At 37.3% G+C, this 144,179-nt stretch overlaps 1 pseudogene; it reads left to right on the top strand.

Annotated features, from left to right (window-relative positions):
- Positions 1-24,854: 24,854 nt before the first annotated feature.
- Positions 24,855-83,409, top strand: LOC114895906 (annotated as a pseudogene).
- Positions 83,410-144,179: the final 60,770 nt, after the last annotated feature.

Here is a 144,179-nt window from a genome sequence, read left to right as displayed (position 1 = left end):
TCTGTTGATGAACACTTTGGTTCCTTCCATGTCTTGGCAATTGTAAATAATGCTTCTATGAACATTGTGGTGCATGTATCTTTTTGAATTAGTGTTTTGTTTTTGTATTTCTTGGATATATACCCAGGAATGGAATTGTTGGGTCATATGGTAGTTCTATTTTGAGTTTTTTGAGAAGCCTCCATACCGTTTTCCACAGTGGCTGCACCAATTTACATTGCCACCAACAGTGCACAAGTGTTCCTTTTTCTCCATATCCTCGCCAATATTTGTTTTTTGGGGCCTTTTTGATGATAGCCATTCTGACAGGTGTAAGGTGTGACAGGTATCTCATTGTGGTTTTAATTTGCATTTCCCTGATGATTAGTGATGTTGAGCATCTTTTCATGTGTCTGTTGACCATCTGCATTTCCTCTTTGAAAAAGTGTCTAGTCCGTTCTGCCCATTTTTAAATTGGGTTGTTTTTTTGCTGTTGAGTTGTATGAGCTGTTTATATATTTTAGATATTAACACCTTATTGGTCATATTGTTTGCAAATATTTTCTTTAAATAGTTCTTTAAAACAGTTCTTTAAAATAGAACATGACAAGTTCTTTCAAACTTCTTGTATACAGACTGTATGTTCCTAATGTCTAAAATGTTTTCCATCTTCCTTCCTCTGAGAAACAATCCTTTTCAAGACATGGTTCAAACATTATCTCTTTTATTGAGTTTTTTCTACTATAGTACCTAGGGAATAGAATAGAATAAACAATATTTATTGAGTGTTAGGTATTCACCAAAGCATTTTGCCAAGTATTTAAAAATTGTTATTTCACTGAATCCTCTCAATAACTCACGCGTAATTACTGTTACCCCTTTGTAGATGAATAAACTAGGCATTAGAAGGAATGGATAACTTCATTAAAACATGCATTTACTGAGGGCAGGGATTGTGTCCATTTAGTTCTGTGGCCTTCAGCACTGGCCAAAAATAGTAAGCGTTGAGTAAGTATTCACTGAAGGAAGAAGAATGGAAGGCTATTCCATAGAACATGAACTACAAAGAGGCAAAATATCTGTAATAGAAGTTCTTAGAATAATGGGAGTTGTTGTAACATGGTATAGGAAATGGGAGGAGAGACCGAGGAGAGGAAATGTCTTTTTCTAAAAGGAAATTTAATATTTGAGCTCAAGGCAGTAGCACTTTAATGTTGATATTCATGGGGATATATAGACACAAGGATTAGAAAAGGATTGCTCTATGCCTACAATAATTTGTGGAATGTGCCATCTGATAATGTACCACATGAGAACCAGATAACAATGACTACAATAAGACACTCAACCACTTATATTTTTCCAAGCCAACATTATTTCTTAGTATGTTAAAAAACAAAATTATACGATTTTGGTTTTTGCTTCTTTAGTTTATCTTATCACATTATTCACAATTCAGTCAAGCTCTTCAAAGCCTAATACGTAGGAATATTTATTCTGCTGTATTTCTGGAAATAGTTTAAAAATCCTTTAAAGCTTTTCTTTTTTGATTAGGTATTTATTAAAGTTGACTTAACTAATATTTGAGATTTATGTAACTTTGCTTTGGATTAAATTGTAACATTTAAAAAGTTCCAAGTGGATCAACATTTTAAAAGAATTAGAACATGCAAGTATTAAATCATAAATGAACATTGAAAGGAAAAAAAAAGAAGTGCAAAGTAAACATGAAACTTGAAGGCAAACCAGTAGTATTTGTCATGTAAGACTTATTCCATATTTTTTTATAGAATACCTCAAAATAGGTCAAAAACTCTTGGAATTTTAGATTGGGATTTTGAGAATATTCTAGTCCAAACCTCTGATTGTAAAGTAAACAAATGAGGTACAGAAGGGTAAGTGACTTATTATAGTCAAGGACAAAGCAGAATTAGAGCCAGTGACTATCACCCAACATATTTCTAAGTCCTTGATTTCTCTTTGTTTTCACCATTGTCTATCAAATAAAGAAACTATCAATGGAGGAGTGAAACCATCTAGCAGATGACATCAGAGTGTTGGCAGCTAGTGTGGTTTGTTAAGGAAGGAGGGATTCACTTAAACTGTGTCTCCATCACCTTCCCTAGAATGGGCCCCTTGAGGTCTAACATTGCAGAGTTAGAAGCATAAAACGTGATAAATACCCTGAAAATATAATTTGAGCCTCTAACATGAGGAGTTACAAGAAACATAACTTAGAAAGAGGCAATTAGGAAGGATGTGCTTATCTTAGGTTTTCCCAGATTATATATAACCTTGCATTTTAGTATAAAACTGCCAAAGCCAGTAACAATTTGGTTTATTTTGTGGGGGAGGGAAGAGTGGACATTCAGACACATCAATTAAGGAAGAAATTCTTGCTTAAGAATTATCTTTATGGCTCATAATTGTAAACTGTTCTATATTCTCTATTTATTAAATAAAAATGATTATTCATGGACTATTCGGTCCTTTTCATGCTCCAGTCTTAAGTTTTACTCCAAAGGGTAGAAGGATCTGCTTTAACTCAGAAGGTTTTTGAAGATTTCCAGAACCGGGGTCCTTGCATTTCTCCCACCAGTACTTATCCAAAGCTGAGGTATCCGGCTCAGGGCTTTTTGAGAGAAAGCCCTTTGATTGTCCTGCATTTGGCCAGCTTCCAGCTTTGCTGCATGATGATTAAGTGTGCTTTTACCCAAAAAAGTTCAGAAAAGCTTAAATTATTCTTGAAAAACAGAAAGTCTTATCAGACTTTATACACAATTTAAAGCCCAGATAATGACCAGCTTTTCCTACCTCTAGACAGACACTGCTACAGAGACTAATCACCAACTGCAAGGAAGAGATACAGATCTAAAGCACAGAAGTACAACACACAGGGCTGATGCCTTCACCAGGTGCCATGGTACTTCTTTATCTAGTGACATCTCCTGTCCTCTCCTCCGACCTTTCCAAATAGGCAGATATTTATTTGATTTTTTATTAAGCCAAATCTGGGACCTTATACTTTCCTTATGCAGGAAAGTTAGCTGTGGTGCATTTGATTTTGCTCTCCACTTTGCTCAAACCCGTACAAGGACTCTGATAAACACCAGGAAAGATTAGTACAGTGATAGAATTAAATAAAGTTCAGGTACAAAGTAGAGGATTAGGGAAAAAGAGACTCAATTTAGGAGACGATGAAACTTGGTTCCTACATTTCTTTGAAGTACAAAGTACATATTGTTTTATGGAGTAAATTATAAGTCACTGTCGACTGCACTGCTTATAATAAAAAGCCCCATATTTTAGTTATTTTTTACAGTAGAGAACTAAAAACCACTTTCTGATATTCCTCCAGTCTGACAAATCAGATCATTTCCCTGCAGCTTTCTTTACTTTCTTACACCCAACTTGGTTCAACCTTCTTTTTTTTTCAATTTGTAGGACTGACATTCTGGACCCCAGCTGAGAAGAGAACTTTCCACAGCTCTGAATGGACACTCAGTTTCTTGGCTTCCACTAAACTACTCAGTCAGGTGCAAGTAGACAAAACACCTTGGCAGCCCCAGGCTTGATTTTGCTTGGAACCTGCTTGATCAATGCTGGCTGAACCTGAGCTGCCCTCGTGGTTTACTCTTGGAGTTGGTAGCTGAACCTCAATTGACTCATCCACTGTTATATACCGATCCTTTATCCTCCCTCAGTATTGTCCCAGAGTCAGTAAGATTCATTTGGTTATTCATTTACTGGCCTAATATGCACCAGCTGCTAAGAGATATAAAACGAATGCGATGGATGTGGTCCTGCTCTTTGGAACTGAAGGTCTGTTTGGGAGTACAGATAACTAAACAGGCAATTACACAGCTCTGTGTGCTGGGAAAAAGGAAGAACAATGTGTTATGTAGTCACCGAGGGAGGATGCTTAATCCGACTATGAAGCTCACAGGAGGCTTTCCAGAAAAGGTAGTGTGTAATGTGAGAGCTATAGGATGAGTTGGAGTTAGTCAAGAGAAACCTGGAGACAATGCTTCGGGCAGAGAAACCAGCCTGAGTCAAAATCTCGAGAAGAGAGGGCATGATGTATCTCAGGAAAAGAAAGTAATTCAACATCAGTGGATCATAGAATGTGTGTGTTTTGTAGGAGGTGGAGGAGCTGGGAGACAGGGTGGGAAAGAGTTAAGTAGAGGCTGAAGGGGACTTTGTAAAGCAAGAGAAGGTTCCCTCAGGGGTGCTGAGAAACCCCTGGAAGAGCAACGTAAATGGATTTGTGCTGTTAGAAAGGTCATGCTGACTAAAGGAAGGCAAGTGCACTAGTAAGGAGGCTGCCGTGCTAGCCCAGGCAAGAGGATGCAGAGACCTGTCTTAGTTCAGTAGTGACGAGGGTGCAGAGAAGTGAGCGGATAGGAGGGAGGTGTAGGAGGCAGAGTTGATGCGCTTGGTGCCTGATGAGACATAGGGAATGACGGAGTGGAAGAAAGCAAGCATAATACCTTGGTTTCTGGGTTGAACAACTGGGTGAATTACGATGCCTTTTTCTGAGCTAGAAAAGGAGAAGTGTTTGGTTCTCCTAGTGCTCGATGATCAGCCGTAATTTCTTAACCATTCTGTCTTCTCTCTCTTCTCACTCCAGCTGGTCTTGCCTTTTCCCCATTTCCCTATTTTCCTTCAGGCTGTGGCCAACCTCACCTTAAATAGCTCCTGGCTTTGTTCCACCTTAGAGGTGCTTTGTTTCCTCATATGGAAAACCTGGCCTCACAAAGTTCACGCATTTATACCTACTTTCTTCTCTGTCAGAAATGTCCCCTGCCCTTTATTTTTCAGGCTAACTTTGCCAATCTATTGAAGCCCAGATCAGCTATGACTTCCTCAGTGAAGTCATTCCCAGCTCCAAAATGCATACTGTGTGGGTCCACCCCTGTTCTACATCCTTTGGTTCACATCTCCGTAATAGGATGTCCTACCCATTGCATTGTCTGTCTCTTTTGTCTTCACCTTCTCACCATCCCATCACCTCACAGAGGATTATTTTTAGCTTCTTGAAGGCAGCTAATTATATCTGTCATTCATATTTCTATTATCACCATCAAAAAGGGACTTGTAAATATTAGATGTTCAAGAAGAGTTTAATGATGAAATATGAATGAACTGTCTATATGCTTTTCCTTACAAATTTTTTCCAGGTTCATTTTCTTCAAAATTTTTTTCTCATTTAATCCCACTCATTAGCCAATTTGCCAATACATCCTTGAGTCTTCTTGTAATAATTGTTTTTTTATGTGAATAAATAAGACAACTTCACGGAACTTTTGAGTTTGTTATGAAACACTGAGTTCCCTAAGAATAGAGTCATGTTGTGTTTGTACAATGGAGAACACACTAATTGTGACATCTCAGATAAATTCCTTAAACCTTTCTAAGTCTTGGTTTCCTCAAATATTAAATGGTAATAATCTATATCACATTCATTTGTTGCAAGAATTAATTGAGCAAATGCATTTAGAACACTTAGCACAGTACCTGGAGCAGTAAAATTGTTCAGTAAATGCCATCTCTTCTGAATCTCTGCTCTCTCTGTAATTGTTTAAACTTTGTATATTTTTATAACTTCTGATTTTTAAAAAATTTTATTCTAACAGACTGGCAATTGTGCATGTGTATATATATGTGTGTGTGTGCTGCATGCATTTGACAGATGTTGATAGATCCACTTTTAAAGAAAGCAGTGCATATTTAATACATTGGTCAAGAGAGCTCTCATGTTGTGTACATTTGCCTTTAGCAATAACCTTGTGAAATCTCCTGTTTCGCGGCTGATTTGTCATCTACTTTTTGCTTACGTATATTTTTTCTTTCTCCAGTGGGAACCATATCTTTTATTTTTTGGACCTGTAGAGTGCCAAGTACTATGTTTTGTGCTTATTAGGCATTTAGTAAATATCTGAACAACTCTAGCCTTGCCCCCTTGACCTGGAAATATGGGAGAAGCTGTTCAATCTCTCTAGTTGTGTCTACAAAGAGCCATGAGCCTCTGGAGGGAGAGAGAACGAGGTCAAGAATGATTATTTCCCATCAGCACAGAAAGCTCTGAGAATCCTCTTGGCTGTTTTTCTGAAGCAGGAGGGAGTTATTTTCCCTCTTCAGTATTCTGTGTCAGAACCCAAAGTGAATTCTTGAGGAGCTATGAGGAAGATGGAAGCTGATCCAAAGTGCCTATATTAACTTCCATGGCTGCAAGATTCAGATATCAAGTGTCTGGGTTCAGAAATCATGATGTTTTAGAGGCATTGTGTTGTGCTCCTTAGTCTTGCCATCCACAGCCTCCTATGGGTATCAAGTTTTAAAAATTAAATCACATACCCTTCCTTCCTCCCTCCCCCCCTTCCCTTCTTTCCTTCCTCCCTTCCTTCCTTCCTTCCTTCCTTCCTTCCTTCCTTCCTCCCTTCTTTCCTTCCTTCTCTTCTTTTTCCTCTTTAGAAACGTTTTTACAAAATATACATGCTTATTACAAAAAATTCAAGCAAGTATATTTTATTTTTTAGATTGCGTTCCTGATTTTCATTAGGATTACTCTTTTAGCACAAGCATGTGCGGTCGTATTTTTGTGGTCCATGTGTGTCATATAATTGATAGCACTTCTAACAGACAAGGTGCTTCAGGCTGGTTTCAGAGACTTTTCCAAGCCACAGGGTTACCTGTACTGGATCTGCAAGGTACCCTGATGAGATCCTCATGGTAAGGTTTTGTTATCTCAAGGTCTTCCCCTTTCTTCATTGAAAGAAATTTACCTAGATGTGAGATGTTAATGTTAATAAAATTATTAAAGGATTAACTTAGGGACATTAAGCTATTAACCCCTGAGTTATACATTTTACTAGTACAGCCCCAGTGTCATTAGGAAATCGAGGAAATGAACCTCAGAAAAAGCCTGTCACAGAGCTTTGCTTATAGTATATGCTTACTAAACATTTGATGAATGAATAAGTAAATGGTTAAATGAATTGGCACCAACCTATATAGGTTGGTTGTATCTCCTAGGTTGTCTGTCAATTTACTCCGAGGTTCCCTACATATTTTTCTCAGTGATTCCTCTGGTTTCTTTAGCTTTAGCTTTGAAAGTTAGATTAGAATGTATGTACTTCTGGGGAAAGTTATGGTAATCGTCACATTTTACCAATATAATTATTATATTTCAGAGCATCTAAAGAGCAATAGAGTTAAATCCTATGGTACCTGTAGTCAGGCAAGCATAGTTTGAAAATCATTAACTGTAAACACCAGTATTTTAAGATCTTTTTATTTTCTGCTAAAAAAATGGCATATGTGAAAGAGATATTTTTAAATGACTGACACATTTCACAGATTAAAAAATGAGTTTTGGGATTTTCCTTAAGTTTTGCATAGAAAATCAGTGGTATATGAAAGCTAGAAACTCAGGAATTTATTTCTTCATCTTGTGCTTAACCATTTGGAGTCAGGCCGTCTCCAGACTATATTTTCTTTTTAATGGCAATAAAGTGAATGAACACAAAAGAACAGTCTAGCATCCTGCTGAGATTGATATGAAAAAGGACAGGGAAAGAAAAGATTCCTCATTAATGGATTTATATTCTAGTGATAGGACTAAGGGGTGGAAAGGTCATTTTGGAAAGTAAAGTGAAACATAGAGCATGCAGAAAAATTATCTCGTTATCTGACTTAGAGACATGAGGCTGCACGTTATCCTCTGTTCGTTTATTTTTTCTCCTAGTTTTCCTTTTATTTTTAGATAAATGTGAGTCAGACAGATGAGACAAGAGTAATTTTTAGAAACTCTCTTGCTTTGCAAGCTTTTGGGAGCAGAGTTTTTCTTGTTTTATATGGTCTGATTGGAAGTGCTATTTGACTGTAAAGGAAGAACAAGGCATTCAATCAGAATTTGGGGATAAGTGGGCAAAACAATGAAAATATTAAAAGTTGAGTGTATGAGGCCATAATCAGACAAAATTTAAAACTTAATTTGAAGATTGAAATTCTTTCTAGATTACCAGGAAAGGAAAGACATTGTACCTCTGAAAGGACTTTTTAGTTCAACAAGGAGAGTGGGATTAGAAGGTAACTATTTATTTTATTTTATTTTATTTTTATTTTTTTGCGGTACGCGGGCCTCTCACTGCTGTGGCCTCTCCCGTTGCGGAGCACAGGCTCCGGACGCACAGGCTCAGTGGCCATGGCTCACGAGCCCAGCTGCTCCGCGGCATGTGGGATCTTCCCGGACCGGGGCACGAACCCGTGTCCCCTGCATCGGCAGGCGGACTCTCAACCACTGCGCCACCAGGGAAGGCCTAGAAGGTAACTATTTAGATGACCCTATGCTTGGTGACAGGTCACTTATATATAAACACCTTCATTTAATTTTCAACAATTTCTTGGCCAGGGATGTTTTATTTTTTTTAAATGTAGATGAGAAATTTTAGACCCTGAGAGTAAATGTGTCATCCACAATCTCAGCTGCAGAGTGGCAGAGGCCAAGATTCAAACACAGTTTTCTTTGGCTCCAACCCTCTGCTCTTACTCCTACCCAGAAGCTCTCCTTCTATCTTCTAACACTGGGGATAGAGATGAGTAAAGCACCTTGTGTCCCAGAGACCCTACCACCAGACACACACAAATGTATCTGTGTATATGTATATACGTCTCTGGTGAGATATAGCTTGTGACTCAATAATACTCAAGACACAGTCTCAGCCCAAAGAAGGGGATGATCAACTCTGCTGAAGCTGGAATGGAGCAGGTCAGCTAAGATTTTATGGAAAAGGAGAAAAAGCCAGTTGAGCCATGTCTCCCATGTTGACAAGGCACAGTAGGTCATCTGAGATGGAAGGGAAAATCTGCACAAAATGACTTGAAACAAAAACATAGAAGATGTGTTTGTAGGATTGCCAGATGAAATTCAGGGCATCCGGTTAAAGAGTCTCAGATAAACAACCAAGAGTGTTTTAGTATAAGTATATCCTATACAATATTTGGAACATACTTATACTAACACATTCTTGGTTGTTTATCTGAAACTCCAATTTGACTGGGCATTCTGTAAGTTTGTTTGCTAAATCTGGCCATGCTACGCATTTGAGTCTCGTTGGAGACTAGTGTGTAAAGCTGGGAGCACCGGGAGGGGTGCCGAGAGGGTTAGGCTAAGGATCCAGTCTTTGCTATACAGGGGATAAACAGGATTTAAAACAGGATTACCCTACAAATGAGTATCTGTTTATCCTGTGACTGGGTTAATTTATGCCACTTAGTTAAAAACAACAAGCAACTGAACAAAGAATTGTCTCTAATGAAAAGGACATTTCTGCTCAAAGAGTCATATAATAAAATGGCTTCCAACAAACTTTCAAATAAATTATTAGTTTCTGATGATTCTTTTCTGCAAAAATGAAAAGAGGAAAGGAGGCACGGTTTGGGTTAGAGAGGAGAAAATTAAATAAAACCAGATATATTTATATCACATATATAGTACATATGTGTTCCCTGTTTAATTTGTAAGTGGGGAAAAAAATGCAGATGGAATCGTATTATCCCCGTGCAAATCCCATCTAAACTAAACCAAAGATATTGAGCTCTGACTCAGCAGCATGGAATTCTTCCTGGAGTCACAGAAGAAGGCATATCCCGTGAAGACAATCAGGAATCACCCAGTAGATGGCAGGTGGCGTGTTTACATTCATTTAAAAACTTAAGGGTAATAGATCATTAAAAAAGCTATTTCGTTACAGTATTTCTGTTTAACAATGTTCTATGTATCTATGACATTGGAGATATAGCATGTCTCCTACATTGGGGTTGTTGGCTGAAAGGAGGCATCTAAACATTTCAGTATAACGTTTAGAAAATTAAATTGCTTGTGAGAGCAATGACTGCATACCAATTTAGACTTCTCTCTCCCTCCTCATTAAATATGTGACTGTGTCTTTTATTTACTTGTCTCTTCACTCCAGAAAGGATTTAAGGCGGCTCATAAATATGGGCAAGACCCATCACTCCTACACGTGTGGCTGCTCAAGCATTTTGATGATGGTACACTTTAAAGTTAAACACCAAGACTTCTTTCTGTATGATTAGTGTGTGTCTGCTTCTGGGGTAGGTTATGGTAATCATTATGTTTTACCAACAGCATGATTTTTGTTATTTCACAGTGTCTACTGAACAATAACATAAATCCTAAGGGAACCATAGTCAAGCAAGCGTATTTTGAAAGCTGTTAGACAGAAAAATTCTATTTGACTTGGAGATTTTGCTTTGGTTTCATTTTTATTTAATAAGGGATTTCACTGTCCTTTGCTTAATCCTGTCCTCACTTTAGTTGAAGTTGAAGAAAAACAAAAATCTAACTCTGGTAAACACAATCTGAGTTTCATCATCAACACTTTTGTATAAAGACCAGATAAATAACCCAAAGGAGGTATAGGTCATAATAAATGACTTCGATTCATTGTGTTTCCCTGGATTATTTTTACTTTGCTAGGCATACTATTCTTGCTTAAAATAAAGTGCTATTGGTTATCAAGGATGTGACTTGATAAAGAGTAAGGCCATTTTCTAATCATGGCCTATTTGAGATCTTGCCTTACCTGGGAAAGGATTTAAACTTCAGCAAGAATGGATTAGGGCAGGGGTCCCATGAAACTGGTCCCTGGTGCCAAAAAGGTTGTGGACCGCTGGATTAGGGGCTAGAATTTAACATGTTGGAAGGCCATACCTTCCAGATACTGTTTTCGATGTTTTGGCAGGTATCTTGTCAAATATGCTGGGGTTTTACTGCATCTGACGATGGCAACCTCAGGCTCCAAATGAGCTTGACAAGCTGTACAAATTGGCTGAGTCTCACAGAATGAATTTTGATAGGAACAAACAATAAATACACATCCCTGTACCTGGGTTCAGAAAACCAACTGGGAAAATAGTTTGTATTGAAAATGCTGGGAAAAAAATGGCCTAGGGCTTTTAGGTAATAGTGAGTTCAATACAGGTCAACAGAGTGGTGAGGCTGTCATAAGTCTAATAGGGTTTAGGTCAATTTTGGAGCAAACTTTCCAGGCTAAGGAAGATGTGATAACCCCACTCAACATTCCACAGTGGTCAAAACTTCTTTTCAAATCCTGAGTTCATATCTAGGCACCCCACTTTAAGAAAGTATGCTTTCAGAAACAAAAGATGTGCTTGGTGAGAGGATATAAAATCATGTCAAAGGAAGAAAAACTACAGGGGCACGAGATGTTTTATCTGGAAGAAAGGAGAGTTTTATTATTGAAGAGGAAAAGGTTTATTCTCTCTGCTGTCATATGTATACAAAGACCAATCTATAGAAGCTTCCATATAAGAATGGACTTGCTTATATTTAATCCTGTTTAGATAGAATGGGCTGCTTTAGGAGGCCAGCACCTCTCACCTGTTGGAGAGGCTGGAGAGGTGATTTTCACATTGGATTTATATCTAGATCTTTGTGGTCCTGTCCGAATCTGGTATTCTACTATTCTAAGCATGTTTAGAATATTTAAATGTTTTTCTGGTATGAATATCTTCCAAAGCAATCAAGTATTTCAGAAAATTTAGTGATATTGCAAAAGAGAAAACAATGACACTGAACTAGCATTTGTCATCACATAGACAAAGTAGCTGGTTGATTGATTAGAAAATTAAATTTTGATGCGTAGGTATCTAAGAGACATGGCATGTTTTCTGGTTATTGGGCCATCTTGCCTACAGACATGCCATTTAAATATAATTCTCAATATAAACAGGCAAAATGAATGACAACAAATACACATAAAACCCTGATCAAAACAGTTTGAAATTACATTAGCTGTAAAATTCCATTATAATCAGAAATTTTGTGTTGGTCGCTTTTATGTATCATTGTCTCTTTTCAGTCTTTTAATGTACAATGAAAAATCTCCAGATAACAAATGCTTGTCAAGCCCCAGCCAATAGCTCCCTTGTTTCCAAGAATATTTGATATTTTAAGATACCCATATGACAAAATAAGTTAGTCCCTTGGAGTTTGTCTTCATAAGATTCATAAAATCAATTCTATGATCCTTTTTTTGTTTTCCTATCAACACCCCCTCTACTTCATTTTTGCTAGCCACCAGCTGGCTGTTTTTCCCACCACAAAAGGACTCTAAACGGCAAGATAATTAAACAAAAAGAGATTTGCTCCAAAAGTTCCACGGAGCCAACTATGTCAGCGATGGAAAGAACTAGTACATTTTGTTCTGAATATAAAAAAAATCCTACATCTGGCAATTTGCCTACTTAAGCCCCAAATATTCTTGACTCCAGAATTCTAAGTGAAGAAGCTCACCTTTTCTTCTTTAATTTATTTCTAAAACTATAAGGTAAAAATTTGCATCAGCTTTATAATATCCCTTGTGATGTCAAATCACATTAAAATGTACGAAGTAGAACGTTAAATTATAGTACAATAGTGTATATATTAGTCAGCTAAATTAGAAGGCTAGATGGTGTTGAAATTCTCATAACCAGCAGTCCAAATCATGATAAAAGTTTTGATATATTCCTTAGTTAAAAAACTCCTGGTGTTATGTAATCATCCCAAAGTTAAGGGGTCAGGTTTGGATGACTGTGGAAGGGACACAATCCTTGGAAGTGAACAAAGAAGTGGGTATAGCCCATATTGCTATAGACAGCCATCTTGTAGCCATGAAGGAAGCCATCCAAGGATGAGGCAAGCAAAGTCAGAGGGGTTTAGGAGAGGAGCACTGAGTCCAGAGAACCACAAAGAAATGGAGCAAAAGCTCAGATCACATCTTTCATGAAATTTGTTCTCACTTGAAATATTGGAGATGTGAGTCAATAATAAATTATCTTTTAGATTAAAAAAGATCTTGGTGTTCAATTCCATTAGTATCTCACTTTCTTTCCTTTCCTGATATTTCAATATTAGTACAAGGTACTCTTAGTTCAAGGATTTAGAAATCAGTTACAAAAACTCAAAGCAGATTTGTCCAGCCAGGGTTGTCTCAAGTTTTCAGGAAATAAACATTTAGGCAGAAAAGCAGGTGGTATGCTGTCTGCACAGGCTTATTTTTCAATAAATACAAGCCAGTTCAATTCACTGCTTTCCAGGTAAAATACCTCATAAGAGATAAATGTCTGAGGGTACTCTGTACTAACATTTTGCCTTAATGTATAAATTCTCAGAGGTATGGAAAATGCATGAGGGTTAGAAAATCATATTGAAAAAACTTTAGATCTTTAGCTCTCCAGGAGACTAAATGAGAGGCCACCTTGTTATCCTGTGTTCTAACAAACCCCTACCATATTAAGAGCTCACTTGAAAGCATTTCAGTGTATACTGTGTCATGTAAGCAAAGGGCAAATTTGTACAGTCAAAGCATGCATTTTTGAAAAACAAAGCACTGCTCAAATATGAGGACTCGTAGTTACATATCATTTTAATAGAGCTACATACTAAACACCATAACTTGTAATTCATGAAAGAGCTTAGGGCCCATACGGTAAACAGGATTAAATTCTATCCTAATAACTTTCTCGGAAAAGCTAGTGGAAAATTAGCTGCATCCCACCAGGCAATAAATATATCACACTAAACAAAATTTAAACTAGAGAACAATCAACCCCTTTTCTTTGTTCTTTCAAAGGAAAAGCGGATTAGACCTCTGAAGAAAAGATCAAGAGCATTTTATGGGAAATTCAGGGAAAAAAAAAAAACTATTTGGACTGAAATCAAAATGTTATGAATAGTACTTTCTAAGTAATGACACATATCAGCAGCATTTGTAACCATAAGAACAATGTGATAAATTTTAATCACTTGGGACTCCAGCTCTGTGGGAAGTGCTCACTACACAGACATCATTTATAGGTTTCCAGTTATGACCTACGTCTAAAAGACATTTTAATGATAACCGGAGAAAGGAGATAGATTGTCTTCCTAGAGTGTTGAAGTTCCTGCTTGCTGTCATCCTCAGCTCTATTAAGGGTAGAGGCTTACAAAGGTATCTTCAGTCTAGCAGTCAGGATGCAAGACCGAAGGCGTGGAACTATCTACGATAAAATATGCCAGAAACATACACTCCTCAGGATTTCCTGTGGGAGTCTGACCAAAATAAAGCAATATTAATAAATATAAATTCTGGAACACTATTATCAACAGAAACAGAGTCTTGAAATGTACCCTTGAAATTCTTCTAGTTTCCTCAGGCAGGTCAACTATTTTAACGTTATTGTGCAAAATGTTAGACCTCCCTACAGGGACAATTGCTTTAAATTATATTAAAGACTCCAAGATTCTAATACACAGGCTAAAGGAAGGAGTTTAATTTGTTGGATGCTCTAAATCTTTGAGCTCACTCAGGATCTCTCACTCAGGGTCCTTTAGCCTCTTGGCCTTGAAAATATTTGGGAACAAAAAAAAAAATGTAGTTTCAAAGCATCTCAACAACAAAAAATACGCAATTGGTGAATTTGCTTTTTATCCTTTCCCGTCTTTACTGCATATTTGGAGAGAAAGGAAGCTTAAGTGATGCAAGTGGAATAAGAGAAAGAGAAAAGAAACAACCAAGGAAAAGGTTTGTGTTCTTAAACCCTAAAGAATCATCACCCTCAGTCAGATTTCATCCCAGTAATTTGAAAAACATCCCTTCGAATGTAGCTCAAAGCCAAGCAAGATTTTTTGGTCCAAGTTTTCTCATGAGGCAAGACCTTTAGAGTCTTGAGTCTTCAGCCTCTCTGGGCTTCCATACCATCCTGAGCAAGTGAATCAATTCTCACAGTCAGGGAGACACTGCTTTTAACTATTCTCCCTTCAGAACATTTGGTCACCAGCAACATGGGGGAGTGAAATGACTGCTCGCATTTCTCCTTGCATTCTGGTTTCAAAGTACTTTTATTTTACCCCCCAGAATAATTTTCCTTAGTAGAGTTAAGGAGGCCAATATACATATAACATCCCACTCAAATCTAGCAAGTTTATAACCAACTGGAGTAAAATCTTTTGTTTTACAAGGTTATTTGCCCAGAAGAGCTAATTACAAATGTGCTTGACTTCTCCAGCTTTCAGCAAAATCAGTAGCTACTAAAATCAGAGAGCGCTGAGAATAGAAGATGGGGCAGTAATTACTCATCTTGCCTTAAAGAGTAAATAAATACACATAAATCTGAAGAGACTTCTGTGTCCTAGTTGATAAAATTCTAAAGTTTGTTTCAAAAAATCACTTCATTAGGGCTTCCCTGGTGGCGCAGTGGTTGAGAGTCCGCCTGCCGATACGGGGGACACGGGTTCGTGCCCCAGTCTGGGAAGATCCCGTATGCCGCGGAGCAGATGAGGCCCGTGAGCCATGGCCGCTGAGCCTGCGCGTCCGGAGCCTGTGCTCCGCAACGGGAGAGGCCACAACAGTGAGAGGCCTGCGTACCGTAAAAAAAAAAAAAAAAAAAAAGATAATTACCAAATGGAGTCACCAAACATGTCACTGGAGGCCATATTTTAGACATCCAGGGACTCTCAATATTACTATCTTTTTAAATTGTTTACATATTAAAATGTAAGACCTGGTGTTAAGCTGACAAAATAAAGTACTCAGAATCAAAGTTTGTTAGTGGACACATGGAAGCAGCAGGATTCATGTTATTTGTTACTTGTTACTTCTAAGGATGAGGCTAGAGGGCAGCTGCTCTCAAGAAAACAGACCTTTCTCAACTAGACTGAGCTGCAAGCGCCAATGATGACCTGACCCCAAATGAAAGGGCTAAAGTTAATCTAAGATGTTTACGTCATAGAAGTTTCCAGTTTTGAATGACCTTAACAATCTAGACACTTCCCTCCTCCTCCCATCCTACCTATGAATGGTTCAATGACCCACCTAGTCTTTCAACCCAGGTCTCCAGATTGGTTTATTATGATTATTTTTTGGCTGCTAGAAACCCACAACTATGGTTGATTTTTGTTGTTGTTTTTCCTTTCCTTTTGTATTTTTTTCTTTTACTTTTAAATTTTCTAAGGCAGACTCTTTATTTTCATGAAAGTCATGTCAGGGGAAATGTTTTTGCTAAATGCTTTGTATTTTCTCTCAATCTACTCTTTCAGGAATGCTTATCTTATGAGAAAAGACTGTGTCAGGAATGGAGTGTCTGTAGAGCTGTTGAAAATGCTGAATGATTACAATACCGCAGAAGTATGATATCCAACACCAACTTCTTGGTTAGGTTAACTGATTATGCTTTCTGTGATTAATAAACTATCCTACAGATTAGCAATGAGAACGAGTTATTTAACCATAGTTATGGCTTGGCATAGATGTGATAGGCTATCTACTCAAGGAGCCTTTTGAACTGTAGAATATGTTTAGTATTTTGATTTCAGATGAAACACCATAGTTGCAACCCTTTCTCTGTTCCCTATTTTATGACTGTGGATGAAGTTTAGACAAAGGAGCGTTTCAATTATATGTTTAATTCCAAGACTCTGTGAACCAGGCAAATTCCAGAGCATGACAAATTGGGCTATTTCATTTCACAAGACCTTTCTTGCAGCTCCTGGAGTTAAGGCTAACAAAGATATAATGATAACAATCAGCTAACATACAGGATAAGAGGAAATGAATAGAAGGAAGAAGTTACATTATAGTTGATGGATAAATGATATCTCATAAATGGCAGAGATTTGTATCCGATTCTTAGGACTAGCATTTTTATCAATTGTTTTTTGACTTTTTCATTCACAGGGATGTTTATTTGTTGAATAGTCAATCTAAACCGCACTGTACTTTTGAACTTCCCATTTTAATGGGAAGGTTTTGTCAGAGAGAAATCTGAATTCACACAGATTTGAGAAGTGATGTAAGATACTACATACTGTGTTTTACAGCCTTTGAAGCTCACACCTTCCCCGCATATAACACACACATCAGTCCAACACTCACAAAGTTCAGCTGGGATGAACAGCTCCACTGAGACTGAAATTATTCAACCAATGTCCTTGCCCCTGCCTCACTGAAAACCTCCACCAATACGCCCCTTTGAAGACCTCTGTGTTCAGGGGAGAGATGCGACCACATCAAGGGTCAGGAATCAGTCTAGTCTGATTATCTGTATAGTATCTATATATTATGATCTGGGAACTGGACTTAAAGTCCTTTTAAGCCCATTGGGACACAACGATCAGGTTTTATAATGTACATTCCTAACTGAGGGGCATCTTTGCTTTAGTTTTCTTTATATTGCAGCCAAATGAAAGCATCATCTGACTTGGTTAAGGTTCTGTGTATCAGAGATCCTCATGTGAAATGAAATTTCTGTTATTAAAAAACAGAAAGCGGAGAGGACTGGGGTTGGCTGTGTGAATACAGCCTGAAGGGGGCTAGTGCATCACAGCTAGCCGGGAGGGAGTCGGCGGAAAAAGTCTGGACCTGCCTAAGAAGCAAGAGACCATTGTTTCAGGGTGCGCGAGGAGAGGGGATTCAGAGCACTGCCTAAATGAGCTCCAGAGACGGGTGTGAGCCGCAGCTATCAGCACGGACCCCAGAGACGGGCACGAGATGTTAAGGCCACTGCTGCAGCCACCAAGAAGCCTGTGTGCGAGCACAGGTCACTCTCCACACCCCCCCTCCCGGGAGCCTGTGCAGCCCGCCACTGCCAGGGTCCCGTGATCCAGGGACAACTTCCCCGGGAGAACGCACGGTGCGCCTCAGGCTGGTGCAACGTCACGCCGGCCTCTGCCGCCGCAGGCTCGCCCCGCATCCGTACCCCTCCCTCCCCGCCGCCTGAGTGAGCCAGAGCCCCCGAAGCAGCTGCTCGTTTAACCCCGTTCTGTCTGAGCGAAGAACAGACGCCCTCCGGCGACCTACACGCAGAGGCGGGGCCAAATCCAAAGCTGAACCCCAGGAGCTGTGCGAACAAAGAAGAGAAAGGGAAATCTCTCCCAGCAGCCTCAGGAGCAGCAGATTAAATCTCCACAATCAACTTGTACCCTGCAGCTGTGGAATACCTGAATAGGCAACAAATCATCCCAAATTGAGGAGGTGGACTTTGGAGGAACGATATACATATATATTTTTTCCTTTTTCTCATTTTGTCAGTGTGTATGTATATGCTTCTTTGTGTGATGTTGTCTCTATAGCTTTGCTTTTACCATTTGTCCTAGGGTTCTATTTTTTTTTTTAGTATAGTTTTTAGCACTTGTTATAATTGGTGGATTAGTTTTTTGGTTTGGTTGCTCTCTTCTTTCTTTCTTTTTTTATTACTTTTTAATTTTCTTTATTTTTAATAATTTTTTTTATTTTTACTTTAATAAACTTTATTTTTTTTAAGCTTTTCTTTCTGTTTTTCTCCCTTTTCTTCTGAGCCGTGTGGCTGACAGGGTCTTGGTGTTCTGGCCAGGGGTCAGGCCCAAGGCTCTGAGGTGGGAGAGCCAAGTTCAGGACACTGGTCCACAAGAGACCTCCCAGCTCCACATAATATCAAACGGCGAAAATCTCCCAGAGATCTCCCTCAATGCAAAGACCCAGCTCCACTCAACAACCACCAAGCTACACTGCTGGACACCCTATACCAAACAACTAGCAAGTCAGGAACACAACTCCACCCATTAGCAGAGAGGCTGCCTAAAATCATAAGATCACAGATATCCCAAAACACACCACCAGACACAGTCCTGCCCACCAGAAAGACAAGATCCAGCCTTATCCACCAGAACAGAGGCACCAGTCCCCTCCACCAGGAAGCCTACACAACCCACTGAATAAGCCTTGGTCTCTGGGGGCAGACACCAAAAACAACGGGAAATATGAACCTGCAGCCTGCAAAAAGGAGACCCCAAACACAGTAAGTAAAGTAAAATGAGAAGACAGAGGAATACACAGCAGATGAAGGAGCAAGTTAAAAACCCATCAGGCCAAACAAATGAAGAGGAAATAGGCAGTCTACCTGAAAAAGAATTCAGAGTAATGATAGTAAAAATGATGCAAAATCTTGGAAATACAATGGAGAAAATACAAGAAACATTTTACAAGGACCTGGAAGAACTAAAGAGCAAACAAACAATGATGAACAACACAATAAATAAAATTAAAAATTCTCTAGAAGGAATCAATAGCAGAATAACTGAGGCAGAAGAACGGATAAGTGACCTGGAAGATAAATAGTGGAAATAAATACCACAGAGCAGAATAAAGGAAAAAGAATGAAAAGAATTGAGGACAGTCTCAGAGACCTCTGGGACAACATTAAACACACCAACATTCGAATTTTAGGGGTTCCAGAAGAAGAAGAGAAAAAGAAAGATACTGGGCTTCCCTGGTGGCGCAGTGGTTGGGAGTCCGCCTGCTGATGCAGGGGACATGGGTTCATGCCCCGGTCCGGGAAGATTCCACATGCCGCAGAATGGCTGGGCCCAGGAGCCATGGCCGTTGAGCCTGCGCGTCCCGAGCCTGTACTCCGCAACGGGAGAGGCCACAACAGTGAGAGGCCCATGTACTGCAAAAAAAAAAAAAAAAGAAAGGTACCTAGAAAATATATATTTGAAGAGATTGTAGTTGAAAACTTCCCTAATATGGGAAAGGAAATAGTTAATCAAGTCCAGGAAGTGCAGAGTCCCATACAGGATAAATCCAAGGAGAAACAGGCCAAGACACATATTAATCAAACTATCAAAAATTAAATACAAAGAAAAAATATTAAAAGCAGCAAGGGAAAAGCAACAATTAACATAAAAGGGAATCCCCATAAGGTTAACTGCTGATCTTTCAGCAGAAACTCTGCAAGCCAGAAGGGAGTGGCAAGACATATTTAAAGTGATGAAAGGAAAGAACCTACAACCAAGATTACTCTACCCAGCAAGGATCTCATTCAGATTTGATGGAGAAATTAAAACCTTTAAAGACAAGCAAAAGCTAAGAGAATTCAGCACCACCAAACCAGCTTTACAACAAATGCTAAAGGAACTTCTCTAGGCAGGAAACACAAAAGAAGGGAAAAACCTACAATAACAAACACAAAACAATTAAGAAAATGGTAACAGGAACATACATATCAATAAGTAAATGGATTAAATGCTCCAACGAAAAGACATAGACTGGCTGATGGATACAAAAACAATACCTGTATATATGCTGTTTACAAGAGACCCACTTCAGACCTAGGGACATACACAGACTGAAAGTGAGGGGATGGAAAAAGATATTCCATGCAAATGGAAATCAAAAGGAAGCTGGAGTAGCAATTCTCATATCAGACAAAATAGAATTTAAAATAAAGACTATTACAAGAGACAAAGAAAGACACTACATAATGATCAAGGGATCAATCCAAGAAGAAGATAAAATAATTGTAAATATTTATGCACCCAACACAGGAGCACCTCAATACATAAGGCAAATGCTAACAGCCATAAAAGTGGAAATTGACAGTAACACAATCATAGTAGGGGACTTTAACACCCCACTTTCACCAATGGACGGATCATCCAAAATGAAAATAAATAAGGAAAAACAAGCTTTAAATGACACATTAAACAAAATGGACTTAATTGATATCTATAGGACATTCCATCCAAAAACAACAGAATACACTTTCTTCTTAAGTGCTCATGGAACATTCTCCAGGATAGATCATGTCTTGGGTCACAAATCAAGCCTTGCTAAATTTAAGAAAACTGAAATTGTAGCAAGTATCTTTTCCAAACACAACGCTATGAGACTAGATATCAACTACAGGAAAAAAACTGTAAACAATACACTACTTCATAACCAAGAGACCACTGAAGAAATCAAAGAGGAAATCAAAAAATACCTAGAAACAAATGACAATGAAAACACGACGACCCAAAACCTATGGGATGCAGCAAAAGCAGTTCTAATAGGGAAGTTTATAGCAATACGATCCTACCTCAAGAAACAAGAAACATCTCAAATAAACAAACTAACCTTACACCTAAAGCAATTAGAGAAAGAAGAGCAAACCCCCCCCCCCAGGTTAGCAGAAGGAAAGAAATCATAAAGATCAGATCAGAAATAAATGGAAAAGAAATGAAGGAAAAAGTAGCAAAGATCAATAAAACTAAAAGCTGGTTCTTTGAGAACATAAACAAAATTGACAAACCATTAGCCAGACTCATCAAGAAAAAAAGGGAGAAGACTCAAATCAATAGAATTAGAAATGAAAAAGGAGAAGTAACAACTGACACTGCAGAAATACAAAGGATCATGAGAGATTACTACAAGCAACTATATGCCAATAAAATGGACAACCTGGAAGAAATGGACACATTCTTAGAAAAGCACAACCATCTGAGACTAATCCAGAAAGAAATAGAAAATATAAACAGACCAATCACAAGCACTGAAATTGAGACTGTGATTTAAAATCTTCCAACAGACAAAAGTCCAGGACCAGATGGCTTCACAGGTGAATTCTATCAAACATTTAGAGAGGAGCTATCACCCTTCCTTCTCAAACTCTTCCAAAACATAGCAGGGGGAGGAACACTCCCAAACTCATTCTATGAGGCCACAATCACCCTGATACCAAAACCAGACAAAGATGTCATAAAGAAAGAAAATTACAGGCCAATATCACTGATGAACATAGATGCAAAAATCCTCAAGAAAATACTAGTAAACAGAATCAAACAGCACATTAAAAGGATCATACATCATGATCAAGTGAGGCTTATCCCAGGAATGCAAGGATTCTTCAATGTACTCAAATCAATCAATGTGATACACCATATTAACAAACCAAAGAATAAAAACCATATGATCATCTCAATAGATGCAGGAAAAGCTTTTGACAAAATTCCACACCCATTTATGAAAATAACCCTCCAGAAAGTAGGCATCCATGTAACTTACCTCAACATAACAAAGGCAATATATGACAAACCTACAGCCAACATCTTTCTCAATGGTGAAAAACAGAAACCATTTCCACTAAGATCAGGAACAAGACAAGGTTTCCCACTCTCACCATTATTATTCAATATAGTTTTGGAAGTTTTAGCCACAGTAATCAGAGAAGAAAAAGAAATAAAAGGAATCCAAATCAGAAAAGAAGAAGTAAAGCTGTCACTGTTTGCAGATGACATGATACTATACATAGAGAATCCTAAAGATGCTACCAGAAAATTACGAGGTCTAGTCAATGAATTTGGTAAAGTAACAGAATACAAAATTAATGCACAGAAATCTCTTGCATTCCTATACACTAATGATGAAAACTCTGAAAGAGTAATTAAGGATACCCTCACATTTACCATTGCAACAAAAAGAATAAAATACCTAGGGGTAAACCTACCTAAGGAGATGAAAGACCGGTATGCAGGAAACTATAAGACACTGATGAAAGAAATTAAAGATGATACAAACAGATGGAGAGATATACCATGTTCTTTGATTGGAAAAATCAACATTGTGAAAATGACTCTACTACCCAAAGCCATCTACAGATTAAATGCAATCCCTATCAAACTACCCATGGCGTTTTTTACAGAACTAGAAAAAAAAAAGTCACAATTTTTATGGAAACACAAAAGACCCCGAATAGCCAAAGCAATCTTGAGAAGGAAAAATGGAGCTGGAGGAATCAGGGTCCCTGATTTCAGACTATACTACAGAGCTACAGTAATCAAGACAGTATGGTACTGGCACAAAAACAGAAATATAGATCAATGGAACATGATAGAAAGCCCAGAGATAAACCCACACACATATGGCCACCATATCTTTGATAAAGGAGGCAAGAATATACAATGGAGAAAGACAGCCTCTTCAATAAGTGGTGCTGGGAAAACTGTACAGCTACAGGTAAAAGAATGAAATTAGAACATTCCCTAACACCATACACAAAAACAAACTCAAAATGGATTAAAGACCTAAATGTAAGGCCAGACAGTATAAAACTCTTAGAGGAAAACATAGGCAGAACACTCTGACATAAATCATAGCAAGATTCTTTTTGACCCACCTCCTACAGAAATGGAAATAAAAACAAAAATAAACAAATGGGACCTAAGAAAACTTAAAAGCTTTTGCACAGCAAAGGAAACCATAAACAATCCAAAAAGACAACCATCAGAATGGGATAAAATATTTGCTAATGAAGCAACTGACAAAGGATTAATCTCCAAAGTATACAAGTAGCTCATGCAGCTCAATATCAAAAAACAAACAACCCAATCCAAAAATGGGCAGAAGACCTAAATAGACATTTATCCAAAGAAGATATACAGATAGCCAACAAACACATGAAAGAATGCTCAACATCACGAATCATTAGAGAAATGCAAATCAAAACTACAATGAGGTATCACCTCACACTGGTCAGAATGGCCATCGTCAAAAAATTACATGCAATAAATGCTGGAGAGGGTGTGGAGAACCCTCCTACACTGTTGGTAGGAATGTAAATTGATACAGCCACTATGGAGAACAGTATGGATGTTCCTCAAAAAACTAAAAATAGAACTACCATACGACCCAGCAATCCCACTGCTGGGCATATACCCTGGGAAAATTATAATTCAAAAAGAGTCATGTACCACAATGTTCACTGCAGCTGTATTTACAATAGCCAGGCCATGGAAGCAACCTAAGTGTCCATCGACAGATGAATCTATAAAGAAGGATGTGACACATATATACAATGGAATATTACTCAGCCATAAAAAGAAACGAAATTGAGGTATTTGTAGTGAGGTGGATGGACCTAGAATCTGTCATACAGAGTGAAGTAAGTCAGAAAGAGAAAAACAAATACCGTATGCTAACACATATATATGGAATCTAAAAAATAAAATAAAATAAAAAGTTTATGAAGAACCAGGTGCAGGAATAAAGACACAGACATAGAGAATGGACTTGAGGGCACCAGGAGGAGGAAGGGTAAGCTGAGACGAAATGTGAGAGTGGCGTGGACATATATACACTACCAAATGTAAAATAGATAGCTAGTGAGAAGCAGCCGCATAGCGCATGGACATCAGCTCGGTGCTTTCTATCCACCTAGAGGGGTGGGATAGGGAGGGTGGGAGGGAGACGCAAGAGGGAGGAGATATGGGGATATATGTATATGTATAGCTGATTCACTTTGTTATAAAGCAGAAAGTAACACACCATTGTAAAGCAATTATACTCCAATAACAATGTTTTTTTTAAAAAAAAACAACAGAAAGCAACCAATAAAATTTCTATCCCCAAATTCCCCTTCCTTCAATTCGTTCAGTCTGTCCAAAACAAAGCATGGCTTACGTGAGGTCAACAGGATTCTGTTTTGGAAATAACATCTTTGGTTTTCTAACGTAAAGATATCTTACTGTTTAAGCTGCTATTCTGTTTGTTGACAGTCACCAAGGTCAGTTTTAAAAGAACATAGTACAATGTGTAAGATCTTCCTTATTGTCAGAGTGGAAAGATTGCTATATTCAAAGCAGACAACTTCATTTTCAAGTAAGTCAGTTTCAGCCCTCCATTATTAATGACTGGAATTTAAAAACAACAACAAACCACTCAGATATTTTTCCAAGACTACAATCTGATTTCTTCCCGTTTCGCCAAACCTCCCACTAGACAAGTAGGAAAGATAAACAAAGCAACAGACCCCTGGGTTGTACACACTGACAAGATTGCAGGCCCTAGGATTAGACTGTTTCATCCCCATATCCAATGTCTCCCAGAAGGACATCTAGTAGGAGGAAAGAGGAAGCATGAGGTTAGGAGCTTAGAAAGATTGGGCAGATAGTCAAAGCACTGGATAGATGAGGCAGCCTGTAACTCATTAGCCAAGCATCTCCCAGGGGCCCCTGCAAACATCCTACAGCCGGCAAAGGAAGCAGAAATCTTCTGACCATCGAGGCTGGCGTTATGCCTACACCGTCTCCAGGTCAGGGCATTGCTTGCTCAAGGTGTGTTGGGGAGAGTCCAGGACATGCTCCAAGTATAAAAGCCTTAAATCAACGTTTGCTGAACTGCAGACATGGTAAAAAATATCATGGCCACGACTGCTTTCACGCAAGAGGCAGAGTGACAATGGTAAGAGAAAAAGAGCATTGTGACATGTCAAATGCCATTGGAAATTGATCAGATGAGTGAGTGACTGCTTAGCAGGCATAGGGTACCAGAGGCATGCTGCTTCAGAACACTACAAAGAAAAACCCTTTGTTTTTGGTGAGGAATTTACTGAAAAATCCTAAGGATTTTCTGCTTATATTTACTCCCAGGGTAAATATTCGAAGGATAAATATCATTCTGTTAGTGAAAGATGGATTGTCTTGACGTTGCTCCTTCCGTCCATTAAGTAATCATTTACTAATCTATGGCTGTATTTGTTAAGAAATAGCACACTGAGCTTCTGAGAGTTCACTGGACACATCTGAGCCCTAGACTCTCTCACATCAGCAGGATAACAGAGGGTTTGCTCTGGAAGGAGCTTCCAGATCATCTCACTCAGTGGCCCCCAATCTCAGCAGATATAATACCTCTTTTCTACAATCCTCTTGTCTAGCTGAAATAAAATTCATAGGTAGATTGTCTACCTGTACACATCATTTAAAACCCTTAATAAATGCCCTAACTATAATAAGAAGGAGGAAGAAAAGAAAAAAACATTTGTAATAAAAGAATGTGCCTTTCAAAATGTGACAACTTAGGTGCAACTACACTAGAAGATACTATGAAGTAACCTGAGGTTTTCCCCTACTTAGAATGAATGAGTTTGGATTTAAATGAAGACAATGTGACTTCCCTGGTGGCGCAGTGGTTAAGAATCCACCTGCCAATGCAGGGAACACGGGTTCGAGCCCTGGTGCGGGAAGATCCCACATGCCACGGAGCAACTAAGCCCGTGCGCCACAACTACTGAGCCTGAGCTCTAAAGCCCACAAGCCCTCGACCGCGCCTGTAGAGCCCGTGCTCTGCAACAAGAGAAGCCACCGCAATGAGAAGCCCGTGCACCGCAATGAAGAGTAGCATACGCTCACCACCACTAGAGAAAGCCCGCACACAGCAACAAAGACCCAACGCAGCCAAAAATAAATAAATTTATGAAAAAAATAAATGAAGACAATATTCAAGTGCATATTGTCAATACCTTCTTTTATATTGGCATTTTGAAATATGAGCTAAATAATTATATTCTTACAAATACTTAGATTTACCATGAAGGTGACAATTTTATTGGTAATCCAAATACCATAAGAGTGTTACATCTAGGGAAAGCAACTACATTAATATTTAATTAACATACTTTAAATTTTCAAACAAAACAGAATTGGCTTTTAGGCTCAGATAATAATAAATAGGTTATTCCCCCTATGCCTGGGGGACATTTGAAAACTGTGTGAACATTTTCTGATGGGACCGTTCCATGTGTTGCAGAACATCAGGCATTTTTGGCTAGGTCCATTAGATGCTAATATCACCCCCCTTTCCCAAATCTTTAGTTGTTCCTTCATAATTTTCCAAATATTTCTGCACCTAGGTGTTGAGAACTATTTTTCTATTCTAGTCTTCTCAATCTACAGATTTAAAAATTGAGGCCCTGGTAGGTTAAATCCTTTGTTCAGTATTACACAATTAGTTTGTGCCAGAATGGGGACAAATCATGCTCATGGATTGACTGCTCCTTAATCTAATTATTTTCGAAGTTTCTATGACATGTCTATAATGGCTTTAACCCTTATGTCCAGGCTCCATCCTACTTCTTTCTTATATCCTGTAGTCTTGCCCTTGGGCCCAACCTGTATATTCACTATTTTCAAAATACATTGTCCATTTGCCAATTTGCTATAGTCTTTCACATTTCCCATGCTCAAAGTGTCCTCTCTGATCATCTTTCTTCAAATATACTCTATTCCAGGAAGAATTTCCTCACATCCAAACCTGAAATGGTCTCTCCCTCTAGTTACATTTTATGGAAGTCCTTGTCCAGCCCTTGTCCTAATCATTCATTGACTTGCACCATTTTAAGAGTGTATCTACCTAGTAAACAACCCAATGGCAGAGCCTACGGCTCATACTGCTTTGTGTTCTGCCTACCATTTATCACAGCTCTGTAATGCAGAGTAGGTACTTAGAATCAGTTCTCAATTTTTATTGTTGTTCACTGCAGTGCACACAATCTCCAACCAAAGGGATACTTGCCATTCAAGCTAACTTATCTTGTTCATCCCTGAATGAGGCAAAGCGCAACTTCAAGTAACGTGGTCGTGCTGGAGAACATCTGGGAAAGAACAACAGAGACATCAGTCTGGCTTGCAGTGATCAGGAAATGGAGTGGTTCGTTCCTAGCAACGGCCCATTTTGTATTTTGGAGGCAGAGATATAAACAATGGCAGGCTCTGTTAAAAGCAGCTGCAGTCACAAATCTCCCAACAAGCTTCATATGTGCAAACTACAGGAAGGATTTCTGGTACCATATTGGGCTTCTCAGTCACACACGGGGCTGGAGCAATCACTGTCAGTCGTGTCATCTTTGAATACGACGCAGAACAACGCGTTCATATCCCACTTGCCATGTGAGTGAAGGTGGAAGAGAAATGGGGTAGGGTCACTGACACCAGCTGGTCATTTGTTAGACTGTTTATTAACCCTCTGCAAAATCGCAACAGAGATTTCATCCTTGAACAGAAAAAAAAAATTTTTAAGTGTAAGTAGAAAATAGCCCTCAAATTAAATCTGCACCAATTTTATAGATTATGTCTAACTTCAGGTTTTATTTTTTGCAAGTGTCTGCTGATTCATTGTCAGGTTGTTTGGGTTATCGCCTTCTCATCTGAACGTTTTATTGTGAAAGTGCAAGATGTGAGATCTAACATGATGTATTAGGCATAAAAGTAATCAGGGAAAAATGTAGTTAAGCCCATGTATGCTTTGGAAATGTGCATAAAGATTTACAAATTATAGAGTTAAATCCAACTTTTTTTGGTAAATGAAATATATCCCAAATTTTTGTAAATGAGAAAATCGAACTCTGGAAAGCAGTAGGACAGCAAAGCAAAAACACTGGCAAATTGATTCACAACCCCAGCGAAGCCAGTGCATGTCAATTTCTCTTGCTCTAACACCTTTATAGATTTATGTGTTTGAAATGTATTTTTTTACACTCATACATAATTTTGGTAAGGATTTTGATGATTAGCTGTGCATCTGGACAGAGACCATCTAAAGTCAATGCTTTCTTAAATGTTAACGACACTATCCATCATATTTCTGTCTTGGGTTGTGTTTCATGGTTCATCAGACCAAATTTCCAAAAAGTGTAATTTTTGATCTATTTTCTTTCTCTTTCTAGATTCTGCCTTAATATATAGAAATAAAAAAGGATGTTGTCTGTATGTTGGCAGTGTGGGCAATGACCGACCTGGCATAAGTGACCCTCTCTGTGCTAGCGCAGTGATCGTAACACTTTCATTTTTCACTGCTTTGTGTGGTTTGGTTAAATAGCAAATTCTATTTGGAAGAGACACTTTTAGCTTATATTCTTCTGTATTTTAAATAATTATCTGTGGCTATTAACATAAGCTTTAGTTAGTGTTTTACATTAACTGACCAATCATCTAAAACACTAGAGAAAATGACACAGAGGATGGGTAAGCTCAGGTTGCAGAGGTAGGAAGAAGAAACGTTATTTCAGGAGTACAGACCATGATCTACATCAGTAATAAAAAGAGATTATTTTGTGTTATTCATAATTAGAAGGTAAATGTTAACCATGATTGGTAATGGTGTTGTTTTCCATTTTTATCAGTGAACACACAGTAATTATTTTGGGGGGGTTCATTTTCACTCATAAGTTTCAGTTAGCTGCAGAGATACACAATTAACATTCAATGACAGTCCCTCGCAGTAATAAGAAACCACCATGCCTATCTTGTCATACAGAGCTGCCTGTAAAGGGCAGGGAGGCATGCAGTGGTTTCCTTAATGAATGATTAAGAAAACTTTTCAAAGGTAGGTATAAATTGTTAGATGACTTTGATTGAATCAGCTGGCTCCATAGAAATGGGCAGACATTATGTGTAATTTTTTTTAAAAAAGCAAAATGAATTCTTTTTTGACCTGAAATAACTAGTCATTTTAGTCAAGACAGGCAAACCGTATGTATATTTAGATAGACTCATAGAAGTGGGAGGGTGGATACTGAAGGAGCACATGCAGAGATCGGTGGAGGTGGATTCTTGTGGATCTGGGGCTGCATGATGTGTCTCGTGGCAATTAGACCCATACTCCTGGGCTTATTTTCAAGAGTGACATGTTCATATTCCAGAAAAAAAGTATCTTATAAGAATATTATGTGGGATGAAAAAGAAAAAAGAGTGTCAGTTCTCACTTATTTACCAATAATGTTAGCCAGAGCAAAAGAATTTATTTCCTACTCCTTTGACCTAGGCTATCAATATCAATCTTCAAAAATGATTTTTATGGGTAGAATATATATTAAGAAGGCTTAATGATAATTTCTTTTGTATTCATAAACATTTCCCTGAGTCAGTCTCTGAGACCATCTAATGCCTGAATCCCAGGTTCAGAGTCCTTACAGGGCTCTGAGCATGTGACCCATAACTGAAGGTTAAAGGCATTTCCCAGGCTTTGCTCCACCTGAAATACCAATGTGCAAAGTATCTGTATTGCTAGATTCAGACTCCTCATTAGGATGGAGAAGTCTACTTATCTTCTTTATTCCGACCGACCTTTCAGCTTCATGTCTAACACACCTGCTACTCCTGCTGCTCCACAAACTGAACTCATCTCTTCTCCCACATACACTTCTTTTTTTTATTAATTTATTTTAGTTTTATTTATTTTTGGCTGCATTGGGTCTTCATTGCTGTGCGCAGGCTTTCTCTAGTTGTGGCGAGCGGGGGCTACTTTTTGTTGTGGCGCGTGGGGTTCTCATTGCGGTGGCTTCTCTTGTTGTGGAGCACGGGCTCTAGGCACGTGGGCTTCAGTAGCTGTGGCACGCGGGCTCAGTAGTTGTGGCTCACGGGCTCTAGAGCACAGGCTCAGTATTTGCTCCCCCATACACTTTGATGCCTCCTGTTTACTACAGCTCTTCCACTTAAAATTCTGCCCACCCTTTGAGACTTATCTCAAATGTCACCTCTTTTGGGAAGAGTTCCCTCATCCTTCTAATTAAATTCATCTTATTCTCTTTGATATCTTTATGCTTCATACACTCAATAAGAGTACAGACATTTAAGGGAGGGGAGAAGGGGAAAATAATAAAGTTTTTATCATGTAATCAAGCTTTTTAATAGTAGTTAAAATGACTTCTATCACTTCTTGTACTGTATTAATAATACATATTTACTGAAAATGAAAAGAACAGTAATTCTACTAATAATTTAGTATATATCCTTCCATTACTTTCATCCATGTGAATGACTATATATGTGTAGATATATAACATTTTTTACTCAAATGAGATCACATGATAAAACTTTTTAAACTGCTTATTTTATCATAAATGGTTCCACATTTTTAATCAAATGTTTTCAATGGCTACACAATATTTTATTGAAAGGAGATATCAAAGTCTATTTAACTAATATGTTATTATGGGACATTTCCATTTTTTGCTGTTTTAAATATCCTTAGAGCAAAAGAATTTTTACACACTCCTTCAAACATATTTATTAGGTGCTTATTTTATCTTGGGCATTTTGTGATATATTTTTTCTGAAAAAAATTAATAAAGTTTAAAAAATCTAGATCAAATTGTATGAATACATTAAAGAATTGATTCCCTAATACTTTCTTTATATTAGGATATATACTTATTTTTATACCTTTTGCCAACAGGTCGGTGAATACCAGTTTGCATTTATTTGATTTCCAATAGATTTTACATTTAAAAATGTGTTTTAGCCATTTTATTTTTTCTTCTTTTGTGAATTAAGTTACTACCTATTGTACATTTAAAATATCAGGTGTTCATCTCTTTTTTATTAATTTGGAAAGCTTCTTTATATATTAAACAGATTAAGAATTTGTCTATCACTACACTGAAAATATTTCCCTAATTTTTTCTTTCTTTAAATAAAATAATTACATTTGGTTTTTGTTTCTTTAAACAGACTTAAGAAAAACTTTTATGAAGTCATATCTTTCAGTTTTTTCTTTATGCTTTTTGCCTTTGATGTCATGTTTAGAAAATTCTTCTATACCCTCAAAGCTCTATAAGTCACTACTTTCAAAAAGTTTGTATGGTTGTGTTGAGTTTGTATTCTGTCAGCCTAACTAATTTGCCAGTACATTAAACAGAGTTCCATTCCCTGAATAGTTCCAAGTTTGGCTGGGCCAGAAGAGACATTTTGTGTGAGATTTGGAAGGTGGAAGTAAAGCAGGATTATATGCCTTTTACTCTCAGGAGGTTGGTGCAGGGTCACCAGGCACTGCTGCAGCTCAAGCATGTGGTCATATATCTGCTAGCTCATCTGGTTCTTCCCACCAGATCCTTCTTCACTTTTTCCAGCTCCTGGACCAGGTGCATATTTACATCCATTGGTAAGAGCCCCACTCCTGCAAGACACCCTGCAACACTGAGACTTGTAGTTGAGTTAAACTTGAAAAGCAATTACAGGAGAATATCTTTAAAATAAAGTCTATAATCAGTAACATGGGATATCATTTTATTTATTCAAGTCTTCTTGACATATTGTTTTCTTAATATAGATTCTTCATATTTAAAAAATTAATACAAGTAATTTACATTTTTTCTTGGTGCCGCTTAGTGGGATCTATCTCTCTCAGTCTCTCCATATATTTAACTGTTAGTTCTAATAATTTTTCAAACCATGTTATTAGCTTCTCTGATAAGGGTGTGCATGCAAATAACAATACTTTATATTTTATTTTACAATGTTTGAAAATATCTTTATTTCCCCTACCTTAATGATAATTTAAAATATACAAACAATGTTAATCTGTTTAACTTCTTTGCAATGAATTTTTACTTAATTAGCTAGCATGGATAAACAAGCGCTTGGTCTGCTTTCAGGTAAAGTTATGTAACTGATGCCAACCAGTGTTTTTCTAGGACACTGGACAAATTAGTCGTTATAATTAAAGACAAATGTAATTACTTAGGTAGTATTTAGATTTTCTGATCATTTGCATTTAAGTTGTATGATGAAATCCATATCATGAAACAGATATCACAAAACAGTGATGGAAGAGGAATATGCATAAATGAAATCTCTAGCTGGCTTTCTTCCAGGAGAGTGAAGAACCTGGTGCTCTGGTCCATGAGGGTCTTGGGAGCCAAGTTTTCACACAGGAGAAGGTGAGGTTGTTCTAGTCTCTCCATGAGAGTGAGAGACAGAGGGGAAATTGATTTAGTGTTTCTGGATCCAGCCTCATATGTGTATGAGTGTGTCTGGTGTGTGCAGTGTGTGTGCTGACAGTGGACAGGGGCTAGTCTCAAGTTAATTGCAAAATAATAGATCATATTACATTTCTCTCCTTCCCCTTCCTTTTGCTCTTTCCATGTCACACTGCAGTCAGTGTAGGAGCAGCTTGGGTGGTAATGAGGCTGTCACTGCCCACAGTACAAACTGCTGCAGGGAGACCTAGCTAGCCTATAACCCTTGTTTAAATCTCCCCACTGTGGGATTTGATGCTAAGCCTTCTAATGGACAAGTAATAAACTCTCCTAGGAAGAGACCTTTTTCCTGCCACCACTACAGCCTGAAAAGTGGTTTTCATTTCATCCTCCAAAAATGACAACCTCTACATTCAAAGCCACAGCTCACTGGGCTAGGCCTTTTTTGTAAAAAAGACGGAAGTTTTTCATTGAAACATTTTTTATTACCTCCAAAGACATTGACCTGTGCCAAGTCACAGACTCAATCTTTTCACTCTCAGCTTCTGATGATCTGGAGAGGAGAAGGGTCTGATTTCTTTGCATTTACTGCCCAAATGACTTAATGATAATTAAATTCCCTTAAGTACTTTGCCTGTACTTATTGGCTTGAAGAAAAAAATATGGGTAGAATTTTGTTTAAATGAGAGGTTTCAAAACAGACTGGAAAATTAAGCAAGAAAATTCTTCTGTGGGCTTATTTCATGTAAATTGTGAATGGCTTTGTCCTGAAGCATAATTACAAACTGGAAAAAGATTTTTTGGAGTTAACCAAGAGTTTGGTTGCAGGAGTCTGTCCATATTCATATGGCATACAATTCAGTTCTAACGACACCAACGTTAGATTTACAATTTTTCATCTGTTTTCTTTTCACTTTCAGGAATTTTATAGGAGCCCTCGGCTTCTTCTTATCATAAAAGAAAAGAATAGAAAAAGTGACAAAAAGGGTGCTGCTAGCCAGTAGGAATGCTTGACTGACAAATGTTGACACTCAGACCTTAGGGAGAGTTCAATGTGAGGCATGTTAGGAACCAGGGCTTTCTCAGTGCCACGAAATTTGACAGTGTGGATTTCTGCCCACATGGGGACTGTTAAGTATAGGAATAAGAAATGAGATTAGCATTTTCCTCCATAACCATAGCACAAAAATATCCTGGAGTTTTGACTTTTGATAGATCATAGAAGTCAGTTCATTGTTATGGCTGTTTTGGTTGTAATAGGCATACTTGATTAAACTCTCCTGCTCTCTCAGTCAAGCTGAGGACGGGAATCACATCCCACGTGGAAAGCGCTGAATACCATGGGTAGATGAGAAGATAGTGTGCACACCCACCATCATGCCTGCTCAAACTCACATATCTTCAAGAAGCATCTGTCAAGAAAGATTTCAGGAATAACTTGAATAGTGACCCTCAAGCAAGGGAGTCATGGGCCCCAACCTAAAAGCAAGAAACATTGAAGAGTCCCTTAAACTGCATTTCCTGTGCTTTTATACCAGGGAAGTAGAATCCTTTAGAGAAGACAAAAATTGATACTTTATTTTCTTGCAGAGCAAGGATATAAGCTAATCAGACCTATTAAATTAGAATGGAAAACCCTAGTGTTCTTGCGAATGCTGGTGGGAAAGCATCAGTGATACCTCTTATTTCTTTGTGTTCTTCCTTCTTCTCTTACTTATCATTTGGATATTTCATAATACCTAATATATAACACCCAAACCATTCAATGTCTGTTGATTAAGTCATAACATACATATGCAGACAAATTAAACAAAACAGTCCAATAGAAGTACTGAATGTTTGGAGTAAAACTGAATTTTCAGCACAGTTTTCACAATCAGAAAATATTTTTCCCTTAAGAATAGTCACATAAATAACAAAATAAATTCATTATTTTTAACTTTAAACTGATGAATACTTTCATTAAAAATGGAACAATTATTGTTTTTCCTTTTCCATTTTGGTTTATCACAGGATATTGAATATAGTTCCCTGTGCTATACAGTAGGACCTTGTTGTTTATCCATTCTATATACAATAGTTTGCATCTGCTAATCCCAAACTCCCAATCCATCCCTCCCCCTTGGCAACCACAAGTCTGTCCTCTATGTCTATGAGTCTGCTTCTGTTTCATAAATAAGTTCATTTGTGTCATATTTTAGATTCCACATGTAAGTGATATCATATGGTATTTGTCTTTCTCTTTCTGACTGACTTCACTTAGTATGATAATCTCTAGGTTCATCCATGTTGCTACAAATGACATTATTTCACTCTCTTTTGTGACTGAGTAGTAGTATTCCATTGTATATGTACCACATTTTCTTTATCCATTCATCTGTCAAGGGACATTTAAGTTGTTTCCATGTCTTAGCTATTGTGAATAGTGCTACAATGAACATAGGGGTGCATGTATATTTTCAAATTACAGTTTTGTCTGGATATATGCCCAGGGGTGGGATTGCTAGCTCATATGGCAACTCTATTTTTAGTCTTTCAAGGAACCCCCATACTGTTTTCCATAGTGGCTGAAAAATGGAATAATTCTTAATCTTCATATAAGCCATTTTTACTCAAGGTAGAATACCTGTAGTCATGTTGATGAAGGAGAATTTATCTTTTCAGTGACATTTGGGCAGAGGTGTAAATACTATGCATGGTTATTATATCAGAAAAAATTCTAGAATATTTTTGGTTCATTTACAGTAAAGCATAAGAAAGTCAGTTTCCTTGGAAAGAAAGAATGCAAACACTAACAATTACCAAACACCGTTGTGAAGAACAGAATCAAAAGCAAGTTTTCTGGAAAAGGGGAAAAAGGGAGGAAGCTGGGTATTAGATAATGCAAAGGAAGATAACGTTAACCAGATGCAGGATGCGTTCACATTCTGAGTTTCATGGGAGACAGTAAAGAAAGGTTTAAGCAGGGGAAATGAGGTGGTAAAAGAGGAGGAGAAAGGAAGCTGCCGAGAAGTGTATCCACTGAAAAACACAGTTCAGTCAAATTAGTGACATTTGCAAAATAATATAAAATCTAAAGTCACTTCCAAGTGGGTGAAAAATAATTCAAGCAACCGAGGACCAGGAGACTAGATACCCAGTTGACACAGAGCCTAAAGTATTATGTAAAAAGAAAAAGAACACTGGTGTACTTATTCCCATTATTTTGCTTGTTTAGGGATGAGGATTAGAAAAACTAGAAATATGAAAATTGGTTAAAACTATGTACTATTTATTAACCAGAAAGAAATTCTATTCTTATTACACTTGATATCCTTAGAACTTAAGAAAGTAATATAATATATTAAAGATCTGGGTTAACAAGCATTAGTATACATTCAGATTGTTTATGGTCTTACTAAGTGTTGTTCATCCTAACATCTAGCAGAGGGGTTGTTACCAGATCCAACATAGTCTATTAGGTAACCACAGTAAACTTAATTTTTTTGATTGCTTGAGAGAAAGTTACAGAGATAAAGTGATTACTATATTATTGATTATATTACATGTTTGGAGAGAAAGTGAAAACATTTCTCTGAATTATGAAGGTGAAGAAACAAATAGCTTTAACTGAAAGCATTTAAATTAATAAAAGTTATGACTTAATTTAACAGAAACTTCAAAGTATAAAAATTTAAGGTGAGTCATTGCTTTACAAAAGGGTTTTTCTCTTAATGAAAAGTTTGATTATAGAACTTCTTAATGTAGCCAGATTTCTTCTGGAGTATTTAAAGTGGCATTCAATTTTTAGAAGTTAACTTACTAATTATCAATAAAGTATAGCTGAAATTAAGGGAAAAAACAGTAAGAAAACAGATCATGTGTTGTGTGCCAGGTATTCAGGAACTGTCACATATATTATTTTATTTAATCTTCTTAATATACCTGTGACCTAGGCATTATTGGCATATTTCACAGATGAGAAATTGCAAATCAGTGATCTTAACTAACTTAAGCCCACCAAAGCTAGTAAGTGGCTGAGTTGTGATTCAGACACAAGTCTTGCTGGCTCTGTTAGGTTACATTCATTAGACTATAATCTGTTGTCTACAACTACAATGGACAGGTTCACAAAAGAGTCAACAAAATCTCCTATAATGAAAGTACACCTGGTAATCTCTCTTTAATGTGTATTCCTTAAAAGCTCCAAAATTTAGAGGAGAGTCAAAAATAGTGAAGTGACATGAAATTTAACTGGCTTAAGTAATAATGAGCAGGGCCTTCCCTGGTGGTGCTGTGGTTAAGAATACGCCTGCCAATGCAGGGGACACGATCCCTAGGGGTTCGATCCCTAGTCTGGGAAGATCCCACATACCGCAGAGCAACTAAGCCCATGCGTCACAATTACTGAGCCCACGTGCCACAACTACTGAAGCCTGTGAGCCTACAGCCTGTGCTCTGCAACAAAAAGAAACCACCACAATGAGAAGTCCATGCACAGCAACCAAGACCCAAAGCAGCCAAAAATAAATAAATAAATATTTTTTTTTAAAAAAACCAACAAAACAAAGCCAAAAAGTAATAAGGAGCAAAACAAGACGTAGATTAGTATCTTTTTTTTTTTTTTTTTTTTGCCGTACGCGGGCCTCTCACTGCTGCGGCCTCTCCCGCTGCGGAGCACAGGCTCCGGACGCGCAGACTCAGCGGCAGCGGCTCGCGAGCCCAGCCGCTCCGCAGCATGTGGGATCCTCCCAGACCGGGGCACGAACCCGTATCCCCTGCATCAGCAGGCAGACTCTCAACCACTGCGCCACCAGGGAAGCCGTAGATTAGTATCTTAATATGAAGAATGTATCCAAGTTGAAAAGAGCTTAAAACACAAGAGCTATAATTTTGGTGGTTAGTAAGCTAAAGAAAAAGAATCATTTAATTAAAACATATATTTCATCATGACATATGGCTGTATGACTAATTCAATTACTTTAGCTGTCTTTATATATGATGCTTATTGGCTCAGTGTAAGTGATAAATCATAATGGCTGTTCAAATGAATGGATTTGCCATGCTGAAATCTAGATTTCATTAATTTAAACAGGCTGGAAACAAAAGTACTTGTGATATAAGAAATAATCAGAATAGATGGCCCAGATAAAATTCCCTCTCTCATGTAGAAGTTATTTCTCTCAATAATGTCAATTTATTTGTTCATGTAATGATTGAAAACCTGCCATACATGTGCATTCTTCTAGGTGCTGCCAATATCACACAACAATACAAAGTTCCTGTCCTAACGGAACTTATGCTCTAGGCAGAAGACAGACAATGAAAAGTAAATAGAGAGATAAAATATTTAATGTCAGGGAGTGCTATAAAGTTCTATGAAGACAAAGTGGAGAAAAGGGGATGGTGACTGATGAGAGGTTATTTTAGAGAGTGTGGCCAGAGAAGTTCTCTTTCAGGTAAAAACTGAGGAGAGATTTAACAAAGGACAAACTTCATTAGAATATTCCTTGTAAAACCAAGATTTGTTATTAATTTGCAAGTATAAGACTATGATTCAGTAATATATGAATGTCAGATTAAAGACATGGGAGATACCTGTAATGTGATTGATCTTCTTAGCCTCTGACAAGAGTAATTTTTTTTTAATTGTGGTAAAAAATGATAAAATTTACCATTTTAACCATTTTTAGTGTATAGTTCAGGTGCATTAAGTTTGGTCATATTGCTGTGCAGCAGAACTCCAGAACTTTTTCATCTTGCAAAACTGAAACTCTATGCCCATTAAACACTAATTCCCTCTCCGCCATCCCTCGAGCTCTTGGCAACCACCTTTGTACTTTCTATTTCTGATTTTGACTACTTTAGACATTTCATGTGAGTGGGATCATACAGTACTTCCCTTTCTGTAACTGGCTTATTTCACTTAGCTTAATGTCCATGAGGTTCATCCATCTTGTATAGCATATGACAGGATTTCCTTCTTTTTTAAGGCTGCATAGTATTCCATTGTATGTATATACCATATTTTCTTTATCCATTTATTTGTCAATTGACATTTGGGTTGCTTCCACCTCGTGGCTATTGTGACCAATGCTGCAATAAACTTAGGTGTGCAAATATCTCTTTGAGATCCTGTTTTGAAGTCTTTTGGATATATAATCAGAAGTGGGATTGCTGAATCACATGGTAATTCTATTTTTAATTTTTCGAAGAACGTCCATACTGTTTTTTCATACAGTATGACGTATTAAGTGATGATGGCACCATTTACATTCCCACCATGGTGCACAAGGGTGCCAATTTCTCCACATCCTTGCCAACACTTTTATTGACAATAAGTTTTGTTATTATTATTATTTTCATAGTAGCCATCCTAACTACTAAGTTGTGAGGTTATATCTCATGTTGGTTTTGATTTACGTTCCTCTAATGACTAGATGGTGAGCATCTTTTTATATGTTCGTTGACAATTTGTATATTATCTTTGGAGAAATGTCAGTTCAAATCCTTTGCACATTTTTTTAGTCAGGTTATTTGACTTTTTGTTGTTGAGTTGTAGAAGTTCTTTATATATTCTGGATATTAATCCCTTATCAGATATATGATTTATAAATATTTTCTTCTACTCCATAGGTTGCATTTTCACTCTGTTGATGGTTGTCCTTTGATGCATAGAAGTTTATAAATTTGATGCCCATTTGTCTATTTTGCTTCTCTTGCCTGTGATTGTAGTGTCACATCTGAGAAATCATTCCCAAATCCAGTCCAATGCCATGAAGTTTTCCTCTATATTTTTTTCTGAGAACTTTAGTTTTGAATCTTACATTTAGGTCTTTAATCCGTTCTAAGTTAGTTGTTTTATAAAAGTTAAGATAAGAATTCAACTTCGTTCTTTTGCATGTAGTTATCCAGTTTTCCCAACTTTATCTATTGAAGAGACTGTCCTTTTCTCATTTTGGGTTTTTGGCATTCTTTTTTAAACATAAATAAATTTATTTATTTATTTATTTTTGGCTGTGCTGTACCTTTGTTGCTGTGCGTGGGCTTTCTCTAGTTGTGGCGAGCAGGGGCTATTCTTTGTTGCAGTGTGCGGTCTTCTCATTGCAGTGGCTTCTCTTGTTGTGGAGCATGGGTTCTAGGCACACGGGCTTCAGTAGTTGTGGCTTGTGGGCTCTAGAGCACAGGCTCAGTAGTTATGGTGCACGGGTTTAGTTGCCCCATGGCATGTGTGATCTTCTGGTACCAGTGTCCCCTGCATTGGCAGACAGATTCTCAACCACTGCGCCACCAAGGAAGTCCAGGTTTTTGGCACTCTTATCAAAGATCATTTGACCATGTATGGGAGAGTTTGTTTCTGGGCTCTCTGTTCCATTACATTGGTACTGGTTTGTGTTTATGATTGTACCGCACTTTTGGTTACTGTAGTTTTGCAATATGTTTTGAGATCAGGAAGTGTGACTCTTCCAACTTTGTTCTTCTTTTTCAAAATTGTTTTGGCTATTTGGTGTCTCTTGAGATTCCATACCAATTTTGGGATGGATGTTTGCATTTTTGTAAAGAATTGGTGTTGATCTTTTCACTGAGATTTTATTTGATCTGTAGATAGCTTTGGATAGTACTGGCACCTTAAGGATATTAAGTCTTTCAATCCATGAAGTTGAGATGCATTTCCATTTATTTGTGTCTTTTAAAATTTCCTTCAGCAAAGTTTTGTAGTTTCTAGTGTACAATACTTTCAGTTCCTTAGTTAAGTTTATTCCTAAGTATTTTATTCTGTTTGTAGCTATTGCAAATGGAATTGTTTTCCTAACTTTTTTTGGCAGAAGTGTTCATTGTTAGTATATAGAAATAGAGCTGAATTTTGTATGTTGACTTTGTGTCCTGAAACTCTGTTGAATTTATTTCTAAAAGAATTTTTGTGGAATCTTTAGGATTTTTATACATATGAGATCATGTCATTTGCAAAGATATTTTTGTTTCTTTTCCAATTTGGATTATGGTTTTTTTTTTTTTTTTTTTTTGCCTAATTGTTCTGGCTAGGACTTCCAATACTGTCTTGAATAGAAGTAATGAGAGCAGGCAAACTTGTTTTGTCCCCGATCTTAAAAGAAAACTTTTAGTCTTTCACCATTGAGTATGTTGTTAGCTGTGGGCTTTTAATATATGGCTTTATTAAGTTGAGGTACATTCCTTTTATTTCTAATTTGTTGAGTGTTTTTTTTTACCATGAAAATGTGTTAAGTATTATAAAATGACTGTTCTACATCAGTTGTTATAATCATGTGTTTTTTTGTCCTTCATTCTGTTAACATGGAGTATTACATCAATAGATTTTCATATGTTGACCCATTCTTGCATTACAGAAATATAACCCACTTGGTCAAGGTGTGTTTAATCCTTTTAAAGTACTACTGATTTCTGTTTGCTAGTGTTTCGTTGAGGATTTTTGCATCAATATTCATTGGAGATATTGGTCTATAGTTTTTTTTTTTCTCTTGTAGCATCCTTGTCTGGCATTGGTATCAGGGTAATGCTGGCCTCATAGAATGAGTTTGGAAGTGCTCCCTCCTATTCAATATTTTGGAAGAGTTTAAGGAGTTTTGGTGTTAACTCTTCTTTAAATGTTTGGTAGAATTCTCCAGTGAAGCCGTCTGGTCCCAGGCTTTTCTCTGTTGGTAAGTTTTGGATTACTGATTCAATCTCCTTACTAATTATTGGTTTGTTCAAGAGTAATTTTTAAAATACACTTTAGGGAGATATAATTAATGTGCAATAAAATGTAGCCAAAGTTCAGTGAATTTCCCAATGCTAGTGCTCTAACAGTTCGGTATTGTATTTTTGAAAACTTTTCTCTATATTAAGAGCATCTTATAACATAAGACAGTCAGAGTCTTAAGAGTCAATCAGCAGAATGAATATAACCTCATGATGTAAACCACAAAATAAGTTAGGCCATTAAATTATGTCCACGAAATAGAGAGTTTACCTTAGAAATTGAAAAATAACTATAATGCTTTCCAACTTTTGTAAAGAGCTAAGAACTGAAAGAACCCTGATAGGCTCTTAATTTAATTAAATAAGTTCAAATTTGACAACTATTTGTCAATTATTCGCTATGTCTGAGGCATGATGTTAGGTGTTGGCAGGATGAAAGTACAAGAGACTCTGTTTTGAAGAAATTTAAATAGAAAGTGAGAGACAAGAAAATGGTCAACTATAATTCAAGGGAGAATATTCACTAAAGAGGAAATAGTGAGCAATGGTGTAGAAGAGGACTGACTGACTCGCGTGCGCGCACGCGCGTGTGTGTGTGTGTGTAAATGTAAGGAGATGTGGATTATTCTCCCTGTGACATCCTTTTAAGGGCACTATAATTGATGGACTGCAAAATGGTTGAGTGCTTGGTTGGTAGCAACCCTGGGGAGGTAATTCTGCTGCCAGGTTATAAAGACCAGGTTATAAATATCGTGCCCACAGCACACGATTTTAGAATAGTACAGAAGATGAGCTGCCGTAGAAGATAAGTGGAGTGCCCAAACATGGGCATTTTTGCTTGATACTGCTGAATTCTTCTACTTATGAGGTCCTTCTTTTTCAAAGCTGTACATTTAAGACTCCTTAGTACTGAATCCCATTGAAAAGCAGAGGATCAGACGAGGAGGAAAAGAAAGAGACAAAACAATTGACAAAACGAGGGGTTTATTTATTTCTCATTGTAGTCATCGGTGGGATCATTGTAAATGCTGAATGCTGAGAAGGTGCACACACCCTAGTGTTTGTGAATGTAACTGAAGACTCCAGTACATTGTGGGCTGGATTCTCTGAGCAGGCTGACCAATTCGCAGAGAAGCATTAAGAACCTTTTATTTCCTTTCTTTAAGGGAGGAATCTGCTACTCTGCAACAGGGCACTTATTATTTGTGTGACTGTTACTAAATTTAAAGGATATTTTATACTTTCCATTATTTTGTCCTCTCAGTAATATTCAATGCTATTGAACGCTTTCTCTTTCCAACAAACTCTCCTCCTTTGGCTTCCATGATAACACACTTTCCTGGTTTTCTTCCTCTCTGGATGTTTCTTCTTAGTTTTCTGTATCAGAGCATCTTCGTCTCTCCATCTCTGAAATGTTATTTCACATCAGGTAACTATTTTTGGCTCTTTTTTCTTATGCCATGTGTTCCTCCTCATAGGTCTCATCTACTTCCATAGCTTCAACACATTCTTTCTAATTCATCCATCCATCCTTCCATCCATCCCTCCAACCAGTCCCTAATCCATAAACTGACTTATGTATTTGACATCTTCACTTGGATATCCACAGATTCCTCAGATGAACATGGCTAAAAGTGATCTCATTATTTCTACTCCCCAATTCCAAACCTGTTTCTCATCTTTTGCTTTTTCATTCAATAAATAATACATTGTTCACCAATCCAAAACAGCATTTTCAGCAGTATTCTTCACACATCCCTCTTCCAAACTCCCAACATTTGACCAAACATCAAATCTTGGTACCTCTATGTCCTTGGTACCTCTCAAATCTGCCCACTTTCCTGAATCCCCACTGCTTCTACCCTAAATAAAGCCATGAGCCTCTCTCCTGTGACTTACTGCAAGAACCTTCTAAGCTCCTTGCCTCAGGCTCTGCCCCACCCACCCATCTATTCACCAGATGGTGATCTTTCTAAAATGCAAATCTGATCATGCCTCTTCTGCTCGCCACTGTTCTCAAGACAAAAACTAGGCTCTATAACATGGTGTATAAGACCCTTTACTAACTGAGTCCTGTTCACCTCTCCATCCTTGTTTCTCACCCCATTATCTTCACATCTGCTCTTTATGTCTCAGCCTTCTACACTCCTCCCTGTGTTTCTAAAACAGTTCCTTTAAGCATTAATTCGGTGAAGTGTTCCTTGAATACCCTTCCCCTCAGTTTAGGTTGAGCCCTCCTCCTACATGCTTCCATGGTACAGAGCAGTTCCCTCTCCCTGGCATCGTACTGTATTGAAATTGTGTTCTTGCTTGCCTGTGTCTCTCACTGAAATCTAAGCTTCAAGAAGGCAGAAACCCTGTTTTATCCACAATTTTCCCCTAGTACTTATCTTATAGTAGGTGCTCAATATAAATTTATTCATTCAATGAATAAATTGCAATGTATTCTAGAAACATTAAAGAAAATGTTCTGTCCAAAAAGCCATGGCTATCAGGTGCACACACCCACACAGCCACACACACACACACACACACACAATTTCTTGCCTAATTCTTCCTTAAATCTCCTTCAAGATTTTCTTATGGTCCCTGTCCTCTATTCTCAGAACTGATCCCAGGCTAGACCAGAGCGTGTATTGGTTTTCTAAGGGGTAGAACTCTAGTTCTCTTAGTGCTTTCACATACTGATAGAATTCCCAAACCTCTTTAAAACTCCATCTCTTTCCCTACTACTTTATCACAGTTTTACCTCCCATTTATTCTTTCTCTGACTTATTTGTGAAATAAGGGAAGATTGATTGGGGATTTCTGCTTCTCATACATTGTTTTCAGAATAATTTCACTTGCCTTCCCTCTTTCCAAAGCATATTCATAAAGGTAACAGATCACACAAATCACTACATAGCAGTAATTTTATAATTCAGAATTACTATTTGACTACTAAGCCAGGAGGCTGAGATTTTTTTGCTTTTTTAAATTTATGAGGTTAGTAGAGCTTTTAGCCACTTGCCCTGTCTATTACATTTTGTGCCACTTTATAATAATAAACCGCCTCAGCTTGTGTTAGAGTCCTAGACTCATGTTTAGATTTGTAAGGTAATAAGTTCAAGGAAAACTTAGCTGAGGTCTTAATATTCAAACCACTTTGCCCCAGTGTTTATTCTCTATACTAAACATGTCTATAATATTATACATTTTATACTTTTACATTTTTACAAGGTTTTGATGACAAGAAATGCCACATCCGTACATCTGAAAGGGGCAGTTACTTCCTCACATGTAGGATAAGTAGACTTTTTATGACATCGTCATGTATTTAATTAGTTTCAGTACATCAGAATTCATTCTCCTTAATTGAACATGTAAATATTTGGAGACTGTGGGTTGAATAGTGATTCTAATTCTAATATTTTTGTGATAAAAACATTTCCAACAGAAATAAAAGGATGTCAAGTTCAGTTTATAAGCCAGGTAAATATTAACTGCTAGGAGTTCTATAATGGTTCCAAGTATTAGAAAGAGCAATATTGTGTACTGCATATTTATTTCAAATTTATAGTTCTCCACCTTGGCATTGGCTTTCTTTCCCTTACATCATTCTTGTGTAACTTAATTAAATATTACTTCAGCGTTTTCTGTTTTTATAAACAAAACATCTTAGCTCATCGGCAAGAATATGGTTCCTTTCCTTTGCATGTACAATCTGGACTAAAAGGGAGCAAATCTCACCTGGATTTATTGTCATAAAGAGTCCCCATAATGGTAGTCTCCAGCTAATATTAGTTTGTCAGGGCACTGTCTCCCAGCTTCTCAGTACTAGACCCTTCAAGTTCTTCTGTGCCAGCTTCTTGTCATCTGCCATGACATTAGTTTCTGGAAGATTCCTTCATTGCTATATTGAACCGTTCTGCAGAGATAACCATTGCTGCTACCAACACTTAAACACAGGGTGGCAGGGCTTCCCTGGTGGCACAGTGGTTGAGAGTCCGCCTGCTGATGCAGGGGACATGAGTTCGTGCCCCAGTCCGGGAAGATCCCATATGCCGCGGAGCGGCTGGGCCCGTGAGCCATGGCCGCTGAGGCTGCGCGTCCGGAGCCTGTGCTCCGCAACGGGAGAGGCCACAGCAATGAGAGGCCTGCATACCACACACACAAAAAAAAACAGGGTGGCAAGGCGAGAAGTGGCTCTTATTTATAGTATTTTATAATTCATTTTCTCATATTTCCACTTCTAGTATGATTAAGTGAGATCCTACTAGACCCAGTATCTTCACAGATAACAATTGTAAACTCTGAATAAAGTACATTCAGCAACAGGAAAAACCACCTGAAATCACTGAAGAGTGAACAAAAGCAAGAAGATTCTGGAAGGGAGTTGACACTAGGAAGGAAGGAACAACATAGGGTGAGTTGCCCACTTAATATGACTCTTAGCTTGAAGGCAGACCAAAGTTAGTGTTGTACTGGGTGGCTAAAACTTCAATAAATACATCAAACTAAAAAGCTTCTGCCTAGCGAAAAAACAAAAACAAAAATAATAAACAGAGTGAAAAGGAAACCTATAGACTTGCAGAAAATATTTGCAAACCATATATCTGATAAGGTGTTAATTTCTAAAATGTTTAAGGAACTCCTATGACTCAATAGTAAAAAAACAAACAAACCAACCAGACTTGATTAAAAAATGGACAGAGGACTTAAGTTCTCTAAAAAAGATAAATGGACAAAATTATATGAAAAAGTGTTCAACATCACTAATATCAGGGAAATGCAAATCAAAACTACATTGAGATACTACCTCCCACCACTTAGGATGGTTGTTATCAAGAAAACAAAAGACAAGTGTTGGTGAGGATACATATAAATAGGAATGACTGTATGCTGTTAGTGGGAATGACAAATGGTGTAACCACTATGGAAAACAGTATAGTAATTCTTAAAAAAATTAAAAATAGAATTGTCATATGTTCCAGCAATCCCACTTCTGGGTATTTATCCAAAAGGATTAAAATCAGGGTCTTGAAGAAATGTTAGTACTTCTGTGTTTACTGCAGCATTGTTCACAATAGCCAAGACATGGAAACAACCTAAAGTCCATAGAGTAGTGAACTGATAAAAAAATGTGGTATATGCATACAATGGAATGTTATTCAGCCTTAAAAAAAGAAAGAAATCCTGCAATATGAATGAGTCTTTACTACATTATGCTAAATGAATATCAGTCACAAAAGGACAAATACTGCATAATTCCACTTATATAACATATCTAAAATAGTCATACTTATAGAGGCAGAGAGTAGAGTGGTGGTTGCCAGGGACTGGGTGGGGGGGAGACAGGGAATTGCTTTTCAGTGGGTATAAAGTTTCAGTTATACAAGATGAATAAGTTCTAGAGCTCTCCTGTGCAATGTTGTGCTTAGAACAATACCGTAATGTACACTTAAAATTTTATTAAGAGGTAGAGCTAATGTTAATTGTTCTTAACACACACATACACACACACACATCCAATAGAAAATCCACAGTGTTTTCTGCCTTAAGAATCAGAGGCTGACATTCAGGACAACCACAGCTACTGGAGTGAGGAGGGAGTCCTGGAAAGTAGAGAGCCAGAGAGATCACCTAATTCTGCATATAAATTCTTCCCAGATCTCTGACTGACCCCCGTGTCATGCATGCTGGAGACAAGCTGAAAAGTGCTCAAAAAAACAATAAAAGAACTGAACTGGGTTTTGAGCTGTCATTTGCAGTTTGGGCTCAACCAAGTTAACTCCTTGCTAAAATAAACAGAAAACAAAAATCCTTTTTAGAAGATTATAACAGAATCTAGGGTCTCCACAATATAACATTAACTATGCCCAGGATAAAATCCAAAATTATTCAACATTCACAAAACTAGGAAAATGTGACCCATTCTCAAGAGAAAAGATAATCAATAAACTCTTAGATGATCCAGATGTTGCAATTTGTTAGCAAGATTTTAAATCAGTTATTTTAATTATGTTCAGGGACATAAAGAAAAAACATGTTCACAATTAGTGAAAAGATAAGAATCTTCAGTGAATAATTAGAAAATATTAAAAAGAATAACATGGAAATTGTAGAACTGAATATACAATATATGAAAGAAAAAAAAGTCAGCAAATGAACTTAACAGTAGAATAGAAATGACAGAAGAAAGATTTGGTAAGTTAGATGATAGAAATTATATAATATAAAGAACAGAGAAAAAAACTGAATGAATAGAATCTCAGGAACTGGTGAAACAATATCAAAAGGTCTGGCATATGCATAATTGGAATGACAGAAGACTATAGAGAAAGAATAGGTGCCAAAAATGATTAAAAATTTCCCAAATTTACACAGTTAAAGAAGCTCAGCAAAATGCACAAAGGATAAATAAGAAGTAAACCATCCCTGGACACATCATATGATGCTAAAAACTAAAGATAAGCAGAAAATATAGAAATACTCAGAGAAAAATGACATACTTCATACAGGAGAACAATGATTCAAATGACTGTGTCTTATCAGAAACTGTGAAGGACAATTCAGAAGAAAGTGGGTAAACATCTTTAAGTTGTGGAAAGAAAAATGAATAACCTCAGAATACCAAATCCAGTAAAAATATTCTCCATGAATGAAAGCAAAGTAAAGATATTTTCAGATGGAAAAATAAACTAAGGTTAAAATTTTTTGTTGCTCAGGGGACTTGGACTACATGGAACACTTGTACTTAAACAGTAAAAGTAAGATGATGCTATAACCTCTATTGGTACTTTACCAAAAGATAATGATCACGGAAGTAAATTTTAAAAGAAAATAATTTACCCTATTTTAAAGTTCCAGACTTGTTTCAGGGTAAAGGTCGACTAAATATAGCCTGTGGGCCAATTCTTGTCTGCAGCTTGTTTTTGTAAGTAAAGTTTTATTGTAACATTGCCATGCCTATTTGTTCATGTATTGTCTATAGTTGCTTTCTCACTTCGATAGCAGAGTTGATCGGTTATGATAGAGACCATCTTGCCAGCAAAATTTAAAATATTTAATATTTAGACCTTTCATGAAAAAAATTTTCTGACCCCTGTTCTAGAGTCCTTGACCAAGCTGGCTTCCTGGTTTGTCTTCACACCAGTGTGGACCACGAGGTATCACCATACTTCTGAGACTAGGCCAAATGATACTGGGGCCTGGAGAGAAGAGCAAGTTTTATTCTTACTCCAAACTTAGGTCTACCTGCCACATACTTCTATCATGCACTTGTACTGACCTATTCTTAGGATGACGTAAGCAAGAATTTCCTTTCCTTTGAGGGGAAACTCATCCCTTACCCTGGAACATGCATGGTCCTACAGACCTGAAGGAATAGTCACATAATGATTCTACAATAGAGTACTTCCTATAGTCTGGTTTATTTGAACTTGAATGTACTGATTTATCAACCTTCAGCCAAGATGAGGCTGCTCAACTTCAGCTTAGTCCCATTTCAGTGTGTCCTCATCAAAGATTCAAAAATTCTTGGAGTTGAGGCTCACTTGGGGTTAACCTGTTACACATACAAAAAAATGTACATTTATACTCACAAAGGCATACCTGTTTATCTTCACATTACAGAAACACATCCATTAACTTGTTCACATATGAAATTACATGAGTTACTTAACTTTACCTGCAAAGGGAGCCATGGGGTGGTTCCCAAGTAGCTTCTGACATGTAGCTGATCCCTTGGTAAGGCTCTTGGGCTTCTCAGGACAAACAAGTTATTCTCCCATGCCCAGCCAGGGCTGCAATCTGTATTGCTCTGATTATATTTGTCATTATGCAATATTGAACATTCCTCTGAGGAGAGTCTGGTGACCATTTTCACTGCTCAGCCACACGTGCTGCCACAAACATGGAATGTGGATATTTATTCTGTATACTTCTCCTTTGTTATACACCTGATATGGATACATGGGTCTTGTTACAGCTGCATGGTATAACTCAGCCCCCAAATAACTCTGTATATCTTAAAGGAGAAGGAAATAGTATTTCACACATTCCTTGAATTCCTTCATGAAAAAGACTCCTCATAAGTCTATTCCAACTTAGCAGGACCACCTTCACCCATTTATCTTTAGATATCCTTAGAAATCAGGATATCTTAGGAACATTCATTAGGAACAATTAATTTTTTTTTTTTTTTTTTTTTGCGGTACGCGGGCTTCTCACTGTTGTGGCCTCTCCCGTTGCGGAGCACAGGCTCCGGGCCCAGCCGCTCTGTGGCATGCGGGATCTTCCCGGACCGGGGCACGAACCCGTGTCCCCTGCATCGGCAGGCGGACTCTCAACCACTGCACCACCAGGGAAGCCCAGGAACAATTAATTTTTTTTTTAGGAGTAAATAACTGTATTAACCATCTTTCACAGTTCATGGCACAGTCTCGTCCTCAGTCCGTGTGGTTTTCTATGTTTTTTTTTTATTTTTCCTTTTACCACAGACCATCACTTTGTGTATGATATATATGTGTATGTATTCTTATAAAATATACATTGTTTTTGTGTGTATGAGTTTAATTTGACAATGGTATTGTGCTATAGAACTTGTCCATTTGTTTTCAAAGCAGTCAATACAATGTTTTAAAGATGTATCCATGTCATGAATACGTTTAGTGGCATTATTTTTAATTGTTGCATAACAATATACATTATGAATGTATCTACCATATTTACTTCCAATTTTCTTAGTTATGAACACTTAGTATGGCCCTGAACAGCACCATGATAAATATTCTTGCTTAATTTTTTTAGTTGTATGCCTGAAAGTGGGATTCTTGGGTCATCAGATCAACAGAAATTGCTCTCCAGGTAGGCTTTCACCAGCAGTGCCTGCAATTTCCCATTTTAAAGTTTCTAAATTTTACCATCTATTGACATAGAGTGGTATCTCATTATTATTTTGATTTATTTTTCTCCAATACCTAGTGAGGCTAAGAAGCTCTATATATGGAATGTTTATGTTTTCACTTCCGTGAATTGCCAATTTATATTATTTGTCTATTTTTCTTTTGCATTTCTTGCCTTTTCCTTTGCCTTTGTAGGAGTTCCTTGTAGTCTGGATACTAATCTCTTGTTCCAGATATTTGCAAATGTTTTCTATTAATCTATAATTTACTAATCATTCACATATTAAAACTTTGTATGTAGTGTCTTTTGTTGAACTGAAAAACATAATTACAATGAATTTGATAAATAGCTTTTTTTTCAACTTAGAGTTTATGTTGTTGGAGTCTTATTTAAGAAGTTCTTTCACATACGAAGTTTACAGAGATATTCATTTTTTTAAGCATTATAGATTCATCTTCCACACTTAGGTATTTAATCTATCTTGAATTCATATTTGCAATATGGTGTAATGTTAAAATCCAGCTTTTCTTTAGCTTCAAAAAGCAAGATAATTTCCTAACCCTTCAACTGTGCAATCTATTTTCCTCATTTCCTCATTTAAGTATAATTTTTAATATATAGTGTCCATAAATATATGAGCCTATTGGTGAGTATTCTGTTCTGTTCTACTGATCTGATCTATTTATCAATTCCTGTACAGATATCTTATTGTTTTTATTGTTACAGCTTTCTAATGTATCTTAACATCTCACAGGTTGATTTCTCCCCATTTCCTATTCTTGCTCAAGCTGACTCAGCCCTTCTTGGGTAGTTATTCTTACATAAATATTAGTATATATGTTAGGTTCTTCAAAATATTCATCTCAACATTTGATTGGTATTGTAAAGAATTTTTAGATTAATTTTGGGGCAAAGTCATTATCTTTATTGGTTCAAGTCATGCCATCCATGAACATAGTTATTTTTTCTTTGTTTATTGAGGCCTTTTTCTATGCCCTAAAATTGAACGGTAAAAATTCTCCATGAAATTCTTGTGCATTCTTTTTAGATTCATTCTTAAATCCTTTTTGTTTGCCCTTGTTACCATTTTGTGTCAACTTGATCAAATTGGAGCTATGATTTATTTAACAGTAGAGAAATCAAATAATTTGTATCTTTCAAGGAATTTGTCCGTTTTCTTTAAACTGCCAGACCAATGGGCATAATTTTGCTTGTAATAATCTGAAGATAGGGAGATTATCCTGGATTATACCTGTGAATCTAATACAATTACAAGGGTCTTTATAAAGGACACAAAGGCAGGAGCATCCATAGAAGAGATGTGACTACAGGAGCAGAGGTTGAAGGAATGCAATGGCTGGCTTTGAAGATGGAAGAGAACCATGAGCAGAGGAATGTGGGCAGTCCCCAGAAGCTGGAAAAGACAAAGAACTGAGTCTTCTCTAGAGCCCACAGTAGGAATAAAGTCCTGCCAACACCTTAACTTTTGCTCTGTTAGAATTCTGACCTCCAGAACTGTCAGATAATGAATGTGCATTTATGTTTGTGATTTATGATATTATCTAACTTTGTGGTAATTTTTTACAGAAGCACTATGAAACTAATACTTATGGGTGATGTTATTGGTTTTTTAGCAAGGTGTAATTTTTATTGTCTCTTTCTGAATTACCAAAAACATCTATTTTATAATATAGTCTTGAGAATTAAGGGAAGTAATGAATAGAAAAGAACACAATCCAACTCCTGCTACAAAGTAAATGTTCTGTAAATATTGATCCTCTTTGCTCTTTTCATATATTAGGCAGTACAACATCATTATGGAGTTCTAACCAGGTTGAATGATGTAACTGGGCAATTCTTTACAAAGATAAGCCTCGTAGCAACCACAGAGGATAAGCAACGAGATGCTTCTACAATGATCTGGGAAGCAGATCTAGTTCACTCCTGAACTAGAGTGATGACAATGGGAATAGAAAGGAGAAGTCCAAGAGATATTTCAGAGAAGTCAGTGAAATATTGAATGTGGAAAACAAAAGAGAGGCAAGAGCAAAAGATAACCCTTAGAAAATATGTCTGTGCCAGGGTTAAATTCAAAAGCACCCTTCAAACCTTTAGGATCTAGGGAGATTAGCATCTGCGTTAGTAAAACCCATTGTCACTGGCCCATTGTCATGTTCATGTCTGATTCTGAGCTAATGTGCAAAGTCTCTGTTGCTGGTGCTCTTAACAATCTTCCTCTAAGTTGCTCCATTCTTTTCTGATAAACTCTTGACCATGTCAATGCATATTGGATATGGTCTAGGAGAGTATTTTCCAAGCTGTAGTTCATGACCCATTAGATATCATGAAATCAAGTTGGTGATATGAAAGCAGTAATTTAAAGATGTAATAGAACTGAATAGAAGAATAGAAAAAATATGTATGTGTAGGTCATGTAGAGTAATGGTAAGAAATATTTTCTGTGTGTGTTTGTGTGTGTAAGTGGATTGCAATGTAAAATTAATTTTTTGTGGATCACTGTCAGAAATGCTTGAAAAATCTTGTATAAGAGGCATCAACCTATCCATACCTTTTTTACACAAGGGAGGTCAGACTCCACGGCAATGTGGAGATCAAAATTCCTTTCATCCTTCACTGCCAGAGATTGATCTCAGGCTAAAAGAAGAGTAATAACCACTTAAATTTTCTATTAATTGGCTTTTATAACATATATCCACAAAGACTACATGTTTATGAGGTATGCCCTTAGATAACCTATCATTCACTTTGTAAATAACAACCATTTATTTAATACCCATTGGAGACATGTACACTACCATGGATAATATCGTTGATCATCTTTGATGGTGTCTTAAACATTTTCATGTACATCTTTAAATTACTCTAATTCCCATATGAACTAGTTCTATCACCATCCAAACTTCAGACACAGTTTAATGAAGGGCATTCTAGACTTCATTTATAATGAGCTTTAATAAAGGCTCCAGTAGCCAAAAAATCACATGGATTTTGATAAGGCTTTTAATTTATCAAGGATGGAAAATGTCTTTATGTTATTAACCACAAATAGGCATTTGGAGGTACAAAATATACTAAACTTCAGAGTGCCTAAAATCTTTTCATGAATCTTTGGTTCCCCCCTTCGAAAAGATGGAAAGTTATTTGAAATCAACATCTTATGATTCTAATTATAATCACTTGAGGAATTAATGACAGTATAAAGATTTCTTTTATAAATTGAGACAAAATAATGTAGTAAAGTTAAAGTGAAGTGAATACCTGATAAAATACTAGTCAAATAAGAATTGGAACACTTTAGGGACCTTCACAAACCAAATGATTGATGAAGTGTTAAATTCAGTTTTTAAAGCAGCAAGATAAATCTTAATGAGATAAAATAAGACTAATTTAAAAATTAGTCACTACTTATTCAAACAAACTGTAAACAATCTTGACAGTAAAACAATGCTGGGTAATCCCCGATCAACTTTTATTTATTTTACATTTACATTCCCCAATATGATGTAGGAGATAATTTGTTGCTTTATAAATTATGTTTTCCTTATACCTAGAGAGAATTTTCCTATGAAAGACATTGGATTCTTGGTCATACACGTTGTGGTATTTTCTCATTTCATAAGATTTAGTGTAACTGGTCTCTAACTTTTCAGTTTGTAACAGATTTCAAAACAAGTCAACAGACACATTAAGACATTGGTTATTTTGGGCTAGTGTCGAGTAAGTGAATATTCTAGGAGATTCTGGTGCTGTGCCAATGTCATTAAGGCTAAGTTACAGAGTCAGGTTTTTCAAGAAACTTTGATATTTGGCAAGAGGTCCTTTTTTCATATTGTTACCCATTACTACATTCAAAGGACTTGTCTACAGATAGGTTGATAGAGGGCAGTCAAGTCTTTTGTACTGCATAAATTATATCATTAAGTGTTTGAATATGGATTGACTTGTTCTCAAGACCTAAAAACTAAACACAGCTGAGAGCTAAATCCCATGACAAATGAAAGCTCTGTGCAAAGATCACAGACCGCATATAGCAAATGGAATTTCTAAAAACCACATTATCCTCTAATATACACCTGATAAATGATCATCTACAACTGCAGTTTGAGAGAAAAAAAGAATTTAATGTTGCTGCTTCAGGATAGCAAGAATCAAAGAAAAAATGTAGCATATACATTAGAAGCAGAAAAGATTAATGCATTCAATTTAGTGTTCAATGTAAAAAAATTGGGGGGAGGGTAATAAATGATAAAGCTAGATTAAAGTTAATGCATTAGGCTGTTCGTCCTGAGATTCCTGTTAAAAAAAACTTTTGTATTGTATGAAGTAGCATATTTAATGTTACTTTCAAAGTTAAACCAAACAGCTATGGGTTAAATATGGAAAGATTCAACTGTATTACTCTTAGTATTTTTGCCCCCCCCCCAAATTTCTTGCAATTGTGTTTTAAAAGTAACTTATGATTATTTTGAATAATAATATATAATTATTGAATAATAATAATTTGTATTATATAAATAGTATATTATATAAGATTTATATTTTTGAGTAGTAATTTAAATTAGCCATGCTGGTCAAATTTTAAAGAGTTATCATTATAACTAATTTCTACAAAACTGCTATCAAATCAATTAACAATCAATTAGCTGAAGTGGTATTATTACTAAGCAGTCCATTAATCCATAGTTCATTTGATTCTATTTCTTTCTCAGATTTTTTATTGTTTAGTCATGGCTACTATTTCTGATAGAGAAAACATATAATTAATTTGGAATAATAATATAAAGTGATTGAATTGAGATTAAAGGCCAAATGGGCACCCAGAATTTGAATTGTATTTCATACCATTAAACGAGATTCAATCTATATGTGCGCAACTTAGTGCTTTTTTATGCTTTCTCATTTTATATTTACGTTGGTTGATTTGTGCAATAGATATTTACTAATCATTACTGTGTGTCAGGCTTTGTACAATCCACTACATATACAATAAAGAACAAAGTACAAAGAGGCTTCTTCTCTCTTCCTCTTTTCATCTATTTTTGACATTGTCTTATCTTCCCTTCTAGGGTAGAAGCTCCATAAGAAACACTATGAATCTTTTTTAAGAATCTTTCCATACTGCTTAGTACAGGATATGCAATAGTAGTTGCTCAATAAAATGTAAGTAAAATTACAATTAAAAGTAGCTTTGAAGTCATATAGTCTAATGGCTTATTTCTACAGATGACAAAGCAGTTAGCCAACTTACTACTCAAGATCCATAGTTAGTGCCACAGGCAAGATTAGAATCTAGGTCTCAACTTCAGACCCCATGCTTTTTACAGTGTCATGCTCTTCCACTTCTAAGAAGATGATTATCATAGGATATTCAAAGATAAAATGAAACTAGTGTGTTACATCATAAATAATTTTTTAAACAGATTAAAATATATACATTCCATATAATTAATTAGAAAAGAATATAGTGAGCAGACTATAGTGGTGGTGAGTCAGGAGGAGTAGGATGATGTTGAAGATAATGAACAAGTCTGATTTTGTGTAAAATATCTTCAAAGATGTAGGCAATTTTATTATAAATCTTATAGAGAAGCAATGAAAAATCTAGTGCAGAAATTTGAGAAAATCATAGAGAAATAAGAGATGGATAATGTATGGATTATATGCCTCAGATAGAAATGGAGCAGTTGAGAAGGGAGAGAGGGTTTGAAAATAGACTTTCTCAATTCTATATTTACATTATAGGATTTGAAGTAGAAGTTTAAGGATATTGTAAATTTTTGTTATAAACAGAAATCTTCAGTATATCTAAGTCTATAGAATTTTGATCACTATATGATAAATGTAATTGAGTTTTATTAGAGTAATATTACTTCAAAAGGTGCATATTAATTTTATTAGGGAATAGATTGAATTAGGCTAGGATATAACTATAATATTTAAAATGAAGGATAACAGAGAGTTATACTAAACTTATAAATGTGGGGAGTCAGTATGACAACAATTTGAACTTCTAGTCTCCATAACATTTTCCTCAATTTTATGGTTTTAATCTTCATATCAGCTTAATGAATGCTAAGGAATGAACTGTGTACCCCCCCCAGATTCGTATTTTGAGGTCCTAACCCACATGTGACTGTATATTGAGATAGGGCTTTTAGGAGGTAATTAAGATTGAATGAGGTCATAGGGTGGGGTCCTAACCCATTAGGATTGGTGGTCTTATAAGAAGAGGATGAGAAATTTCTCTGTCTCTTTCTCTCCCTAATGTGCACACAAAGAAGGGGTCCCATGAGCACACAGCAGGAAGGCAGAAGACTACAAGCCAAGAGGAGAGGACTCAGAAGAAAACTTACCTTCCTGGCATTTTGGACTTCCCAGTCTCCAGAACAATGAGAAATAAATTCTGTTGTTGAAGCCACCCAGCCTATAGCACTTTGTTATGGCAGCCTTAGCAGACAATGAATAAAGTAAGAATGAATAAAGAATAAGACAATGAATAAAGTAAGAATTTTGCTAATAGCTACACTTGGCAGATAATATACCTGATGTGAGGAGTGACATTTTTGAATTAAGCTTATGTGGTTGCAAGTTTGGGACATAAAACCAGGTTGCTTTAAGTCCATTGTTCATTTTCTTGGTTCATCCATAATTAAAGAGTCATTTTGAACTAACCTTTCTTAGATACTTTATTCAGTATTTTAAGTCATAGATTAATCAGTAAATGCAGACATCAGTTTAAGTTCTGCCAGAAGTAATCAACATATTATAGAGAATTAGTTGCTGAGGAATGCTGTAGTAGTCAGAAATTATAGGAAACCACAGCTAAGATTTCAGCTGCCCATATCATTGGGGAGTGATTTGAAGATTGCCTAAAACCACACAGAACCTTACATTTGCAATCTGCTGAAGCCAATTGTCAAAGGGACAATGATGGCTCTACCTCCCTTCAGCCTGTCGCACTCCATGCAAATACCTTTTGTTGGCAGGTCTGCACTGCAGTCCTGCTGGCAAGGGTGTCTGGAAGATGCGCTTCTTGGTTCCAGCTCCAGGAATACACAAGACAGAGGGCAATAGGGAAAGCATGCTTTTTACTCCTGAAGAAAATAAATCCATCTCAGTTAAGAAGCATGCTAATTGTCTTCTCTATGCCTATTTGTCACTGTCGTGGACTGAGGAAAATTCAAAGACAACTAAATCAGAGTCAATGACAATGCCCTCAGGTCCTCACAATCCAGATGACACACAAGAATAACATCTGCTGATAAATGCTACAATGCTATACTGCAATTCTTTACCAGTTATATCATTTATATTATGTAATACCTCCTCAGGAGAAGACTCATTCAGAAAAAGGTCTTCTCAAGAAGAAAAGTGACTATAATTTATTAATATCTTTTGAATTCCACTCTGACTAGATTTTCTTGTTCAGTTATTATTTAAACTATCTTCAAGAACATCTTTTATGAAAGTGTCTTCAGTATTAGTGTAAGCATTATGAATACATTTAAACATAGTCATAACATTTTATTATCTAAAATAGCTATTAGTATAACTCAATAAAAATTAGTCTAGATCAAAGACTAAAATTATAGTTCACTTTAATCTTCAGACATTATCACTGAATTTATATATGACTTGGTTCCAATTTACATTTGGTAGAACAACTACAGTTTTCAAAATTCTCTTTTGACAACATCACAGGATTCATAAAAATGTCTAACTACTTTTTTATCCTGCAGAAATCTTTACAATAATATCTATAAGAGTTATATTTTAATATAATTATCCCATTATTATAATAAATCAAATTTAAAAATACCTTTTACAACTTCCCACAAAGTGTGATTTTCTCATCTTTCTTTCACTAGAAAAAAAAGCATGAAAAGAAGCATATCATTAAGTTATATTATTTATGCAACTGAATATTATCACTTCGCTGTACAAAATGAAAACTAAAGTTTTCTAGTTGCAATTATTGCTAAAATTAATTTTAAGATCACAATGCCTTTCCTTAGAATCTTATCTAACACTAACTGTTCTCTTCAATATGTGTATATATTTTGGAGATTCTTAAATGATTCTATCTCAAGAATAATAAACTGAGGATTATATTTCACAATGCAGAGCTCAGTAGATCCCCCTTCCCCAATGTAGATCAGGGTCTTTGATGACAATTTTAAATTGAGGGTCTTGCAAATGTTATCTCTTTCTCTTTTCCACTAATACATTGTCTGTCAACATATAGCTTATAAAAGCCTTAAGAATAAGTTCTCTGTATTCAAAATTATTGTATTAATTAAATTAATTCTAGACCTTAAATAGACCTAGAAGTTTCCCAAGGTTAGTAGGTACTCTACATGTTTATTGCTGCTGCTAATAAAAACATCAAAGTGGTTTTCTGCAACTTGCTTCAGTGTCATATTGCTCTGATACACTCTTAGGAAAATGATCAAACCTGCTTAACATATACTTTTAGAAATACCTTTGATCATGTCATCAACAATGACAAAGAATTTGTAATAATGGTAATAAAAGTAATATACAAACATTTACTGAGTGCATACTATAATTCTAGTAATGAGCTTAGGTTCTTTACATCTATTATTTGAAATGAACCACAATCTTGCTAGGGTGGTATTGTGAGCTCCACTTTACAAACTGAAACTACTATTTGAAAAAATGGAAAAAGAAAATGTTACAGAATGTAAAATTACATTTCACAGAAATACAATTCTCATATTTTAAGGAGACTCATAGTGTCAATTACAAAACTAGTATCTCCTAAAATCTTATTTTCCAGCAAAACAATAAAATCCAGAAAGGATCTTTTGTTTTCTTTCAGTTCTTTGTTTCCGAAAGAGTGACAGGGAGAAATGGCCGGAGGACTGTCGCTGATCTCTTTTCCAATTTGCTTCTTTCTCAAAATGTATTCTTTTGTAGCCAGCCCAAGTGATTAGGCAACCACTTCCACCACTGTCACTGTAGGCTTTCCTGAATATTCCTTCCAGACATTCCTCAGTTAAATTGCATCAACGACCTTCACTTTATTCTGAGAAAATATCAACAGATGCAGCTGAACTCTGATGCTTAAAATTATGAATTATGAAATAAACTCAGAGAAGAACTAGAAAATTAACAGTGGTTTGGCCACGATGACATAATGGTGACAGAGGGCTCAACTTGAGCACTTTAGAAGGATCATTTTCCTAGACATTTGAAAAACAAAATACTTTCCTCTAATTTTTAAGCTGGGAAATAATTTCCAGCTAGTTTATCAGAGCCACTTATCATCCAATTAACGACCAAGTTAATTCTGTTCTCCTTACAGAAACAATTATTTCAGAAAGATATTAAAGATAATTCCTATTATTCAAATAAAAAACCCCACAAATTATGATCTTTCCCCAAACCTTTATCCCATGGCTCTAGTGAATGGCACCATGGTCCCTCCAAGTTGTGCAAACAAGAAAAGTTGTCATCATTGTTTATGACATGTTCCTCTCCTTCACCACCTCTGCCCTGCATCCATTCATCAGCAAATCCTATGGATTTTATCTCTGAAACTTTTACCAAATCCATGTAGCTTTTTCCATTTCCCCTCAACCCTAGTCTAAAGCTACCATTGTTTCTCATCTGGACTACTTCTAGAAACTTCTCAGGGACTTATCTATACTTACTGTTATATCATACTCAAATCACCACTGCTCTAGAAGTGATCTTTACAATGTAAAAGACACAGTCACATGTACTCCTTTCTCACCAGTTGGTTTCCCATAGCTCTAAAATGTTGATTCTTGACAGGGCCCTTCATAGAATATTTTGGAAATATGGATGGAAATATTTTATTTCTAGTCCATGGCAGACTGCATTTCCAAACAATGACACTATCCTTAATTCCATATACTTTTCCTACAACATGATTTTGGCACTTATCCCATCAAGAAGTGCAAAAATTTTCCTTCTCTTTCAATCTAAGTGGCTTGGTGACCACAGAGTAAGTGATGTTATGAGACTTCAAAAGTTAGTTCATAAAAGGTGATACAGCATCCACTTAGCTCTCTTGGAATGCTCTTGGTACCTAGCTACCACGTTCTGAGGAAGCCACAGCCACATAGAGAGGTCACTTGCCCATGTTCTGCTCAATAGTTCCAGCTGAAGTCTCACCTTTCAGTCAAACTCAAGCACTAGATGTGTGTAAACGAACTTTCAGATTATTCAAGTCCCCAGCTACTGAGTCACTCTTAGCACTCAAGTCTTTCTAATTGAGATCTCAGACATTGTGGCTCTGAGATATGCTGTCACTGCTTTGCTCTTTCTGCATTCTTAATACCCAGAATTTGTGAGTGTAATAAAGTGGTTATTTTACACTCCCAAATTTGGGGTTGTTTGTTATGCAGCAGTAGTAACTGAGGCACTGCTTGAATTTATATGTTGAATTCCACATAATTTTATTATAAATTGTTTTTCTTTTATATTACTGTAAGGGCATTATTGATTTTTTAAAAATTATGTGTCTAGGTAGCTGTATTAGTCAGGGCTCTCCAGAGAAACAGAACCAATAGGGTGTATTTATATCGATATCTGTATCTTTCTGTCTAGATTTATTTTAAGGAATTGGCTTATGTCACCATGGGGGTTGGAAGACCACAATCTGCAGGGCAGACCCAGGGAAGAGTTGATGTTTAGTCTCGAGTCCAATGGCAGTTTAGAGGCAGAAATCCTCCCTCTGCTGGGGACCTCACTTTTTTGTCTTAAGGCTTTCAACTGACTGGATGAGACCACCCACACCATGGAGGGTGCTCTGCTTTACTCAAAATCTACTGATTTAAATGTTAGTCACATCTAAAAAGGAATTAAAACCGTGCAAGCTGGAGAGTGTCAGGAGAATCTCCACTTCTCTCTCATTTTCTCTCTTGGCCCTGCCCTGAGGCCAGCCCCAGGTGTGGAACTGTACAGTCATGGCAGCTGTAGCAGCAGGCATGTGAATCCCCAATGTAAAATCCTTCTCTGGATAAAAGAAACTGAGAAAATAAGTCCCTATTCTGATTCTAAAATTTACATGGAAAGGAAAAAGAGCTAGAATTGCCCAAACCATTTTGAAAAAGAAGAAAAAGCTGAGAGAACTCAGAATTCTTGATTTTAAAATGTACTGTTAATCAAGAGTAAGCAAGGCAGTGTGGTATTTGTGAAAGGATACATATTTTTTACTGTGTGTAAGCTAAAAATAAATGGTAAAAAAGACAAAATGGTTATATGACAGCAATTTTATATGATGCAATCTAATATACCGAATATTGATTTAGCCAAATAGTGTGACATCACTAGATTGGAAGACTAGCAGGAAGAGATACGTCTGTGTTGTAGGTGGTGAAGCTAAAGAGTTAAATCCTGATGTTGAATTGTAGATAGTCAATAGATAATTTCCCATATTAAAATATTAGGAAACATCATTTTAAAGTATGTTATTTGGAAATACTGAGACATACAACAGAAGAAATAGTGGAGAATTGAAAGTGGTTGTTTCTGTGCAGTGGGATTCTGGGGTAGGGAGACAGGCAAGAATCGTTGTTTGATAATATATTACATGTATGATTTAGGGCATAGTTATATGTAATTGTTCTCTGCTATACAATATGAAATAAGTAGGATTTAAAAGGGTAGAAACCATTCTGGACTAGGGAAAGATTGAGTGCAGAGACCAGCTCTATCTAAACAGGAGCTCTTCACCTGGAGGTAACGGTGGGTCTAGTGGGTTCAGGGGACAGCAAAGGAAATGAGCTGTTTCCAGCAGGGGACTGTGTTAGGAACAGTAGGACAAGTAGTTGTGCTGACGCTGAATGCCAGGCTGGGAGCTTTGGACTTAGAAGTCTGGAGGTTTTGAGCCCAGATGAGAAGTAGTTGCCTCTACCTGTGTGACCTGGGACAAATTGCTTATCTTCCTGGATCTCAGTTTCATCACTGTAAAAAATAAGTAAATTATCTTTAAGGGTCACTTCAGATTCTATGATAAAACTAAGGTTCCAGGATGGTTAATCTGTGGAAGTGAGAAAGGGGGAGACACAAGCAGGCTGTCCAAATTGGAGGCATTACAGTTACTTGTTTTAGAGGCCCAGGAGAAAAAACAAGGTATTTATTTTGTGCAAGAAATGAAAGATAGCAGTAATGTAGAAGACAAAGTTTCTCAAACTCTTTGGTCTCAGGACTGTTAAAAAAATTCTTTTTTAATTATTAAGGATCTCAAAGAACTTTTGTTTATTTGGGTTATATTGATCAATATTTACTGTATTAGAATAAAGCACAAATGTATACAATCCCAAACAATTTTGCATTCCATTTCAGAGGGCCCCAGGGCTCCCTTGTGGGCCATCCATAGATTACAGGTTGAAAACCTCTAGTATATGAGTTTGAGGTTAGAATAAATGTGCAAGGCAAATCTGATTTTGCTAGAAAATTTTGGATTGGTTCTAGAAAACAAACTACCCAACATTGGTTTTATGTTGCTGAGCCAAAATAGTCTTTGGTCTAAATCATATTGCTGGACTAGATGACCTTTAAAATCCCTTCAAACCTAAGATTACATTATTCTGTGATTCATCCTTATTGGCTAGTTAGACTGTTCTGATTTCATTGCTTTGTTGCACCACCCTTACTTCACTAGGGTTATATCCAACTGGCCTCATGTTTATTCCCCAGAAACTGTAGTCATAAATTTATCTTCCAGTTTCCTTTGCTTAACTTGGAAAATGTCTAGTGAATTAAAAAGTCTATTTCCAGAGAATAAAAAGCAATGGCAAGTAGCTTATTTATTATACACATACATACTTCTAATGGCAAGGAACAAGAGAGGAAGTGTTTTTTGGCCCAAGCATTGCATTTTTACAATTCAGAATCATTTTTAGCTAGTAAATTCCATTATTCTTTCCTACATCATTTTTCCAATAGAAGAAGAGTTCCATTAAAAAAGAAGAAAACATCTTTATCCAAGCATGTATACCAAAGGAACAAGGTCTTCTCTGCTTGGGAAAGGCTACAGTACCGTAAATCAGCATGCACAGATATTTTCAAAAATTCCAAGAGCAAACTGTGACCTTGAACATATCATGTATTTTCCAGGACTTCAGAAAAACTTTGGAGGCAGAGAGCTCACCAAACTTCAAATCTGTGGTTAAGTAACTTGAAACAGCCAGCTGATCGTTAGGAAATGCGGCCCTAAATAAGGATTCTCCAAATACAGAAATGTTTCCAGAGAAAAAGTGCAGACTTTATTTTCAAATTTCAAGTTTATTATAGAGACAGAACCCAAATCTCTGAAGAGGCTGAGAGGCAGAGTTGTAGGCTTGCTGGGAAGAAAATTAAATTCATATAAATGAATAACAAACCTGATTCTCTGCCTCAATTTTATCAAAGTGAGATTTGGCTTAGCTTCAAGATTAAGTCAACTAATTGGTGTGCTATTATGTTTCCAACTGCCTTTCTGCCTTGTCCTCCTTCCTACCTAGCTTGAAATTCCCGCCATGTGACAGTCCTGGTGAAATATCCCTTTGCCACCTAGACGGGAATGCTAGCCCTCTCCCGTCAGTGCAGTGCAGGTCAGAGCGTTAGTGAGTGATGCCTTGTTTCTGAGAGTAACACAGATACTCCAATGTTAGTAAGAAGAGAGATTCACTGGCCTGTATCCCTGAATCTCCCCTTCCACACATACCCCACCCCCTTCCCACAAAAAGCAAGCCTGAATGTTCCCAGGGACAGGAACAGGCCTAGGAGCATCCAGCACAGAGCCATCATCAATACCTGAGCAGTGGGGATGCCCAGGACAAATATCACCTGCCTTATATTCTCTCTATCACCACTGCAAGTGTGTAGGGGTGAGGGAGCCCAAGAATTAGTCTTTTTCCCCAAGATAGGGAGCCCTGGGATGGTACAGGAGAGAAGGAGATGTTTTTCTCTCTGACCCGGTATCCGTGCTTTCTTCCTGAAGGGTGTTGCCAGGCCCCACTCCTAAGCAACGGCTGAATCGACAGGGATGAATACAGCATATTAAAAGCAAAAGAAACGATGTACTCAAAAGTGCAAGCAGGGTAGCTAGGAGTACCTTTCTCAGCCTGATTAGCATTAATTAGCTCATCCTCTCAAATTAGGGACAATTCCTTCTCCCTCACCAAATAAATCTTCTGTGAAATCAAATAGACCAAATGTTGAGAGAAGGTGTATCAAGGGGAACTCATGGATTGCTTGTAAAGTAGAATAATCATTTTGGACAATTTGGCCCTATCACGTGAGATGAAACATGCAAACAACCAGCAAATCTATTCTAGAGGAAGTGTAGCAGGAGTGCTCCAAGGGCCACGGGCAAGAATGTTCAGAGCAGGTCTGTTCAGACACCTAAAAAACAGGAAACAGCCCAAATGTCGGCAGGAATACATATAAACACGCTCTGGTCTAATCATACAAAAGCCTAATATATAGCAGGAAATGTCAATCTCTATTCCACAGAACCACATGGATGAACCTTAGAAACATACTGGTAACTGATAAAAAGGCAAGTTCCAGAACACTGTACAGTGGGCTTTGCCTATCTGCAGGTTTTGCATCCACAGATTCAACCAATCCTGGCTGGTAATTTTGGTTGAATCAGCAGATGCCAAACCCGCAGCTATGGAGGGCTGACTGTATACAGTATGATATCACTTTTATAAAACCCAGAAACTAAACACTATGTTGGTTAAGCATCCAGACATATGTGAAAGAATTATTTTAAAAAGCAAGGAAATGAAAAACAGATCATGTTGGATGGGGGGCCTGGGGAGGCAGAAGTGTAAGACTAGTAAAAAGCATCAGAGTAGAGGCCAGTTATCAGTAATGTTGCAATTCTTGGATTGCAGTTGCTTTATAAATTAGAAGGAGATAAAGGAGAAAGAATTGAAGAGTTATCTTCTTTCATTTTTTCCTGCCCCTAATCAAGGAAAAATCAGTAAAAAGCTGAGAGTCCCAGAGAGAGACCAATGGTTGGAGAAGTTGTGCTCGTGTCTCTCTTGAACCTCTTTCTGTCTTCAACACAATGCTTTCCTCACAGGAAGTGTCCACAGTAAAGCTCACTATCAACTCCAAACTCTCATCCAACAGCACATGGGAGGCTTTTTGGCTCCCATAAGCTGCCCCCAGAGAATCCACTCATTCTGTGTGCTTGTCGACTGTGTCATAGCTCAGCTTGAGTCTCCACAAGATAAGCTCTTCAAGGGAGAACATTTCCAGCTGTTGTGGTCAGACAGCAGCAGGTTCTTATCTGAGGACAGCAGGGCCATGTGGCACACCGCAGCCAGGGCAGTGTCGGAGAAGCATGTGGTCTCTGTACACAGTAGCAAGGTCCAATGGACAGCAATTAGCACCAGGAGAATGAAGATGAACGGGACATATACATAACCTTCATAAAAATGTCACAGGGAAAAAGACTAACAAAGCATATGGATCCGTGCCGGGTGTCTCCCAGGGATGGCCTTTTATATTACACGAGTCCAAGTGATGGCTTTTAAAAAGAGATGATTTTTCACTCCCATGTCTTTCTAACCAGCCCTACCAAAAGAAGTAAAGAAATAGGCTGTCTATGTGATGTTGGATGAAACAATCTTGACATTCTGTGGCTTTCTCTACTCCGAGTTTCTGGACCAGCATTCTCATCTTCATATGTTGGTAGCTAATTAGGTAGACAGCCTCCTCTGGTACTATTTTCCCTTTTATTTTTAGTGATGCTGTTCTGAACTTGTGGGTATTTCAGATATGTCCTCATCCATTTTCAAAAGGCCAATACTTAAAAGTTCGTTGTTCTTAGCAAAGAAACAAGCCCTCACCAGCTGATATAAGCAGAAAAAAATTATTCAAAAGAATTTTGTGTCACTTGCAAGATCACAGAGATGGCTGCAGAATCAGTCCCAAGAAACAGGCAGGCTGGGCAAAACTAACAAGAAGACTGAGCAAAACTGTAGCCAAAATCCAGGCACAGTGATGGTCCAGAGGTCAGTACTGACACAATATCATGGGGTGCTGGACACACTGGCTTTACTGTTGCTGCTGCCCTACATGCTCCATCCTGGGAAAGTGAGTGTGGGGCTGCTAACATTACAACTAGGAAGAAAAGTCATTTTGATTTTATCTATTTGAGACATCAACTTCTGATTCAAAATCTGGAGCACCTAAAATGTGCCTCATGCCACTCGGGGTGTTTGGGATAGATCACTGAAAGAACGAACAAATGCCTCCATCCTCTTAGAAATTATATTCAAGCAGGGGAGAGTGGGGTATCTTGAGACAGACCATAAACAATAAAGTAAAGGATCATGTAAATTGATGTTAGATGATAAAGTGCTTTAGGAAAACAAGTGTAGATTAAGGGGGATAAAAAGGGTGGGCTGGGTGGGTGCTTGTAGGTGACAATTTTAAATGGAGTATTTTGGGAGTCCTCATAAAAGAGTGACATTCCAGCGAAGATTGCAGGAGCAGAGGGTTGAGAGATCTTGTGGCCACTGTAGAAAATACAGTCTGGCATGTGGACCATGAATTTCAGAGGGCACAGTGAAATGATTTGTGGAACTGGAGCAGTGGGAGAGGGAGACAGTACAGAGGGTTACGGGGAATAAAAGCAGAAGAAAAAAGGTTAACTGTGAGCCCAGGTGAGAGATAAAAACAGGAATAAAGGGTTAAATGAGAGTATTTCCTGGGTGAATTCAAGACAGAGAATGTGCATTAGGGGGTTGGAGGGTGAGTACCTGCAGCTCCTTATCAATAGAGGTAAGGAAATTTGGGGTAGCTGGGTCATAGTCTCAGGTTGTAGATCCTTTCCTGAAAACGATGGTAGAAGATTTGGGTGGAGAAGTGGTCACAGATTCAGTGCACTTATTGGAGGAGACAGAGCCTTATATTAGATGTTTGGACTTTGCCTTGATATCTGTTAATGGAATGCTATAAACTGAATGTTTGTGTCCATCCAATATTTGTATTTTGAATCCTAATGCCCAATGTGATGGTGTTTGGAGGTGAGGCTTTGGGGAGTGATTAGGTCATGAGGGTGGAGCTCTCATGAATGGGATTAGTGCCCTTATAAAAGAGGCCTCAGAGAGATGGCCATCTATGAACCAAGAAGCAGGGTCTCATCAGACACCAAATATGCTGGCACCAAGATCTGGCATTTCCCAGCATCCAGCACTGTGAGAAATAAATTTTTGTTTTTTATAATCCACCCAGTTTATATCATAACAGTAGTTTATAGCTTATATTATAACAATAGTATTTTGTTATAGCAGCCTAAATGGACTAGGGCAGGAGTAGAGATTTTTGAGAAGCTGATGGTTACTCCCAGTGTGTGGGCCCTCTCTTGACTCTTGATGATGGGATAGAAAGTCTAGGTGATTTTTGTGGAGTTATCTGATTGGCCACACTTAGGTTGGGTGCCTAGCCCTGTCCACAAAGGAGCCTGGAAAATAAAATATCTGACCCATATGATGGGAGGAAAAGTGTCAGTTCCACCTTATAATATAAACCCAGTTAATAAATGTAGAAAGAAACAAGGGGATAAAAACTCACCATTTGGCAATCACCACAGTAATAATTGTTGCAGGAAGATGCACTGATTGACCACTGGAAAACTTGAGGAGAAACAGGATATTTACATACACCCAAAGTGTCTCTCCCAAGATATTTATCAATTGAAAAAGGGAAAATAGTAACTACAGTGGAGAATCCCAGCAGACATCACTTAAGCAAGTGTTCAAAGGTTGATATCACCAGTAGTAGGACATATCGAAAACATATATGCCCTGTTTCCAAGATTCATTGAGGACAAAATATTATTTCTGCAGTATTCTTGCCAAAAACTGCATAACTTCAATCTAATTGTTGGAAAACATTGGACAAACCACAAAATAACTGACCAGTACTCATCAAAATTGTCAGGGTCATGAAAAAAATGTAAAGAATGGGGAACTGTCATAGCTTGCAGGAGACTGAGACATAACTAAATGCAATGTGATATCCAGAATAAGATCTTGAAACAAACAAAAAATGACAATAGAAGAAAAACTGATGAAGTTAGAATAAAGTTTGTAGGTTAGTTTGGTAGTATTGTACCAATGTTCATTTTCTTGCATTGATAATAGTACTATAGTTATGTAAGTTGCTAACATAAGGAGAAGGTGAATTATCTGTACTATTGTTGCAACATTTTTTTTTTTTTTGCAGTAAATGGGCCTCTCACTGTTGTGGCCTCTCCCGTTGCAGAGCACAGGCTCCGGACGCGCAGGCTCAGAGGCCATGGCTCACGGACCTAGCCGCTCCGCGGCATGTGGGTGGGTCATAGACTTTTACTTATTTTAGGGGGCAAATGAGGCAAGGCAGGAGGCTTATGCAGAAGATCATATGGTTTAAATATAAAGTTCTTAACCTTAAAAATCATTGCCATTATCCTTATCCTTTCCTACCCCTCCACAATCTCCTGCTGGAAAAGTTTAACTGCTTACGTCCTCTTCCTGGATTCCCATCCCCATCATGTTTCTTCTCTTCCCCAGTCTAATGTTTGTTATTGGTGGGTTTTTTTCCTTTCTAGCTAGCTTATTGAAATCTCCCATATAATTTTCTTTAAAATCACTTTATTTCATGCATAAATTTTACTGGCAATATGCTGAAAGCTAATTTCCCATATCAAAGATGTCTCATCAGATTAGCCAAGCCAAAATAGTCCTCCCCACTAGGATATGAGTTTGTTACTCTTCTCTAGGCAGAGTCCTGCTGCTGGTCCTTAAACTGATAATCATTCTTCACTTTTCTTGATCCCTACACTGTATTTATTCACACTTATTTTCCTAACCATGTAGGTCCTGGTGCACTGCCCACATTAATACTGTATCTTTTTTTCATTGAGATATAATTGACATATAACTTTATATTAGTTTCAAGTGTTGTTGTACACTTTATCTTTTAATTTAAGAATAGAGGAAGCACAGGGTCATACAGCAGCTCAAAACAACAGAACTGGTTTACTGCTCTTTTGTGTCATTTTTCTCTGAGGACTAATTTACTTCTGGAAGACCTTGTCATCCTCTTATAATTTATTGCCAAACCAATATTTTCATGCACGTTCATTTATTTTTTACCTTGCTACACAACCATTACATTTGTAGTTGCCTGATGGGCATTATTATTTGGAAGTCTGGTTATTACAACAATTTTATTATATCTAAAACCCAATTAATATATTCTGTCTATCCATGCCACTGGACCACAATGTTGATTATGTCATGCTAACTGCAGAGGATGAACAGATAGTGGCAAGTGCATTGAACGCCCATTAAGACTGATGAATGGCATAGGAGAGAGAATAAACTCTCAAAAGTTTTAGAAGGCCTATCATATTGATGAAGTTTTAACGGGTCCAATGATCTGGGCTATCCTGAAACAACCTTTCTAAGGACACGTTGTTATTTATTGCAGCCCTCTTTATTAAGAAAGAAGCTCAATCACTTTGCTGTACACCTGAAACTAGCACAATATTGTAAATCAACTCTACTCCAATAAAATTAAAACAACAAAAAAAGAAAGAAGCTCAATGCTTTGTGGGCCTTTGGATTCTAAAGCAATATATACTACTCTTGGGAATAATGCTCCGACTCACCTATTAGATGGTTCAGAAGGCTCCCAGTTTTGAGTGGTACCCAGAATAATGGAAAATTTTATACCAGATCCATACTCAATGAGAGATGCCTGGCACTTGGGCCATTTGCCTCAAGAGCTTAGAGTGCTAGAGGTATCCATGGTGGTTAAGTGTGCAAGGTAGAATCTCTATCAAGCTCTACCAGAAAAGTCACAATTCAGACTTCCAGAATTCTAGAGCAAAGTCATGGCTCCTGTAGCAGAGAACTAAGTATCTGATATTATAAAATAATTTCTCGTGTGCTCTTGTACTCTGTTAGACACTGAGAGTCTGACTTTGGAACTTCAGTGACAATGATCCAGGGAAGAACTGGTTGAAACCCTAGATGTAGCACAATCCCTTGAGATACCAGATTTCTGGTAGTATATCTGCTACATCAGATCCCTTTCATTCTGGAGGAAGAAGTGAGGTACCCCAGTCAGAACTGACACTTATAGTAGATATGGGTTTACTGTATGTATAACCCGTGTCTCAGCTAGTACCACCATCTGAGGAATTCCAAAATACCAATCCATTGTTATGGTATCCCATACAACAGTGACTCAGACGAAGGTACACATTTTATGACACGAGACAAGTGGCTCCAGACTGTAAACTTTATTGCTTAGAAGCAGCTCAGCTGATGCACCAGCAAGGTGGATAGCCATAGTCTGGGATGTGGTATATTTGCTTATCCGATACGTGATATTTGGTGTTGAGTTGTCAGAAAAATTGGGTCCAGGAACCAAAGACAGGTAGTACAGAACCCTCTCACCATTAGTGACTGTATTTTGGAATCTGAGTTTCCTATTCGTGCTCTGCCAGATCAAAAGTCTCAGTTCCCAATGAGGAAACACTTACACCAGAAGACATAGTAAAGATTCCTCTGAACTTATAGCTCCAACTACCACTTGGTCATTTTGGGTTTTTCATGTCAGCAAAGGAAGGAATAACTTAAAGTAATTGACTCTAATTTTCCTGAAGATCCAGAGTTGCTGCTACATTATGGGAACTTAGGGAAGTCTGTCTAGGCTACAGGGTATTTGAGGATGTCTTTTGGTGACGCTGTGCTTAGTGATAATGGTAAATGGATACATAGCAACCACAGCTTGAAAAGGGAAAGGCATTAAGAGCTCGGAGCCTTTGGGAAAGACGGTGTAGGTCACCACACTAGACAAGCAACCTAGACAAGCTGAGGCACAGGCAAAGGATGAGAGAATTCTAGAATGGGTAGTAGAGGAGTGAGATGGTAAGTATCAATTTCACTCTCAGCACCAATTGTAGCAGCAGGAAACGCAACTTATTGCACTAAGCCTCTTAGTATTGAGTCTTTATAAATATTGCAAGTGGTCATGACCTAGAAAGGAACTCTGATGAACTTGACTTAATGGAATTAATTAATGCGGGACACAAGAAGATCTAAAAGGTGCAAAGTTGCAAAGACTACATCAGACACTTCTTGAGTACTGCTTCATACCTTCTCTGCGGATTTCTACCAGCTTTGCTCAGGTGCTTCTTAACAACACTTGTGCCAAATATCCCTCACTACCTGCCCCAGGACACCTCTGATACTGCAACATGGGATTGCATGACCCACTTGGCCTTCATGAATGCACAAACCAGGACTGCAAAGGAGTGAGCCTACCATTGACTAATAAGGTAAATGGAGCCAATTAATAAACATTTCTCTTGTTTTGTTCCCTGGTTTTTCAATCTGAGACATATTCCATGAAGTGCTTGAGAATTCTTGACAGGATGGCGCACCGGCCCCCACAGTAATGGCCAGTTCAATATGTACCTTTGGATTAGCTTTCCCTTCCTCCCGGTCTCACTCCCCATGTCCTCCTTCTTTTCTCCCTGAGATCAACTACCTGCATGCAAGACTTTGTTTTAGAGTCTCATTTTTTAGAAATATAGGCCAAATAATTTAGAGAAGAGATCAAAGCTGATGAATGAAGTTGATCAAAATTTTATTTCACTTTACCCCAAAGAGATTGTAAGTAAGAAATTTTGTAGGCCTGGCTATCATGCATTTCTTATGTGAACCCCTAGATATGAAGCTAGAAACGTTCAGCTGCCAGAAAGAGATAGGGTCATTATTAGCTTCCAGTTTACTAAGAATACACTGAAGTTCTAGTGGTCCACCTCAACCCAGTTTACTCCTCAGAGAACCCTCAAGAAATTGTTTTTGTAGTTGCATTACATAAGAAATTATATCTATAGCCAAAACAAAATTCTATGCTCACTTTATCAACATTATAAAACCATTTCTCCTGTGTTTGACGAGCATAATATCAATAAATCAATCTTAGTGTTTTAACATTAAAACCTTGTCTCTTTTTTTGTTGGGTCTGAAAGTGATAGCACATCATCTATAATGTACTCTGAACCAAGAATGCCCTCTTATAAAAGTCCTCAGTTTGTTTTTCCTCTGTAGAACAATATCCCTATAAACCGTAGAGAATCCATTGTTAAAACATGAAATCTGTCTTTGATAATTTTAGCTATACTAAGTAATAAAGTAACTTTGGTTCAAATGTAAGAGAAACCTCTCTACCCTCCTTTTATTTCTGTCTGTCTTGTTAAAGAAAGGTCTAAGAATTAATTTAGGAATTCATCAACTTTAAATAATGAAGGAGATGAGTGTTTAGGTACCTATAATTTCCAAATCTGTCTTGAATATGTCAGCATTCGATAAGAAGAAAGAATGATGAAGTTATTAATAATTCTGCTTTACTCTTACCCAAATTGTTTTAAGCCAAGGCAATATATCTGGATTTAAATGATGTTGGTCTAAGAGAAAGATAGCGCCTCAAGAATAATTGGAATATCCAGTGGAAAAATCTTTTTTTTTTTGTCCAGTGGAAAAATCTTGACTCTATAATCTCTCTACACCACACTTGAGCCTGCCCTTCAAAAAAAAAAAAAAAAAAGCTATCAAAGATCTCTCCTCACATTCCCATTCTTTCCCCCAGTCCCACCTAGAAAAGATGTGAAGAAATTGCTTCACTTAAAAATTCAGTCTAGCCTAAATGTGATGAAGTCTGTTGTTATTTTTGTTTCGTCACAAAAATGTAAGTCGAATTTTCACTTGGAAATGAAACTGATAATTTAAAACGGTAGACCAATATGAATTAGTCTGAAAGATTTTTAGATGAAAAGGAAAGAACTTTTGAAAGTATAGGAGGATGAGAAACAGAAAATTACATCATTTATATGAAAGAAAAATGGTTTCTCTCTTATATGATTAATGTAAAAATTAAATGTGAAATTTGAATCCTAAGTCAACTGAGTAAGCCACCACATCTAGGCCAACTATATTTCTAGATAAAAAATCAAGATAATGATTTTTATATCAATTCTATGTGTGAGAGGTAGTCCAAAAGGGATTGATATTCCTAGAATATATTGATAGTTTACAGAGATTATAAAGAGCAATTTATATCCAAGCTATCCCCAATAAATCTACACCATATGGTCAATGCATCCAAAAAAGAAAATTTAGACACCACTTGTAAATTTTTAAAACACACAAAAACCAGAAATTAAAATAATGAGCATATAAGACTAAATATTTGTTAACATCTTGCCATATTTAATAGATTTGTGATTATTCCCACACATACGCTGTACTTTTACTGCACACTTATTCAGTCATAAACAATACATATTTTTTATTTTTAAAGTGTTATGCAACTGACATAATACTGTATGTATTCTTTCTATAACTTCTTTCCTTTCAGTATTATGTTCTGGAGATTTTTTCATATTGAACGCTAGTTTTGATGGCTGAGAAGTTTCCATTGCATGTCTTTTTTAGTTTAGTTTAGCTTGTTTGTTTTTTATTTTAACAATCAGTGTTGGAATGAACATCCCAGTACATGTGTCTTTATGCACGTGTGCTAGAACAGCTGGGTTACAGGGTATACAACTTTAATTTTATTAGCTGTAGAGAGGCAGTGCCTCATACAGTAGGTATGTTGTTTGTGTGAGTTCAAGTCTTGACTCTGTCGTTTACTCTGTGTGTACCCTTACCATATTTGACTCTGTTTCTTGATCTCTAAAATCATGATAGTAGTAGTAACTGCCTATGACAGACTGCCTGTTGTACTCCAACATCCATTATCCCCTTTGTCCATAGAAGAGTTTCAGGTGTCCAGATAAAGGCTACATTTCTTAGCATTCTTCCAGCTAGATGTGGACATGTGACTACATTCTAGTTAATGGGATGTGAGTGAAAGTGATGTACACTCCTGCGTGTGTTTGTGTGCCTTTCCCCACTTCCTGCTATCTCAAAATGGTGAGAGAGAAAGAATGGTATGTGTGTGTGTGTGTGTGTGTGAGAAAGAGAGAGAGAGAGAGGCCTTATTCCTAGAGATGGAATCTCCATCTTGAAATCTTGAACCTGGCAGAGTCGTCCTGTTAGCCATCTACTGCTGGACTGTTATAAGGAGGATACATAGATGTCTTTTTTAACCACTGGGTTTTTATTAGTCACTTTTTTACAGCAGTCCAGTTCAGACTCTAAAAATACATCATTTATGGCATTGTCATAGTAAATACAACAGTGCTTAGAACAGTGCTCAATGAGTATATCAATTATTTTGTTATCTTTCCAACAATTGCCGAATTGCTCTCTAAGGTGTTTCACTAATTTATAAACTTACCAGCAGTGCATAAGTCTTCACATATCATTGCATTTTTTATATTTCTGCAATTTGATGGCTGTAAATTACTTTTTATTAATTCATATTTTCTTATTAAGATTTTTAAAAATGAACAACAAACGTTTAGAAAAGTGCACAAATCATCAGTATATAGCTTAATGAGCATTTATAAAGTGAGGATACATGTATTATCAGAATCAAGAATATCAGACCTCCTCTTTCCTCCTCTCAGTTACTACCACCATCCTCCTTAAAGGTAAACACTATCCTAAATTTTAATCACATAAATGTTATGGGCAAAATTGTAACCCCCCCCAAAGAGTAATTAGGTTAAAAAGAGGTCATCGGGGTAGGCCCTAATCCAACATGACTGGTGTTCTTATAAGGAGAGGAGATTAGGACACAGATGGGTACAAAGGGAAGACAATGTGAAAATACAAGGAGAAGATGGTCTTCTACAAACCAAAAGAGAAAGGTCTCAAAGGAAACCAACCCTGCCAATTTTGAATTTCTAGCCTCCAGCACTGTGAGAAAATAAATGTCTGTTGTTTTAGATATCCAGTTTGCAGTGCTTCGTTATGGCAGCCCGCAAAAAAACTAGTACAGTAGATTAGTTTCATTCAGAATGATTTAGTAACAGAATCACTATCGGATTCAGAATCTTTTGTGTTAGATCTGTTCACTAAAGATATTTTCTTGAGATTTACTGCATTGTTGAACATGGTGGTAGTTTGTCCATCTTGCTGGTCTATGGCATTCCATTATGTGTGTGTAAAAATGTATTGCTCCATTTATGTTCATAAGCATTTGAGTCATTTCCAGTGTTTGGCTGCTATAAAGAGTGTTGCTTTGGGGCTTCCCTGGTGGCGCAGTGGTTGAGAGTCCGCCTGCCTTTGCAGGGGACATGGGTTCGTGCCCCGGTCCGGGAAGATCCCACATGCCGCGGAGCGGCTGGGCCCGTGAGCCATGGCCGCTGGGCCTGTGCATCCGGAGCCTGTGCTCCGCAACGGGAGAGGCCACAACAGTGAGAGGCCCGCGTACCACACACACAAAAAAAGTGTTGCTTTGAAGATTCTTGTACAGCTTGTTCATATTGGTGAGCACATGTTCATTTTTCTAGGATATTGATCTAGGAATGGAATTGTTGCATCATGGTAAGTGCATTTGTTCAATTCTAGTAGATTCAGCCAAAAACTTTTCTAAATTAGCTTCACCAATCTACACTCAACAGCAGTACATTCCAGTTGCTCCACATTCTTTTGGCACGAGGTATTTTCTGTATTTTTTATTTTGGTTACTCTGATGTGTAATCATTTCATTGTGAATTTAATATGTATTTCCTTAACTACTAATGAGATTGAGCACTTGCTTTATGGACTAGCATATGGCCAATTTTATACTTGAAAAGAATGTGTATTCCATGTTTGTGCAGTGTCCTCTATTATTTCAAGTCAGTTAAACTGGTTACTCATGCTGCTGAAATCTTCCATATCCCCATCAATCTTTGTAATAAAATGTCCCAATGATTGTGGATTTGTCAATTTCTTCTCTACATTCTGTCAGTTATTGATTTACGTATTTTGAACCTTTATGAATTGTTATATATGCCTAGTAGATTGGATCTTTTATCATTTTGAAATATTCCTCTTTATCTCTAATAGTGATTTTTGCAGTAAAGCCTACTTCTTCTAATATTAGTACAGTTATATAAATTTTATTTTGGCTAATATTTGCATATGTATCTTTTTTCATTCTTTTTAGAAAAAATTTACTTTCAACATTTCTACAGTCTTACATTTAAGATGCATCTTTTGTGTGTCATAAATGCCTGACTTAAAAAACATACAGTGACTTCCCTGATGGCACAGTGGTTAAGAATCCGCCTGCCAGTGCAGGGGACATGGGTTCGAGCCCTGGTCTGAGAAGATCCCACATGCCGCGGAGCAACTGAGCCCGTGCACCACAACTGCTGAGCCTGTGCTCTAGAGCCCGCATGCCACAACTACTGAGCCCACATGCCACAACTATTGAAGCCCGTGCGCCTAGAGCCTGTGTTCCACAACAAGAGAAGCCATTGCAATGAGAAGCCCGTGCACTGCAAGGAAGAGTAGCCCCCACTCGCTGCTACTAGAGAAAGCCTGCACGCAGCAACGGAGACCCAACGCAGCCATAAATAAATAAATAAATAACAAAAAACCACATCCAATTCTACAAACTTTGTCTTTTAATCACAGTGTTCAGACTACTTACATTTAATTAAATAGCTGTTATATTTGGGTTTAAATCTACCATCTTATTATTTATTTTCTACGTTTTTCTTTTGCTCTTTCTTGTTTTCTTTTAGATTAATCAAGTATTTTTTATTATTCCATACTTACCCTCTATTACTTTGTTATTCATTATTATACTATTCTTTAGCTGATTAGCCTAAAGACTAAAACATGAATCTTGATTTGTTACATTTTAATACAAACTGTTACTTTTACCACTTCCCCAGTAATGCATATATTTTTTTCCTATCTTTCATTGTTATGTATTTTACATCTTCAAATGTTTAAATCACACAATGTATTAGACAATATTTTAGACATTCATTCAGATGTATTCAAATAATTATCCTTTTTTTGTTCTTTATTTTTTCCAGCTTTTCTATGCAGGTTTTCTACCTAAAGAACTTAATAAAATTTTTATTATATATATATTTTTTATTGTGGGTCTGCAGGTGACTAACCCTCAGTTTTTGTATATCTGAATATATACTTATTTTACCTTAAATTTTGATGGATATTTTTGCTGTGTATACAATTCTAGATTAGCAGGTAGTTTATTCCAGTATTTAAAAACTATTACTTTCTTCTAGTTTCTAATGTTTGTGTTGCATATTTAGCCATTAGTCTGTTTCTTGCTTTTTTGAGGGTAACATTTTCTCTCTCGATGCATCTGATATTTTCTCTGTATTTGTATGTTTGAATCTTTGGTGTGTCAGTAGTTTTACTGTGATGTGTATCTGTGTGGACTTGCTTTGTATTTATCTCTTTTGTGGTTCATAAAATTTATTGAGTCTGTAGCTTGATATTTTCTACACATTTATGGAAATTCTTAGTCATATTCTTCAAATATTGTTTTGTCCCACTTTATCTCTTCTCTCCTTTTACACATATTATATATTTATTACATGCTAGACTTTTTATCATGTCCAGTATGTTTCTTGTAATATATTCTATACTTTTCCTCTTTTTTTGTCACTGTGTTTCATTCAAGCTATTACCTGCCAACCTATCTTCCAGTGCACTAATTCTCTCGTTAACAGTGCCCAGCCTTCTGTTAAACCAATCCGCTGAGTTCTTAATTTGGGTTTTTATATTTTTCCAAGCTAGAATTTTTATTTGGTTCTTTGCTCTGGACTCTAGTTCTCTGCTGAAAGTCTCTATCTTGTCCTGTACTTTTTTTTTTGATCATATTAACCGTAATTATTTTTAATTCTGTGTCTGATAACTCTAATATTTGGATCTCCTATGGATCTGTTTTTATTTTACCAAATTTTTTTCCTTTTTGTTCTAAGTAATTTGATTCTGTTTCTGGTGTGACTGGTTGTTTTAAATGGATGTTGTCATTGTATATGAAAATGTTTAAAGATAATTTGACACTCATGATAATATTACTTTCCTACAGAGAGTACTAAATTTTGCTTCTGGTAGACAGACAATTAGAATAGAAGGAGGTCATCCTAATCTATTTTGGGTTGAACTAGTTCCAGATATTTTTCACTAATAGTCTATTTCCAGTTTCCTTAGCCCAAAGCGTAGCCTTTCTGGAGTTTCAGCTGAATGTCTGGGGCATTTTACCATGATCTTCTATGGTAAGCCCTGTATTTCAGCTTTTGTCTCCCCAGCCTTTGTGACTGTTGGAAAATCTGAAGTTTCTTAATCTCTTAGATACCATTTTTGTTTGGCTTTTGGCATCTTGGCTGAAAGTTACAGATTGGCAAATATTGACAAATATTTCAACGGGGCAGGCAACGGTGAATATTGAGCTTACTTCTCTGTTATTCCTTTCTCTTTGGAATTTTGGCTTCTCAAGTCCTAACTATTTTGATTGCTCTCTGAAGTCTTAAAACAGATTTTTAAATTTTTCCAGACTTTTTTTTGTTGTTTTATATTAAAAGATTTAGTCTTATGCAAGTTAGGCAGCTATAGCCAGATGCACACGCCCTCTGACTGTTATTTTAATTTGCATATCCATTTATTATAGTGGGCTTGGGGATGTCTTTATATATTTACTGATCATTGTGTTTTCTTCTCTGTGAATCCTTTGTCCACTTTTTATTAGGTTGTTTTTTCGTTGCTAACACATGAAGAACTCCAGATACTATTTGGGGGAAAGGAGGCTATAATATGTCTGCAAATATCTTCCTCTAGTCTGTGACTTGTCTCAATTTTTTTTATGTTACCTTTTGTCACACAGAAATTTTCAGTGCTAATAGATAAATTTCAAACATTTTTTCCTTTATAGTTTGTGGGTTTTGTGTCTGGTTTAATAAATTTTTCTAAGTCCTGATGTTATAAAGATATCCTCTTAGGATTTCTCCTAAAAGTTTTTCAGTTTTATTTTCATATTGAGACCTTTAATTTACCAGGTAGTTACTTTTTCTGTGTTGTATTATGTAGGAATAGCCACATGTTCTAGCACCATGTATCAAATGCCAACCACTTCCCAACTGTCTGGTAATGTCACTGTCAGTGTTTTTTGTAAGATTAATTTTAGTATTTTTAATGTATTAATGTCATGAATTTCTTTTTTATGTTCACATAACTACTTAAGGACAGTAATCACATCTTATGGCTCTTTGACTCTCCCAAACTTTTTAACTTTTATAAAAATTAAGTACAATGAAACATTGTTAATAGATATATTGATCTAAACTGATTCATGCTATATGTTGATAAACAACATAGCACCTTCTACTTAGCACAAAATGTACACCGATGATTTCTGTCGGATATTGCAACATGTGCAACAAAATATTTACTTGTGGTGACTCTAAAATAGAGCTCTAGAAAAATATTATTACTAGCTGAGATTTATTGGTTGCTGATTATGTGCTTGGAAATGTTCTAAAAGCTATGTTAACTCTATATGTGTTAACTATGTTAACTCTATAACTTTATATATTTAACTCATTTCTAAGAAAACTGTGACTTAGGAACTACTATTATCAGCATTTTTCAAATGAGAAAACTGAAGCACACTGTAGCAAATTTTTACTCAAGTTTATAAAGATAGGCAATGCAGAATCATTTTATTTAATCCACTTCATTTTAACTTGAAAAATAAATGAAATATTGCTATTGTATAACTTTCAGGTAAACAATAAATTGTGAAAATATTTCTAAATAAATATATATTTTTTTCTGTGATATATGTCCACATTTATATCTCATTTTATGAATACAGTTATAATCATCAATAATAATTTATTGGAAAAGTACCAATTTGTGGCATTGTACAAGGTGTTAAAATTAACTGTAATTTTCTTGAATCTACCTAAAATGTTTGGTATGTTTGACTTTCACTGCTCTTTACTTGATAATGGCTGCATTTCAAGGGATAATGCACTTTATGTGCTGCTCCGGTGGTTAAAAACACATTTCACGTAAATGGAATAAAGAACATTTAATGAACTAAGCTCTATGCATGTGAAAGCCAACAGCAATATTAGAAATGGTGTTTATTTTATAGCTCAGAAACTGTATTTTAAATGCTAGTATACGTTTATATGACAGTTCTATTAAATATAAAAGAGTCCCATTACAAGGGAAGCCCTTTACATAGACTTTTTATGTGGTCTAAATAGCATACCCAGCCCTGCAACTCCTCATGTGAGACATTTTTAGAACCTTATTTATGTTAAAGCCATAACAAACTAGCAACTAGAAAACTATATTGGGCACAAACGGCTAATAAAAAGAGATTGTTGAAAATACTTCTTAATAGCAACTTAGGAAGAATCCTGATGAAACAAAGTCAAGGCTCAGTGTCTCTGGAAGCCTGCCACCCCAGTAATCACAGACCACAGGTACTCCCCCTTTTCCATCTTCATTGCTTTCTTGGCTGGAAATTAAACAGCCAATGAACTTTAAGATTGGTATTTGCCCTACTTTTCATCCGAGTGCCTACTGAGCCAGAGGTGTTCTGGAAAAAATCCTAGGATCATTCTCCCTCCCTGTGCTGATTATTTACTAGATGATTCCTCTGAGAAGTAGGGCAGATACTCCAAAACTGGTCAAAGGGGGAAGAATGCCAGCCTGTGTGCACACATGAATCTGCATATGTGTGCAAATGTGTGCCCGTGTTTTATATATGTAAGGCCCGGACACTTGAAATCTGGATCACTTCTCAGCTGAACTGCTGTGTTTAGACAAGCTAGCTAAAATGAACAGGTCAAACCCTTTATTTATAGAGTAAAAACTATTTGATCTGGGGTAGATATCAGCTCTACAGTCAAACATGTGGGCCAAAGTCATTTTTATTGCTACTTTGTGCAGAATTCTGAAATGGTTCCTGTGGTCATCTATGTGAGCAAAGGAAAAGTTCCCACAGAAAAGTGGGCCAATCAAGTGTGAAATGCTGCTTGGATCACTAAAAAGCCAGTATGTGTTTATATAACTGAAAGTGTAAAGCAACGGAAGGAGAATGACTTTAATTTCTGAACTGCAGGAATCTCCTCATGAATTTTGCTCACCCAGGCCCTGGAGGTACACTGCTAGTGCAGTAGCTGAGGCAGGCACCAAAGCAACGCTCTCTCTATGAAATATAGAGAGATGCTGTACTCTGGAATATAGTTTGAAAACTACTCACCTATTGTAGTTATCTATGCCATAGGATGAATTGTTCAAAAACCATCAATTTTTGGAGTCGGCTGCCTCCTTCAAGGTCAGTGACATTTGTCTCTCACCCAGTGAGGAAATTTGCTCCCCAACACCCCTGATGGAAGGCCTCCAGTCTGTTTCTGAACTCACAGTGTTGGGAAGCTCAAGACCTCAAAATCTGTCCAGATTTACTTGTAAGGAAATTTTTCTACAAGACATTTCCCAACCCATGCGTACTTAATTTATGTAATCATGTCACTTAAATGAAAATGGCCACCCAAGAACAGCTGGCTTATCTTAAAAGTTTCCCACTGCCATTCTTGGAATTTCCCTTTGTGATAGGGAAAAATTATACATATATACATACATATATATATATTGAATGTATATATATAGCTCTATATATCTCACATATATAAAAATGTATTTTTAGCCTGTGTCATCCTGCTTAGCTTTTGAGCCTTTGTTGTGCTGAGTGGAGGAATGTGCCTTAAAGAGAATATCTTGAAGTTATTCTAGGGCCCTAAATAAAGTATGTTTGGACTTGGAATATGAGTGAAGTTAAAGAAATTAAAGTGCTTTCTGATTTTCTTATTCTCCACTCACATTTTCATTCTCTTTTAATCAAGTTGATTCTTCCTATTTGCAGACTGTTCTCCTTGATAGGGCTCTTCTAATAATACAGCTTCTGGATATGGTATAACAAGATATTGATATATGAATAACATCAATTTGTATGTGTCCAGTTTTTTCTAAATTTTATTTCTGATTAAGTGTACTAGCACCATAACTTTGGAGGGAAATACTAGGACTTTTGAAGGTTTTAAGATATCTGATTCTACTGGAATATTTAAAACAACTTTGAAAAGAAAAAATAAAGTTAGAGGACTAACACTATATGTTATTAAGACTTATTATAAAGTTATAGAAATTAAAACAGTGTGGCATTGGTAATAAGACAGAGAAATAAAAGAGTAAAATAAAATAGTTTACAAAATGACCTACACATAATAGACAACTGATTTTCAACACAAGTTTAAAGGTAATTCGATGGTAAAAAAATAGTCTTTTCAACAAAAGTGCTTATAAATTGGATATCCATATGAAAAAAATGGATGAATAAACAAAAATTTGATTCATACATCACATTATATGCACAGGTTAACTCAAAAATACGTTACAAACCAAATGTAAGATGTAAGACTATACATCTTCTAGAAGAAAACATAGGAGAAAACCTTTATGATCTTGGGTTAGGTAAAGATTTCTTAGATGCAACACCAAAAGCATAAATCATAAAAGAACAAATTAATAAATGAACTTAATAAAAATTGTTCTTTGAAAACCCAAGACTAGGAGAAAATCTTTGCCAAGTACCACTCTGACAAAAAACTAGTATCTCGCACATGTAAAAAACTCTCATAACTCAACAATATGTAAACAAATAATCCATTTTTTTAAAAAGTGGGCAACAGTTTTGAACAGACACTTCATCTAAGAAGATATAAGAATGGCAAATAAGCACAAGAAAAGATGTTCAATATTATTAGAGAAATGCAAATTAAAGCTACAATGCAATAGGGCAGAGGTTCTTTGCAGAAAGTCACTGTGGCTTCCTGTTTCAGTACTCCTTCTATGGAAACTAGCTAGCCTGTCACTTAGGGCCAGCCCTCTGACACTTCCTCATAGATCCCACAGACCACCTCCAGGAGCCCACTGCCTGCCGTGGTGGCCAGTTCCCCCTTGCAGGTTTACCAGAATGACTGCCAGGACTCAGAGGTCACCATCAACTGTCAGATCAAGCAGGAGCTCTACATCTCCTATATCTACCTGTCCATGCACCTCTTACTACTTTGACTGTGATGATGTGGCTTTAAAGAACTTTGCCAAATGTTTCCTTCACCAATCTCATAAGGAGAGAGAACATGCTGGAAACTGATGAAGCTACAAGAAACAAGTAGATACCCAAAACTCCCATCAGGATATCAAGAAACCAAACTGAGACCACTGGGAGAGTGAGTTGAACGCAATGGAGTGTATGTTACACTTGAAAAATAAGTGTGAGTCAGTCAGTACTGGAACTGCACAGACTGGCATTGACAAAAACAGACCTACTTGTGTGATTTCATTGAGACATATGACCTGAATGAGCAGGTGAAATTCATTAAAGAACTGGGTGACCACTATAATCAACTTGCATAAGATGGGGGCCCTGGAACCTGGCACTACAGAGCCTGTCTTTGACAAGTACACCCTGGAAGACAGTGACCCTGAGGGCTAAGCCTTAAGTTGGCTTCTCCATAGCCATGGGGTGACCTCTTTGGTCACCAAGGCAGTGCATGCATTTGGGTTTACCTTTACCTTTTCTATAAGTTGCACCAAAACACCAACTTAAGTTCTTTCATTTGTAGTATTCTTTCAAATAAAATAATTAGGTACAGCACCCCCCCAAAAAAAAACTACAACAAAATAACACTGCATTGCATACTTATTAAATGGCTAAAATTTTCAAAGCTGACCATACTAAGTGTTGATGAGGAAGTGGAACTCTTACTGGTAGAGATGTAAAATGGTAAAACAGCTTTGGAAAATAGGCAATTTCTTAAAATGTTAAACATACACCTATCATCTGGCCTAGCACTTCCACTAGATCCTACCTAAGAGAAATGAAAGCACACATCCATATAGAGACTTGTACACAAATGCTCATAGGAACTTTATTTATAATAGCCAAAAAGTGAAAAGAATTCAAATTTCCAGTAATAGGTATGCATAAACTAAGTGATGTGGTTCACCCATTCAATGGAATGCTACTCAATAATAAAAATGGATGAAATATTTATCCATGTTACAGCAGGAAAGAGTTTCAGAATAATTATGCTGAGTGAAGGAAGTCAGAAAAAAAATCCTGTATGATTCCATTTTTATAAACTGAAAAATGCAAACTAATGTATTCTGACAGCACACAGATCAGAGGTTGCCGGGAGAAAGAAGGTTAGGAGGTCCTGAAGGAAGGGATTATGAAGAAGTGCAAGAAAACTTCTGAGAGTGATAAATATGTTCATTACCTTGCAGGGGTGGTTCAAATTCTATACTTTAAATATGTGCAGTTTATGTACGTCAACTATGCCTCAATAAAGCTATTTTAAAAATCTCTGAATGGCATAAACTTAGCACAGGTTTATCTCTAAATAAATCTTTTATTATTTTTCTTTTTTTATCTGTTTTCTTTTTATTAAATTAATTTTTATTGGAGTACAGTTGATTTACAATGTTGTGTTAGTTTCTGCTGTACAGCAAAGTGAATCAGTTATACTTATATCCACTCTTTTTAAGATTCGTTTCCCATATAGGTCATTACAGAGTATTGAGTAGAGTTCCTAGCTATACAGTAGGTTCTTTTTTTTTTTTTTAACTTTTTATGTTCTATTGGAGTATAGTTGATTAACAATGTTGTGTTAATTTCAGGTGTACTGCAAAGTGATTCAGTTATATATATATATATACATGTATCTATTCTTTTCCAAAATTTTTTCCCATTTAGGCTGTTACATAATATTGAGCAACATTCCCATGTTATACAGTAGATCCTTGTTGTTTATTAGTTCACATATAAATACATCTTTTAAATGAGGCTTTAAAAGGTTAGCCTAGCACAGGGTGAGAACACTGTAAGTAGCAGTGACTGCTTCCCTTGTTTTCCTGGGCTCTTGCCCTCATCCCTTTGGGCATCTTGCTGCTCTCTAGCTGCTAGGTCTAAGGTCATGCAGGGTTGCTACTGCTATTGGCTTGCTCTTTCACTGCTCATCTTTTTCTCTCTAACATATATTTCTCAGACTTAGATTCTCATAAGATTCTTTAAGAAAAGACATGTGTAAAACTGGTAAACACCCCTCTTTCATTTCCTCCTTTAAAAAAAAAACACATCAGCTCCTAAAGCAAATAACATTGTTTTTTTTTGTCTTTTGGTTATGTTTTGGGGTTTTTTTGGGGTGTGGTGGTGGGAATAAAAGTATTAACTTTAGCTTTCCGTTTGACATTTTAGAAGTGAGATAATTAGCGAAGTAAGCCTTCTTTCTAATGAAAATTGGTGTAAGCAGATAGATTTTATTAATTTAGTCAAGAAAATTGGAAAGTGAGAGCTGGCCCATGGAGCCCAGCTGGTTCTTGACTAAATTTCAGCCCACAGTCAAACAGCCCCAAGTGACAAGGGTGTTTGCTGCACTAGGTTCATGGGCTTTAAGGACCCAAAATGCCAAGTCCACAAGATGAAGGTACTTCTCCATGGAAATCGGCCCTGCTTCTCTGTTTCTGTGTTAATGACTGTACATCTCTTCCTTCATAGGGCCCCTTTCTTTATCTCTTTCTGTGTGACTGTGTGTGGTCTCTTTTGTGTCTATTTCTCTTCCCTCTTCTTTGACTCTATTAACTATATCATGAAGTTAAACTTTGTTTTTATTATTTTATTTATTGAATGGAATGTTTGAATCTTCTTCCTTAGAAGCAGATGGATGGCATATTTTTACTCCTCTCCAAAAACCACTCCAATTACAATGCAACTAATAAAATCTAGGTTTTTTTTGCTTTTTAGTTATATGTACTTCAATTTGCTTTTTTCTGTGCTAGTGGCTCTGCTCTCCCCCATCTTTCCTTGACAGCAATAATGCTGTTGTAAAGTCATAATTTGGTGAATTATTGTAGTTTATAGACTTATTTGTAGGTGGTGTCACGTGCATTACAATACAGTTGACAGCATATGTATTTGTTATTTTTCCCTTTAAATTTTTTTTGCCTATTTTGATTGCTAATAAATATTTTATCAGTAAAATAAAACTAATTATATGCATTTTTTAAACTTGCTTATTTAACAAAATTATTATAATCTTCAAAACTGACTTGAAAAAATAAATTTTGATTATGAAATCAGTAGGGGTCAATAAGAAACATCAGTTTTCTTATATTGTTTTGACCAGTTTTCTCATCTTTGGATGAGCGGGTGATTGTGACCACATCATTTGCACTGAGAGGACACCAAAGGCTAGTTTTAGATATTCAGTTTCATACAATAGAAGACCCCTGAACTTCTAAGAAAGTTTACTTCATGAACTATGGCTAATCATCTATGAGTCTGGTATTCTACCAAATAAAACATGAAGCCATGGATAATGGACCTTATCAACAATTAAAGTGCAGTGTGAAATAGAGAGTGAGGCAAATGAGAGAAAGATTACAAGAGTTTTGAAAACATTAAGCAAAAATATTCTAAATTGATTTAGTCAATTCTGTAAGGAAATTAGGAAAAAAAGACTGCTTGAAATCCTGAGCCTCTGATTCTATATTATTTTAATCGTAGAAAATAAACAGTACAAGATAGGGGAATTTCCTTTGAAATACAAGTTGGAGAGAGCTTCTTTTGCAGTTCCTTTATTGTATCATCATCTCTTTCCAATTCTGCTCTTACTTCGTGACTTCCTGATAAAAAGCAGTTATAAAATTTCCAGAATTACCTCCACCTGCAGCAACAAGATTTAAAAATGGGAGTATTTACAGAAGGAGAGTTCAGCCACATTCACACTGACCTCTGGGGATATAAAACAGCCTCTAGTAACAAAGAGAGGCAAGGCTTCTTCAACAATAGACAACCATTTAGAGGGAGCTCTCACCTGTATCCCTCTCTAACCCATGTGTTTCCTGTCCCTGTGAAAAAACAAGGCTGTTTGAGCAATGAATACTCCTCTATGAATAGACCAAGTGGCTGATAGAGTTCACACCAGATTTGGAACAAGAAATGGCCACCAGTGGTACGAGCAGGAATCACAAGAGCAGCTCAAGTTAGAGCAGATGTTGGCCTTGGTTGTTTCCATATTGCAGTGAACACTCACTGTGCAGTGAGAAGTAGCCAGCAGGCGAGGCACACTTTACCTGCAGTAGCTGTACAATCTCCCAGTGAGACTCTTAATTCCTCACACTTGCCTGGGAAGAGGACCTAGAGCCTGGAGCCTTCCCTAAGATTCTTAAAAGACAACCTCTAGGCAGCAAGTGTGCATCTTCTCTTTTGCTGCCAAAAGTCAGCACTAGGCGGAGGAGGCCAGGACAGAGGCATTCAGGTCTTGGACTCTTTTGAGTAGAGACTCAGCCAGAATCCTTTACTGTGTAGTCTTGTTTGCCTTTATAAGGTCAAGCAAACAGCTTCCACTCCTGCTACTGCCATCCAAGCTGCCCCCTTGATGCTGGGGCAGCTTTCCATAATATATATTTCCTGAATATATTTATGCATGTCTTTGCATATAAGTAACTTGAAAGTTTTAAGGAAAATGGACCACTAATTGAACTAAATAATTTCAATTTCCATGAACAAACAGTCTTAGACTTAGTTTTATAATTAGTTTAATATAGGTCATGTGGATTAATCATGCTCATGATGACTTTTATTTTTTATGACTAAAATGTACAATTGCCAATAAAGCTGATAAGTTCAGAGAATTAAATTTTCCTGTGGTTTAATTTTCTTTTCCTTCTTCTGTGACTAGACTTGGTATCTAATATATATCAGAATGTTATTTTCTAATATAAAGCACAAGAACGTCTAGAGTGTTGAATATCATTATTCAAATAATGTTTAAAAAATTGCTGTGGCTTCCATCTTTCCCAGGAAACAGACTCTGAGACAGAAATTTGTGTGCAAGTGATTAATTGATGAGCACTCTTGGGAGAAACACCTGTGAGTGTTGAGAAACACTGGGAAGAGAGGAGGAGTTGAACTATGATTCTGTTGTAACGGAGGCCTCAGCAGATCCTCTAGAGCGGAGATGACCCTTCAGAGTTGTCCTGAATCAGTTTGGACACCTATCTTGACTACCTTGGATGTGGGCTACTCCTAGGGAACAGGTGTTACCTTGGGTGAGGCAACTTCCTTGTACAAAGGGCAGTGTTCACTAGAGATTATCATATTAAGTGAAGTAAGTCAGACAGAGAAAGACAAGTATCATATGATATCACTTATATGTGGAATCTAAAAAATGATACAAATGAACTTATTTACAAAACAGAAAAAGACTTACAGACTTTAAAAACAAATTTATGGTTACCAAAGGGGAAAGGTGAGGGGGTAGGGATAAATTAGGAGGTTGGGATTAACATACACACACTATTATATATAAAATAGATAATCAACAAGGACCTATTGTATAGCACAGGGAACTCTACTCAATACCCTGTAATAACCTATATGGGAAAAGAATCTGAAAAATAATCTATATATGTATATGTATAACTGAACCACTTTGCTGTACATGTGAAACTAGTGCAGCATTGTAAATCAATTATACTCCAATATAAAATTAAAAAACAAAATATATAAATAAGGATCTACTGTATATTCAATATCGTATAATAACCTATAAAAGCTTCTTTTCGGATTTGCTGTACACCTGAAACTAACACAACATTGTAAACATTTAATACTTCAATTTAAGAAATAGTTTAAGAAAGGTGAATTAATAAAAAAATTATCATAAAAAAGGGCAATGTCCAGAGAGGAACTCACTAAGAACCTTCAGCAGTCAACACCCCAGCATCTGGAAGGATGAGTGCCTCAGCCATTGAGGGGTATCTGGACTGACAGACCATAACATTCACTATACCTCCCGCAGACACCATGTTGAAGACCCCCTAAGACAGATTTAGATCCCAGCCTCACCCTATTTAAGGAAAACATTTGTTTGAACACACTGATATATTCTATATCAAACCACAGTATATTATCTTGTTGAGTCTTAAATACTGGAAAACTTTCTGGTTAGATTGTACCTATAGTGAAAACATAAGTATTTTGGAGTATACATGTGATACAGTGTTTTTCTATGTCAGAAGGCAGTTTTACTTTATTTTTCAATCTTACAACTATCTTTTGGAAGTCTAATTTTGATTCTGTGTTGTATGAATTACAATTATTGTGAACATTCTCTTATTATTCTAGCATTGTACATAGTTGCCTATTTTCCAGGCAACTTGAGATATCTTGTGTGAGAAAAGATTTTATTTTCAATCTGAAGTGTCACATTGTTATAAAAAAATGAGTCTTGAATCTTTGAAGAGCAGTCTAGTTTTATTTGTATTATTAATTCAACAAGTCAGGATTCTGAACGTGAACCTTTCAATTTTTGTAAAATTAAATTACAATACTGTCTGAAAAGTTAAAATTAAAGGAAAGGCTATGTCATTTTGAATGATATTTGTTTAAGATAACTTATATTAGAAGTCAGTTAGTATATAAAACAGTGCAAACAAGAAGATCAGCATAAAACAGAGGCATAATGTTGATTTGGTGGAACATCAGACAGAAATCGTGAAGCACGATCATTAAAAGAAGTTACATCAGAATGATAGTATATGTGGCATATACAATTATAGAAACAAGTGTACTTAAAAGTTACTATATTTGGTGCAGGATCCAGGTGATGAACATAAATCAATCTGTGTTACAGAAAAAGAAAATTTTACTACTAATTAACAGCAATCAGTGAAGAAATAAAGCCAAAGGGAGTTTTGAATACATATAGACAAGTGAGGAGAACATCTCAGGTGAAGAAATTAGCAGTAGAACCTGGGAAATAGAATCCATCTAGAAAAGTCAGTCATGACTGAAGATAAATTATGATTAATATATTCACCACCATAGGAATATTAATATATTAGTGTTTTCTGGTGTTCACCAGACCTTGCTTTTTTTGCCTACTTTATTTTCTTAAAATATATCTTTTTTTTTCTCCAGAGAGATTGCTATTACTGATCTTTGAAAAAACTCATGGGAAGTGGTTTTCTCCTTTCTTAGGGTTGCATTTAAATCATCCTGAGATTTTTCTAATTGGACGCATGTTTGGCTTCTGAACAAAGAACAGGATAACCCGTCACCTGAGGCTATAACAATGATTCATTTGCACTAAGATGATTAAGGAATGCTTATATTTTAGCTAAAAGTCAAGAATCCAATGTTGAATATCAATGATTTTTCATAAATCTGAAAGATACTTTACCCACAATTTTCCCCATCAACAACAAGTAAAGGTTTGGAACACTGGAATTGCCTTGCAAAATTAGTTTTGGGGGTTGGGAGAATATCCATGAGAGAGATCAAATTTATGCATCATGGGCTTTTTATTGACTGTCAGTGTTCTTTCAGTGACCCAATGAGACTCACTGCATAAAATCAGGCTATACCATAAGAGATAACAATGAAGAAAGAGCACCATCACTAAAGAAACTTACCTCCCAAAAGCCCTTACCCACAATTTCTCTAGGCTGAACATTCAGTCCAGGTGAACCGATATGCCCAGGGTTTCCCAGCACATCTGGTTTCCCACATCAGCATCCCCATGACTGACTTCTGATTTTAGCCATATCTGCACTGCACAGTTCCAGGTGACTTCAGGCTCACCTCAGCTAACACTGTCCTATCCAGGGTACATGCTCTCTACTTATAGGCTTCCTGCACTCAAGTGCAACATAGGGGCTGGAGGGGTAGTTTTAATGCCCAGAGGCAATCCTCAACTGAGGAGGGATAGGAACTGTTGGGTAAATGCCCCATCTTCCTCCAATTCTTCACAGGGGACAATTCTGGGATGCATTCTGAACATTTCCCAGTCAGTCTCAGAGGAACTAAGCCCATTGCCCAAAACAGCAACCTTAATCATACACCTTTAGGTCGAATATTCCTCCTTTCCTGCCTCATTTCCCTCTTTTTCACTACTCCCAGGGACCAGATTCCAAATAAACTAACAGCAGCCAAGTTCTTGTCTCTGCTTTCCTTTTGGGGGAACCCTGATTCATATACTTCTGATTATTATTATTGTCATCATTATGTTATTTATCTCATGTCAAAAATGAGTCATCTCAAAATCCTTCCTGCTTAAATTTGACAAATATTAAGTTTTTATGTGTACTTTTGTCTACTTTGTTCTACTGACAAATTTATGTATTGTTTGGAATTGTGTTTGTTTTATAATACATTAATACATATTAAAGCATATTTTCCTTCCATTTTTCCTCCTTGTAGAGATATTTGTGGTTCTTAGTAATTTATTTTTCATGAGAATTCTAAATTAATTTTATCCATGGGCTTCCCTGGTGGCGCAGTGGTTGAGAGTCTGCCTGCCGATGCAGGGGACACGGGTTCGTGCCCCAATCCGGGAAGATCCCACATGCCGCGGAGTGGCTAGGCCCGTGAGCCATGGCCGCTGAGCCTGCGCGTCCGGAGCCTGTACTCCGCAACGGGAGAGGCCACAACAGTGAGAGGCCCGTGTACCGCAAAAAAAAAAAAAAAAAAAAAAATTTTTATCCAATTCCAAGATAACTCACATTGTGGTTGCAGTAAATGATTTCAGAATTTGCATTAAATTTACATATTAATTTGGAAAGAATTGCATTTTTAATATTATGTTGTTTCATTCAGAAATGAAATATATTTTCTCAAGAGTCTCAGTTCATTTGGGATGCTATAACAAAATACTACAGACTGAGTGACAACAGAAATTCATTTCTCACAGTTCTAGAGTTTGGGAAGTCCAAGATCAAGACACCAGCAGATTCAGTGTCTAGTGAGGGCCCTCTTCCTGGTTCATGGACCATCTTCTCTCTGTAATTTCACATGGTTACTGGTGGGTCAAAAGGCTAGGAAGTTCTCTGGGGTCTCTTTTAGAAGGACACTAATCCCATTCATGAGGACTCTACCCTCATGACCTAATCACCTCCCAAAAGTCTCCTCTACTAATACCATCATATTGCAGGTTAGATTTCAACACATGAATTTTGTGGGAACACAAATATTCAGACAATAGCACCAAGTGTTCAGGTATCACTATTATATAATTTTCTTTAAATTCCTTACCTTTCTTACATAATATATTCCTAGGTATTATTTTTTCATTTGGGTTGTTATTATTAATTGATATTTGTTTTTCAATTTGGATTTTTAACTGGTTGCTAATATAGAGAAAGTCTGTTTTGTAAGTCTTTTTTTTCTTTTATCTGGCTACTTTACTAAATTTCTTATACAGTCTTCTATGTACTCTGAGCATATAACCCTATCATATGTATGTATAGGTAACTTTGCCTTCTCTTCTTTAATATTGATTATTTCTATTTATTTTCTCATTGCATTTGTTAGAGCCTCTCAAATGATATTGAATTACAGTAGTAATAGCAGGTATCATTTACATAGCTTTTATTTTTAGTAGAAATTATCTCAGTTTTCAATTATTTTCTACACTGGAGTTTTGGTAGCAAGCTTTTTATTATATTTAAGTAGTTATCTTCTATTTCCATTTTATGTAGAGTTTTTATTACGAGGTTTAACACAATTCCAGGAATTGAGGGAGTGAGGTGGGGAGAATTCCTCATGGCTGTACACAGAGGGGAAGGAGGCAGTAAAATGGGAGAGTTTGGTGGAAATAAAATTACTTAGCAAGGTTGCAGATGACAAGTGTTACATATGAAGTTTACATGTGGAAAGAGACTGGCCTGAGGAAGAGGTAGACTCTCTCGCTGGCCAAGCTGAAAGGAGGGAAGGCAAGGTGCTTGAAGACCCAGAGAATCTCTGACTTGAAGAAAAGAGATGTTTTCTTTCCTTGTAAACTACCTTGTCTCCTTTTAAGAAAAATTTGGATATAAACTAACATGGGCAGACAAACAGGGCTATTTTAGGTTTGAGACTGGTGGGTATGAATGACGCTGTATGACTCAGTACAGTGATCACAGACTGGCAGACAGGGAAGCTCGAAGGAATAAAGAAAAAGGGCAGATTAGCGAGAGTGCATAAAAAGGGGCTGATGGGAGTAAAGATGCTATGGTGAAAGAGGGTGATGTCAAGATGCTACATGAAGCTGGGTGTCAGTGACTTAGCAGGGTGATGGTGAGTGAAATTAAAATCAGAGGACTCCAAGGCAAGAGTTTTTAAAGAGCTGTTAACATGGAGGTTGAAGTAAATCTAAGTTGATGGTAGAGACTTCAAAAAGAAAGAACAAAAATAAACTAGGTGCTGAGTCACTGAGGAAACTAAGATGACAGAGATGAGTGTGGGCACAGGTATTAATACTAGATGATAAACTTAAGTAAATATTAATTGTGGTCTTCGCTAAGGCAGTGGGGAGTTACTCGTGGGTTAGAATGAGAATCCAACAGGCTAATAAATGCACAGGTAGATAGTAGGGAATTGCAGAGCAAGAGAGGAACAAGTGTTCAAGAGGAGCCTGCAGGTGGGCAAGGCAAGTGAGGATAAGAAGTAAAGGAAGGAGACAATTTCGAGTTAGTTTGAAGTCACATGTTAATTGTATCAGAGAGTTTAATGATTATGCTGTATGTTATCAGTGGAGGCCTGAGTAGTCCCTCCAGTCCCAAAGATTTAAATAAAACTTTGTGGTGTGTGGCTTCTAAAACTTTGTTTTACAGTAGGCATAGGGGTTTAAAGATTCTTCTACTGGCTCAGTGGTTAAGAATCCGCCTGCCAATGCAGCGGACAAGGGTTTGAGCCCTGGTCTGGGAAGATCCCACGTGCTGCAGAGCAACTAAGCCCGTGCACCACAACTACTAAACCTGCGTTCTAGAGCCCGTGAGCCACAACTACTGAGTCAGCGTGACACAACTACAGAAGCCCGTGCACCTACCCGTGCTCTGCAACAAGAGAAGCCACCGCAATGAGAAGCACTCCCATCGCAACTAGTCCCTGTTCACCGCAACTAGAGAAAGTCCGCGTGCAGCAACAAAGACCCAACGTAGCCAAAAAAATAAATTAATTAATTAAATTAAAAATAAAAAGAAATTTAAAGATTCTTTTACTGGTCTTGTGTGTGTGTGTATGTGTGTGCATATGTCTAGGTGTGTTAGGGTTGCCAGATTTAGCAAATTAAATACAGACTACCCAGCTAAATTTAAATTTCAGAAAACAAAGAATAATTTTTTAGTATATGTATGTCCCATGCAATTGAGCGTATTTCACTGGCCATATTTGTACTAATTTTTTGTTATTTATCTGAAATTCAAATGTAACCGCTGTGGTTCTGTGTACATATGTAGGCAGGTATCAGGGATATGAGCTGAGATATCCTTTCAAAATTAATATCTTAAAAGAACAGCTCAGAATAAGTCATGAGAAATCTTATTGCTGTATGTTTTCCTAATCATTATAAATTTAACAGGCAATGGAATTTACATACATGGAATTTGTTTCCGATTTTTTAAAAAAGGTTTCCAAGGTTCAAGCATAAACAGAGGAATTTGTTCTTTAATAATAGCTTCTATAGTTAAACTTTTCATGTACTTCCTCACACCAACCCCTCTCAAAGACCAACCAAAGAATTTTCTTTCAAAGGAAAATGTCATATTAGGATTTTGAGAAATTTATGACTTTTTAATATTTAGAAACTCACATTGGAATTCTTGCACTGTTCAATGACTATATTGCTGTTATCAACCTATAAAATTCAAATATAATTGAAGAACTACACACATGATTTCCTCATGTGAATGGAAAGGTTATATTTGCAATTCAACCCATTCATTAAAATTATAGTCAAATTTTCGTGAGATTAAAAAAGTTCTGTAAATATAATGGAATTATTTACTTAGATTCTACTTTTTAAAAAATTGAAGGTGCCAAAAATTATGTGAATTGGGACAAAACAGAAGCCTGGAGTTTGTTTTCTAACCATGGCTTATGGTCCCTTCACTTGATACTCAACATCTCTACTCAGAGAAGAATGTGGTTCTGATGAGCACATGGACTGGAGTATCGTCTGGGGCTAGTTTTTAGCACTCCAAACATGTGAGTGGCTGAAGTTAAATCCAGAAGTCCTTAGAAGTGTGTTTTGTGTGTTTACATAGCAGTTCTCAGTGGCATCCATCTTCCTTACACCGGATGGTCCAACCCACTGAAGTAGCATCTCTGTGATGTTAGATTTAATAGTCTTTACTGGAGATTGTCTCTGCTTCAAGGTCCTGCCTGGTGTCTGCAAGCCCTCTTTGCCTCGCAGATGAGCCACTTGGTATCTATATGCCATCACCTCCACTCCTCTTTACTCCCTCTTCCCTGTGGGTTGAGAGCTGTGTCCTGAATCCAGATGGCAGGCAGGGGAACTGCAGGCACTCGAACTTGGTACTCTGTGATTTGGAAACAAAGCACCTAGAAGCTTATGTATCTTCAACATTTACCATGTGAATCCATGGTTCTTTATGGTTTCACATCCATTGTGAAATGACACAAAACCTCCCACGGTAAATTATATTATTCACAGATTACAGATAAGGGGACTGAGATCAAAATGGAAAAGACAAAGAAACTAACATTTACTGAGCATTTGCTTTGTGCCTAGCACTGTGTCAGGCATTTTACAAACATCGTCTCATTTAATTCTCACCACAAACCTAAGAATTATGTGTTGTAAGAGGCAGGAGTTACAACATATATTTTACAGATGAAGAAATGTGCTCAGAAGAGTTAAGAAACTTGTCCAAGAACATATAGCTAACAAGTGGTGGAAGAAGAATTCAAATGAAGCCTTATAATTCTAAAGCTCATGCTTGTCCCATTTCACAATGGTTCTCCATGGAAGTCAGTTAGCTTGTCTAAGTTTACTCACCTAGGAAATGGGGGATATAGGATTCAAACTTACGTAGGTCTGACTCCAAAGCCCATAAAAAATAGCATTTAAAACAAACTTATGGTTACCAAAGGGGAAAGGGGGGTAGGGAGGAATAAATTAGAAATTTGGATTAACAGCTACAAATATATACATATAACTGAATCTCTTTGCAGTATACCTGAAACATTGTAAATCAACTATACTTAAATAAATAAATAGCATTTAATGGGGCTGATTAGACCATTCAAAAAATGTTGCTGTCTGTAGTAAATCCAAAAAAGAGCACTACAGCTCCTGTCATTAGTAAGTTCTAAAAATGTGTGTGTGTGTGTGTGTGTGTGTGTGTGTGTGTGTGGTTTTGGGAATACACTGAGCACATTGCCTTAAAAAAGATGTTAAGAGGTCTACCACTAACTTCCTCCTTCCCCAAGCATCAGTGCTTAAAGTCCATTGAGTGAACCTTGGTGTTTGAATATAACTACTTTATTCGCACAGCAATGGGCTTAGGCTGATGCCATCCCTCTAATGAGTCATGCAGCTCAAGCACAGGCTTAAGATCCTAATGGATTTCTTAAGCAACAGAACTCAGTGTCCAGAGATAGTACCAGATATGCTTCTTAAAGGATGGAGTATAGGTAGGTGGGAGTCATTTCATGGGAGTAAAAGATTGGAAGAAACTTGGCTTCTAGTTTTAGCTTTGAGACTAATAGACTGTGGGATCTTGGGCAGACTGCTTAACCTGTCTGGGCCTTTAGTTTCTTTATGTAGATGGGGGCTGGGTGGGCCATGTCTTTATGTTCACCTATATTTAGCATTCATTATATTATGACTTAGTGATATTTTCTGCATTTTGCTTTCACCTGTTAAGAAGCAAAATCATCTGCAGTGGCTCTGCAGTTATGATGGGATTTCTTTAGAAAGCAGAGTCAGGGAAGTCATAGGGAGAATGGTATGGCAGACAGGATTGACCTTTGAGTCAATCCCGTATCTTCTCCTGGCCTCAAGTACCCAGCAACAGCAGATGTCTTGCCTGCTTTTAGCATATCTCCCAGATCTGCTCCTTTGCAGGCAGCTTTCCATTGACAGACTTTCCTAGCGGGCCCTTGCTTGCTTCATATACTCCCTCCAGACCAGTCTGTTCTGGGCCTCATCCTGGGTCTCACACAGAGGTAATATTCACAGTGATTCTAGCCCTAGGGGAAAACTATTTGGGTTTTAATCTTGGCCTGATCATCTCTCAGCTGTGTGGTATCTGGAAGATTACTTCACATTTCTGTGCTCCAGTTTTCTTACCTGTAAAACAGGGGAGATGATGGTGCTTACCTCACTAGCATGTCATGTGCATTAAATGTGTTGAAAAGTGTAGAAAAATTCAGCAGAATGCCTGACATATAGTAAATGAAAAATGTATATTATATAACAAATAGGATTAGAAGCTTCTGGGTGACTGATATAACATGTTAATTAGAACTAATGTACTCATGGATGGCTATGACTATACATTTTTCCTATCCCTAAAAATGAATGTGCATTTTCCCACTTTTGTATATTAATGAAATGAATGGCTTCATGGGGATTACTGGCATTATGGCTTACTATTAAGGCAGATATATTGGGTGAATATATCCTTTCAGCGATCCTCAGATCACACCCCATAAGCTCCCTTTGAATCATGGGACTGGCTCTGAGTATACAGTTGACAGTACTGGGCAGAAGGCTGCCCACGCTTGCCAGCACTCCTGACAAGAGTGATCAAGAGTTATTACAAGAACCACCAGACATACATTTCTTACCACTCCTTTGAAAAGTTGTTAGAGTGGCACTAGATGTGTTTACACACACACACATACACACTAAATACTAGAGTCCTCTCTAGGGTACTAAAAGAACTATGAAAGCATCATAGGGCATTAAGACTCCCTCTTGCTAGAGAACCAGAATCACAACTAACTGATGAACAATCACTGACAGGAAGACACTGAAACTCACCGAAAAAGATACCCCACATCCAAAGACAAAGGAGAAGCCACAATGAGATTGTAGGAGGGGCGCAATCACAATAAAATCAAATCCCATAACCACTGGGTGGCTGAATCACAAACTGGAGAACAATTATACCACAGAAGTCCACCCACTGGAGTGAAGGTTCTGAGCCCCATGTCAGGCTTCCCAATCTGGGGGTCCAGCAACGGGAGGAGGAATTCCCAGAGAATCAGACTTTGAAGGTTAGCGTGATTTGATTGCAGGACTTTGACAGGACTGGGGGAAGCAGAGACTTCACTTTTGGAGGGCACACACAAAGTGGTGTGGGCATCAGGACGCAGGGGGAAGGAGGGGTGACCCCATAGGAGACTGGACCAGACCTACCTGCTAGTGCTGGAGGGTCTCCTGTAGACGTGGGGGGTGGCTGTGGCTCACCAATGGGACAAGGACACTGGCAGCAGAATTTCTGGGAAGTACTTCTTGGCACAAGTCCTCCCAGAGTCCACCATTAGCCCCACTAAAGAGCCTGTAGTCCCCAGTGCTGGGTTACCTCAGGTCAAACAACCAACAGGGAGAGAACTCAGCCCCACCCATCAACAGACAAGCAGATTAAAGTTTGACTGAGCTCTGCCCACCAGAGCAACACCCAGCTCTACCCACCACCAGTCCCTCCTATCAGGAAGCATGCACAAGCCACTTAGATAGCCTCATCCACCAGAGGGCAGACAGCAGAAGCAAGAAGAACTACAAGCCTGTGGAACGAAAACCACATTCACAGAAAGATAGACAAAATAAAAAGGCAGAGGACTATGTACCAGATGAAGGAACAAGATAAAACCCCAGAAAAACACCTAAATGAAGTGGAGATAGGCAACCTTCCAGAAAAAGAATTCAGAATAATGATAGTGAAGATGATCCAGGACCTCGGAAAAAGAATGGAGGCAAAGATCGAAAAGATGCAAGAAATGTTTAACAAAGGTATAGAAGAATCAAAGAACAAACAAACAGAGGTGAACAATACAGTAACTGAAATGAAAAATACACTAGACGGCATCAATAGCAGAATAACTGAAGCAGAATGAATAAGTGACCTGGAAGGCAGAATGCTGGAATTCACGGCTGTGGAACAGAATGAAAAGAAATGAAGACAGCCTAAGAGAACTCTAGGAAAACATTAAATGCACCAACATTTGCATTATAGGGGTCCCAGAAGGAGAAGAGAGAGAGAAGGGACCCGAGAAAATATTTGAAGAGATTATAGTTGAAAACTTCCTTAACATGGGAAAGGAAAGAGCCACCCAAGTCAAGGAAGTGCAGAGAGTCCCAGGCAGGACAAACCCAAGGAGGAACACTCTGAGACACACAGTAATCAACCTGACAAGAATAAAAGACAAATAAAAATTATTAAAAGGCACAAGGGAAAAATGACAAATAATATACAAGGGAACTCCAATAAGATTAAGAGCTGACTTCTCAGCAGAAACTCTATAAGCCAGAAGGGAGTGGCACGATATATTGAAAGTAATGAAAGGGAAACACCTACAATGAAGATTACTCTACCCAGCAAGGATTTCATTCAGGTTCAATGGAGAAATTAAAAGCTTTACAGACAAGCAGAAGCTAAGAGGATTCAGCACCACCAAACCAGCTCTACAACAAATGCTAAAGGAACTTCTCTAAGTGGGAAACACAAAGAAGAAAAGGACATACAAAAACAAACCCAAAACAATTAAGAAAATGGTAATAGGAACATACATATTGATAATAACCTTAAATGTAAATGGATTAAATGCTACAACCAAAAGACACAGGCTCGCTGAATGGATACAAAAACAAGACCTATATAAATACTGTCTACAAGAGATGCACATCAGACCTAGGGACACATTCAGACAGAAAGTGAAGGGATGGAAAAAGATATTCCATGAAAATGGGAATCAAAATAAAGCTGGAGTAGTAATACTCATATCAGATAAAATAGACTTTAAAATAAAGAATGTTACAAGAGACAAGGAAGGATGCTACAAAATGATTAAGGGATCAATCTAAGAAGAAGATATAACAATTATAAATAAATATGCACCCAACATAGGAGCACCTCAATCCATAAGCCAAATGCTAACAGCTATAAAAGAGGAAATCGATAGTAACACAAAAATAGTGGGGGACTTTAACACCTCACTTACACGAATGGACAGATCATCCAGACAGAAAATTAATAAGGAAACACAAGCTTTAAATGACACAATAGACCAGATAGATTTAATTGATATTTATAGGACATTCCATCCAAAACCAGAAATTACCCTTTCTTTTCAAGTGCACAAAGAACATTCTCCAGGATACATCACATCTTGGGTCACAAATCAAGCCTCAGTAAATTTAAGAAAATTGAAATCATATCAGGTACTTTTTCCGACCATGCTATAAGATTAGAAATAAATTACAGGGAAAAAAATGTAAAAAACACAAACACACGGAGGATAATCAATACCCTACTAAATAACCAAGAGATCACTGAAGAAATCAGAGAAGGAAATCAAAAAATACCTAGAGACAAATGACAATGAAAACATGACGATCCAAAACCTAGGAGATCCAGCAAAAGCAGTGCTAAGAGGGAAGTTTATAGCAATATAATCCTGCCTCAAGAAACAAGAAAAATCTCAGATAAACAGTCTAACCATACAAAAGAACTAGAGAAAGAAGAACAAACAAAACCCAAAGTCAGTAGAAGGAAAGAAATCATAAAGATCAGAGCAGAAATAAATGAAATAGAAAGAAAGAAAACAATAGCAAAGATCAATAATGCTAAAAGCTGGTTCTTTGAGAAGATAAACAAAATTGATAAACCATTAGCCAGACTCATCAAGAAGAAGATGGAGAGGACTCAAATCAATAAAATTAGAAATGAAAAAGAAGTTACAACGGACACTGCAGAAATACAAAGCATCATACGAGACTACTACAAGCAACTCTATGCTAATAAAATGGATAACCTGGAAGAAATGGACAGATTCTTAGAAAGGTATAACCTTCCAAGACTGAACCAGGAAGAAATAGAAAATATGAACAGACAAATCACAAGTAATGAAATTGAAACTGTGATTAAAGATCTTCCAACAAACAGAATTCCAGGATCAGATGGCTTCACAGGTGAATTCTATCAAACATTTAGAGAAGAGCTAACACCTATCCTTCTCCAACTCTTCCAAAAATTGCAGAGGAAGGAACACTCCGAAACTCATTCTACAAGGCCACGATCACCCTGATACCAAAACCAGACAAAAATACTACTACTAAAGGAAAAGTACAGTCCAATATCATTGATGAACATAGATGCAAAAATCCTCAAGAAAATACTAGCAAACAGAATCCAACAACACATTAAAAGGATGATACACCATGATCAAGTGGGATTTATCCCAGGGATGCAAGAATTCTTCAATATATGCAAATCAATCAATGTGATACACAATACTAAGAAATTGAAGGATAAAAACCATATGCTCAACTCAGTAGATGCAGAAAAAGCTTTTGAGAAAATTCAACACCTGTTTATGATAAAAACTCTCCAGAAAGTGGGCATAGAGGGAACCTACTTCAACATAATAAAGGCTATATATGGCAAACCCACAGCAAACATCATTCTCAATGGTGAAAAACTGAAAATATTTCCTCTAAGATCAGGAACAAGACAAGGATGTCCACACTCACCACTATTATTCAACATAGTTTTGGAAGTCCTAGCCACAGCAATCAGAGAAGAAAAATAAATAAAAGTAATACATATTGGAAAAGAAGTAAAACTGTCACTCTTTGCAGATGACATGATACCATACATAGAAAATCCTAAAGATGCCACTGGAAAATTACTAGAGCTAATCAATGAATTTGATAAAGTAACAGGATACAAAATTAATGCACAGACATCACTTACATTCCTATACACTAACAATGAAAGATGGGAAAGAGAAATTAAGGAAACAATCCCAGTCATCATTACAACAAAAAGAATAAATACCTAGGAATAAACCTACCTAAGGAGGTAAAAGACCTGTACTCAGAAAACTATGACACTAATGAAAGAAATTAAAGATGATACAAACAGATGGAGAGATATACCATGTTCTTGGATTGGAGGAATCAATATTGTGAAAATGACTATTCTACCCAAAGCAATCTACAGATTCAATGCAATCCCTCTCAAACTACCAATGGCATTTTTCACAGAACTCAAACAAAAAATCTTAAAACTTGTATGGAGACACAAAAGACCCCGAATAGCCAAAGCAGCCTTGAGGAAAAAAAACGGAGCTGGAGGAATCAGACTCCCTGACTTCAGACTATACTATAAAGCTACAGTAATCAAGACAATATGGTACTGGTACAAAAGCAGAAACATAGGTCAATGGAACAAGATAGAAAGCCCAGAGATAAACCCACACACCTATGGTCAACTAATCTATGAAAAAGGAGGCAACGATATATAATGGAGAAAAGATAGTCTCTTCAATTAGTGGTGCTGGGAAAACTGGACAGCTACATATAAAAGAATGAAATTAAAACACTCCCTAACATCATACACAAAAATAAACTCAAAGTGGATTAAAGACCTAAATGTAAAACCAGACAATATAAAACTCTTAGAGGATAATATAGGAAGAACACTCTGACATAAATCACAGCAAGATCTTTTTTGACCCACCTCCTACAGTAATGGAAATAAAAACAAAAATAAACAAATGGGACCTAATGAAACTTAAAAGTTTTTGCACAGCAAAGGAAACTATAAACAAGATAAAAAGACAACCCTCAGAATGGGGGAAAATATTTGCAAACAAATCAATGGGCAAAGGATTAATCTCCAAAATATATAAACAGCTCATGCAGCTCAATATTAAAAAAACAAACAACCCAATCAAAAATTGGGCAGAAGACCTAAATAGACATTTCTCAAAAGAAGACATGCAGATGGCCAAGAGGCACATGAAAACCTGCTCAACATCACTAATTATTAGAGAAATGCAAAACTACTATAAGGTATCACCTCACACTGTTTAGAATGGGCATCATCAGAAGATCTACAAACAACAAAAAATGCTGGAGAGGGTGTGGAGAAAAGGGAACCCTCTTGCACTGTTGGTGGGAATGTAAATTGATACAGCCACTATGGAGAACAGTATGGAGGTTCCGTAGAAAACTAAAAATAGAATTACCATATGACCCAGCAATTCCACTACTGGGCATATACCCAGAGGAAAACATAATTCATAAAGAGACATGCACCACAATGTTCATTGCAGCACTATTTACAATAACCAGGCCGTGGAAGCAACCTGAATGCCCATCGACAGACCAATGGACAAAGAAGATGTGGTACATATACACAATGGAATATTACTCAGCCATAAAAAAGGAATGAAATTGGGTCATTTGTAGAGACATGGATGGACCTAGAGACTGTCATACAGAGTAAAGTAAGTCAGAAAGAGAATAACAAATAACGTATGCATATTATCGCATATATGTGGAATCTATAAAAATGGTACAGATGAACCGGTTTGCAAGGCAGAAATAGAGACACAGATGTAGAGATCAAATGTATGGACACCAAGGGGTAAAGTGGGGGTTGGTGGTGGTGGTGGTGGGATGAATTGGGAGATTGGGATTGACATGTATACACTAATATGTATAAAATTGATAACTAATAAGAATCTGCTGTATAAAAAAAAGATTAAAAAAAAGAAAGCATCATAGAGCATTTATAATGCAAGTATTGCCCTCTACATCAATCTTCAATATTTCTGTTAAACACTGCACTGCATTTTATGTTTCTATTGACTTGACATTGAGGGTAAAAGAGTGAATTGGTGTAATTTTTTGTTTTGTAATAATATTGTGCATATCAGAAGTTTATTATGTAACTATTGAAAGGAACCACTATCCAAATGTGAGCAGAAAAACCTGGATTTTTTTCAACTGTCATACATTTCCTTATTAATGAAATTTTCGGACAGTGTTTTTTCTGGTTATGGTCAGAAAACCACAAAGAATGCAAAGAAGGAAAGAAACTGAACAGAAAAACAGATCAAATGGAATTAACTTTTTACCAATGTCCTGCTTTGCTCCCTCTATTGGGTTTGATATTTGGAAATTTGTAAAAGGTTTGGCATTATGTGTATGAGTATTTTTCCACATGACGCACGCATTTTTATTGAGTCCATTTGGCATCTTTAAACATCACCATGCAGTGAGTGCCAAGTGCCAGTATGATTAAACACAGGAATCTGAATGGTTTGGTTGAATAGCTATTGGGGCTTTTCATTATAAAACCTGACCTTGTCAAGGATTGGTTTCAAAAGAAACCATGTAATTTATTGATTAGGATTTTTTTTTAATAAAAAGTTACAGTAAATATTTTGAAAAGCAAACTAGGGAGAAGGCATTTGAAACATTTCTGTATGGACCAGAATAAGATTTAGCACTTAGAGCAGAGTTTAAAGCCAAATATCCAACTGAAGTTACCAAGAGCAGCTTCAATGTGTAGTGGGTTTGGACTAATAATGAGAGATACTTTGTATTGCTTTCCTTATAAGATTGGTAATTTTTTGTATTCTACTCTTACCAAAGGCCAAGTGTCCTGGCTGATATTGTTTTATGAATTGAATGAATGACTAGAATAACCTTTATGAACCTCCAGTGAGCTACTAACCATGCACATAGCCACATCTCTTCTGCTATAGGAAAAATCTCACATTATTTACACATATATGCAAGGTATTTCTCCATTCTATTTTTGGACCTTTTTTTTTTTTTGCATCCTTTATTTACTTACAGTAATCTTCTCTTTCATTCAAGGAACATTTCAATAACTGCAGGGAAAAAAAGCACAAGGTAAGATATCTGTATTTGAAATATCAACTTCAAAAAGCACGGGGGAGAAAACAGTATGTTTCCTGTTTCTTTTCTAAAACAAAAGAAGTAAGAAATTCTTTTGTGGTTTTTTTTTTTTGTGTTTTGCAAATCACATTGTCCTCAACTTTTAAAATAATAATCTTCCTTGACAGCCATTTAATAATTGTGAGTGATCTATGACTTTATTATAAAGTACTCATCTCATCTAATGATCTATTTCCTTTACCCCAGGGACCAAGTACAAAGCTAAGGAATTATCTTGGTGATACTTTTAATAACTTCCTGTGGGATTGCAAACCTCAACTGCAGCCAGCTCTGCAAAGGAGTTAATCATGTAATTTCACAGATTAGACACCACAGGGTTACTAATGAGAAACTTCAGTTTCGTGATAAACTTTTTTTTTCCAGGAATATTTTGAGAGGCCCGTAACCTTTGGCTGACACCCAGCAAGGCTATTAGTTTAACCATGGGATGCACTACCAAATGCGCAAGAGTCAGCAGAACTTCTTTTCTGGAAAGCTGATTATAAGAATAGTTTTGTTAAGAGACTCCAGAAACAAATGGAATGGGCAGAAAAAAAAAGGAGGAAGGAGAAAGAGAAGCATAAAAAAACTTATCAACTTCTGTTGGTTGGCATAACTTCAGCTTCTAGTGTCTTTTCCACAATATGCTCAAGATGGAAACCACAGTTCACATTTAAATGTCATGCTGCCCTCTGTTCCATAAACATGTATCATCCATCACTAAATATTTAGATCTGAATTGTTGGAGCTGAGTTCTGTGCCAGGGGTAGGGGGATTAATTCCTTTCAAGGTCCTCACATGATGGATTTTACACTGGAGTAAACATCCGAGAAGAGCTCACACTAAAACCATAAAATATATAAAGTTTAAAGTTTAATTAAGTCAACATTATTTAAAGTGGTTGTCATATTTTATGGCAAACTTTTCATGTTTATTTTGTATGACTCCTAATAAATAAGCCCCTCTTGATCAGACAAAAAACACAGTTAGATTAAAGTCAAGGGCTCCAAACCTAGGACTGGAAAAAGAGTATTCCTAAATTGGGGATAATACAACCTTTTCCCATTATACTTTTATTTCAAAAACTAACCTCTTAGCTAAACACTGAGTCAGTATCCTGTATAGACAGAATATTTGAAAATCCTTTAAGGCTTTATCAATTGGACTGTGGGGGGACAATAAACTCACATAGAAAGGAGCACAGGCTAGCAAATAATGAAGAAGAACCCATGTAATGAAACAACTTTCATTCCATGTTTTCATCGTATAATAATATATAGACAGCAAAAGAAGAAAAATAACTAATTCAAAGTAAGCTCATATTAGCTTGTTAACTTCTTAAAAATAATTTTTCTTAAAAGGTAAATTTTTGAAAGGAAACTAACCCCTCCTCCATAAATCAGTACTCTAGAGCACTAGATTTTCTCCCTTAGTATTAAATAAGGAAATTGATAATCATACACTCTTTCATGTTTGATGGATATGGTATTTAAGGATAAAGAGAAAGTGAAGGACAGAGACCAGCTAAAGTGAATTCCTTACTGCAAAGAGTTGAAGTACTGTTGCCACTCTGTACAGACTTCGTCTTTTTTTGGGGGGGGTACGCGGGCCTCTCACTGTTGTGGCCTCTCCCGTTGCGGAGCACATGCTCCGGATGCGCAGGCTCAGTGGCTATGGCTCACGGGCCTAGCCTCTTGGTGGCATGTGGGATCTTCCCGGACCGGGGCACGAACCCGCGTCTCGGCAGGCGGACTCTCAACCACTGCGCCACCAGGGAAGCCCCAGACTTTCTCTTTTTAAAGTAAAATCTCCCTCAGTACAACAGTGAGAGCCCTATTTCTTCCCGTAGAGGAAAAAAAAAAAAAAAAAATCTCTGTCCAAAGAAGTAGTTAAGCTTGTAAGGAGAATTTTAGAGTTGGAATAAACCTTCAGCACTTGTTCAAACGTGATGTTTTCTGAGAAGAAGACCAAAGCTGAGAGAAGTGAATCTTCCCAGTTCACACCGCTAACTGGTGGCAAAGTAGGTTTAGAATGTGTATCTTCCATTGCCCATCTTACTGCTTTCCTATTCAGAATACTGTTTTAATAATGTAGATATCTGCAGAGAAAGTTCAAGATAGGCATAACTGATGGTCCTTCAGAAGATGGAGATTGTAATAATAACTTCGATGGTTCTTGGGCTGCATATTTTCAGAAACTAGGTGATTTGATGCAACATACTAATCACTGTAAAATGTAGCTACAGTGAAAGTAAGAGATACTATTTGTCAATTGCATCCTGCATTTACACAGTAAACACCCATCAATGGTATCAGATATCACTGGCTTCACGTCCATATTTTAGAAGCTACATATTGCGGGCAAAGTGTCTTTCCAAAATACCAAATTACTGAGAAGGTTGAGGATAATTTTTCCCTAAACTGGGGCTCACATTTATTTTTTTTTGATAAGTCCATATATATATATATATATATATATATATATATATGTGTGTGTGTGTGTGTGTATATATATATATATATATACATACATATATATAAAAGAACCTAGATAGAATTCTTTCCTGGAATAAAAATATATATCTATCAAATGAAAAAAATACATGCTATCGATATAGCTCATTATCACTTGGACTAGAGTTTGAGGTTTCAGTGAACTGAAAAAAATGTTTTAACTTATTGAAATCTGACAAGAAAAACACAAAATTCATCTCATTCTTTTCTGCTGAGAAAATGTCTCTTTACATTGCCATGCTTAGCATATTTTCTAAAGTCCGTACATCATTCTTATTTGAATTTTTGGTTCTAGATCACTTTCTCTCCATATTTCTACATAGTTCTCTTTGTCATAAACAATGAAAGGATTGTATTGATACATATGAATATATCATAGTTTGCTAAATGCCTCCTCTGGAGATTACATGTTTTATGAAATAAACGCAATTAAAAGGAAAAGAAATGAAGGTACAAATTATCCTTTTGCACTGAAAGAGAACTTCTGATTAAGATTGTGATTACAGAACACAAAAACATTATGCCAAATACAGTTGATTTTGTGGGAACTTGGATGCAAGTAATAACTGTAATCAAATTGTTCACTGTTTCAACATCTAATAGATCTATTAAAAGATCTATTTAAAATTCACCAAAGCAAAAAAGGTGAAGCATAACTCCCACTCACCTGCTGGATGCTATGGTGTTTACCTCATATAAAAATTATTTCACTGGATAATTCTGAAGTTTAAAGTTCTTTATTAAATTGCATATTTGAAAATCATGTTTAATTTTTTCTACTGACTTTGAGTAATACACAAGTACAAACTTACACCTACATATATCTAGACTGAGGAAATTATTACTATGTATTACTTTCTTAATTAAAGAAATCAACTCATATAAAGTAAATCTGTATATACTTAATATTTTCAATACATAAATGAGTAAACTGTCTACAGAGATATTTTAAAAACTATGAAAAAAAATGCCATCCACAAAATTCTGCTTTCTTTTCCATTGCGTTGCTTGCCAAGAAACCTTTCCTTGATTCAACCAATCTCATCCTACTAGACTTTCAGGAGTGTGGTTTCTGATGCTCAGAAACTGGTGACCCAGCAGGCACACTGTAGTGTAAGTCAGCTTCATTAATGCACTCTCAGGGTAAGTACATGGGCAGCTAGTATTTCCAAACTATCTATTTTGTCTAAACATTTTCATCAGTAACTCCAAAAAATGAAATTAAAAAAAATCAGACTGCAGTCAGAGATATGAATAGGAGAAATAAAATTTCAAATTTTAGTAGCAAGTGTGACATTATAGTATGATTGGTTTGATTTAATTATAAAACCTCCAAATAAAGCTATATTGGTCTTTAGGAGACACCCCCATTCCACTTCAGAACTGGCTGCCCACTAACAAGAAGAGAAGTAATGTCACTAGAACGTCTAATCATTAAATACATAAAATTCACAAAGGCACATGAAAAATGAAGATAAACTGTGGAGCGTTTGTACACAGAATTTACTCCATAGTTATTTATTGAATGTTTAATTTTAATCAACAATTTACCAGATATAATCATCCTTATCCCAACACTAAGAACTGTTAGGTACCTACCAAAGCTTGGTGAACTAGACACTTCTCTCTTGTTCTCCAACAACCCTGAGTGGGAGGTTTGTTGTCGTTATTTCACAGAAGGGGAAACAAATGCCCAGAGTGAGTAAGCAACTTTCTTATGGTCACACAGTATGTAGCAAAGCTGTGATATGAACTCAATAGTCAAACTTGTTCCATCACATTATGCTGTAAACTCTAAAAATATAATATAAAATATGGTTTAAAAAAAATACTGGACTGGTTTCAATTGCATCTCCCTTTCCCCTTCTTTTAGAAACCAAACTAAGCTTTAAACCACTCTAAAACCAATCATCTGAGCATAAACATTCAAAAAGGAGGTGAAATGGCGAAAGTATCGCTATGAGGATTTTAAATAAAGGGTGAGGTGTGGTAGATTGCAAAATGGCCACAGATTCTTCCCATCCTAGTACGCATGTCCCTTGCAAAGTGACGTTGCATCTATTTCCATCAGGAAGTCAAGTCTATTTCTCCACCCTGTGAATCTGGTCTTGGACATGTGACTTGCTTTAAGCCAATGGAGATAGGAAATGTGACACAAGCAGAGTTTACTTCCACCAGGGCATGAGGAAATCCAGTCTAGCTAGCAGGAGAGGCCACATGGGGGAGGACCCAGGTGTCCTGACCAGCAGCCTGCTGACTGGTGGCCTATGAGTGAAGCCCACTGGCCCAGCCAAGGTGCCAACGGACTGCAGTGAGCCTAGGTGAGGTCAGCAGGAGAGCTCCCCAGCTGCCGGCCCTCTCCCTGACCCACAGAATCCTGAGAGAGTAAATATTTGTTTTTATAAACCACAAAGGCTCATGGTCACTTAACATATCAAATGCTACAATGTTAATTTTTTTAAAAATACATGGAATTCCTAGTCCTTTCCCCCAGAGGTGGCAATGAGCTTGCATTGAGCTATGTGATTTTTTTTCTCATGTCCAATCTTACACTTTTTGTTCAAGTAATGCTTTTAGTAGATGGCTTGGTTGCTATGAAATATTTTTTTCTTTGAAGAAAGCTAACTGAATTCTTTAGGCATGAAACCCAAGATCCCGGCTTCATTAGCATCCTGCTTCTGGAACTGACAGGCTTGGCTCAGATACTGTTTTCACAAGGGTCTCTACAGCTAACAGAATGGAGCATAGACACAGGGGCCACATTCTGACGTTTGAGAGCCCTGGCCCCTTTGCTTTTGTGGGCTGCTTCCTCCAAGAGAAGGATTGATAATTATAGTTTATGACTGTATTGGTATAAAGATGAATATATTATATTGCATCTTAAAATGTTTCTTCAATTTAAAGGTTCACTTTTTTTTCTTCTGATTTTAACAGAAATTAAAACACTTTCAAAGGCCCTTAAAAGTATTGTGGGCCCCGGGCACTGTCCTTATCGTGCTTAATGTATGTCAGCCTAGACAGACATTATAAAGGATAAAATTATTTACTCTTTTCTAGTTCTTCAGAACTACTATTTGATAACCAGGTTGAGAAGACATGTGTGCATGTGTTTGTGTGTGTGAGTGTGTGTGTGTGTATGTGTGAGTGTGTGTGAACATATGGGCTCCTTTTATGGCTAAAGTAGATAAGTCACCTCTCCACCTTCTCCCCCAGCCACATCTCAAGCTAAGGGGTCCCTGCCCAGAGACAACTACACAGGGATTGCAGAGGACATAACCGTTCATATCCTACAATGACCAAAAGAAAAAAAAAAGAAAACCAACACTAGGGAATCTTTAATATAAACATTAATAGTTTCCCACATCTTTGTTTAGAGAATAGCCTGAGGATTTCTAAACTTTTAGATCTTGCTCATTCCAGAAGAACTGTTTCACTTACGGCCGCATAAATCTTTGGCCTTTAAAAGTTCCAGGATTAAGACTCTTTGGAAACTAGAGTCACAGAGAACTCACAGGTGATTGTATAGCACAAATCTGATTCTAGCTATTCAGGAGACATAATATTTGCTAAGATAATTTGAGTCCAGCTCTGACATCAGTTATAGAGAATAGAGATTTGAAATAGAATAGAATGAAATAGAATAGAATGAAACATGGAAAGGAGCATTTGGTAGTAATTCTAGTATTATTGTTTTTTAAATAGGTTGCATTTTTTTTCTAATTACAAAGGAAAGATAAATTCAATGTAGAAAATTCAAAGAATTTTTTTTTAATTAAAAATGAACACCATGAAAAGAGGTATTCAGGACTACCAGGTTGGATGTGACTTGAGAGAACTTAGGGTTTTATATATTTTTTCTTGACCTCCAAACATATTTCACTGGTATTTCATTTTTTAAAGATTTATTTCATTTTGAACCTAGTAATGTAAAATGTTCCATCCACTAACATCTTCCAAAGTGAAAAACGTAACTATTTTAAATAAAGTTAAATTGAGAGCTCCAGGAGCCCATAACTTAAATGTCCAGCCAAGGTTTAGAGCTCCACATCCTCTCGTATTTACACAGCATTTCACATCACCTTGTCTTTGCTCAGTCCCAAGCCTCCTTGGGGCTGCATTAACGCAGCTCAATCTGCAAAGCGGAGAGGTTGGAAGTACAGCAGAGTGCAGGGCCCACTTCTGACCATTTTTCCTCCCTCCATCTGGAGTCCCGGGAAGAAGAACTCGGGAAAGTTCCATATAAATACAAGGACAGGACAGGCCTAATTTTATACATTGTGCTATCATCCCTAGAAGCTACAAAAATGTCCCAGAAATTAAAATATATTTATATCCAAATTTTATTCTCAAGGCTCTCCTTCCCACTTGGGAGTAACTCAAAACCCCAACTTTGGGTTTAGAATGTAGGACTGAACTTTGCTGCGCAGGTAGGCAGGCAGGCAGGCATGTGTTCTCCAGAAGGAGAGATTCTCCCGGCTGCTTAGGCAATGCTTTCCAACTGCGGCAACATGGTAGACCCAAACTCACAATAGGAAGAATAGCATCACCTCCAGGCTCACAGTCCCTGCTCAGGAATCTCACTCATCACATGGTCTTCACATCTTCGGAGTTCTCATAAATAGGCCACCCCTCTCATCAAAGGCATCCTCGGGGCTTTCCTGGTGGCGCAGTGGTTGAGAGTCCGCCTGCCGATGCAGGGGACACGGGTTCGTGCCCCGGTCCGGGAGGATCCCACATGCTGCGGAGCGGCTGGGCCCGTGAGCCGTGGCCGCTGAGCCTGCGCGTCCAGAGCCTGTGCTCCGCAACGGGAGAGGCCACAAGAGTGAGAGGCCCGCGTACCGCAAAAAAAAAAAAAAAAAGAGGCATCCTTATTGTTCCAGGCAGGTGTAGATGATTTGGCGATTAGACAAGGTGATGCAGCAAAGAAGGAGCGGCTTCTGACTGTGGTCCTCTTGTTCAGGATAAAGCTGTGAACTTGCCTCTGAGCCCAGCGATGTATCTCAGTGGTGTTTTCCCCTGACTAACCCACCTCAATCCGGTCAGTCCCTAACTCCCCGCCCCCTCAGCACTTTTCATTCCATTGGAACTGATTTACCAGACTTACTTGTTATGGGTTTATTTGTCATTTCCAGATCATTTCTACAAATGCATTATAAACTCTAAGGCACTCTGTCTGATGACCTTCTCCGCCCCCACCACGTAACTTCCCCATATATACACTGGTCGTTCCACATAGGTCTCTAAATTCATGTTGGTCATCAGCACATGGATGCCCCATGGGAATCTCCAATTCAACGTCCAGAGCAGAACTCACCATTTCTTCTACTCCTGAGGCCCTGACTTTCCTCCTCTAGTTACCAACCTAGGGAACAGCATTCAATCCAGACTTCTGCCAGTCATCCTGACTCCTCCGCACTGCAGAATTCATTGAAATTCTTATTCCCGTAATAATTCGGGACTATTTACCCTTCTTGCTCCTCATACTGCTAATATGGAGGAAATCATCCTTTTTGGTCTGGATTACCGCCACAGCCTCTCAACTACTTTCCCTGTTCCTAGTCTTGATTTACCCAACCATACTACACATTGTTGCTAGGTTATTTTTCTAAAACTGAAATCTGATTATGCAACAGTCTTGCTTAAAACAACTCAGTGATTCTTTGTTTACCTATGGCTATAATTTACAAACAAGCAACTCCAAGAGAAGCATGATGCATCTTCTTGATGATTAATTGATTTTCAGGTTAAAAATTCAAAGTATATTAAAATTAGTATATTTTAAAGGAGGTTATAAAATTCACATTTGTTTTTAAATATGGAAACGAGGAATTTTAACTTGAGCAACAACAAATTTAGGTAGGCTACATATCTCTGGAGGATAAATACTTGCTTGCTTTTGCTGTTAGTTGTAATTTGCCAAGAAAGAGAGAGAGAGACAGAGACAGAGACAGAGTGAGTTAGTTTAACGGATAAAATTTAAATTCCTTAGTAGGGCCCAGAGAGCTTATTCTGATCTGGCCCTCTTTATTTCTTCAGCCTCACCATGTGCCTCTTTTGACCACATCTAAGCACCCTGCCTAACTCCTACTCATTTTTATATCTCAGGCACGGCTCCGTCAGGAAATCTTCCTTTTTCTCTCCCTTCCCAGCCTGGGTTTATACTCCCTTGCTCTCTGATCTCCCAGCATCCTAAGTGTACATAACTTCCACCCACTGCTTTTCCTTTGCCGTATTTTCATGTGAGTCCTCCATCTGACTGTAGCATCCTAAGGGTAGGGGTCATGTAACTCTGAAAGTCCTGTGCCTAACAGAAACCTGAGCACATAGCAGTTGCTCAGCGAATACTTGAGATTAGTTGAATAATTATTGTCCACAAAGCAAAGCACAGGAAATCAGTAAGTATTTAATTTAACAAATGATAACTAGGAAATAGACATTTCTCCTCAATTATTTTCCTTTTCCTTTGAACATTCATAATTTCTACCTTTGAGTTCATAAACTCCTATCCTATCTTCTAATCACAATCTCCTACTTTCCTGTTTGGTGGGCCGGGGAGGTTGCTGAGGGCAGTCAGAATGCAGATTTGTAACTAGAAATTGATCCTTCTCTGTCCCAGCTGGGACTTCTTTGTAACTTGGCAGCCTTTTAAATTGCTGTTTTCTCTCAGTGGATGTTCAAATATTGCCCACTGCTGTCAATTCCATTGTCATTTCAGTATCTGATCTCACTTCCTAATTCACAAACTAACCTTAAACTTCTGTCTTCCATTTAAAACACTGGAAAATTCATCTTTATCTTCTTTATCCTTTTCTCTTCTCTCCCTCTCTTAGAGAAAAAGTAACCCCTTCCCTTCAAGAGCCCCCTGCCCCAACCTGGGCTCTAGGTCCAAATAATTTTATAACAGTCAAATACCATAAATGCTTTTCATTATGTAGTCTATGTGGTCATCCTGTGACATTTGACATCATTTCTGATCTCTTTTAGTTGGAAACTCTTTTCCCTTCGTTTTTTTTTGTTTTTGTTTTTGTTTTTGTGGTACGCGGGCATTTCACTGTGTGGTCTCTCCCGTTGCGGAGCACAGGCTCTGGACGCGCAGGCTCAACGGCCATGGCTCACGGGCCCAGCCGCTCCATGGCATGTGGGATCTTCCCGGACCAGGACACGAACCCATGTCCCCGGCATTGGCAGGCGGACCCTCAACCACTGCGCCACCAGGGAAGCCCTTTCCCTTAGTTTTGAGTGGTTGATTCTCTTCTACCTTCTACCCTTGACTACTTTCCAGGCTCTTTCTCCTTCATGTATCTCCACTGTCAGTGTTTTCTAGGGTTCCTTCCTCTGTTCTTCTCCCATTAAGCACATTCTATCAACAATCCTTCTGTTTTGGATGTAAGTGCCACCAACATATTCATCATGTTGGTCAGATCTGTACACTCTGAAGTACAGCTCCCAAGGCATCTAAACCTAGAAGTTTCATGGAGATTTCAAACTCAACAAGGAAGAACTGTCTTTATATCTTCTCCCCTCCTCTAACCCTGTAAGTTGCTCTTCTCCCTATGTTCCCTGTCCCGGTTCATTGGTGGCACCATCAAGTTGCCCAAGTTAGAAACCTGGGAGTCAGCTCATGATGTCCCTCTCTTTAATGGCAACTGGTTGATGAATGGCTCTTGACAATTCTTCCTCCAAACTTTAACTCAGTTTATCCCATCCTCTCGAATCCAACTGCTCTCATCAATCAATGCTCTCATTTTGGTCTTCATCATCTCCCACTTGGTGTGTTACAACAGGCTCTAACAGCTCCCCTCTTGTGCCTCACCTTCTCTCAACCCACATCTCTCATGGCTGCCAGAGTTGGTTCTCTGAGCCAGCCCAGACATTACTTCCTGGAGAACCACAGACACCCTCACCTCCTCCCCAGGTGAAGAAGGCTGCCTTCTTGTGTGTACACCTAAGGTCTTGCACAGCATCAAGTCCTGCTATAGTTCTTATACTCTATTGCATTCATTCATCTTGTTTCCCTCCCTTTTTCTCTCTTCCACCAAATTTTGAGTTCTTTGATCCCAGGAGCTCTGTCTTCTTCAGTAGCTCAATAAATACTGTCTTTCCAGTTCAATAAATATTTATAGGATAAAATGTTTATTGAATAAATTCTTCTAATTCCTTACCCTTTCCCACTTCATGTTATTGTTATTGGTTTTTGTTGAGAGGTACTACAGTACAGCGTTTAACGGTGCAGGTTTTGAACTAAGATTCCCTGAGTTCAAATCCCAGCTTTACCACCAAGAAACTGCACTAACTGTGCAAGCAATTTCACTTTTCTGTGCCCAGATTCCTGATCTAAAAATGGAGATAATAATTTCCAGGATAGTATGAGGACTAAATGAATTAATATGTGAGAGACTAGATTCTAGACTATTGCCTGACACACATTGAGCCCTTAATAGACGTTAGTCTTACTATTGTCATATTTTTCTTTCTCTTTTCTTTTCCTTCCTTTACTGCCTCCCTCCCTTTCTTTCTTTCTTTCTTCCTTCCTTCCTTCCATTTTTATTCTTTTTGTTTATTTGGGATCCAATTTTCTCATTTTCTCCTCTATTTGTTTCATATTTACTAACAACTCATAATGTTCCAGACATAGAGAAGGCCTTGCTCTGGGGAGTCACACAAACAAATACCTCCTCTCAAAGGTCATGTTGATGTGACATTTTGAGATGGAGTAAACAGTTGCATTGTGGCAGTGATCATGCTCTGGAATTTGGCTGCAACACAGCCCTCTATAGCATGGGAGGCAGAATAAAGATCTCTAGAATCCCATCCAAGGTGGGTACAGCTTTTCTAGGATATCTTATGTTATGACTTTGAACATGGCACTACTGTGGGCTTCAGGATAGTTTCTTCATGGTCAGTATCATCTGACAGAGAGACCCATTTCAGAACCTTCTCTGAGCTAGTCTTTCCTGCCGGAGAAAAGAGGACTTCAGACTGGATTTTGGTAGCATATGATTTTAACCCTCAAAGTTAGATTTCTCTGGAAATTTGACTGCTACCCCCCTTCCAATATTTCAAAAAGGATAAAAATGAGAACCACTGGCTCTTATGCAAATGTTTGATTGCTTATGGCCAATGTTATAATACAGGTATTCAAAATGGTCTGTCAGTGTGTGTCTGAGTTCACTCTCGCTCATGAATTTCTAAGGAAAAGTGCAGGTAAGAGTGTGTGTGTGTGTGTGTGTGTGTGTGTGTGTGTGTGTGTGTTTGCTGTAGGGAGAAACCACAAGGGCAATTTGAAAATCTGCTTAGCTTTCTAACTCGAATTTAGAGAAGGAGAAAAATCAAATGTTTATCTGCAAGCAAACACTTAAGTAAATGTGGGCAAAGGATTTTATTTTCTGTTTTTACTATTGATTTTTGCCACAGGCTGAGAATTGGATTTGGTCATGAAGAGGCCCTGACACATTGAATAATGTAGCATAATTCCTTGCACACAGTTATGTACTTGGTAACTATTTGAGGGATGATTAAATGAGAAAATAAATTCATGAATATGGATGAAGTGTGATGTAATATAGAGTTGCCTAGATACATTTTTCTGGAGGAATATACTTGTGAGTGCATCAGGCAAGAGAATTAGAATAAGAGAAAGTAAAAAAGATAAAAGACTATGATAAGAAAAAACCTTTGAAGAAAAAAGCAAAGAGTGGTTATAAATATAGAAATTTTAGTTCTGTTACTATTGGCCTAGTGACACTTGAAAACCATTACTCTCTGGTGGTGATGGAGACAAGGAATACCTTACAAATGGAAGCATGTTAGGAACTTAACATAATTCTAAACTTGAAATACATACTTATTCATACTTGAGGACATATGGACAGATCCTGATTTCAGGGCAGAGGTAGAAGCTTTCAGGCAATTTACACAGAGCTAGAGCTAGAAATTTGAAGTGCTGAGCTCATCCTTTTGTCCTCCCACTTTAGTGTATTTGGGAACAACCTGCCAATCCCAACTGTACCCCTTAGTTTGACTACAGTGTTCTGAGATATCAAACACATGATCACCCATAACCTTACCTTCTACTGGTATTTGAGTAGGAGTATCCAACGGCAATTTTTTGTGTATCTCAACTGCCACACCAAGTCACGGACTACCAGGGTCCTTTTTTACCAGTGGGAATAGAATTATTAATGCTTTTAGATCTAATCACGTTATAGAACCACTTCAAGAAAACCTAGAACCAACCCAGAAAACTCATCCTTGAGATTCTGGTCCTCTAGAATCACTTCTCATACCAAAATTTGTATCAGTCGTCTTTCAACCAGAGACACAGAACTACACGGACATTATACTATACCATTATCACATCACACTACACCATTACCTCCTGGCACATGTGACTCCATTATCACATCACATCATCATCACACCAAACCATCATCAAACTACACCCTAACCACACTAAACCATCCTCAAAGCAAACTGTATTCACAGCACAGCATCATCTCCCCACATCAGCATCACAGTATATCAACTTGAGCAGCCCAGCGTCATCATCATCATGATCACTTTTGCTACTAAATTAATGTGAAAGAACATTAGATCATGTGCTTACCTAAAACAGCAAAATTCTGGATGAAAACTCAAAATCAATATTTATCTATATGGGGCTTCCCTGGTGGCACAGTGGTTGAGAGTCCGCCTGCCGATTCAGGGGATATGTGTTCGTGCCCCGGTCCGGGAAGATCCCACATGCCGCGGAGCGGCTAAGCCCGTGAGCCGTGGCCGCTGAGCCTGCGCGTCCGGAGCCTGTGCTCTGCAACGGTAGAGGACGCAACAGCGAGAGGCCCGCATACCGCAAAAAAAAAGAAAAACAATTACCTATATGATCACCATTCCCACACTACTCTTTTCATTCGAATTAGTCCTACCATCATGAACTGAACTACTACAGCCTCTCAAGTTCTCATACATATATTATCTAATTTAATCCTTGCAACAATCCTTCCTAGGTATTTATTATTACTCGTATATAGTAGATGAGGAAACTGTGGCTTACATAGTGGGTAAATTGCAGATTCAAAATTCTAATTAACGTCTGCTTGTTTCTAAGTTCTGTGCTTTTTACCTTACACTATGTTGTTAAATTTGCAAATACACATCACTTTTTTTTTAACCAATAAATGGCTTTTATATGTCTGTGACCTATTTACACAAATAGAAAAATTCACATCAGATAAACTCATCTCTGCATCTAAATTATGTGAAATAAAGCCAAAAGTACTGGTTCTAGTGAACAAAAACTTTAAGATGTTTTTCAAAATACTAGAATAGTTAGATGACACAGTTCCTTATTTGTTTCTTGTTTGATGCACTTTTACATAAGACATAGTACCACATAATAATTGTATCTTGATAAAGTAAATTCATTTCTCTCAACATTCATATATCAACACAGTACCTGTAAATAAGTGGCATAGAGTCCACTGGCAATTCAGAGAACACTATGCACAGCACATGATAATGATACGAGGAAAATGGCAAATGACAGCATATTTCTATTTAACTTTCAGTAGAAAAGTAATGGAAAGAAAAGTTAAACTAGATAGTTCACCATGGAAAAAGAATTTTAAATGAGGGTAAGTAAAGTGCAATGAAATAATATGGAAAATAACTATAAACCTTTAAAACAACTAATAATAAATAAATGTTATCTGGAATAAACTGACAGTTTTTAATGAGCCATACGTAATTTATTTGTATCCTGATGAGACTGTAATTTTCTCCAAAGCTTATATCCAAATATTTTTTTCTTCATGACGAAGATAAAGTAGCACACATACTAAAAATCATTTGAAATATGCTATAATTTAATCCAAAAAGATAGTGAAGGCCCATGTCCATTTTGGGGGAAGTTGTATTTTATTGCATAACATGGTTTACAACAAAAAGTTGGCCATGGAATAACAGTTTATTCCATAAGCAGCCAATATATTTGCTAAAATGTTAGTTCTTTTAGTCCTAATCATATTGCAATCTTTTGGGACTATTTCAATAACAATAATTTCAACAATTAATAATATCTAATGAAAAAAACCTCATGAAGCTGCACAGTTATGTTCTATAGAAACTTTATGGGGTATGTGTTCTACAATCTGATGTTTGACATGCAAAAGGGTTCACTCTCCTGTTATGCTATTAAATAATTCATGGGTGGTATTTGAAAACTCTGGCCAAAGGAGATACTATCTAAGTTTCAAATACAAATCTTGCTTAATGCAAAGAAAAAGAAAATCATAAAAGATAAGAAGACAGTTTAACTTCTACAATATACATTTCAACAGAATGGGCCCATTTGTGTATACCTGAGCTGTTAATAGATGAGCTAAATTCCCATTAAAATTCATTACCTCTCTAAAATGATTTGTGATATTTTATTTTCATACATTATTCTTTGGTCATTTATTCCTAAAAGATAATCCAATCCATGAAATCTGGAATCTTTAGGTAAATGGTATTTCTCTAGTTTTTTTCTTGAAAGAATGTTAGTGTGTTAGTAACATGAATGCCATTATTTCATTAAACAAGTGCTCGTGCAAGATACTTTTTCAGACTTTTAAACTTCAAAGATCAATCAAACATAGACCCTGGCATCAAGTTTTACCATATTGTAGAAAAGATAGATATGCAAATAAATAAACATAGCATAGTCTGATCAGTGCTAAAATTGAGTAAGAGTGATAAACTCCTGAGGGAGAATGGATATGAAGAGTTCTCTATGGAGAACTTCCTCGAACTTCCCAGTAATGTAGGTGTTCCTCAGATTAGAGGAAATAGGTATTCCCAGGCAGAGAAAAGAGCTTCTGCTAGAAGCCAAGGAAGGAAACAATATGGCATCCTTTTATCCCCCTTGCAAAAGGTTTAGTCCATAAAGAGCATTGTATTTCCTAGTTAGTCACAAGCAAATGATACAATCATTTCTGAATAAGATGTGTCTCCATCAATAGAATATCAGGGGACCCATTGATTAGGATGTCAATAATGCTCTGGTCAAGTGGCATCCATATGACACAACTCCAGAAACCAACTCTAGTAGATTCTTCAGAAAACTTTATCTGAAAGAGGTAGAACTTTCAGAACAGATACTGGTGGAGAGATTCATGGACATCTCAGTTAAATTCCTGGCTTCCAATTGTGGGATGGTATAACTTAGTTTTGACTAGTTAACTAGGAAGGTATTGGTTTGGAATGGAATAATGTGGAAGATTGAATGTGAAGCGCTAGAATGCTCTTTCTCTTCCTCATCATGATTAACATCACCATCACCACCATAGTCATTGTCGTCGTCGTCATCATCATCATTGTCATCATATTACAGCATGTTCATACCACACCACCATCACAATCCATTCACACCATCTGGAGTGGATCATGCTATAGAATCAATTCCTTGAATAGCTGCAGAAGTGACGAGAATGGAATGCCAGACAATCACTGGGTGGGATTCTGTCCCAAATGCTTGCCTCCATTAGGACTTGTCTCAGATGTAGGTCTCTTTCTCTTTCTATTTTTCCTTCATTCTTACTAGTGACTTTTGAAAACCTCTCTTCACTTTCTGTCTTTATTTTTTCTTTCTTTTTCTTTTCTTTAGTTTTCTATGCCTAAAAAAAGAAGCAAGATTAAAGGAGCATTACTCTGATTATAGTGTCAATTTGATGACATCAATTGATTCAACTGACCAAAGAGCATTTGATTAATGGCTAGAGGAGCCATTAGTAATCCTTTAGTACATTTCCTTATTTCACAAATTAGTCCACTAGATTCCCAAGAGCAACTGTACTTTCTCAGTCTTTCTCCATCCAGCCAGTCATCAAATCCTGTTTATCTGCTGATTTTCTTTTCTTTATTTCTCACTTCAATATAATCCTAAAGAAGCAGGACCTGCCGCCAGCTGGAATGAATTCTTCATTTTTGCTGAACTCATATAATACCCATTTTTGCTTTATGACAACCTTTACTTTAATGTATCTTAGAGTCTGGTTAGTCATTTATAAGCTTGATCTTCTCTGTTAGCTGGCTAGAAGACTTGTCTTTATAGCCTCCAACCCTGTCCATAGTTAATGCACTGCCTGCCATTCCACAGCACTTTATTTCATGTCTATTTATGATGCTAAGCACATAAATAAATAAATGACAATACTATGTGGGAAATTCAAAAATGAAGATATCTTTGAAATAAAGAGAGAGCCCAGAGGAAAGGGAGTGATTAGTTTGTGTTGAGGAATCTCAAGGAAGACTTCCTGGTAGAGGTGATATCAAAGTTGAGTTTTACCAGATGACACTAGACACCCTAGGGAAATAGTGGATAAGATGAAACAGCACAGGCTATACAAAGGCATGAAAACCCATAGTATGCTTGGCAAAATATAATTTACTTGGAGCGTAAAGTTTTGTGTGAAGAAGAATGGTAAAAAATGAGTATGTCAGTTAGGTTACCATTCTGCAACAACAATAGAGAGCTCAAATTAACCAAATAAATGCGAGTTCATTTTTCTCATGTAAGTTTGGAAGTTTTGTTCTAGTATATCAACTATGTCAGGGCCAATTCTAATGCCCTTTTCCTCAGGGTCACAGGATGGCTGCTGTAACACTAGGCATATTGTCTTTGCTAAGACCAGGAAACTGAAGGAAGAGGGGAAAGTGGAAAGCATTAGTGTATCTGTTCCTTTGCCCTAAGAAGAACAAAATCCTTTTCAGAAATTCCTTCACTGATTCTGCTTGCAACTGTCTGGAAAGCACTGCGTCACATGGCAGCCTAGGACACATGGCAACCCAAAGGGAGGTTGGGAAAGTGACAGCTTAGCTTTTTGCGTTCTTCTGCAGAGCACTCAGGGCGAAGAGCAGTTGAGAATGAATATTAGATTAGCTAACAGCTGCGTCCGCTACAATGAGCTTTGAAAGAGAAACTAACTCTATAACATGAAGTTTTGGGTTTTTTTAATGACAGGTTGACAAGCTTTAATTTTTCCTTGTGTAAAATAAATTCCAGTGAACAGTTTTGAGAGGTGTGATCAAAGTTGTATATTAGAATAAACAGTTGCTTAATGGCTTGACAGAAGACACACATAAGTTGTTCCTTATAAATGAGAAAGTAGTTTGAAAGAAAGTTCATATTAGCAAACCATTGTGCAAACTTTGGTGTCTCTGAATCTTTTTTTTTTTTTTGTGGTACGCAGGCCTCTCACTGTTGTGGCCTCGCCCATTGCGGAGCACGTGCTCCGGACGCGCAGGCTCAGCGGCCATGGCTCACGGGCCCAGCCGCTCCGCGGCATGTGGGATCTTCCCGGACCGGGGCACGAACCCGTGTCCCCTGCATCGGCAGGCGGACTCTCAACCACTGCGCCACCAGGGAAGCCCCCATGGTGTCTCTGAATCTTGACACACAAAGTATGAGTAATATCATATTTAAGTATGAAGGATATAATCTCATCTACATGTGCTCAGACACACACATAATATATGTGTACTTCCCATGCAATTTACATGGATAGAGCCCCAAATTAATTTAGTTCATCATGATGACTGGATCACCATGCTCCTCTGTTTTTTCTAAATAGTTAATTTGATCAGTTTCCAAGTGGGCAGAGACCTCATTTTTCTGATGGATGACTCCATTTTTATCCAATTCCTTTGGAAGAACCTTTGATTATTATACTGATTTGCAAATTAATTCTGAGAAATTAAGAATCAAAACCTTCCCAGTTCCCTGATTCAAGATAGTAGAAGTCAGTCATTGTTATGTTCCATTATTGGGTTTTAATTGAATAGGAATATCCATAACAATCACATAGGAGCAGCCTGAAATCCCATGACCAGTGTGGAAATTGGTAAGAACAAAATGATTCCGGTATAATACCTGAAAAAAAGGACTTTTCCAAGAACATTCACATTTTTTTAAAAATAGCCATTTCTCAGACTTAATCTCTGAAATGAAAGTACTCATTCCACTTTCTAAACTGTGGAAGAGCCCAGATGAGTTTAAATAGCAGCGCCAAAAAACACGACACTTATTGAGTGTATAGGAACAGAAACAGGAAGAAAAGAAGATAGTTAAGCATAATTGCTTCAATATAAAATGAGAGAAACAGAGGTGAAGAATCTCTCAGAGAGTCAGGAGAATGCCAAAAAGAGAAAGCTGATGAACGGGAGGAATGGGGCAAAGTAGTTGGTGATGTCTCGGCAGGCTTTTCCCGCAGTAGCCTTGGGGTGGGAGTTCCTTCCTGCCATCTCCACAGACAGACTCTTTCTGCACCAAGGGTATGAGCAGAATGTGAAGCAAACTGCCAAACTGTACAATGGGTCAAGAGGGAGCTGGACTGATTTTTGGAAACAAAGAGAAAATGCACAGCTGCTCCCAGGACTTTTAAGACGAGGATGAGGAGTTATTGTGCAAATGAACTGGCATTTCCTGGGCAAGTCTGCACTGAGTTGCTGTCTTTTCCAAGTCCCACATGTTTTACCATTTTTGGTTAAAATTTCAAGTCTACATAAACCTCGTGTCTTCCTTCACCTTCTATACCTAGCAATCAGTGAGACCAATATATCCATATTATTGAAATCTCCACTGCATTTCTTAACTTGATTTTCTGTCCTCCTGTCTCTGGTCAATCCTTGTAGGATTCTGAATTATAGTCTGGAACTGTGGAAAGGAAAAGAAATTTACTTTTATTGATAACATCTATCTATACTTACATTTATATCTACATTTTATTCTCAAAGCAACAACAAGCCTATGAGGTAGATATCATCATTTGTGTCTAAGCAATGATGAAATGGGGTGCAGAGAGGTTAAGTGTCCTAGGCAAAGCTGGCGGCAAGTCTGCCCAAGAATAGAAATCCTGCTTAGGAGCCAAGCTTGAGCTGGGGAGGCATGGCTGAGAACTGTCACTGCTTTACAGTTCTGTAATCAGGCAGGTTCTGGTTATAGATCTCAGTAACTTAGAAAGGGTACATGGGACTCCGGCAAGCCAATGATAGTTATTCAGCTCTCAACATGTGTGCAGGACACAATTATCAATAGCTGGGGGAAGAATCAAAAGTAAAAAGAGAATAGAGCCCCTTCCACCTAACAGCTTAAAATATGAATAATATATAAATATGTTTCAATTATGAAAGACCAAAGATTATGTATTAATTATTTGCAATAATATTAAAGCAGAGCCTGTGCCCATAGGTCCTGAGGAAGGAACACCTTAACAGAGCATCAAGCTCTGTTAAGTGCGTCAGATTGTTATGGCTTTTTTGAGAATTGACCCCTCTATCACGATGTGATGCCCCTCTTTATCCCTGATAACTTTCCTTGATCTGAAGTATGCTCTGTCTGAAATTATTATAGCTTTTCCTGCTTTCTTTTGATTAGCGTTAGGATGGTATATATCCCTCCATACTTCACCATCTTGGAAATACCTTTGATCAGAAATAGGTCTGGGACCACCACAGAGTGTCTATTTTTTTCTTTAGAGATTTTTTCTAGATCATTTCCAAAATCATCTTGGCAGTTTGGACTTCCAGACTTGGACATTCACTCATTAATTCATTCTATGAATATTTATGATACCTCTCTTTTGTCCCATACATGCCAAGTACTAGACCCTGGTGATATAATAGTAAACAGGATAGATGTTCCCCTTAGGATTATTTTTCAAAAAGACTAGAATGTAGATAATCTTCTTTCCATTTTCAATTTTATCATTACAAGATATTTAATTTTCAATAAATTACCTAATCTGGGCCTCAGCATCTGTAAATGAAAAAAAAAAAGCTATGGATTGGATTACTTCTTTCAGCTTTAATATTCTGTGATTATATACTTCTTTCATCTTTTCCACACTTTAGGAGAAAACAAAAATAAAAACAAAAACAAAAGAAATCAGAACATCTGCTGCCTAACTTAGGAATGCCCGTAAAGAGAATTCTCTCATTCCAAAATGTAATTGAGAATCCTGAAAAGAAACTTGACTCAGTCCAAAGAAAAAAATCAGACAGAGAGACAAAGAATTCAATCCAGATTTTAAAATGAACAGCAATAAACAGTTCTAAAGCTAAAAAAGAAGGAATGGGCCCATGAGTCAATCTGCTAACCACCTATGTGTTGAAAAAGTCATAGGTATAGAGCTTCTAAGACCTTTCCCAAAGCCGTGCCACAGAAGTGATTCCCATAAAGAAATGGTGTAATATTGGTTTATGAAGAGTACAGAGACATGAACATAAATGTACTTTGAAAAAAATATTTTCAAAATTAGAAATTAGGGTAAAAAGATAAAGCATGTGCTTCTCCACTGCACCCCAGTGGCGGGCATACAGCAAAAGCTGCAATACTGCTCACTTTCTGGATAAGCATTTCTTATTCTATATTGTTTTCTCTTACACATGCCAATGCCTACTTCAGATCATATGGTCCCTTAGCCACAATTATCACTTATTCCAAGACAAGTTCCTTGTGAATTTGAAGAGTAAAGTTTAATCTTCAGTTGTTTCAAATGTTCACTCTATTTTCCTTATCCTTCATGTCAGAAAAGCAAAAAGATTATGACAAATGAATTCTTACATGTATTTCTCTGGGAGATGCTTCTTATCTTTTCAAAATGTAAGGACTGAAGCCAAGTACAAATAGGGAAATTTTCTATAATGCCATCTAGGAGCCTCATATATCTATCTCAAGTAGAATAAAATAACCCCCCTGTCATGTATCCAAACACTTGAAGGGAAAATTTTGTGTTATCAGATATGACACAAGTATATTTCTCAGCAAAATCTATCTCATATTCTTGTGGAAAGATAATATATTGAATTTGTTCTACCTTTTCCCTATCTTTTCTTATCACTTAAGCAGATAGCTAGCTCAAGTGTTGGCCTGTGACAAGTACAAGATAGAAACGCTTTCTGGTTTGTATTTCCAAAAGCCCAAGAGCATCAGAAAACCTCACTGGACTTGCAGAAGAGGGAGCATGGAGGAAGGAGAGGGTTGCAGTAGAGGGGGTAGTGGTTAGGGGCATGTTAGGAGGTAGGGTTCCAGCATGGGGTTATCAGCCTTAGCCAAGATCCCTTGCCTCAAGAATAGCACAGCAGCTGACCCCAGCCATCTCCATGAGAACATGGCCTAGGAGAATGCACCTATAGCTCAGATGTTCTGCTTACCTATGGTCAGAGGTAAGTGAAAACAATCTAAGGCTCTCTAAAGAAATTCTTTCTTTATTTTTAAATTTAATTTTATTTATTTTTTTATACAGCAGGTTCTTATTAGTCATCCATTTTATACTCATCAGTGTATATATGTCAATCCCAATCTCCCAATTCATCACACCACCACCACCACCACCCTGTCAATTTCCCCCCTTGGTGTCCATACATTTGTTCTCTACATCTATGTCTCTATTTCTGCCCTGCAAACCCATTCATCTGTACCATTTTTCTAGGCTCCACATATATGCGTTAATATATGATATTTGTTTTTCTCTTTCTGACTTACTTCATTCTGTATGACAGTCTCTAGATTAATCCACGTCTCTACAAATGAGCCAATTTCATTCCTTTTTATGGCTGAGTAATATTCCATTGTATATACGTACCACACCTTCTTTATCCATTTGTCTGTCGACGGGCTTTAGGTTGCTTCCATGACCTGTCTATTGTAAATAGTGCTGCAGTGAATATTGGGGTGCATATGTCTTTTTGAATTATGGTTTTCTCTGGGTATATGCCCAGTAGTGGGATTGCTGGGTCATATGGTAATTCTATTTTTAGTTTCCTAAGGAACCTCCATACTGTTCTCCATAGTGGCTGTATCAATTTACATTCCCACCAACAGTGCAAGAGGGTTCCCTTTTCTCCACACCCTCTCCAGCATTTGTCTGTAGATTTTCTGATGATGCCCATTCTGACCCATGTGAGGTGATACTTCATTGTAGTTTTGAAATGCCTTTCTCTAATAATTAGTGATGTTGAGCAGCTTTTCATGTGCCTCTTGGCCATCTGTATGTCTTCTTTGGAGAAATGCCTATTTAGGTCTTCTGCTTATTTTTTGATTGGTTTTTTTTTTTTTTTTGCAGTATGTGGGCCTCTCACTGTTGTGGCCTCTCCCATTGAGGAGCACATGCTCCGGACACGCAGGCTCAGTGGCCATGGCTCACGGACCTAGCCACTCCGCGGCATGTGGGATCTTCCCAGACGGGGGCACGAACCCATGTCCCCTGCATCGGCAGGCGGACTGTCAACCACTGCGCCACCAGGGAAGCGTGCATGAGCTGTTTATATATTTTGGAGATTAATCCTTTGTCCATTGATTTGTTTGCAAATATTTTTTCCCATTCTGAGGGTTGTCTTTTCATCTTGTTTGTAGTTTCCTTTGCTTTGCAAAAGCTTTTAAGTTTCATTACATCTCATTTGTTTATTTTTCTTTTTATTTCCAGTACTCTGGAGGTGGATCAAAATGATCTTGCTGTGATTTATGTCAAAGAGTGTTCTTACGTTTCTCTCTAAGAGTTTTATAGTGTTTGGTCTTACATATAGGTCTCTAATCCATTTTGAGTTTATTTTTGTGTATGATGTTAGGGAGTGTTCTAATTTCATTCTTCTACATGTAGCTGTCCAGTTTTCCCAGCACCACTTATTGAAGAGACTGTCTTTTCTCCATAGTATATCCTTGCCTCGTTTATCATAGATTAGTTGACCATAGGTGCATGGGTTTATCTCTGGGCTTTCTATCCTCTTCCATTGATCTATATTTCTGTTTTTGTGCCAGTACCATATTGTCTTGATTACTGTAGCTTTATAGTATAGTCTGAAGTCAGGGAGTCTGATTCCTCCAGCTCCATTTTTGTCCCTCAAGACTACTTTGACTATCTGGGGTCCTTTGTGTCTCCATAGAAGTTTTAAGATTTTTTTGTTTGAGTTATGTGAAAAATGTCATTGGTAGTTTGAGAGGGATTGCATTGAATCTGTGGATTGCTTTGGGTAGAATAGTCATTTTCACAATATTGATTCTTCCAACAATCCAAGAACATAGATGCTTGATATGATTTCCGTTTTCTTAAATTTACTAAGGCTTGATTTGTGACCCAAGATGTGATCTATCCTGGAGAATGTTCCATGTGCACTTGAGAAGAAAGTGTAATCTGCTGGTTTTGGATGGAATGCCCTATAAATATCAATTAAATCTATCTGGTCTATTGTGTCATTTAAAGCTTGTGTTTTCTTGTTAATTTCTTGTTTGGATGATCTGTTCATTGGTGTAAGTGAGGTGTTAATTCCCCCACTATTATTGTGTTAATGTCGATTACCTCTTTTATAGCTGTTAGCAGTTGCCTTATGTATTAAGGTGATCCTATGTTGGGTGCATATATATTTATAATTGTTATATCTTCTACTTGGATTGATCCCTTGATCATTATGTAGTGTCCTTCCTTGTCTCTTGTAACATTCTTTATTTTAAAGTATAATTTGTCTGATATGAGTATTGCTACTTCAGCTTTCTTTTGATTTCCATTTGCATGGAATATCTTTTTCCGGCCCTTCACTTTCAGTCTGAATGTATCCCTAGGTCTGAAGTGGGTGTCTTGTAGACAGCATATATATGGGTCTCGTTTATTTTTTTGTTTCTTTGTTTGTTTTTATTTTTTTTAAATTTTGGGGATAGGCGTTTATTAATTTATTTATTTTTGCTGTGTTGGGTCTCCATTTCTGTGAGAGGGCTTTCTCTAGTTGTGGCAAGCGGGGGCCACTCTTCATCGCTGTGAGCAGGCCTCTCACTATCACAGCCTCTCTTGTTGTGGAGCACAGGCTCCAGACGTGCAGGCTCAGTAGTTGTGGCTCACGGGCCTAGCTGCTCCGTGGCATGTGGGATCCTCCTAGACCAGGGCTCGAACCCGTGTCCCCTGCATTGGCAGGCAGATTCTCAACCTCTGCGCCACCAGGGAAGCCCCTGGGTCTTGTTTTTGTATCCATTCAGCAAGCCTGTGTCTTTTGGTTGGAGCATTTAATCCATTCACGTTTAAGATAATTATCGATATGTATGTTCCTATGGCCATTTTCTTAATTGTTTTGGGTTTGTGTTTGTAAGTCCTTTTCTTCTCTTGTGTTTCCCACTTAGAGAAATTCCTTTAGCATTTGTTGTAGATCTGGTTTGGTGCTGCTGAATTCTTTTAGCTTTTGCGTGTCTGTAAAACTTTTGATTTCTCCATTGAATCTGAATGAGATCCTTGCTGGGTAGAGTAATCTTGGTTGTAGGTTCTTCCCTTTCATCACTTTATATCATGCCACTCCCGTCTGGCTTGTAGAGTTTCTGCTGAGAAATCAGCTGTTAACCTTATGGGAGTTCCCTTGTATATTATTTGCCCTTTTTCCCTGGCTGCTTTCAATAATTTTTCTTTGTCTTTTATTTTTGCCAGTTTGATTACTATGTGTCTCGGCATGTTTCTCCTTTGGTTTATCCTGTATGGGACTCTCTGCACTTCCTGGACTTGGGTGGCTATTTCCTTTCCCATGTTAGGGAATTTTTTGACTATAATCTCTTCAAATATTTTCTCGGGTCCTTTCTCTCTGTCTTCTCTTCTGGGACCCCTATAATGCAAATGTTGTTGCATTTAATGTTGTCCCAGAGGTCTATTAGGCTGTCTTCATTTCTTTTCATTCTTTTTTCTTTATTCTGTTCCACAGCAGTGAGTGAATTCCACCATTCTGTCTTCCAGGTCACTTATCCGTTCTTCTGCCTCAGTTATTCTGCTATTGATTCTTTCTAGTGTAGTTTTCATTTCAGTTATTGTGTTGTTCATCTCTGTTTGTTTGTTCTTTAATTATTCTAGATTTTTGTTAAACATTTCTTGCACCTTCTCGATCTTTGCCTCCATTCTTTTCCCGAAGTCCTGGATCATCTTCACTATCATTATTCTGATTTCTTTTTCTGGAAGTTTGCCTATCTCCTCTTCATTTAGTTGTTTTTCCTGGGTTTTATCTTGTTCCTTCTTCTGGTACATAGCCCTCTGCCTTTTCATCTTGTCTATTTTTCTGTGAATGTGGTTTTTGTCCCACCGGCTTCAGGATTGTAGTTTTTCTTGCTTCTGCTGTCTGCCCTCTCTAAGGAAATCCTTTATTTTTTAATTTAAAGGAGGTGAGAATCTGGTATTCATAAAGACACAGAGGTGAGAGCAAGGGAGTCTTGATGGAGATGACAAAGTACCTCCAAACTCATTGGAGAGGAGAACGAGGGATGCTGAGCAAAGAGGTTAACGTGAAAGGAAAGAGCTAGTCATTAATTGGGTTGAAAAGACTAGAAATTACCTGAGTGGTTTAGCAAAGACTGAGATAATAAAAACTTCCTATTCAGGGACTACACCTGTTGCATTTGGGTGCTTGGAGATGGTTCCAAGGAGGAGATAACCATGATGATTTGGGTGTGCACTGAGGAGGGCCTTGAGCATGGCAAACAGAGTGGGGTTTTACAGACAGGATTATCAGCCTGCACTGATGATGGATTAGAGATGTTGGTAAAAGAGAAAACATGTTTTAAAATAGCTCAACACCAGGAGTCTGGTGCCCGGGGTAGTCTTGGTGCCATGGAGGTAATAGAACATTTGGAAGAGATGGGCAGGAGAGATGTTGAGAAGAGGTGGAAGGAGGGTACAACTGTAATGGAAAACGAAGATGAAGAAGTAGCTCTACTAATTATCCTACAAACAAAACAGTTACTATATTTTTATAATCAGAATATTCAGTGTCTTAATAATCATTTAAACCTTATCTTACTGATGGGAAACTAAGACCCAGGAAGAGTATAGTTCCTTTGTCCAAGACTGTTCAGCAGGCCATTGGAGAATAGGCACAAGAGTCCAATGTCCTGAGTCTGCATAAAGACCCTCACATACTGCAGCTCTATAGCTCTTGGCTCCATCCCAGTGCCCCATTATGCCTTTCCTCACTCTCTTTATTGGTAACGTTCATTCATTCATAAGAAACTTTATCCAAAGGCTTTCTTTCTTTCACAGTGCCAAATTTGGCATTGTATTTCTCTAGTGCATCAAAGAAAGGCTAGCTCTAGGAAGTTTCTTCTAAACCATGTAACTATTTCAAAAAAATTCCTTGAGCGTCTACTTTGTGCTAGACAATGCTTTGGTACAGCAGTAAGCAGGATAGTCCCAACTTGAATGGAGATTGCATTCTGGTGGGAAGAGGCAGACAGGAAACAATAAACAAAATATGTCAGGTGGCAGTAAGCACTGTGACAAATAGAAGAGGGTCAATGGAGAAAGAGTAAATAGTTGGGTGATCAGGGACAGCCACTCTAATAAAGTGACATATGAAAGAAACTTAAATGGAGGGAGAGAGCCTTGTGCAGATATCTGGGAGAAGAACGTAAGAGCAAAGAGTATACAACAAGTGCAAAAGTCCTGGAAGGGGACTGTGCATGGTGTATTTAAGGAGCAGAAGGAGGCCAGCGGGACTGCAGCAGGTTGAGCAAGAGGAGAGAGGAAATGAGGTCAGGGAGTTGGCGTGGACACAGGCCACAGAAGGTTTATAGGCTATGGCCTTTGGTTTTTGTTATGAGTGAGAAGAAAAGCCATTTGAAGGCTTAAAGAAGAGGAGTAACATAGTCTGGTTTGCCTTGGAAACTAATCACTCTGTTTGCTGTACAGGGAAGAGGTTTTAAGGGTGGATGGGTGAACACATGGAGACCAACAAGGAGGCCTTTGCAAGAGTCTAAGTGAGAGATGATTAGGACTCTGTCTAGGATAATAGGCATGACAAATGGGCAGGATTGGGACATAGTTTGAAGGCAGAGTCAACAGAATTTGCTGATGAATTACATGGGAAGCAGAGGACTCATGGACTTTAGCCCTGATAATTAAATTGTCCATTACTAACAAGGAGGACTTGAGAGACACAGGTTTAATGAGAAGTAGGGAGAGGGGAAGAATCATGAGTTGTGTTTTGGATATTTCAAGTCTGAGATACCCATTGAGAAAGAGAAGAGCAGCCCCTGACATCTAGGAGCTGGCCTGGTCCTATCCAGCAGGGCCTGGGGGTGTGTTCCTGGTTGTCTTAGGCTGGAGGGCTTTGACCCCCTGTAGACACCCAAGTGGAAATATTGAGAAGACAATAGAGTAGACCAGGGAGAATGTCAAGACTAGTGATGTAAATTTGGTATTAATCGTATAGAGTACTCAAAGCAGTGGCACTGTATAAAATTCCCAGGCAGTGGATGGAGAAAAGAAGAGGTCAAAGGACTAATTCTGGGGCACTCCATGTTTGGAGGTTAAGGGAAAGATGAGAAAGATTCAGTGAAGGAGGTGAAGAAAGAATGGTGACTGAAGTAGGATAAAAACTGAGAGCAGGGAGAATCCAAGAGAAGCCGAGTAAAGTATTTCCAGATAGAGTGGAGAACAGTGTCAAAGGTGAGAGTTCGAGTAATCTGAGGATGGGGAAGTGACCATTCCATCTGGAATGTGAGGTCCTTGGTAACCCAAGAACAGTGTTGGTGGAGGGGTTAGGATGAAAGCTGGCTTAGAGTGGCTTCCAAAGAGAATGTGAAGAGAGGAAGGGGAGACACTGAGTATGAATAACTCTTCTGAGGAATTTTGTTGTAAAGCGAACAATATCTAGAGAATTTTGTGGGAAGAAATGGAGCAATATCTAGAGAAGATATGGGGATATGAGGTAAAAGAAGGACTTTTTTTTGGGAAGATGAATATAAAATGTCTGTGTGCTGTGGAGAGTGACTCAATATAGAGTGATTGATTAACGATGCTAAAGGAAGGATACACTTGGGTGAGTCAAACGGATGAGATTCACTCTCAAGTTCATCCATCACAGGGGAAAACAGAGTGTGAGGTACAAGCAAGCTGGCTGATAGATGAGCTGGTCCAAGCATGTGGGCATTTACGTCTAACCCTCTGACAACTTTTGTGAGGTTTTCTGAGGAAAATAACGAAGGTCATCAGCTACATGAGAACAGGAAAGAGAGTACTGGAACTATGAGAAATGGGAAAGGTTGCAAAATATACTGTAGGAGAGTAGAAGCGTCTTACCACTGATCTTCCTCTTCTTAATGTTTCCACTGTAACAAAAAGGAAACTCAGATAGACATAGATGACCATATCATAAGGAGTCTTTAAAATAAAATTCCACGTGCATATATACACAGTGTATAATTTTGAATACTTTTAATTATATGGTATGTGTATACATACATAAACATAAATTTAGGTTTTACTAAATATGACACTCATTAATTTGAAAAGAAGTGTTGAACTCAGAAATAAAATCCCCCTCAAAATTTTTTTAAATCTAATTACATTTTTGGTGATGCATCAATTTTTATGCATCAATTTTTAGATTTTATAATTGACTTTTTAAATTTAATTTTTATTTTATATTAGAGTATAGCTGATTTACAATATTGTGTTCGTTTCAGGTGTACAGCAAAGTGATTCAGTTACACATACATGTATATCCATTCTTTTTCAAATTCTTTTCCCAGGTAGGTTATTATAGAATATTGAGTAGAGTTCCCTGTGTTATACAGTAGGTCCTTGTTGATTATTTATTTATATATAGTAGTGTGTATATGTTAATCCCAAACTCCTAATTTATCCCCTCCCCCACCTTTCCCCTGTGGGACTTTTTTTACTTTGACCCAGAGACCTTTGGATGTTGCATCATTTAGACCAGTGGTTCATAAGCTTGAGCGTGCTTCAGAGTTACTTGGGAGGACTTATCAAAACACTGATGGCTGGACTGCAATCCCAGTAATCCTGACTTAGTATGGCTGGGGTTGGCCCTGAGAATCTGCATTTCTAGTAAGTTCCCAGAAACCGCTGATGTCAGCGGACCAGAGACCACACTTCATGAACTGCTGATATAGAGTCATGGGTTCTGTCGGTCTTGTGTGTGTAAAGAGCAGGAGAGATCTCGGGAGAGAGATTAAGAAGGTCTAAACAGGAAATAGGAGCGAAAACAACATACTTGTTATTACCTGGGTGGGGACCTAGATTTCGAATAGCCTTCAATCTGCATTTCTTGTTTTATTGTTTCCAGCCACTGTGCTTTCCATCATTCCTGGAAGAAATCTCCAATTAGAGTAGACCCTAGAGCCAGGATAAGGTTTCTTCCTGTTGCAGATATTAAGCTCTCATTGATAAGAGCCTTTTCTCTCTCTATTTCCAAGGTAGTTTCTAGCATTTATGAATGTACGGGCTGAAATAGAAAATGCTGTACTGATAGGTAAATAAGCCATCGTTTCAGCAGCTTACAGCAGCCGCCACCTTGTACGTAACCCCAAATCCAGTTTTCTTATGGGGATACAGGCTGTGGCCTTAAATTCCCTCACCACCTACTCATCTCTCCTTGCTCCTGCTTGCCAACTGGGGCCTAAGAGGCCTCTCAGGGCTGTCCAAACCCATTTGTCAGGAGGCCATGCAGTAAATATGCCACTGATCCCAGCCCATTAGAAGAGCTTCTGCCAAAGGGCCATCAGCACCACAGCTCCCAGGCCTCTTATTTACTTTCAGCTCCCTTTGCATCTTTATGTTTTGTTTAAAGTCAAGTATACAGTTCTCACATAATAAATGCTGACTAATAACTTGACCAATGCCTGCAGTAACACAAATGGGGATGTTGTGAAATTTCAACAGGGAAATTAAAAACTGAACAAGGGAGGCTATTTCATAGACAATATCAAGTTTCTGCACGGTAGATCATAGGGTAGCTTATTTTAAAATTTCCTTACATGACAAAAATTCTAAAAGAAAGATACATTCATTGTTTTTATCAAAGCAAAAAGACAAAAATTAAAGTGCTTATAATACCATCACCCATAAATAGGCTCAACTGTGGTTTTGGTGACTGGCCTTTCCAATAGAGGCACGCACGCATGCACAAAGACACACATCTATGATAAAACCAGACATGCTTATTTTGTGACCTGTTTTTTTTTTTAATTTAATTTATTGTAAACAGCTTTTCACATTTTAAACAAAACAGGCTCATTTAAAATTGCTGCTTAAGTATTCTTTCATCTGAATGCACCATACTTTATCTACCTCTCTTTCTGGACATTTCTGCTTGATTTCTTTAATAATGCCACACTTAACCATTTTGTAGCTAAATAGTTAAGTTCATCTTTATTAATTGCTTTAAGATAAATTCCTAGAACTGTCATCTTTTTTTTTTTTTTTTTTTTTTTGCGGTTTGCGGGCCTCTCACTGTTGTGGCCTCTCCCGTTGCGGAGCGCAGGCTCAGTGGCCATGGCTCATGGGCCCAGCCGCTCCGCGGCATGTGGGATCTTCCCGGGCCGGAACACGAACCCCTGTCCCTGCATCGGCAGGCGGACTCTCAACCACTGCACCACCAGGGAAGCCCCTAGAACTGTCATCTTAAAGGTATTAATGTAATATTACTAAATGACTTCCCAGGAATCTTTTACAAATTTTGTTTTCTACAGCAGTGAGACTGCCCATTTCTCTAATACTTTTGTAAACTATAAGTATCATCAGTTTTCCAAACACTTTTGTTTTAATTTCCATTTCCTTCTTAACTAAATGATACAATTTTTTTCACCAAATATTTACTGTTATTTCACATTTTTCTTTTGTAATTTCTTACTATTATTCTTTGTTTAGTTTTTGTTTTTTTCTTATTTTGAAAACATACTTTTTACATATTAATAATATTTGGTTGTTTTATATGTTGCCATGTATTCTTGGTTTGCCCTTTGCATTTCAGTTCTATTTATGGATTGTTCTTAACATTTACATGTCTTAGATGTTTGGATTTGTACCTCTTCAGAGCTTATCAATGTTTTCCTTTATTGTTTATGTTTGTGGCAGTATGACAAAGCAATATTTTATAACTTAGGGCTTTCCCCAAGTAAAATTTTAAAGATATTTTTCCTTATTCTAAATAAACTTCTGTTATGCCCTGCCCTTTACTGACTAGATGTTGCCCACCCCAGGGTTTATAATAAAGTTCCTGTCCAACTATGGATTGCTCTGAGATCATCCCAGTCTTTCCAATGGAGAGATGTTGAAAGCTAAAGATACGTATGTCAGCTCCAATCACGAGGCGACCTTAAGACAAATTGGTCTTCTTTATCAGAGATGGGGTAAAATAGAAATTAACAGCCCCAGTTTTGAAGCCACAAAGATCAGGGTTCAAAAACTGATTCTGCTACCAACTAGCTGACACTGGGTGAAATAGCTGTGAGAAGACAATAATACTTATCTCGCAAGATTATTGTTGGTATTAAATAAGATAATTCCTGTAAGCATCTTGCATGTTTGGTAGGTAGTAAAGAGAAAGTAAATTATTTCAAAAGTTATTTCCACATTTCAAGTATCTTAAATGTAGTTAGATCAATTAACTTTTGCCATACCATTACACAGAATGAGGATCAAGGTGATGGTCATTCCCAGAACTTGAGTTTGAACTCTTTGAAAGCAGAGACTGTATGCCATTAATATCTCTATTCCCAGCATCTTTTATAGGGACTGACACATATAGTTGTCAAATGAATTAACAAATTTAATTTATAATTTCAAATACCTAAAATATTCATGTATGTTTTTCTTCATGAATCATGAATGGAATACTTTAGCTAAACATATATCATCTTATTACTAGGAAAGCTATAACTATTTGAATGGAATAATTCAATCTATTGTTTTGGCGAAGGGTTGGGAGATCACGGAGCCTTGGATAAAGAGAAATTGAGCTGAGAGTACCCTACTGTTGGGGATTACAAAACAGAGTGAATTGGAGCATATTTTAAGGAACATCGTATGGTGGGTAGCATGTATTGATAAATAGGTAAACTAATTGTAGCATGTAATAGCTTTTTCAGTAACAAAATGTACAACATTAAGGATACCATGATTTTATTCTTATAAACACCAGACTCTCAAAGGTTTCATCCATGTTGAGGCTATATCAATTCTCTACCTATCTAGTATTCTAAAATCTCTCTCTCAATTTGCAGTTGCTTTATATTAGTGCCGTTATATAGAGACATAAGTTACTAGATTTTTCTCCTTCCACTGAGTGTCCAAGGTAACAGATGTATGGTTGATATTGCTCAAAAGAATAGAGAGATTAAAGTAAATGAACTTACATGAGAGCAATTAGTAACCATGGAGCAGATACAAAGTGATGTAAGAATAGGAGTCTACAAAGGTTTAACATGCTGGGCAAGACAATAGAAAGGGATGATAGGGTCAAAGATTATTTAATTTGTTACTTAACATTAATCAAGACCAGACTATGGTTAAGGCACTTGACTGGGTCCTGATGGAGTACAAAGATGACCAAAAATAGGCACCTGTAACCAAAGAAAGCAAAATTTTTTATAAATTGAAAAATATTGTATCATAAAATTTGTTGACTGATCTTTACAGTATCCTTGCAATTTAAGTAGGGCAGGTATTATTAGGTACAGGGTACAGAAAAGTAAGAAAAGTGAACTGAGGCTCAGAGAGAATTTCTTAAATCATGTAACTTAGCATCAAGTTCCCAAACTCAGACCTTATCTTTTAATCCAATGCTTATTCAACTACCACTTTGCTAGTCTCCTAGGGGTGTAGGTATTTTGGTTAAAACAAATTAGCACTGATGACAACCGAATTAAAAAATTTCCCATCACAGTTTTTTTAATAAGATAATGGTGATATGAGGGCAAGGTGGGACAGCTTTTTCTGTATCTTTTAACACATCTGTTCATGTTTCAGGATGAAAACTGCATTAACTTTTGTAAATCACTGTGCCTGGATGGTTTACTCCTATTGTCTTTCTCAGCAGCTTTTGTAATTGCAGAGGGATCTTTGAGAAATAACAGAGTAAGCTTCTCTGAGACAGCAAGCATCAGGAGAAGAGAGTGCTTAGCTTGTCTTACACGTGCTCCTCTCTGAAAATCAGTAAGGACCCGAGATAACAGGAGCTGTGAGTACCAATACTTAAGAATCCATGAGAAACAGAAGGTGCCTGCTGGATGCAGAGGCTTATGGCAGAATGGGGCTGGAATCCTGAGTAAAAAAGAAATAGAAAAGGAGAAAATCCAACAGGGAGAAGAATTCTGGTGCTAAAAGTTTTACCGAGTTCAAGCTCGCTCTGCTCTCGGCTCGGCAGGCCAATGAATCAGAGACGAGGTGTTGAGGCAAAGAATAGGACTTATTCGGAAAGTCGGCAGACCGAGAAGGTGGCAGACTAGTGTCTCTGAAAAACCATCTTATTAGGGTTTGGATGCCAGTTTCTTTTACAGTACAGAGAGGGGGAGGAGATGAGGAAGTAAAGTAAAAAGGCCATAAGTTTTGCAAATATCCCCTGGAATGACCAGCCTCAGTGAGGGGATGTGTTAATTTCTTCTTCCTTGCAGCTATCCACAGGCCAGCAGGGTCAAATTAACTCCCTGTGAGCTGAACAGAGGCACTTTAGTTTAACATTCAGGCAGAGGGGCAGGGTTCCCTGAGGCAGGCCATGATGTATGATTATAATAACAAAAGCAACGAAAAGCAAAGGTTAAAGTAGAAGAAACAGATCAAACATGGAGTCCGATTTAGCTCTTCCCTGTTACAAAAGGAAAAAGTTTCTTATGGATCAAAACGGACCGTAGGGGAAGAGGAAAGGGATGTTTGCGAAACTCTCTTGTCTCCAAAGATATTTGTAATGAGCTGAAAATAAGACCACGTTCTCAAAGGGATGGATTAATGAATGGACCCTGCCCGGCTTTTCATTTGTAGCAAACATAATGTCAGGGTTCATTTACCAAAATTTATTTAAATGTATTTTTTAAACATTGGCATTTTAGGTAATTTTAAAGATTTATCTATTAAAAACATTGATAAAATGAATTAGAAATTGTAGAATATATGATTTGAGCTCTTTGCCTAGCTCACATTGATCACTTCCTCTAAGAAAGCCTCTCTGCAGTCATGGGGTAGGTTCCCCACAGTCACGTTTTTGGTTGTGTCCCTGTTCCTCTGGCTACAATGAATTAGACATAGGTATACACGTTTCCCAGTGTGGGCCAGGGGATCTGCACAATCTGCCTTTCCAGGAAATTTGCAATTGTGATACAGTGATGATTGCTTTTTCTCAGGATATGAATTAAACGAGGGTTTTGAAATTGGGAGTTATTGAGTTATCTTCTACACGTTGGAGTGCAGATAAAGAGATGTTCAGAGAAGAGCAAAAATGACAGGAAGTCTACTGCCATTCTGGTTTTCAGAGTCATATTACTATATCAAAAACATCTTTTTCTTTTTATTAAAGTATAGTTGATTTACAATATTACATTAGTTTCAGGTATACAATACAGCGATTCAATATTTTTATGGATTATATGCCATTTAAGTTATTACACAATAATGGCTATATTTCCCAGTACTGTACAATATATCCTTACTGCTTATTTATATTGTACATAGTAGTTTGTATCCCTTAACCCCCTATGCCTATCTTGCCTCTACCCCGCTGGTAACCACTAGTTTGTTCTCTGTGAGTCTGTTTCTGTTTTGTTATATTCATTTGTTTGTTTTATTTTTTAGATTGAACATTTAAGTGCTAACATACAGTATGTCCTTCTCTGTCTGACCTATTCCACTAGGCATACTATCCTTCAGGTCTACCCATGTAGTTTCAAATGGCAAAATTTCATTCTTTTTTATGACTAATATTCCACTGTATGTGTATATATATATAGATATATGACATATCTTCTTTATGCATTCAACTGTTGATGGATACTTAGGTTGCTTCCACATCTAGGCTTTTGTAAATAATGATTCTATGAACGTTGGGGTGCATATATCTTTTCCCTGAATAGTCATTTTTCAAGAAATCACATATAGATGGCATGAAAAGATGCTCAACATCATTAATCATCAGAGAAATGCAAATCAAAATCATGGTGAGATATCACCTCACAGCTGTCAGAATGAGTATCAGCAAAAAGACCACAAATAACAAATGTTGGTGAAGATATGGAGAAAAAGGAACCGTTGTACATTGTTGGTAGGAATGTAAGTTGGCGCAGTCATTGTGGAAAACAGTGTAGAGTTTTCTCAACAAGCTAAAAATAGAACTAGCATATGACCCAGCAATTGCACATCTGGGTATATATTCGGAAAAAAACAAAAACACTAATTTGAAAAGATATATGCACCCCAATGTTCATAGCAGCATTATTTACAATTGCCAACCAAGATATGAAAGCAAGTGTCCATCAATAGATGAATGAATGAAGAAGATGTGGTATAGGTATACAATGGAATACTACTCTGACATAAAAAAGAATGAAACTTTGCCATTTGCAGCAACATGGATGGACTAGGAGGGCATTATGCTAAGTGAAATAAGTCAGACAGAAAGACAAATACTGTATGATATAACTTATATGTGGATCTAAAATATACAACTAGTGAGTATAACAAAAATGAAGCACACTCACAGATATAGAGAACAAACTAGTGGCTACCGGGGGGAGAGGGAAGGAGGGAGGGGTTAGATAGGGGTAGGAGATTAAGAGGTACAAACTATTAGGTATAAAAGAAGCTACAAGGATATATTATACAACACAGCAAATATTTTATAATAACTATAAATGTAGTATAACATTAAAAATTGTGAATCACTATATTGTTCACCTGTAATTTACATAATATTATACAGCAACTATACTTCAATAAAAAATAAAATAAATATCCTTATCTTTTATAAATACATGCTAAATTTTTTATGGATTGAATAAGAGAAATAAGTAAACTGAACCAAAACTAGCATCAAACTTAATGGTGAAAATCTCTACTAAATCAGGAAAAAGAAAAAGATGCCCACTCTTGGAATCATCATTGAATATTGTTTTGGAAGTGCTAGATAATTCACTTGGGCGAGAGAACTATATAAGGAGTATAATAATTACAACAGAGAAAGCAACATTATCATAAATTACAAAAAAATATTTATAGAGCATGAACTGAAAACCTATTAGAAATAATTTAAAAAATCGTTGGGAATACAGGTTATAATACTAATGTAAAAACAATTGACTTTCCCTCATATAAACAACAGAAAACTGTGAAGTATAACAAATAGGCAAGATCTCATTTAAAATGTCAAAAATTTCAGAATACCTAAGCATATATGTAACAAGAAATACGGAAGACTATATGAAGAAATTTTTGAAACTTTTATAAAGCATGTGAAAAATACATAGAAGAAATAGATATTACAAAGATATCCATTCCCTAAATTAATCTATAGATTTCATACATTCTCAGACAAAAGTCAATATGATTTGAGGTGGAGAAGAAGTTTAAAAAAATATTCTAAATTTGTTCTTACTAATCAACAGGTAAGTATAACTAGGGAAAATGTTGGTTTGTAAGTCCTAGTTTTCCACTCTCCCAGTTTCAGAGGATGACGGAAAGTAGAAGACATCTCTGGATGTCTACTTGTAGTGGGTTCCCTAATGGGGGCTTTGGCTTGGTCGGGCGGCCCCACTGGACCCAGCTGAGCAGCAGAGGACAACGATAGCAGCTGTGAGCCCTCACACAACATCTCACTTAAAATGTCATGTGTGCTACTTGGTTTAAATTGTCACCCCTCCAGCAACCACAAACAATGCAGACACAGCAGATGTGTTTTCTATTTAGAATTAAACAGTTTATCTCAACCACTGTCATTGTTATAGAGAAAAAATAAATAAATATCCATCTTAATGTAAACTTCAAAAGGTACTTTCTGGCAACAGGAGATATTTTCAGATCCAAAGTCCTCTGAGAAAACTAGGATTTGACCACAGATTTTTTTTCAAATCGGGATGCTGGCAGCTCCAAGAGTAGTAAAACACAGCCTGGTCAAAAGATTTCTGGCCAGATATTACATACAATAACTCATGTCACTGATGCTTAATGGTCCAAAACATTAAGTAAACATCATAAATGTCTTTTGTTATTAAATGTTCCATTCAAACGTTTTGTTTAACTCTTGTGTCATGGATAGAAAATAAGAAAGCTGCAGTAGAGATTGGCCCTCATGACAATCTTTGATTCACCTTCAGAGATATTTTTTTAAATGTATGCCATCCTCAAAGTTACAAAAAGAAAATAGCATTTCTAGCCTTTGGTGTATGCATTCTATCTCTGGAAGTTAGACTACTTGTAAGCTTGACTTTTTAGGTCAAGTTCAAATTACCACCCATGTATTCAGAAGACTATAACTTTGTTCTCTCTAAAGTTGGGAAGTCAGCCTTCCTCTGTGATAAGTAAAGTAGAAATATGGGTGTTTTCTTAATGTGAGGTTACTAAGACAGGGAAAATGCTACTATTCATAGATCATTTTGCAAGAATAACAATTGCTGTAGTAAAAGGAAAACCAAAATTGGTTCGTAAAAAAAAGCCCTATCAAGACAGTGATTATCTAGTGTACTCTACCCCAGTTCACATATTTTGACATAAATGCATTTGTGTTTCACTAATCTGAAGATTCCATTTAGTCATAAAAACATGACTCATTTTATCCTAGATCTAACCTCACCTTTTCTCTTGTAGTGTTTTTTGTTTTGTTTTGTTTTATCTTTAGCTGAAACATCCGTGAAAAACCCTGCCATGATATTTTACTTGCATTTTTCCATGGAGCTCTTTTTCTTCCAATTTAAGTAAAGCCAGTTGCCCAGCTACCCTTCTTGGATTATATATCCTCATAAGCCCAAAATGCTGAAAGGGTTATCAGTATGCTTTCTAGTTCTATTAGGGAGGAGACCATCCAAACAACACAAATCAAATGGCCATCCATTTCTATTCTATAATTTTTATGTAAAGAAAATCTGAAACCACATTTGGTATGTTGTATCCCATCTCAGTTAATTCTAAATGTATGTTTTCTATCATATGCAGCAAGCCCTACACGTTTTGGGGAGAAGGGAACCTCCATTGTTCTAAGTAATAAAATTTTCTAAATGAAACTCCTGGAAGTTTGTGTTTTCACAGTATATCTATGATTCATTTGTTTATTCATTCATTCAAGCAATGTTTCATCTGACGATTAGTTATTAAACACATACTATGCTATAAATGAGGAAATTTCATCTTTTCCTTGATGAAATTGAAACCAAACAGAACCCTGTGGGCCTCCTGGGAAGAAAAGCCTTTCTGTGTCCCCCATTTCTTGATTACAGGAAATAGGCTTCATTCAGCCTCTATGACCTTCCCTGAGTTCTGAGGGCAGGTTCAAACAGCTGCTAATTAGGGAAGGGAGGGGATGCAGAGGCAAGGGAGGAATAGTCGGGAAACAATAGTGCAGCCTTGGGGCAGAGTCCTGGTTCCCCCTCAAGGGATACACATAACAATATCTTTGAGCTGTTTTGCAGATACTGCAAGCCCCCCACCAGGTGGGAGAAGTATGCTGCCCACAAGCGCTTAGACCCCAGACCGGTTGGAACCAGATTGTTGATGATGCCGACTTCCACTTACCTCACCACCAACCACGTAGAAGAATGTCCACGAGCTGATCCCCCATTACTATAAAACTCCTCACTACCCCCTCCAGGTCGGGACACACAGTCTTGAGGGCATTAGCCCACTGTGGCCCCCTTTGCCTGGCAAAGCAATAAAGCTATTCTATTCTACTTCACTCAAAACTCTGTCTCCGAGATTTAATTCAGTGTTGGGGTACAGAGACAAGATTCGGTTTCAAAATTGCTAGACTCCAGCCAGTCTGCCATATTTTTCTCCCTGCCAAAACAAGTACCATTTTCTCTGTGTGTAAAATTCATTCAGAATCCTTTAGGACAATCACTCCCTGAATCTATTGTAGAATGACCAAGAGCATTTTATTACACTTTGAACTATATTTATATAGCATCTAGAGCCATAGATGAATGATATATATGAATGCAAATGAATGATATAAAAAGTAGCAGGATTGCACAATTTTGTAACAAAAACAGTAAT

This window comes from Monodon monoceros, unplaced genomic scaffold, assembly GCF_005190385.1.
Source record: "Monodon monoceros isolate NGI ecotype Baffin Bay Population unplaced genomic scaffold, NGI_Narwhal_1 Super_Scaffold_15, whole genome shotgun sequence".
In the NCBI taxonomy this organism is placed as follows: domain Eukaryota; kingdom Metazoa; phylum Chordata; class Mammalia; order Artiodactyla; family Monodontidae; genus Monodon; species Monodon monoceros.
The sequence above is the reverse complement of the archived record's forward strand: the minus strand, read 5'-3'. Positions and strand labels throughout refer to the sequence as shown.